We start from the raw sequence: 121,896 nt of genomic DNA on the forward strand, positions 1-121,896 counted from the left end.
TGTGAGCTTCCTGCGTCACTAACGAGGAAAGTTTGGTGGATGAGGTCACAATCAGAGAATCACCACTGACACATCTTTAGAGGTGTAGTTAAAACAGGATTCCCTGCACATCATCCAACATCATGTGACTAAATCAGGTGCTTCTCAGCTCAATGACTTTCTGAGGGAGAAGAAAGAGACTGGAGCGCACTGATCAGTTTACAGCCTTTAACTGTGCATGCAGACTATACTGTGTCTTCATCCAAGTTAAAGAGGGCAAAGACAAACAGGCTCATATATAATCAACCTACACCATGTGAGCAGTTCACATCGGATAATTGATTGGTCAGGATTTCAAATCTATTGGACAATACACAAGTGGGAGTTGCAGTTGTAAATGTCACACCCCATGCACCACAAGCTCCAAAGAATAAAGAGACACAGATATCTCTAAAAGTTACAAAATACACATATAATTAGTACAAAAGGTACAGCTCCAACAATCACCTGTAACAGATCACAGGAAACATGACAAATTCAATTCCTCATTTTAGCCTAAGGGCTCACCTGTGTTCACAGTGTGAAGCCTTTCTGCAGACCAGTGAGTTCACACTCATTACATTTACATGCACAGTTAAGTCGAGCTACGATTATAGCTTGATTAGGCTATTTAATTAAAATACTGTCTTTGTCCCGGTATACAAAGTATGAGGGGTGAATCAGTTTATTGATGGAAGTATGTCTGACTCCGCCAAGGTAGGTGGAGATATATAGATGGAGATATTTGTGTTTTTATTTACGAGTATAAGATACATTTAAGTGAAGAAAATATTCCTGAGAATTTCAAGACTTACTTTAAAAAAAATTCACAGGTTCATTCTTATTACCCAACTCAGTCTTCAAATCTTCATCATCCCAAATGATTTAAATCCAGGGGTCAATTTTCAATAAGATTCAGGGGTGCCAAATTATGGAATGGTGTTTCCTGCCTGGTGAAAAACTGTTCCTTTTTAAAAGGGTATAAAAGATGCTTAAAAGACAATTTAGCTTCTGTCTTTTATCTACTCTTCTCCTAGTATTTCTAATGTTTTCATGTTTATTTGTTTTATCTCTCAGAGACATGTAGCCGAAAACTGCTTTTGTTGAGGTCTGAGTCCATAAAACCAATGTCCTTCTCATAATGTCCTACTTATAATGCCATGCATATGCACATTCATGCACACAGTCACATTTACACACATGCTTACATAGATTTTCTTTTGCACATTACACATTTAAAGTTTCCTACATTTAATCACTTTTTTTACCATTTATTATTGTTGTTGTTATTTTATATATAGGTTATATAAACCATTGTGAAATTTTAACCTTTTTTGGGGTGGGGGCTTCAAAAAAGCCATTTTTGCCACTCTCTGCACTGTATACTGTATACTGTGTTGTTTTTTTTTTTAAATTTTATTTATTTTCTGTATTTTTTAACTGCAAAAAAAAAATTCTAAATCTAAAAATCTTAATGCAGCACAAGAAAAATAATGTCAATCAAGGTGTTAAATTATGCCATTCACAGGAACAGGTGATGTCTTCTCTAATGGTCTCTTTTGCTTCTGTGGCTGTAGGTCATTTAAAGACATCAGTATTAAACTGAGACTGATTCAGAACCATTTAAAACCTCAGGTGCAAATCCTTCCTGCTGTTCCAGCAGTGTTTCTCTGACTATAATCAAACAATGTTCAAACTGAAGCCTGGTTGGTTTTTTATTATAGTGTTTTTAAATTGAACCACTTTTACTATGTGTGTGTGTGTGTGTGTGTGTGTGTGCGCGAGTGTGTAGTGTGGGGGGTGTTATTGCCAGGGGCGGGGCCTGGTGACGTCACGGCGGTTGCAGTGTATCTAATGAGCGTGCAGACGGAGCAGAAGAGGATGGAGCTCAGATCACTCATCTCACATATCATCCTCCTGTACAGATTAATTTAGAGCCAGCCTGCGGATTCTCTCTCTGTCTGTCCTTATTTCATTTCCGTTTTCTGAGATCTTCGGACGTGTCCCTCCTCTTCATCTGTCCGTCACCAGCCGCTTTCCTCTGACTGTCAGCGGGGACAGAGGAGAATAAATCCCGCTGAAAAACACTCATTTTCACCGAGCTTTGATCCGGATAGACAGAAAGACACACCTTCCCTCTGGATCACCCGGTCACTAAAGGTACTGCCGTCAACATGGATGAAGACAATCACGGTAAGACTGATTTTCTCTGTCCTCACACTGGTTTCTGTCTTCAGCCCGTGTGCATAGACGGATGGATGGATGGATGTACGGACGGACGGATGGATGGATAGAAGGATGGATGGATGGATGTGTCTGAGGAGAGGCGGATGTATTTCAGGATGCTGTGGTTTTTATTTTGCAGACCTGCCCACAATAACAACAGTCTGTTGTGATGATTTGTCACTGAGGGATCATTCCTCAGAAACACGCGGTTGATGTCCTGCACAGAAACATGTTAAAACATGGTAATAAAGACATGTTATCCTGCATGTACCTCCTCTCCGTGTGTGATGTGTCGCTGTGAGACTTTGAAGTTGCTTTCGTTATCTGGTTGCACCGTTTGAAGCCTTTGAAGTGCTGGAAACTGATTAGATATCAGACTGTCAGACTTCCATCTGGATCAGAGACCTTTCTGCATCCCTTCAATACATGAATCAAGAATAACAGGTTACTACAGGAGATTGTGCAGAACAAAACAACATTATAGATGAAGAAAAAAAATCACTTTAAATGCACTGATTAGAAATATATACACGAGTGCCTTTAAAGGGACAGTTCACTCCAAAATCAAAGTATGTTTGCGCAGGCCCTGAGGGTCAAAACAATACAACATTTCATTTTTGGTTGAAAATGTTATAGTGTTTTTGGAAATTTAGTTATTTGGAAAATGTTGCAGTGTTCTGGGAAATACTGTTTTGTTTTGGTAAATGTAAAGTGATTTGGGAAATGTAGTGTTTTCAGAAATGTTGAAGTGTTTTGACCCTCAGGGCTACTGTACTGTAGTTCTTTTTGTCAACATAGATACTTTTGGTGTGAGTTGTCAAGTATTTGAGATATCGGCTGTAGACATGTCTACCTTCTCCAAAATAATGGAACTAGATGGCACTCAATAAATAAATAAATAAAACCATTAAAAAAACTGTAACTCAGAAATCATAACCAGGTTACTCAAGATAATCCACACAGCTTGTTGGGAGCAGTTTCATGGAGGAACTATTTTCTTTCTACTGAACTACACCCACCAACTGTGTCACTGTGCAGAAGGAAGCGAGCATCTACTCATAGACGAGAGCCTTGTGACAGTCAGTACATTTAGATGCACAGTTTAGGTACGGTTATAGCTTTATTAGGCCATTTAATTAGACTGCTGTCCTTGTTCCAGTATACAAGCACCGAAGGACAGTGGATTTATTGATGGAAGTGTGTCCGACTCTGCTATGGTAGATGGTGATATATGTTGCCATTAGACCTTCTTCCTGTTGACATCTTACGTCACATACCAAACATGTTAGCAAGCGGCAAACAGGTTGCATGTCAAACGGTGGCAACATGGATAACTTTTTCGCGTTGTACATTTTGCACATACTCTTTGCTTAACTTGGTACATTCATCTTGATTTGTTTTCTCCCCTTTTTATTCTTTGGTTTTTCCTGGCTTTCCTTTATAAATTTATGATGTTCAACTTCGGGCTCAAAGCTCGATACAGGGACTAAGCATGTGCATAGCGCCTAGGCCAGTTCAGGCCCAGTTTGGACGTATATGTGAAAAAAAAGTAAATTGACCCCCAGCCACATTATCGAGGCATGATAGTCCAAATTCGAGAAATTCAACTTAGTACAATTTTCATCAGACTAACATGTCCACATGTATTTAGAAATTCCAGTTTTAGTGAAACATAGAAATGTCTGCCACGCGTCCTCGGCTGAGCTGTAATGTGGTGCTGGGTGAGCGAGCAGTAGATGCACGCTTCCTTCTGCGTGGTGATACAGTCAGCTGCCCTCTTAAGGAAAACAAGGGAATACAATAATTGAGTTGCATAGAAACGCCCACTACTGTAGGTGGAGGTGAATGTATGATAAAATCATACATATATATATAATGTGCATATTTGGAGCCACAGAGCTGAGCGGTGTAGTGATGAAGCTGAATGATGTCTCTGCAGGATTGCTGCTCACATGGCAGCTGCAGCTTGACGTTAGCTGTATGATATGTGCGTGTTCTGACAGAAATGTGCAGGAAGCTTGTGAGCAGATAATCCGAGCGAGGGCAGTTTGGTAAAAACAAACTCTGATAACAGTTTGTCAGTTAAACTGTGAGAGATTAGCATGAGCTGAGAGAGACACCAGCATCTGGACTTCCACTTTTCTTTCTCACGTTATTCTCATATCTGAACAGACTAAATGGACCCAGACCAGGAGGTGGGGGTCACCCTGTTTGACCATTTTCACTGACCTTCAGTTATAATGATGCATACAGGAGCTGTGGTGTATGTGTGTCTATATAATCCTACTTTTCACCTGGGCTGGATATCCTGTTAAGGATTACAATACTTTTAACCTTTTGAAACCTGGAGTGACAACAATTTTCTTGTGCTGCTTTCAGACACCTTTTATTGTTACATAAACCTTTAAACCTTGAGCAAATTGGTGCGATTTCTTGCAAAAACATGGGGAAAGGGGCAATGAAAAACTTGGTAAGAAATGTTTCACTAATTACAATAAATGTGTACTTGGAAAAATGTCTAGGGGAAAAAAAAAAAGTTAGGGAAAAATCATCATAATTACATATTTAAAATCATTGTACAGAATTAATAATATGCTAAGCACTTTTCCAGGCCTTGTTTGCTTTTTTTTTTGGGCTTCTTTGTTGTTTTTCTTTAATGTTTTTTCTTTTTCTTTCTTTATTTTCTTCAACTTATTTTCAGGTAGTGCTTTGCACTAATTTGTTGCAAAGTTTTGGGTCATTTCTTCTTTCTTTACTCATTGCATTTGTCCAATGATTTTGAAAGAAACCAAGCCAATTTGCTTGGTTTCAAAGGATTTAAGGTATGGAATGCTGATACTCTTCATGTCCTTACATTATATTCTCAATATATTTGGGGGATTTTGTGTTCATGCTCCCCAGTGGTCTCAAGAATTTCCACTGCTGCCAACTTTGAGCAGACCCTGTAAAAAATGCATCTCAAAGTCTGATGAAACTATTTCACCCTATATATTTTTGAGACGTTATGAACTTTACTCCATTAAAAGTCCAACATCTCATTCATGTGTCTGCTTCAGGGGAGACATTTCAGTGTGTCACTGTGGTCTGAATGTTGTTTCAGAGGCTTTTTGAAACTAATATTATTCTGAAACCACTCTTTGTTACTTTAACCAGGCTACAGACCATCGTCTGCTGAACACTGAGTCAGTCACATGTTCCAGCAGTCATAGATGAGGTCGATGAGTCATGTGACAGGATGTCAGAGAGCACAGAGGCTCTGTGATATAACTGGAAACATACGACACGAACCAGACCAGAGAGATGATTTAAATAACTTACCTTAAATGTTGAAGTCATTAAGAGCTCTCTTCGCTGCCTCACTTAACATTGTTCACACGCACACCTCAATATGCTGCTGGTGTCGCAGCTCAAACACTCAGTGCTGCTAAATCTGACTCAGAGTTACACCTTCATCACCAGACAGAGAGTTCAAAATAACACTTTGATAAACTGTAATGACAGAAAAGATTCGAATCAGGACCTCCAGTGTTTTGACTGAGAGCTAAATCATGAGACTGTAACCATATGATGTCATTTGTAGTTTTCAGCACGGTGAATACATCTAATGTTCAATTGCTTTATATTGCATGCCAACAAATGTGCACATTACCCTCATGTGTGCATTAGTGTCTACGCCTGCATGTACGGTGTGCGTGCAAATGTCAAACTGCACAACATATGTTCATAGCCGAAGCTTTAATTTGTTCTGAACCAGTGAACAAAACAGATTCCATGATACTCTTAATATATATATATTGTGTGTGTGTCTGTTTGGTCGAAATAAATCCTTGATTCACCAAGTTAGATATAAAAATATATATATAGCTATAAAAATATTGCCATTATTTATAGTCCTGTACATTATCCTTCCATCTCCAGGTGTTACAGTGTCTTTTAGCTCAGCTGCCTGCTCCAGCAGTACAGACCGCAGACTGAGCTCTAGTGGTGCATGCTGTGCACTACATACAATGGTTTTAATAGAGAGAGGAGCACCTGTATTTATAACGGTACTGAAAAACATAGCTTCAGGATTTCTACATTCCCTGGTATACCATGACACTGTGAAACCACCTTAGCCTAGTTGGGACCAACATGCCCACAGGTCCATATTTTATCTCCACACTGAGTGAAACTGAACAGAGCCACCGTGCGTTATTGGCGGGCCTCAGCTGCAGCCCTGGTTTCATTAGTGCATGTTTACTGCGCTCACTAACCAGAGCTGGCGCTTTTCTGCTCCGTTTCTGTACCACAGAGCAGACAGACAGACAGGGCCCAGCCGCCTCAAAACTACGTGTTTTTATTACTCACGCATCTATTTTTATCCTCACGGTATAGCTGGATGGAGAAGTGGAAAGAGCTGGATGGAAGCCATGAATCCTTGTGTTTTCTCCTCTTTATAGCCGCTCTGTGACGCTGCTGCAGTTGGGGGATTAATACGGGCTGCTGAGGAGAGTTCAGGGGATTAAAACAGTGAATAGATCCACCTTTTTAAAGGGTTTCCACCTGAAGAAAAGTATCTGTGACGACTGAAGAAAATGTGTTTGCTAAAGGGGTTTCCTTGACCATATTTCCTCTGTGAGTGTCATGATAAACTCGCTGTGTCCATCAGCACTTCCCTGTCTATCTGACCGTGGGAACAGTAACATGGAAAAAGCCTTTCCTTCAATTCTTCTCTTTAGACTGACTGTGTGAAAGTTCGCTGAAATAACAAATGGTATCTGACTGTCTGCGGGGGCCTGTTTAATGGTGCACACATGGCAGCCGTGCATGATTGGAAATATCTCTGTAAGAGAGAAAAGCACTGCCTTTCTTCTCTGCACTTTTTGTAATCATCTCCTCAAACTTTTGTTTTGATGACTGTCTGCAGTTATTTCATATCACATTCAGCCCAGCAGGCTGGGAGTCAGTGGGATGGAGTTGTGGAAGTGAGGGGGGATTAGCCGGTTAGAAGTTGGTGTGATTAGGGTTTGGTCTTTGTTGTGGCTGCAGGCTGAGTGTGTGGGAGGACATCAGACAGTCAGTCCGGGCAAACTGCTCTCCAGCTAAATTTCGCCCAGAGAGGCGGGCTGGTGTATTGTAAGTGTTTGGTGCAGAACAGAGCTCAGCTGTCTCGCTGGAGATGTGCTGCAGGTGGATAATAGGTAAAATGCATCAGAGCTGAAACGAGTAGTTGATCGACAGAAAATTAATCTGAAATTATTTTGCAAAAAATGATGAGGAGTTAACTTCAGCCTTCAAATGTGAATATTTCTAGGCCCATGCTACACCGCTCCACCAAGTCTCAGGAAAATTGGGCTGGACAAATTGAACCAAAAACAGAACCTGCAGTATATAGCACCAGGGATGCAAAATAATATTGGCACATCATTGTTATCGGCAGATATTGGCTTTAAAATGAAATATCAGAACAAGCCAATATGCTGATTTCTGCCGATATTACAAACCAAATTTTTTTAATGACAAAATGAACATATATGAAATATCAACTCTAAGCTGATTTATTTTCTCATTTTGCACAATGAATGAATACTACATACACAGAAAAGCAATGTTTTTTATGCTGCTAGTGGACCATCACAATAAGAGTATGTATAATAAGATGTTAATTCCACTACAGCAGAGACTTTATGATCACAAAAAAAAAGTTAAAATTATTAAAATGTGGATATATCATTATCAGTATCAGTTATGGACCATATGAGTTATTATATATCAGAATATTGGATATCAACAAAAAAAATCCAGTATTGTGCATCCCTATATAGCAGCAATAGTACACGATCTTTAGCTATAAACCATTTTTAAACCCATCACATGTGTTTTATTCACCTGGCTGCAGAAAGAATTCCCCCTCCGGTCTACAAACACTGAGCTGGATTGAATTTGCCTCTTTAAATTTCCTGCAGCAGCCAAGCGGCCTGAAATGACCGTCTGCATGTTTCACACTAAACGTGTCTCCTCTGTGTGTCGACGCTGTCACCACAGAAATGTGCTAAAACGCTCTCTTTATCTTTACAGCGTCGCTGGTCGACCCGGCGGGCTGCTGTGCTGTTTAGAGGCTTAACGAGAGATTTAGAGAGAACAGAAACTCATTTGACTGCCAAGATTATTATGGTTCTGTGGGGCAACATCAGAGGATTAAACATACAGTGTATTATAGCCCATGCAACAACACAATCACAATAAGACATACACACACACACACACACACACACACATACTGAGCTGCAGCTTTAACAAACTGCACAACTTCAGTGTGGAGAGAAGAAGAAGAATGCATATGGACCTGATTATAAGAGAGAGGCTTCCCCTCATGTTCCCGTCACCATGGCACTGAGTGTGTGTGTGTGTGTGTGTGTGTGTGTGTGTGTGTGTGTGTGTGTGTGTGTGTGTGCGCGCGCGCCTGGAGTTATGGCTCGTAGCTGTGGAGCTCTTTAAGCGTCAGACAGAGAACAGATGGAGACAAAAGCAACGGCAGATTAAATGAGCCAGAGGTACACAGACGGACAGGCAAACCAATGGACATGAAGGACAGCAGAGACGGGCCATAAATGTGTTTGAGTTTTAGTGGACGGAGGGTTCTTCAGAGAACACAAGCCGACCATACAGACAGGATGAGGAGGGGCTGTTCAGAGAGAGAGGATGGAGGACGGTCGTGTGTTTTTTGGCTTCTCGGCTCGTTCTCACCTTCAGAGTGTGTTCTGGCTCTCTCTCATTTCATTTCCTGCTCCGTTTATTTCCACCATCAAGTTTATTTTCTCTTCTCTCCTGTTTCTAATAGACTTGGTGAGGACAGAGATGTCTTTGATCCAGCAGGTAGCCGAGGGACGTGGTGATATTTAACATGATCTGTCTATAAGGAGCCAGTTATTTCAGCTTAGTGGGTGGTTTCTGTTGTTCCCATCAAAGGTTCTTCTGGTGTCACTGTGAGCAGGATCACGGCGCGCCGCCAGAGTCGGTGTTTTTGCAGGCAGGCTCACAAACATCACATGAACATCCTGAAACTCCAACACAGACACAGAGCTCCATGTCCGCCAAAAGGTCTGAAATTAGTATCAATCATCAGGTTTAACACTCTCCCTGCTGCTGTCTGCACATCATCAGCGTCACCGCAGACGTCAACACATATTTACACTATTTACACTTCATTCTTTTGTAAAGAATGAAAAGCACTCGATACAGCTTTTGATATCAGTATCTATCACAGTGATGGTGGTGAGCGTGTTCATATCAGATAAAGCGTTACATTCGTTCTGCTTCCTGTTAGCCACCTTACACTCACAGGAAGTAATAACAGTGTCTGTCAGTATAAAAAATAAATGTCGCCTATGTCACATCCATGTCATCTGTTCCTTGTTTGTTGAGACCAGGATTAAATCAGCTATGACCCTGTGAAGCTTAAATTTTACAATAATCAAAGCAAACTATTGACAAAACAGTCGACAGAAAGGTATGGTACAACAGCTGACATCAGGTATTGACTGAAATAACCCAGGACTGAGTGGTATGGAAACATCGCCAGTCAAATAATAACTGCATTCAAGATAGGGCTGTACCCAATTCACCCAGTCTAATCACATTTGGCTGTTCAATATGTAATAATATCTTTGATGATTTGTTTAGTTTTCCATGAAGTTTGATCGGACTCCGCGGGATGCTCAGTGTGACAGTGACATTCATGTAATATAGTAAATAAGCTAATCACGCTAATGATGGGTCATAAATGTGCAACAACATTTTGTGCTAACACAAGATATCAAACAAAAGCCAGAGACTGTATCGTAACAAGTTGCTGTGAGCAAATTGACCACTTCTAGGCAGAAGGTTTCTCCTTCTTTTCTCTCTCCCCTCTGTGCCACTGCCTGCATGTCCACATCTCCCTGTACCAAAGAGTAGCCTGAAATTCAAGAGCACTCACTCCACAGCAAAATCTACACAGTTAGCCTGTCACTGTGCGTGTGGTCGGACACAGAGCTCACACTCCTGCAGCAGCTACAATCCAAACAGTCAGAGGTGAAGTCGAGCACTGTGAGATGGCCGAGATGCCGCCAAAATGTTTCTTCTGGGTATTCACTGAAGCGCTAATATATAACAGCAATGTTAGTATGAAGCTAATTTTAAGGTACGTTGAAGGGCGTGTTAGCATGATTGCTAATGAACCAGAAACATATAAGGAGATTCTCCAGCAGCGTGAGAGAATATCAGTGAAATATATTAACTTGGACTTTATAGGCTAAACTTTTACAGCTTTCCTCTACAGTTCTAAAACCTGGGGGATCATGTGAGATCTGAGAGTGAGCAGGGAGCCCTCATCCTGCCAAGAGAAACAGCATCCATCTGATTCACTCTGAGGCCGATCAGATCATTAGATTATGGTTACTCTGGCCTTCAGCAGCAGCATATGGTGGATGGATCCCCTCAGATTGAATCAAATATTGACACAGTGCTGCTGATGCTGAGCAGATGTGTGATAGAAGGAGGACGGGGTCTGCGGACCACCTCCAATGCATTAAATGCACTCCCAGCAGGAGGGCTCTCTCCCAAAAAACTGCAGATTAACCAGCGGAGCAATCAGCTCTACAGCCCCCCCCCCCCAACCCCCCACATTCTTCGCCTCCTCACCCCACGTGTAGTTAAAACACATAATAGCTCCCCAAATCTGTCTTCTCACGCAACCAGTAGCACTGATGATACTGATGTTAGTACTGAACAGGCTGCATCACTGTACCAACACTACAACACTAACAGTTGAAGGAAGTCTTCTACCTCATAATGTGCAGGAAAAGTCTCTGATGTTTCACAGTTTTGCTTTATACCGCATTGATTTAACACAATAATGACTCAGCAAACACATTAGCTCCTGTTTTCAGATTTGGTCTGACCCTCTTCTGTCTCTCTGCCCTGTGAAACACTGAAATGACTCGTCAGTTCATCAAATTTTTGATCAACAGAACAAAAATTTATTTTGAGAATCAAATATACATATTTTTTAGTTTTCTGCTGGCCAGCTGTGAGGATTTGCTATGTTTCTGTATAAGACTTGAATGTAATTTTAATATCTTTAGATCACTTTTTTATTCCAGGTCAGAGCAGGGAAACAGCAAAATGAAGAGCTCACAACCAAATTAACTGAACTGAAAACCAGGACTTAAATACAAACCAGACTGATGAGGGGATGAAGTGCAGCTGGAAAAAAAGGGCAGAGAAGCTCAGGTGAGGGGAATAAAGGTGATGAAGAAGAAGAGCAGGCAGGGAGCTGATTGGCTGGAAGAAACTGAAGGACTAATGAGGCTGATGAGGACAGGTGTGTAGCTGGGCAAAACTCAGCAAACTGAAACCAAAAAAACACAATCTTCTTAATAATAAACCAACCAAGTGAAAACGCAGACGGCCTCACTAATACAGGCAGCTCAAATAAGTCTGATACACTCAGTTCAATCTTTCCTAAAGTCTGAAGGCCTCAGGACACAGCAGACTCTGACAACTTTCTGGTATTCTGTGGACCAAACAATAAATAATCTGCAGATGACACAATTCTGAAAATAAAATGCTTTTTCAGCAGCATCAGCAGTTTGAATCAAATTGAAATCACAAAGAGAAACTGAATTATTAGGAGCTGTAGGCATCACGGCTGAAACGCAGAAACTTAAACAGTTTGCATAATAAACAAAACATTCCTCATGATGTACTCCACCAACCGGCTTCTGTATATCAGCGAAATCTCTCACTCAGCTCTTCTTTCAACTGTCTCTCTGAAAAATCAAATTTCCATTTTCCAAGATATAGACCATCTGTCGCAGCACTTGCAAAATCAAAGAGCAATGACCATTAAACAAACTACAGCTCCCATGGGCACTTGCATGTGATCAGCAAGGTTTGGTTTAACACGATGACGGCATTAGTAGGGAGGGTTTATTTGTTAGATATCATACGAACAGTTGTGTGATGGTAAGTTGACATATTCAGTGAGTAACAATAAAACACCGTATGGAAATTACAAACGTGATGGAAAAGTACTGTTTAAGTTTTATCAATAAGTAACAAATGAAAATTTTTAAAATGATGTTTTCAGTGTCACTTCCTGTCCGTTGCTACATGGCAGCATGTGTTTCGCATATTGACTCCTGTGTGCACGCTGACCTTTCACCTTCTGCATCGTGACCTCCTTCGCCTCCTCTCATTGGCCTTTGTGCCAGCGTCCCAGAGTTCCCGCTCTGTGTCTCTGCTGCACAAACTGTCCCATCATGTCACCTCTGAGACAAAGTAGGTTAAAGGCAGCAGCAACATCTGTATGCGTTCATACATCACGCTTCCTGTCTGACACACTATCGGGTTTACAGAGCGCCGTGCGGGATCAGTGCCAGCTGGACTCAGTGTGTGTGTTCTCATGTCTGTGTGTTTGTATGACCCAGGCTTTAATGCAGAGTATGTCTTCGTCTGTCTGTGTGTATGACCCAGAGCATTCCTGTTAGAGGGATTGGGGCTGGTGTGCTTCAGATTAGGGGATGTTTCCCTCGGTGCGTGTGTCCCTGTGTGCTGCAGGGCAGAGCGGGGTAACAGGGTTATCTGTTTTTAAAGCTCATCCACTTTAAGAGACATCACAGCCGCTAAAGTCTCCAGTTTAAACACAAATCCTCTCTCTCTCAAACCACTCTGTGAAAACTGAGACCACAGACAGTGTGTGAAGCAAGCGTGGGTTTTTCACTCAGAGCGAGTCCTTGAATCACTTCTCAAGGCCTCGTTTCTTTGAAACAAACGGCTGTGACATATGAAATAAACCTGGTGAGAGTCGTGAGGGTGGGAGCAGACAGTTGTGGGTCTGTGCATTAGTGTAAATCACAGTTGGTGGTTTCAGAGGGCGGTCAGGGACAGTTGTTAGATTTGGGTGTGAACAGCAGCAGCAGGGGATTAACTCCTCAAAGTAGATTTGGAGAGATTTAGTTTTTAGGGGGGAAATGATGGAGCCTCTTGTTCTGGACTTTAAACCCTTTGGACCCTCTCAACCCATCGCTCTGTACGCTGCATCTCTGAGCTCTCGCCATTTCTTTTTTTTAGAATTCAAATTTTTATTGATTTTTAAATGGGTTGGTACATGACAGGTAAACATGTCAGTTGAGACATCCCAGCTAGCAGGGAACGTTCCCACAACATCGGATAACGTTACCTACAAGTTGCAATAGTGTTTGAAAGAAATATTTTAATCTAATGTTCAAGGAATGTTTTAAGGATGTTTATCATTTCAAATAATGCCCCTACAAGGTTAAATAATGATTAAGAAGTAATGTTATATAACGGCAACATTCTGAGGATGTTTTGGTGAGGTTGAGAGGTGACAGATATAAAATGTTCCCGCAATGCTATATGAGAACAAAGGAAGAACATTTTAAAAGCAACATTCAGAACATGTTGAGGACTGAGACTATTTTTTTCTGAAAATGTAATGTAATGTGATATATTGACAATAGAAATACAAAACATTTTTAACATTTTTTTGATGTTATAACTAAAACTATATAACTAAAAGAAAACTTGCCACTGAAAACGTCACTAAAACGTTGCATTGGTTGCACTGTACCATTCTCAGAATGTTTTTAGAACCAAAAATTGCTAGCTGGGACTCCCTTGGCAACAATAAAGATAAAATGGCTACAGATCGGAGATCTATACAAGAGAGGGCGCAACAGAGTCAAAATCTCCCTGAAAAATAAAGGATTCAAGGATCCGTTATTTTATTCCAGCCATGCAGGACATGAAAAGAATGAAATGAAGTCCTCAGGTCTCTGTCATCATTCACTGAGTGCTGGAGAAGCTGCTGCTCTGCTGCCACTATCTTACAAACAAATCAATAACTTGAGATAAAATTAGGTAAATACAATAGAAATTAAATAATGAATAAACAGAAGAAAGCAGACGGATAGTCATATTTCACGGTTTTCAGACAGCTAACAGAGCACATTTCATTGCTGAAGGTTCATTTTCTCTCAGATAAACTGAACTCAGCGTCTCACCGGTCTGACCCTCCCAGGTCGACTGTTTACTACCAAACAGTGACTCACTCCATCAGCGATTTCAGTGGAGTACCATTGAAGAGTAGCTGTGTTATGTTTGAGTCAATGTTGAGGCAGCGAGCCCCCAACCCCCCCCCCCCGTGTTCGCTGAAGACGCTAAACTCATTTCCTGAATGAGTCACAGAGGGTCACAGGGGAAGAGGGGGGGTGTTAATCATATAATTGGTGGACCACCTCTGCAGAACACTAAACAAGATTATATGCTGGAGCAGAGACCTCAGCCTGGGATTTATGTGACATACATCAAAGCATAGCCTATAATATACATTACATTATGATCTGTAATATATATATTACAGTATATATGTTACAGGCAGAGAGAGCTAGACCGGAGGATGATGGTCGTGCTTTTGTGAGCAGTCTGTTTTTTTCATTAGATTTGTGATGAATCCAGATTGTAATCGTTGTTTCAACCTGCAGACGGTCTCTCCGTGAGCTGATGACCGATTAAGGGCTGAAACTTCTTCCTATTAGCAACATGTTCACAAAGGATCACAATATCAGGGTTCTCCATTTTTGACCCCAAGAAGAAAAGCTGTGCTTCTGGGGATCCTAACAAAAAAGCAAACTCAAGAAAGATCAACTGCCACGAATGAATTTACTGGAATCTTCCTCATGTTTGGGTCCATACAGCAGATGCACAAGGCTGAGCTGCTAACTTCTGTTTTAGCACGCCGCTAACTTAAATGGGGATAAAATGATTTAATCTTGCGGCTCCTCTAGAATTTCCAAAAGTTATCAGATTGAATGCATCAGTCTCTTTCAATGTAAGTCAATTTAAAGAAAAAAGTCTTTTTGAGCTGCAAGGCATCACATGATGGACCAGGAAGTTGTCATTCCACATTTGGCCATAATGTAAAATTGGCTCCAGAGCGCAGCACACTTCCTGAGGGCTGGTTTCTATCGTGTGAACGTCTGCTGTGTTTAAGTTGTTGTGTAGGGAACATGGAATCCTCTAGCAGGAGGATAAAGATTTGTAAAAAAAATAAAATAAATAAAAAAAAAAAAAAACTTTTCAGAGCTCTCAGTTGCAGCTAGAGGTCAACATTTTAATTTCCATCTGCTCATTCATTATGCATGTACATACCCCCCCCAGCTTCACTGAGGAATCCCCTCAGCTGTTTACCTGACCATCATCATCATCATCATCATCACCATCATGCTGCTTCATGATTACATAACTAGGTTGGGAATCACCTTCTGCCTCGGTGTTGAACGCCGTCTGAAACAAAACTCTTTTACAAGCTGTTGAATCAAAGATCTTCCTGTTGAGCCCACTGACCTTGTTTAAGTTTAATTGGTGCAGCTTCCTGTCTGCCAGCAAAATAACAAGCAATGGTTTTTTTTTTATGTTTCTCCTCTGGCAACGTGTCGACACAAAGCTGTGATATGAGATGAGCCATTTTCCAGTTCAGAGATTTGTGTTTTCTGCCTCTGAGCTGGTTTAATGAAGCCACATCGCTGCAGAAAGATGAAGAAATAATACAGTGTGTGTTGGAGAGAGAGGGGGCGGGATAAAAGATAGAAAAATAAGATTGAGAAGAAGTTAAGAGGAGGGGAGAGGAAACACTGAACAGAGAGCGAGTCATCCTCCCCTCTCTCTGCCCGCAGCTCTGAACCCTCACAGCTGCTGCGTTAAATTAGCAGATTCACTCTTAATGACTGAAAACTTAATCTGGAGTGGTTTTATTAATAGAATTTCACCCCGAGGGAGGAGGAGACAGAGGGAGTGGAATAATTAAGAGCCATGGCCTCCTCTCTGTCTCTGGTTAATGAGGACCAGCAGGCAGCTTCTTCTTGATACGTGTAACTGCAGCTGAATCAGCTGTCAGCAGTGAACTCCTGCAGAACTTCTGCTCCTCTCTCTGCTGCACTGAGCTCAGGGGGTAAAGTGATGTGACATTAATGTCTGCTATGTTTTGTCCATCATGTGTTTCAGTTCCTGAGGATCTGTCTCTGGAGGAGAGGGATGAGCTGTCCAACATCCGACGCAGGAAGAGAGAGCTGCTGGACGATATCGAGGTGTGTGTGTGTGTTTGAGCATATGTGCTGCAGATACGACACAAATGTGTGAGCTGCATCTCTGCAGCTGAAGCCTCCGGGCATTGTAACATTTTATGGCTCTGTGTTGGCGATAGCATCGGAGTGGACTCAACAAAGAGCTGTTTAGAATTTGGTGTTTTAAGGTTGATCTCGCTGTGACTTTGCACTCTCAGTTTCATTAAAACAATATCTGATGAAGGCTTTGAGGGAGTTTCCTCTAATTTGGCACAAACGTCCGCTTGACACGTTAACTTGACTTTAGCAAGTGGTTATTATTAGCAAAGTGTGTAATGTCATCAGTTGAAGTAGCATTTCAGAAATTTGTGACAAGCTGATGTACTTTCACATACTTCAGCCTCATTATTCGAAACTAATTTCTGTTTTTCTAAACTCACATTGGTACTTTGATTTGATATCAATATCTGACACTGTTATGTTATATATGACCAAAAAAAAGGTTAACCCTTTGATAGCTGAGAAAATTGGCTTTATCTCTTTCAAAAACATGGGTAAAAGGCAACGTCAAGAAAATGACCCACAAAAAAAATTACTATAATTTTAAATATATAATTATAAATATAGTTTTTTGGTCATTCTTCCCTGTTTTCAAAAGAAATCAAGCCAACCTTCTCAGGGTTTAAAGGGTTAAACAGATCAGGTCCCCTTTAATGTGACACAGGAGTACAGTATGAACACTTGCCAGTTATTTGTGTCTGACCATTTAACTGTTTTTGCCTATCTACCTCATACAGCAGGTATATTTGCATGTTGTCATAATGCAAACAGACCCACGAAGAGAGCAGCATGTTCCTCTGCTGACAGTACGGTTCAGTCGCAGTTCTCTTCATGCCTCAAAGCTTTTCTTTCTAAATACTTCATCCTGTTTCTGTCTCACCGTTTTCCTCCTCAGAGGTTAAAGTTTGAGATCGCAGAGGTGATGACGGAGATCGAGCAGCTGACGTGTGTCGGAGAAAGGTCAGTAACTCAAGTCTAGAAGCTGTGTCGCACTGCAGCGTCATGGTTACATCTCTGATAGACTGATGACATTTATCAGCTATTTTTACATATATCGGCATGTGAAAGGGGAGATCAAATACACATCATAACAGATATTGGAAATATTTGAAAGTATTAATATAAAGTGTAAGTGAGCTGATTAAATTTTGTGTTGCAGTAAAACCTCCCAGAGAAACAAACAGATCGCCATGGGCAGGAAGAAGTTCAACATGGACCCAAAAAAGGTACAAACTGTGTAAACTGAAAACTATCCTGCAGGATGGATCTCATTCACTGTCGCTGGAGCCTTGAAAGGAAGGATTTTTTTCTCTGAGCAAGGTTTTGGAAAAGTCATGGGATTTTGTGGTGCGTAATGAAACTGTTAGAAAAATTTTCCGTGGATAACCGTCCACCAAATTTGAAGTAAAGACAGAGTTGATTTCTGTAGCTAATGACATTACATCGCTCTAATGTGAATTGATTTGTGACGTTTTGTTTAACATCACGCACGTTTCTTCATCTTATCCTCGTGCTCTGCCTCTTCCTTCATGTATGGCAGCTGGCTGACATTATGCTTGAGTAGATATTTATTGTAAGTCCTTGAAAAATTATGGAAAAGTTTTGAAATTTTGAAAATGAGCAGGAACCCTGTGTGAGCCATTAAACCTTGACGTTTTCTCGTACTCCTCTGCAGGGAATCCAGTTCCTGCTGGAGAACGACCTCCTCCAGAACACCCCCGAAGACATCGCCCAGTTCCTCTACAAAGGCGAGGGCCTCAACAAGACCGTCATCGGAGACTACCTGGGCGAGCGGTGAGACAGAGTCCTTTTTACATTTAGAGATTTATGCTCCCACCGGGATTAGAGGGAGAGGTTTATTGATTAATGACGCAGAACATGATGCCCCCTCCCAACGTGAGTCTCTGAGTCAGTGTGTGCGTCGTCTCTGTCCACCCACGCTGACTTATAGCTGGTAATAAAAGACCATCCAGCCCCTCATGTCTGCAGTCAGACTGCTGGATAACGAAGACGAGGGGAAGAGATGGACGGTGTTCTCAAAGGTGACATTAAACTGTTAACCCTTTGAAACCTGGATTGAAATCACTTTTCTTGTGCTGCATTGAGTAACCTTTCGCAAGTACTTAAACTGCTCACTAACACTGAGCACCCTGGCAAGAAATGCCCAGGAATTTGCAAGAAATTTGTAATTTTGGAAATTATTTTTTAAAAACTTAGGGAAACATTTCTTAAACTGAACTGTATTTATAATTGTCATAGTTGTTATATTTGACATTATTTCAGAGAATTATTCCAATTTTTTCACTAGTTTCTTGCTAATGTTGTGGTGATTTCTCCTTAAGTTGCTCATTGCCTTCTTTTCATTATTTATAAAAAATCAAGCCTATTTTCCCAGGTTTCAAAGGGTTAAACATGCGGTATGAAGCATTCAGGGATCAAAACTCGGTAAAGTCATTCTAATCAAATGTGTTTTGTGATTTCTTACATCTGCCCATTTTACTCCCTATCATCCTCAGATGATGAAACACAACAACAGCAACAGTTCAATCCAGAATCAGTTCAAACTGTTATCATTTCTTCTCACTCACTGTTCTCGACACTCACAAGCAAATTTACTAAAAGACTTTGCAACACAAATAAGACAAAAAAAACACCCCCAGAGACCGAAATGCACCCTGAAATGTGCTGCCAAGCAAACACCATCACAGTGCTCCCATGCATGCACCTAAATGAGGTAATATATTCACATATTTGCAGCAAAATTGTCCCATTTCTCTGCAAACAAGTCTCACTGCCAAAAAGGCCCAGTTCACAAAGATCACTTATTACCCTCTGTTTCCACATAAGCAGCGCTAAAACATTGATCCAAATTAATCTGCTCTGAGTTTGAAAGACAGACTGAATAAGGAGGAGATATATATAGAGAAGTAAACACTGTAAAGTTTTCAAAGACTTCTGTCCCTGCTGCTGTCTATGGTTTACCTGTTCTCCGGTCGAATGGCTACACCAAAACAACCCACAGACACACCAGTCTGCTGGAGAGCCGTGTACACAGCTGTGGTCTACTGGCAATGAGAAAGCTGCCTATTTTTAGTGCTTTGGCGGAATTTGAAAGACTCAATTTTGGTGGGAAAGCAGTAATAGATGGTTGAAGATGGAGGAGATGACTCTTGAACCAGACCTTTTTCATTGTTCAGTTCTGTTTGTCATCTCGAACGCACTCACTGTTATCACTCTGAGACACATAGATGCAATTTCATTTTTTAGTTTCTCTGTAATAAATGTACCTATAGCAGTAAACTCGTATATAAAACCCCCACAGGACAGGATTCATTTGATGTGGCAGCAGATGCCTGCGCAGAGTACCTTATAGTCATCGCCCACATAATCCAGCACTGTTTTGAGTTTCCTGCGAGCAGACAGACTCTGTCGCCTCAACATTTCCACTAAGTCTGTCCACAAAACATTCCCAGCTTCATTTGAACAATACACAACACAGGATCTTTCCAGGATCAGGATCAACAAACCTGATCATAGCAGCTGTTGACTTTTCCTCTGATTGGTCAAACAAGTCTCTGTCAAAAAGCAGTCTGTGTAGGTTTGGTTTCTGCAGCATGTCCCCCCTCAGGGTGCAGAAACTCTCAGCATCAGCCAGCTGTTTAAATTGCTTCCAGACTTCACGCTCAGCACTCTCCATGAATAACAGCACAAATATGACAGGAATGCTAAGAAACACGAGTTCAGGTGAAGGAAGATAGTCTGCAAACTGTCTTCCCTTAGTTTTCTTATTATTATCTTCCTCTACTTTGGATTAACCCTTTGAAACCTGGGCATTGTGCAACTTCACAAGACATGGCCCAAAAATTAACAAGAAATTAGTAAAAGTAAAAAAGAAAGAAAATGACCTGAAATAAGCAAAAAAGAAAAGCAAAAAATAAAAACAACTTACAAAAAGGACCCAAAAAAAGTGCAGAAGATTATTCTTTTTTTTTGTTGTTTTTTTATTGTACACATTTTTCTGTGACATCATTTTAAATATAAAAATATGGTAATTATAATAAAACCAGTTTGGTCATTTTCTTGTCACATTTTACCATGTATTTTTCAAAGAAATCAAACCAATTTCAGAGGGTTAAATAGCTTGTGAAAGGCATCTTAACAGCACAAGAAAACTGATGTCGATTTAGGTTTCAAAGGGTTTAAGATATTAAACATCTGTATTTTTTTTTCTACCACCAGGGACGACTTCAACATCAGGGTGCTGCAGGCATTTGTGGAGCTTCACGAGTTTGCAGACCTGAATCTGGTTCAGGCGTTACGGTCAGAAGAGTCATTAACACAAAAATATATCAGCGATGTCACATGGCCCCTGACTGTGACATCACAGATTTAACCCCCTCTTCTCCTCTCTGCTTTAGGCAGTTTCTGTGGAGTTTCCGTCTGCCAGGTGAAGCTCAGAAAATCGACCGTATGATGGAGGCGTTTGCGTCGCGGTACTGCCAGTGTAACCCCGGAGTCTTCCAGTCCACAGGTCAGATACACAGCAGCGTATTGTTAACCAGGTGTCCCAAAAATCCCCCCACAGGCTGGTCTAATGATTTCATCCACATGCTGCGCTCACAGTGTCCATTAAACTGCAGTACTTTTTGCATGCAATTGAACATTTTATGTTTTAGTCAGTTCGGTCAAGTTAGCGTTTGTACTCCAACTGCTTTACTTTTATTATCTGTAACTTAGATACTGTATCCATAGATTATACACTATTTTAGTTATTACAACCTTTACCAAACTATTTTAGGGCTGCAACTAATGATTTTCTCGATTAATCAATTAAATGTTTTTGTCAATAAAGTGTTATGAGACTGATATTTATCGAAGAAAAGGAAGATATCTGTCGTCTGTGATTCCCCATTACATGACATGCAGACATGTGGAATTTGTTTATCTCAGAGCGCAGCCACTTGGGCACTTGGGAACAGTTGCGTGCTACCACAGAATGGCTCTCGCTTTTGGGCACTATTTCCACACAGCTTTATTAACATTAATGGATTTGAGGTGCAGAAAACATGGCATGTGTCCTTATCCAACCAATAGTCCAAACATCCAGAGCTGTTCACTTTTATGACAAATAAAACTTTTAAGGAGCATGAAACCAGCAAACATTTAGCTGTTTTACTTTTGAAAAATACTATAATGATATGGAAAATACTTGTCAATCAATATTCTGCCAATAGACTAATCCATTAATGGGCTTGTCCTTGAAGCTCTGAAGAGTTAAGACTACTACCTCGTTTTTATTTAGTCTGAGTTGCCACGTGTCAATGTCACAACTGACTCAATGCAAATAAGAGCTTCAGTTTAAAAAAAAAAATTGAAAAATTATGAGTTAAGTTAATCTTTCCACGTATCTCTTGGAAACTGCATACGAACCCGGAGGGAGGGACATGAGAGCAGAGTGTGAAATCCAAAGTCAATGCACTGATGCAGTGATTGTCAGTGGAGCCTGATGTGCCAACAGAAGTGCTGCCCCGAGGGTCCACAGTGCATTTAGCAGTGGCCCGTTTTCATTAATGCATTCCAGTCATTAAGCCATCAGAGTTACTGTAAGTAAAGCTCAGAGAGGATTAACTACACATCACCAGGTCACAGGAAACAAGCAGCATCAAACAGGAGACATCCATAATTCACAAAGAGTCAACCTGAGTGATACAGGCTCTACATGGTGATAAACAGAGCTACAACACTTACTTAATAATTCAAGACCAGCTGTTTTAGACTGTAAGGAGGGAATACTCTGAGTTTTACGTGTTGGTGGCAGCAGAACAGCAGCTTCGCTCCAAGTGAACTGAACCGAGCCCATAAACATGTGAAATGATGGAAGATCTTTAATCTCCATCTTTCTCTGAGCTTCATCCAGCTCATTTTTCTTTTGATTTCACCGACATTCATCTCTCAGTTAGCACCTCCTCCTGCCCCACATTACACGCTGTACTGAGAGAGTGTTAGTGAGCAGACAAAAGGCAGCGCAGGAGCAAAGTGTGTCAGTGAATGAGGCTGACAGACAGATAGACAGACGAGAATGAATGATTCATTTACAGGCAGCCAGTGGCCCGTGTCTGTCTGAACATTCACTCACAGTAGAGTTTTTCACTTATACCTCACACACACACACACTCACACACACTCACACACATTTTTCAAATGCAGCACAAATTATAAAATAAAAAATGGCTCAGCTCCATCCCCTTTGCTCTCTATAATAATAATATAAAAAGCTGCTATATATGGAAGAAGAAACAGAAACACAAAATATCACTATATGCTGATGACATCCTATTGTATGTAATGAAACCTGAAAATGTTATACCATGCATAGGCCCTTAAAACACATCACCTTATTTCAGCATATACTAAATGATTTAATAAAAAACTAAAGAATACTTCATTATTAATTTCAAGAGCATAACATTGCAGCAATCTAAGTAAATCATTTAAAATGTTTTACATTGACTTCTCTTTTGGAAAAAGGGAAGAGATACCTGTTCCGGCAGGATCCTGCACAAGTTAAGCCCTGGTTATGTGCTAACCCGCGTGATTGCCTTCGTGTCTCTCTCAGATACGTGCTACGTGCTGTCCTTCGCCATCATCATGCTGAACACCAGCCTCCATAACCCTAACGTCAGAGACAAGCCTCCCGTGGAGCGCTTTATCTCCATGAACAGAGGCATCAACGAGGGAGGAGATCTGCCCGAAGAGCTACTCAGGGTGAGGACTCGTCTCTAAGAAGTTTGACTGTTCTCTTCTCCATACCACTGTTCCTCTCTCTGATGAACAATTTTCCTCTCCTGACTGCAGAACCTCTACGAAAGCATCAAAAACGAGCCCTTTAAGATCCCAGAGGATGATGGGAACGACCTGACGCACACGTTCTTCAACCCCGACAGAGAAGGCTGGCTCCTAAAGCTCGGTAAGTAACCTTTATTATGTTGATTCATCATTTTCATTTTATGTCCCTGCAGATGAGTGTTGTGTTGTTGCACTTCGCTTGTTTATGATGTAGGAGGCTGGCGGCTGACGGGAAACGAAACAGCTGATTGTGTCTTTGTTTGTCCGAGTATGCTACACTTTTACTAACAGGAAATATGCTAACACCAATTTCACCTGTAAATACTTAGCATGTAGCTTTTAAACCTATTGATCATCCCAGTTACTCCAGCATTTATAATAGTGTTCAAATATATGAAATATACAGACTTAATGTTAGGGGAACTGCAAAGGGTTCAGTGCAGGTTAACTTTGAATCATAGGTTGTAATAATGATGGACGACATGACAGCTATAATGTGAAGCCAAAACATCTGGATCGCCCCCTGGTGGCTGGCCGCAGTGCCGGTCATAAGCCCCACCCCCTCCATGTTAGTGGATGGGCCAAACTAAAAAACTCATTTGTCATTTTGGGTTGTTCTTATCACCCTGATTTTAGTTCAAACGCTTGTTTTTCTAATAAGTTTGGTTTTATTTCGTTATTTGATGCTATAAAAATGGGAGTTGACATCATGACTGACAGCTGTGTGAGCCAATCTGTGTGCTCAAACTCAATAGCGTTGCTAACGATTAGTACGACTGATTTATGTGTGGGAACTTGATATTAAAGGGATCGCTCAGCCCGTTTTCATTCGGAACTTGTCAATAGCTCCGCTCTGTCAGTGCTTATGCTGTAAGTACGCCACGCCAAAAGGCACTTTTCGTGTGAGCATGGGACACCTTCGGAGGGCATGAGGTAAGAACAGTGGGCGGAGTTATTATACACCAACGGATGGCTGGGCGGCAAAATCCATGCACCTGTCGCACCTCTCACATGCACCTGAAACACATCAGGACGAGCTGGTAACGACGAAATATAAGGAGCATACGGGCGTATATAGGGTGAGAGGGAGGGGAAGTGGATTGGTCCCACAAACCTGGACTTTAATGTGGTAGTCCAGTGTTTGCTTGCTGTCTGAATGTGATGTTTTTTTCTACACCTAACCATGTGCCTCCTTTCCCTGATCCTAACCATCTGTGACTTTGTCGCCTGAGCCTAACCATCCGTTCTGTTGTTGCATGTGTTGTTGTTGCTTAAACACAAACACATGCCACGTCATCCCACCATGAGTATTTGTTGACATCATGGTAGCTGCATCCTGGAACGTAACAACCAACGCGGAGGGAAGCCTAACTCGAAATATGTAGACACAGAAGCCCACTGACAGAGCTGCAACATGTCACGAGTTTGGACGATGTTGAATCGCTACTGCGCAGACTCTGGCTCCAAATGATGTCACCAGAGCAAAATGGCAGTGCCGTATCCAATATTTTAGCTTCACTCTTTTTCAGCCGGAGGAAGGGGAGACGCATTGTTCATTGAACCAACTGCATGCTGTTGTGATAGCGCTGACTTTTGAGGAGATGGACAAAATTTCAGGGTCTAAGATGGAGATATCTATCCGTTAGTGGCATTGCACCACTAAATTTGACTTTAACTCAGGCCTCCTGCTGGCTCATTTTTGCTCGGACCCTGTCCCTCTTCATGATGGATGAGGTTACTGCAAAGGGTTTTTTCTGTCCTCATCATTCATCTGGTGTCCTCTCCTCTTGGTTTATTCTCTCCTGTCCTTTAAAGCATGCTCCTTTTAATGATTTCTGTCCTCATCATTCATCTGCTGTCCTCTCCTCTTGGTTGTGTCTCATATTCAGAGCATGCTCTCTTCTGTGATTTTCTGTGCTGGTTCTGTGTGTTTTCTGTCCCTCAGTCGGTCTCTCTAACCCTCCAGCCTCTCGTTGTGCTCTCTCATTCTGTTCTGTGATCTCTGTGTCAGGAGGTAGGTAACGCTGCTTCCTCCTCTTCATCACACATTATGGGCCGCTCAACATGCTTATTGGCTGATTGTATCGGAGTTGTTATTGGGCGCATAAGAAAAGCATGGTGAGGTGATAATGGGTGATTTCAGCGAGCTATCATTCTGCATGGGGATTGGCTGAATTCCTCTGTGGAGGAGGCTGGATGATGCACAGGGCTCATCTCATGATGGTGCACACACAAAGCACAAACCTTTAATTCAAGTAGCCTTCGCATAAACCTCATTAAAACACAGTCATGCTTGTACTTTTTGTCTTCAAAGCTGCATTCACAACATTTTTATGAGTACCCCTAAAAAAAATCAGCGAGAATCCAAAATAAACCGCTGCATGCTCTGGAATCTAAGGTGCATTGCTCTGATGTGAATGGCGGGTCAGCTGATCAAGTCACCTGATGCTCTTCACCCATCAGAGACGGCCCTGTGCGTCGCACAGCTCCTGCAACACACACTCATCTCCAGCTTCAGTGATCGAGCTGTTTCAGTCTGCTCTTTGAAGGAATTTGAAGCTGCCGCTGTGTGGCTGCTCGTGCCATGAGGAGACCCCTTTGTTCCTCGGAACCCCTCCCAAACACTTCCTGTACAGACCCCCCCCCCCCCAACCAGCTGCACCCTTCACTTCATTTAAGGTCCAGTTTCTCCCCATTAGTGAATTCCGGACTAATTTTAGCTCCATCCGAGGAGTCGCTGCTTAATGAGAGAAGTTTGAATGAAGCTCTCTGGCTGTCGCGTTGATCAGTAAGACAACTTAAAGCTGCTGCTGCTGCAAAATGACACACTGCTGCTCTGAGGCTCCATAAGCACTCATTATTAACCAGGACTGAGCTGCTGCTGCTGCGCCTGAATCCATCATCATCCAGAGTCAACAGCATGTCTGAAAAAATACACTCATTTAGACTGATTTATTTCAGAAGAAAGGTCACTGAACAGCTCCTCTGTTGGTCAGCTCAGCTGGTATGGAAGCTCTGAGAGGCAAAAGAGGAAAAAAAACATTCAGGAGGTCTATTTTTCTAAATCGGATCTAAACTGTTAACTGCTAACAACAGGTGAGAAAAAAAAAATCATTTTCTAAGCGTGGTCAGCATGTAAATTCACAAACACACCATCAGATCAATTCTGCACTCGACCAACAAATATGCCTTGGACTAAATGACACTCCTGGAAAGTACTTTTTATCCTGTTCATGTAAATCTTTAACCTCTGTGACACTGTATTTTATTTAGTGTCCAAAACAAACGGCTGATAAATCTGCATCACCAAATCGGCATCAGAGTAAAGGTCAGGTTCTGAAATTTAACATGTGTCAGTAATAATCTGCTCTCTACACTATTTACACTATATTTTAAATCCTCATTCCATCTAAATGATGCATCTGAAGTAAACATTTCTCATAAAAAATAGATGTTGACTGTACATGGCAATAAGGAGTGAAAATGTGGGTCAAGTGAACATTACATATTGAGAACATCAGTAACGGCTGCTTCATTCTGTACAGTCAGCAGACATGGTATTACTATGGTGCACACATGTTGCAGACTGACATGATGTTTTTGGGATTATATTTGGAGGCAAACTGCATCACTGATGGTGTAATGAACAGAGAATCCAATAATCCCAATAATCTACTCTGATCTGAGGACGCAGACAGATGGACACATTGTGTGTTTTATTATTATAAGGAGATATTGTCATACACCTACATTCATATATTGAACTCTTTAATAAAACAGTTTAACTTGTTGTAAATCTGCAACAGTCATCACATTCTCGACATAACAAATAATAATAATAATAATAATCACATGTTGGAGGTGCTGGAGGTCAGCCTCTGCATGCACGCTGTCAGCTGTTCAGTGTGAACTGTAATGTTTGTGGTGTTTGTGTCCGCAGGCGGCCGAGTGAAGACGTGGAAGAGACGCTGGTTCATCCTGACCGACAACTGCCTCTACTATTTTGAATACACCACGGTAAGTAGACAGACCTGTGGTTTCTTCTGCTGGACAGACTAATATTCATCTCTCTGCACATTATTAATAGAAAAGTGGTTCTTGAAGGTTCTGTGTGTGCGGTTAAGACCATTAATACAGCAGCCAAACACTGTTGTCTCTGTAAATGTAACAGTGGAGTAATGAATGAAGTATAAGATGTAGTCTGAGCTTCTCTGTGGTTTGTTGTGGTAGACGGTCTGGTGAGCTAAGTGTGAAACTGCTAACGGCTCTATAAATACTGTAGAATATAAAGAGTGGCAGGGTTATAAGAACTGTGGAAACAAAAAAATAAAGGACACACTTGTAATCACACACACACACACACACACACACACATTCACACACACAGACTCAGGGTTAAAGACAGAGGTCTTTGCTCTCTAACAGCTGCAGCCCTTTGACCTAAATGAACCTCATTCCAGCAATTAACATGTGGCATCATGGGAAACACATCTGGCCCTGCTAAGCTACAGCCCTCACGCCTGTCACCCCAACATCCTCCCCAAACACACACAAGCATAAGTACGCTGCAGCCGGGGTACACACACACACACACACACACACACACACACACACACACACACACACACAGATACACATCCAGCTGTCCTGGGGCGCCCCCCCCCCGCTGTGCTCCCTCATTAGGAGGAAGATGACAGGCAGGACCCCAGGCTGTTCCTCAAGCCCCCCCCCCCTCACATCTGGCCCCGCAGACACAAAGGACGGGGGAAGGAGGGGTTGTCTCTCTCCGGTCTTCTGTCCCTTACGTGACCACGATGAAAACTTACACATGTCCTTTTATCACCTCCTTCATCTGTACTGTGACACTGTCAGACTCTGTAACATAGAGAAAGTCAATCACTGAGCTCTGCTGTGCTGCAGATTAACCCTTTAAAACCTGCAGTTACATCACTTCACTGAGCAAATTGGTGTGATTTCTTTCAGAAACATGGGACAAAAAGGCAATGAGCAACTTGGTAAGAAATGCTACACAAATTGTAAGAAATTAGTAGATTAGGAAAATTATTTTCAAAAAGATAGGGAAAATGTGTAGGGGAAAAAATGAAAGAAGAATAAAAACAATATTTATAATTATCATAATTACATATTTAAATTTCATTACATAATTATTATATTTCTAAACATATTTTCTGGGGGGTTGCTTTCTTTTACTTGTTTGTTTTTTTAAAACTAATTTTCAGGTATTTTATCTATACTTTTTAATACTTTATTGCACATTTTGGGGTCATTTCTTCTTTAATTGCTCATATTTTTGAAAGAAATCACACCACTTTGCCCAGGCTTCAAAGGGTCAAAGCTGCTGCATTATTTAACTGTCCACACATCCTGATCTCATCAAGACCGCCACATGGTTGCTCCTCTTGAACACGGCAGCTCTGCAGCCACCGCTGAACAGTGTGAGGCAGCGGCTGCTGCCGGCTGCAGCCTCGTTGCCCTACACCAGACCAGTTTCACAAACTGTTGTTCCTGTCAGTCACTGAGACACAGAAACGTGAAAAACAGGGTCCAGGTTGAAAAACACTGAAGTTCAGAGCCATGCAGACACTGAGTGAGTGAGTGACGCGTTGATGACGAGTGTGTCTCCGTGTTTCAGGACAAAGAGCCTCGTGGGATCATTCCTCTGGAGAACCTCAGTATCAGAGAGGTGGACGAACCCAGGAAGCCTGTAAGACAGATAACGTCTCCGTCTCTTTGACCGTGCCCTCGTTTCTTTACATTCATGCACAGACACAAAAAAACAACTCTGTTCCTCACTAGAACTGCTTCGAGCTGTACAACCCCAACCACAAAGGTCAGGTGATCAAGGCCTGCAAGACGGAGGCAGACGGCCGCGTCGTCGAGGGCAACCACGTGGTTTACAGGATATCAGCGCCGACGCCGGAGGAGAAGGAGGAGTGGATCAAATCCATCAAGTAAGAGACGCCGAGTGTTAGTGAGGATCCATTTACACCGAGAGGGCACTCAGATAAAAGAGGGCTGCTGCTAACCCCTGCGGGACGAAATCATGTCTGACCTTCACACACACACACACACACACACACACACACACACACACACACACACCACACACACACACACACACACACACACACATCACTGCACCCTAAGACAGGGATACTTGCTTTGTTTGCCAGGAGCCAGTCACAGAAGCCCTATGCATATTTTTGAGATTTCTCAGACATTTCTCAGATTTTTGGACATTTTTTAGGATTTTTAAGACATTTCAAGAATTTTAAAACGTTTTCAGGGTTTTAGGACATTTTTTTTATGGATTTGGGGGGAGTTTGTAACATTTTAGGTCCTTTCTAGCATTTCAGTATGTCTCTAGATTTTCAGGACACTTCTAGATTTGATGCACATCTCAAGGAATTTAGGACATTAGGGGCTTAGCTAGGACTTTTATCAGGGGCTGAGGGGGATCGTCCACATCCTCCACAGGTACTTTTTTTTTTTTTTTTAATAAACAAGCACAATTTTGATGCTGTTTTATGCACTCTGACACATTATGTATACTAAAAGTACAAAACAAACCTCTGTGTGAATTACTTTTTTTATTATGAATTAGAAAATGATTAGAGGGCCACCCAGCACCCTATCAGGATCCACATTTGGCCTGCAGTCCATAAGCATAGAGTGTCGCCGCCCTAAGATGTGTCTATGCAGCTCTTCTACCAGATTGGTCGACATGCTGCCGTGTTAAGCAGGAAGCAGAGATAGAGGAGCTGCAGAAGGTCATTGATCAGCCGGTTAATATCCACTCAGCTGCAGCTTCACCCACAAATCTGATCAATATCAGCACCAATCACGTTACACAGAGATTCTATACGCTTATGAGATTAAAAAACACTCAGCATCGACATGTCTGTGTTTGTTCATTAAATCACAGAGAGGGCTCTTTTACTCAGGGCTCAGTTACTGAAAATTGCACGTCTAGTTAGACGTCTCACACTCCTGCAGCAGACCTCACTCAGAGCTTTTAGCGTGAACCGGGCGTGTTTTAGTTCAGTTTCACATCATTAAGTCTCTTCCACTCACTGCTGGAATACGAAGATCACACATTGGACTCTGCAGGACGGAGCCGCCTCAAACACTGTGACCTGACTCAGCTGCTGAGGAGGCAGGCTGTCCCGAGGTCAGCAGTGAGTCCGTGCTGTGTCCACACTGTCCCACCTGACTCATCTGTTCTACACACACACACACACACACACACACGTATATGTGTAAATCTCAGCATGTTGTGCTGCTGGGAAGGCAGCAGGTTACTCAGTGTTATTCATGATTGCAGTTAGGCCACACTTTGAGGCTTTGATTCTCCTACAGGAAGTATGGAGCCACTTTAAAGGGTCAGTTCACCCCAAATTAAAACAGATGTCTGTCTTCTTTCTAATATCAAAATCATGACCCGGTTACTCAAGATAAATCACACAATCATGGAGGAACTAGTTTCTTTCTACCAAACCGCAACTGCCAATCATATGACTGCACAGAGGGAAGTGTGCACCAATTCCTGGATGAGAGATGGCAACAGTAATATTCTAACAGTGGGATACTGCTCGCTCACATGAGCTAGCTAACATTACAGCTCAGCTGGGGACGACGCCATTAATGTTTACATCTCTCGCTTTAACGAGCCTCTCGTTCCTTCATGAGCGTAAAAGGATGCAGCAATGCATTGCAAAAACAACGGAAAATTCAAACTCACCAGGGGTTGAATCAAGAACAGAAATTATCTGGCCTCAGCGTAATGCTGGCTCAGTCCTTCTGGTCCTTCACCCACACTGGTCTCATTGGTTTCACTGGTTTCACTCGTGCCTTCAGTCGGTCGAGGTATCACCATAAAAAAACAGTCACGTGTAGTTTTTCTTCTGCGGCAGGCTGCCCAGCTCCAAACTCTCTCCTCTAAACCTCCAAACCAAACAAAATCAAAACCTTCCTCAAACAATTCCCTCCTCCTTCGAGGCCACGCCCCCTTCACCTGTGTGGAACCACACACCTGGGGTATGTTGAAGTTGAGTATCCCTGCCCTAGAAGATTTATCTGACTATGAAACTCTCTTACAATAACACACAGGATGACACTAGTTGACATATTTTATTTTTTCATCACTTGGTGCATTTTGTTGTTAAGGCGGTCTGTCAGTTCACTGAGAAATAATCAGTGACTGTGTTTTTCTTCTTTCTCTAGTAACAGATCTGACTGGTAATAAAAGAAAACAAATCAGTCCTGTATGTGGGACTGAAATATTTGATTGTTGGTTCTTCATGTGGTCTCTCCGCAGAGCGAGCATCAGCAGGGATCCTTTCTACGACATGCTGGCCACCAGAAAGCGGAGGATAGCCAATAAGAAATGATGACTGTCCACCTTCAACCACACACCTGCAGCACCACCACAACCGTGACCAGCAGAGTCCTCCTGTGTGTTTTTGTGTGTGTGTGTGTGTGTGTGTGAGTTTCATGAGATGGGGTTCCCGTTGGTTTGAGGAGCAGCAGACAGCCAGCTGGGAGTTTATCAGACCTGAAGATGGTCTGCACCTCAGAATCAGCTCTGGAGGCTGAAGGTCTCAGACTCAGAACAGTGATGAAGACAGACAGATGGAGGACTGCAGCCATGAGGAGGATCAGAGGAAGTGAGGACATCGTCCTCTGCTGGACGCACGAGGAATTACATCCAAGGAGGGAAACTTGTCTTTGTTTGACGAGGACCGACTCACCCGCTGTCTGCCAATAAACTCCCAGGAAACATCTGATGATCTTCACCTTGCATGTCCTTCGAACACTGCCAACACAATGTTTTTTATCCTCCTGAGATGACAGGAAGCCTCAAACTAAAGAATCAGCTGGTCTGATTGTTTCTGACTGTTTTCTGTTTATGCAAACACAACAATTTATTCCACAAACTCATTGACTTCATCCACAGCCCCTTATTTCCTCTCTGAGAAAATCAGAGCAGGTTGAGAAATAAATAGACATATATCAAGTTTTAAAAAGCTACAAATATCCCATATTAATTGTCATTTTGTATTGAAGATCAGCTGTGATCCTGTTTGTTTCTGTTGTATTTATTTTCTGAATTTGTTAAACAAAAGAGGCAGCCCCCCAGTTTTACATGATGCATGTATAGGATATGTTGTACATAATGTTTTTTTCTTCTTTGTTGTGTTTCTGTAAATCCTGATCACCTTTCAGTTCAACGGCTGACAGTTTACAGCAGAGGAGGAGGGCGTTTGTGCAGTGAAACCTCCTCACACTGTTATTATTACTGAGGATACATTATGATATTTGGGAGACATGAGTATAGGAAATCAGCGGGTTAAAAACACCAATGAAAAATAAGGTGAAACTAAAGAGAAACTGGAATTTTCACAAGTCCAGTCATGTGAATCTGAGGAAGGATTTTCCAAACTGAAATCGAGACCACATGCAGCCTCATCTGTTGTTAGTAGATGTTAGGATTTTTTAAAATATGGCTCCATCTCAGTTTGGGAAAACTGCTCCTGAACACTTTGACAAAGACTTTTGAATAAAATGGCGTGCTAATCAGAGAACAGTTTGTGTTTGTGTGCATAGGAATTCAGTGAAAACGTACCAGCTCTTTGGTTATTTCAGACACTGAATCAATCATCAGCTGAGAATTGTGTGTGTGTATTTAACTTAAGTTGAATATACATCATTAATGTAACTGGAGAAGAAAGTTTGGATACAATCAGTCTCTTCCTGCTTTATGATACAGAGACAGACGGAGCTTTTCATTCACTTCACTGCAGCTTGTTAACAAAGAGCAAGAACAGATTACGATTTGTGACATGAACGAATGTATTTTAAGGCGTTTACCTTTTACAATGTAGAAATTCTGACATGCTAAACTAAAAACGGTAAAACAGCAGTTTCTCAACTTCTGTCTAAAAATCAAACAAAAACCATACTCCTCGTTCCCACCGTGTGTCCGGAGAATATGGTTAAATTAACATGAAATCTTTTTCTAAAAACCAAACACCTATTGTAACCCTGATACAGGATCTTTACGTATAAAAGTAACTGATAGTACAGTTCAACTTAAATTCACAGTATTTTTATGACGCTAGAAGACACAAACTGTATTTTCATTAAAAAGCAAACACAAATGGTCCACAGCCGTGATGACAGAGTCTCAGTTTTTTAAAAAGAAACAGAATATGAGAGAGATAGAGAGAGAGAGAAAGAGAGAGATAGAGAGAGTGAGGCATGATGGATCCGTGAAAAAGTTTAAAAACGACAGAGTGAATCTTCGGCTTCAGAGCAAAAACATGGAAACTAAGAAAGAAAAGAAAGAAGCTGGGAAATGTCCTCAAGTCTGTCCAGGGTTCATGTGGAGGTATCAGTCAAGTGTTTGTCCCAGTGCTCCCAGTGGGACCACAGAAGAAGAAACTCACTGTAATGACATCTTATTAAACGACGTGATGATGCCGCCTCACTCTTCTTCTTTCCCTTTAGGTTCATTATTTGAAGCAGGTTTCAGGTCCTGAGTTCCACTGAGCAGCAGCTGAGATGTTTAAGCTCCAGGCTTTGTTTGTTTGTTTGTGTTCATACAAGTATATATATTAAGATTTTTCATCATAAACAGGAGACAGTTTGTTTATTTTTTTTTAACCATAATTAGGAGAATTAGGGCAAATAAAAAAGGTTTCGGAACATTTAAAACACTTTAGTTGTGGTAAAAATACGCTAATATATTCCCGAGGAAGAAGCACCACATCAGAAATGTCATTCCTCTGCTGTTGTTGAGTCGTGTGTAAATGTGTCTGTGGAGAAGAATTCCTCCGTGCGCTCATCTGTCCGCAGAGCCGAGAGTTCCTCCTGTGATCATCATCACTCTCAGTCAGTGTTAGAAGCCGCTGTACGCTGTTGTTGGTTTGGCTGTAACCGTTTCCTGTAAAACAGGATCCGCTCCGCAGCAGCGTCTGTTTTTAATGTGAGGAACCCGTCATACCTATGTGTCCGTTCAGATGGCGGTGAGCTGAACCGTTAGTGGCTAATGTGTGGTTGGAGGAAAGTTGATGGTAACTGCTGCCGTCAGTGTAGTCTGTGCGCCGCCGTTTCTCTGGTGAATAACCGTCGTCCTTGGTGTCGTAGTAACGGCGCTTGCGGCTCTCCCTCTCCTCGCTGCTCCTGTTCTTGTGGCTCCGTGTGGCTCCGGGGCTGTGCTGCTCCACCTCGCTGTCCCGCTGCCTCCTCTTCTTCTTCTTCTTCTTTTTTGTTTCAGCGGCTCTGTCTGAATCCATTTCAGAGCTGCAGAGGGAAAAAGACAAACTGTTATTTTTCTCAATCCATGACTTGACACAAACTGACTGAGGAGTCAGCCCTCGCTATCAGCCAAAGACAAATCATGCAGAGCTACAGCTCATCATCATTTAAGTATAGAGAATATTTTTAAAAGTCACAGCTTCACAGGGCACCAAGATGTCTTCATTTCTCTGCGAAAACCCAAAAATCAGCCCCTCCAGGACACTGCTATGAAATCAGAAATTTCAGGCCACAACAATCCCAAAAACAGCCCACAAAATCCTGAAGGGACTGAATATACTGACTTCACTGCAAAATGAAAAAGATCCTAACATTTTAGGGGCTTAAAAAAATAATATAACTAACATTAATGATCAAAATAGTTGAGTAGTTGAGTAGTAGTTGAGTTGAGTAGATATTGTTTCTGTGGCTTGAACAATTGATTCATTGACTTATTGCTCCAGCTCTAAAATAATAAAAACAGCAGACAGTGCAATTGATGTTGATATTACACTTGCTGGCAAAGATTAATATCCAAAACAATATTTACACATTTTAAGAAAAGTCAAAGATAGCGTGACTCACCCACTATCGCGGTGTCTGTCTTTATCCTTTGACTTTTTCTTTTTTTTGCTCTTCTTGTGTTTTTTGAAGCGGCGGGCCTCGGAGCTGTCCTCCCTCTCCTCGTTCCTCCTGTGGTTCTGGTCCTCTCTGTTAGGAGCTGATTCAGACGTGGAGAGACGAGGCCGAGGGGACGAGTCCTTTGACTTTAAGGAGATCTCTGTCTCTGCAGCAGGTGAGGACAGGTGATAGTCCCTGTCCTTGTTCCTCTTGTGGTTCTGATCTGATTCCGACGTAGAGAGACTAGGCCGAGGGGAAGAACCCTTGGACTTTGAGAAGGTCTCTATCTCAGCAGCAGGTGAGGACAGGTGATAGTCCCTGTCCTTGTTCTTCTTGTGGTTCTGATCCTCCCTGTTTGGAGCTGATTCAGATGTGGAAAGACGAGGCCGAGGGGACGAGCCCTTTGATTTTGAGGAGGTCTCTGTGGCAGGTGAGGATGTATTATAGTCCCTGCCGCTGCTCCTGTCCATCACCCGGGAGTCTCTGCTGTCTTGCTGCCACCTCCCCCGACTCTGAGGCTCTGTGCAGTACGTATATCCGTATCCCCTCCGCTCGCGGCCCGAGTCCTCCCTGGACCGGTGGCGGTGGTGAAAGTGGTTGGAGCACCTGTCCCGGTCCCTCTCCCTGGGGTGTGGGGGGACCCGGTCCCAGCGCCGCTCGGAGTCCCAGTCTCTGTAGGAGCGGTCTCGAGGAGGCAGACGATCCCTGTAGGAGCGGTGGTAGTAATCTCTGTAGTCCCGTGTGTAGCGATAACGATCTCCATCACTGTCTCTCTCCCGACTCCTGTCCCTGTAGTGTCTGTCCCTGTCTCTGCTCCAGTCAGAGTACTGTCTGTCTCTGTCCCTATTCCGGGACGTTTGTCCTTCAGTGCCTCTGGAGCTGGGCTTGAACTGGTGCTTCTCCTTAGCCTCTGAGCGTCCTTCAGTCCCAGCTGACGGATCAGCGGTCAGTGGAGGATCCTTAGCTTCACCTCTGCTGACCCTGTGAGGAGCTGCCGAGGCCTCGGTGGTGCTTTGGGAGCCGTCTGATGGAGTGGATAAGGCCGCATGGCTGCCATGCTGGGCAGAGGAGGAAGCAGATTCTCTGGATGAGACAGAATGGTTGGTGTTTGTAGCAGCAGCTGGAGGTGGAGAGCTCAGAGCAGAGGATGCTGGCTGCAGAGGTTCACACACAGTTTTAGCCCTTGTGTCAGGAGTGGAGAGGATCTGGCTCTCATTGGCTGCAGGTTGGACGCTCTGAGAACAACTGGCCTGCGACGAGGACGAACCATGAGCCTCTCTGCTGGAAAAACAGAATATACAAACACATAAATATTAACTCTGTGTCACACCTCAGGGATGCAATGACAAAATGTAAGAAAACTTATGAGAATGCCGATTTTGTGCTTATCTCACCTCGTGTTACTGTGGTCAGCGTCAAGCCCGTTAGCATTAGCAGCAGCGGCCGCAGAGGATATAGCGCTGTGGTTACTGTCGGAAATCTGTGGAGCAGAGACAAGACATAATGATGAAGTTATCAATATATCATAATTAACTGATAAATGCTTACTTTTCTACATTTAAATATGCTGTGGCACTATGAATAGTATTGTATCATGCCAATAAAGCCATATCAATTGAAAAAAATTAATTATGAAGAGATAGCAAAAACACAAAGTACATGATCTACTTTATCGAGGGTGCTGTGTCCGTTCACTCTGTGGTGTCCATAGTGGTGCCCGTTCTGACTGGCTTTAGAGACGCCGTTGGTCGGTCCATTTAGTCCGTTCCCGTTGTGATGAGGCCCCGACTCTCCATTGGTGGTTTTCGTCTGAGAATTATCAAAGACGTCTCCCGTTTTGTTGTTTCCATTCAGATGAGATTTAGTTAAGCAACCATTATCCAGAGTTCCACAGTTCTCCTGATCCGACTCCTCTGAGGACTCCTGGCCGTACGGCACCAAGAATGACGCTCCATTTCCTCCTGTGTGGTGAGCCCCGTTACCGCAGGATGTGCCGTTAACGTGGTTCAGCTGACGCGGAACAAAGCGAACGTCTGAGGTAGACTGAGAGGAGGACAGTGAGCTAGAGGAGGAGCTGGCAGAGGACGGCTGGCTGTAAGAGGACGAGGAGGAGGACGAGGGGCGGCTCTGTTTGCCCTGTCCGATGAAGAATGAAAGTTTCTGGCGCTTGTCGTGGTCTGGGATCATGGTGGGGCGGCTGATGGAGTGGGAGATGGAGGATGATGAGGAGCCCAGGCCGTGGCTCGGTTTTCCCCCAACACTGCTGCTGGTGCTGGGCTTGGAGTTACTGGGATAGTCCCTCAGAGATCCATTCCCATTAACATGGAGAGAGCTCTGAGAAAGACACAAACAGGACACAAAGAGGACATGTGTTAAATGCGGCTGTGATCAGTGTTTAGATATTGTTGATGATGCTGTTAAGATGTTAGTGTGCAGTACCTTGGTCATGTGTGGAGGCAGCTGGGGGCCAATGAAACCAATGTTGTTGTGGTGGATGGTGGTGTTGATGCGTGGAATCACCAACGGCCGTGGAGACGACTGACCGGGGACGCCCGGATTATTATGGCTCAAGTGGCTGTAGTCCCCGGCTTTCTTCATGTCACTGGACCTGGTGACACAAACCAAATGGATGTTAGCAAAAGAAGACATTTAACATGACCAGTGTTTGTATAAAAGACTTTACTCACTTGATGTAGAAGAGGACGTAGGCCTGCTGGTTGAGGACAGACCTGATGTCACTGAGAGACACAGAGGAATCGTTCATCTGATACCACTGACCATTGCTCGCCTGTCAAACACAACAGAACAGTTTTTATAAAAGCTGTCAGCATTAGCATTAAGCATGATGAGATTACGCTTCATACATATTTGGTTTCATTTGTACTAGACAAAGCTTTTTTTCTATTTAAGAGTTTAGGTTGTTGTACAAACTCTGTATGAAGCTGTTTAAGTAAGAAACATATGTCCACATGCACATGGCCAAAGCAGCACCCTGACAGATCAGAGCTATGGTCCAAAGCAGAGCCAGTACCTTAATATAGCAGAAGTAGTGTCCAGCATGGCAGCTGAATCCAGAGTGGACCAGCACAGCGTAGAGCCCATAGACCTGAGGCTCCCCCTGGGACTGAGACATAAAGGGCCGCAGATCCAGGTACTCTGGATATTTCACATCCTGAGGACCAGAACAGCAGCTGATTAATATCAACACACATGACATTTTAGGTGCTGTTCTGTAGCTATAGTTCTGTCCACACATATGATGGTACCTTTGTGATTTTGCCTCCACTGAAGTTTGCAAAGCGTTTGAGAGAGAGGGTGAGCACGTTGGCGCTGCGATGAATGGTGAACCTCTTTGAGGCTGTCACCATTTTTTTGCACCTGAGAAAAATAAATGTAGTGTTTGTAAGCTGGCAAACACAGATCAATAAACTAACAACGATAAGACATTTTATCTCCCAAAACAAACTGACTTGGTGCATTTGTAGGCGTTTTCTCCATCCAGCTGCTCTGGCTTGACAAACTGCTCAAGAGCCTTGGAGACACTGGGAGCCGTCTACATGGACAGAAACATGTTCTTATTTAGATCTGTGCAAAGATCTAACTTTATACATCCAGACCTAAAAGTGACAGAAGTTTTTCTGATTACCTTGATTTCCAGAGTGATATCCAGAAAAGGGTCAAATGTGTCAGAAACTGCTTTGCAGTTTAAACATTTCACTAAAAAGGAAAAATCAGCGTTTACTTATGCATCTGGTAGAAATGTAAAACAACAACAACATGACCTCATGTAGACGAAAGACAGTCAACAGTTGTAACATACCTCTGGATCTCAGGTACCCGCCAAACACTTGATGGATAAAAGTTGTTGCCTGCGTTTGCCTGTCCAATCTGTCACAGTGAGGAAACAACCAATTAAAGCAATGACATCATTGACTGATTGCCTCATTAATCCAACATGCAAATAAATATTTTTTGGCTGCGCTGAGACAGAGATAAAAAGTCTCTTTACAGTATTTTACAGGATCGAGTCACAACATATTGCAGCTGAGAGAGCAGGAGTGAGAGAGGGAGGAATTAGAGCACAAGGAATTAGTTGAGAGGCCACCTGTTGCTACAAAACAAGAATGGACTCTGGATATCTTAAAATCACTTTTCAAGAGTTCCCTGAAAACCACAGGATATCTATAAAACATGCATGTTGGCTGTGCCGGTGTACAGAACCTACTCAGCTCTGCACTGATTTCATATATTTCAGCAGAAAGACTGATACTTCAACAGCTTTTATGCAAGATTTTGACTGGAAGTCCTCTTCAGAATGCCCAACGAAAGAGCACAAAACAGAACCCATAGAATACAGTGATACCTTTGATACTATATGGTAAGTCTGCATGATTATGGCCAAAATCATAAATTGTTTTAAACAAAACTGAGATCATGATTTTTTCTCACATTATTTATTGTTTTTAAGGACAAAATATTTTTTATTATACTTTCAAATTTAAATGAGCAGAGCACTGCTTTCAGTTCATGTGCTACATTCCAACAACCATGTTCATTTACTTGTGGGAAGCCAGAATCATGATGGTGATTAAAATCTGATTATTGTGCAGGGCTAAACTGATATTGAATAACTGATAATCCTATGCTGTGTGAAACATACTTGGTTCCAGGTAAGCAGGACTTTTGCATAGCATCCACTGTGTACCGCAGGAACTCGTGGGCATCCTCTTGGCTTCCATAGCGGAAGTGCTTTGCAATCCCTGTGATGGGAAAAATTAAACAAGAAACAGTTAAATACATAAGAACATAATAAGTGATATCACATTTACACAGAGATATAAAGTTAAAACAATTACAAACTCCCATCACTAGATTTCCCTCCAAAAGTACAAAGGTAAACAGTCACACAGCGCCTCCTGTCGTTCATTGCAGCCAAACAGTTTGTCACCACAACTACTTACTTTTGAGCTCGTTGAGCACACCGATGGGCTTAATGACATTCCCAGAGTTTGCAAAAACCTGAATGATGTGGTTTTGCATGGTGCACATCATACAGAAGCCTGGCTCGTGACCTGATCCAGGGATAGATGATAACAAAACACTGATGAGTAAGACATGAATCAGATGTGATGACTGAACAATTATACAAGAACCACCATGATACACTGACGTACATGTTTTGGAGTGCTCCCGTGTCAGCATGTAGTTGGTGAATGGAGGGGTGTAGGTGAGACACTGCAGGGCTGAGTTGAGAAAGCAGGTGTTCCCCATGTTCTGCAGACCTGCACCAATGCGGTGGACCTGGGTCCACTTCAGGTTGAGCCGTTCCGGAGGGAAAAGGACTTTCTGCGGCGAGTCAATGCCATCACCACTGCTTATCACTGTTCACACACAGATCAGATTCATTTAAATTAACCAGGGGTCTGTGTATGTGCTTACACTGCCTCTGTAAGTACATAATGGCACAGTTATAGTTATCAGCGTAAAGACTCATGTGATCCAGATTGGTAAACAAGCTGTAGGAGAAAGATAAGACAGAGTTTCACTTTTGTTTCCGCTGCTCTTTCTATCTAAACACTGATGGCATCACAGACTTGAGGGATTGATCATGCTATCTCTTCAGAATGGGCTCTGTTATATAACTGGATGAATTAAAGGAGTGGAAGCAGCAACACAACACCCACAGAACCAGTTGTGTCACACTCTCATACACTAACAGGAGCATTAAATGTGCTGCTTGACAACACAGGTCAAGCAACTCTTCAACATGTCTACAGTGTTTAAGGCTCTAGTTCCTTCCCTGCACACAGCTGATCACTCCTACCTTGCTCCTTGGGCCGGTCCACGGAGGAGGGCGTGCTGTTGTAGACCGCCGCTCCAGGCGTCGGGCCCAGGCAACCTCCTGCAGCCTTCAGTCTGGGAGAGTCACTGGGCATACTGGGACCCATGGTCCAGCTGCTGGAACAGCTGCCGTCCATCCCCACGTCTCCGCTGGTGAAGGGAGATCGCTTACACCCGACTGACTCGTGGTCAGACTTCTCTGAAGATCTGTCAACTATGGTCATTGTTCATTGCTGTGTGACAGAAACACAGAGCAACATAACTTTATATGAGCTGCTGAAAATACAGATTGATGTTTGTGTTTTTGTATTTTTTCATATGTATAGATAAATGTGTGTCTTGCATGTCATTACAGTGACAGTACTCAAATACAACATTTCCAACACTTCTTTGAGTGTTCCAAGTTAGTAACATGCTTGTAAATTATACAAGTCTTTCTGTTCTCACAGATTATATCAGCCGCAACTAATTACAGATAACATCACAGGGCAGTATTTCATATTTATATTTATCCTTGTATATCTGCATGCTTTGTATCTACACACCTCTAACTTTGTACTGCAACTAGTGCACAGCAGTTTCCCTAAGTATAAATAGATAAAAGTTAGGGGTTGTTCAGTTACTTATTTCATTTTGATTATAAGCACTAAATGCCAGATTATCTCTATTCATTGCAAACAATCACTCTGCAGTCAGATACATTGTAATAATAAGCCAATTTCTAATGCAGAACTATCACACTCATTCAGGCAAAAATGTAACAGTAGATTGATGACTTGTTGTAGTAACTTTAACCTGTAATTGAAAAATCCAAAAAACAAGAAAGATTTATGGCTGTTCACTCTAAACAGATTATGTGACAAAGAAACCAAACTCAGTGGCAGCAGTATGAAAAAGCTATGAAATCTCTGGTTGTATTTTATTTTTTCACAGCACTGAATATATGACAAGTACACAAAAGTTCACAACAGCTGGATGTTGAAGAAAAGTTTCTAATCAACTAATCAATTAACAAAATAACAGCCAGAACTGTACATGGACACGCTGTTTCCCTAAAAAGCAAAAAATTACTGGCAGGACATTAAGTATAAAATGCTGACATGGTGACACATAAGTGACACATTACTCTACATACTGTGTTCCTATAGCTTCATGCATGACATACTGTGTTGAGGTTTGGGGGAAAAACATAACGTACACCAATTTTTATGCAACATAAGAGAGTTATAAGAATAGTCAGTCGATCAAACTATTATGATAACAGGTGAAGTAGTTGACTTTAAAACTACAAATATAATTTACAAAGCCAAAATAAATTTGCTTCTGAACTGCAGAGGCTGTTTGAAATCGGAGACTGTGAATTTTGGGGAATAAATTAGGGGCAAGGACAACATTCACATTAAATGTGTATCTGTCAGAGAGGTAAACATGACATAAAACCCTAAACTGTGTAGTAAAAAAATGTTTTTTAATAAATTTTATTTTTTTAAAAATAAAATTTGTATACAATATGGTGGTAGACTAATATAAATCTGGGGTATGCGTTTTAATTTGTAAGACGTTTTTTTGAATTTTATTTTTGTTTCTTGTTTCTTTCTTTCACTTTCACTTTGTAATAAATTAGTTACTTTTGTAATAAATGAATTACTCACGAGAATATGTTCTGTAAAAAGGCTTCAGCCTGAAACCATTTTGGCCTACATTGTTTAGTTCTTCCTTTTGATCACTTCTGTTATCTATTGTTTATTATGTGCATTCTTCTTGAAAATTTGTTAAAATGAACCGAAAAAAAATAGCACAAACATACAAACAAACAAACGTGTGTCTCCGTATTAAAGTCACTTATTGACCGTTATTGGTTGGAGTAAATGTCCCAGTTGTCAGAAGCACGTTAGACCGGCGGCTGTTCCCTCCCACCTGCCCCAGCAGACAGTGGGGCTCCTGACGGGCTGCTGTCGGGCTCAAGTCGGCTAACAAGCGGTTGTTAGGCCTCTAACACGCAGCGTCGGTAAACCTCTCTAAAACACCGATTAAAGCGGCATTTACTGACTCCGGGTGAAATCAGACCCGGTTAAAAGCTCACCTCTCAAGCCGGAGTCTGGAACAAACTGTCCAGAGAAAACCTACCGACACACGGACAAACGGACTCCATGGAAACAGAGAACCGAACACAGCTAGCTACCGACGGAGCTAATCTGGCTAACTTGGCTAACAGCGCGTGCGGCTGTGCTCGTGCGGCAGTGTTGATGCTAGCGCTGCTAGCTACCGTTAGCTCTGCTCGGTGGCGGCTGGCTGACATAGCGGAGAGAACCGTTTACTTTATATTATAACCGTCACTGGGCAGCTTACTGTCTCCTCTTCGATATTAATGTGTTTAACGGTTAACGGGGGGTCTGTTAGCGGAGAAAGGAGGGGCTGGACACCGGCGACAGTGTGCTCACTGGCGCTGCTCCCTCCGACATGACACCGGACCGGTGAACGGCTCCTACACAGACCCTCCGCGGCTCAGCTCCACTGGAATACCACAGCTGCCCCGTTAAAGACCCATTGGACCGTAAAAGCACCGACACACTCACCTGGAACCCGTTATGAAACCGTAAACAGCGGTTGTAAATCCATCCCGTATTTCCAGCGGGTGTCCGGCGGTGAACAATGACGTAGCTAATTGCCCCACGGGTACATCCGGGTACCTGCGATGAAACGAAGGCTCTGATTGGTTGGTCCGACCGTTTCTCTGAGAGAAACGTGTGTCGGGAAGATCCGTCGCATGGACGCTCCTCTGACCTCTGTGTACACAATGTACCGTCAACAAACAGAATTGTTATAATAAATCTGTCATTATTATAAATCTATAATGTTATTATACATAAATAGAATAAGTTATTACACTGTGATCACACAAAGTGTTGTGTCTCTCCCGATATGAGCTGTTACAGACTTCCTACTGTATCTACTATAAAAGTTCTATAAATAAAACAGAGTGCATCCCCTCTGACCACTGACTCAGCCTTCAAACCACATGTACTACAGGCTACCTGTCTGAACATCCATACACGGAAATAAATGTGCCGATGTCCCCGTAAAATCAGAATTAGGAGGCTGATTGTGTCCACAGTTGTTTTTCAGTTTGCTGACAATGTGCAGCTTCTTCTTCAGGTGCACAAAATCATAAAACACACTGGCAACTCTGTTTCTAGGTCACATTTTCAATTTGTTGTCAGTGTGCTTCTTTCAAATGAAAAGTAATCACATATTGCCTCTCAGAAATCCTGCAGGATGTAGCAGGTACAGGTTTTATTGAACAGCTTAATAAGATAAATAATTGCACTCTTACATCCAGGTATATATACACACATGCACGCACGCACGCACACGCACGCACACACACACACACGCTCTATCACATGTACCACCGTACATCAATGGTAAAATAAATCAAGTTTTGTCAGTCTGTAGAGGGTATTTAAGGCTCAGCTGATGTCCGACTCAGAGAAATGAGCCTCTGCACTCCGAAGCCGACTGATCTGTCTCCTCAACTGCAGGATCTCCTCTTCTTGCTCCTCAACTCTTTTCTGCAAACCATGGATCACCTGAGGAGGAAATACAAAAATATCAAATTCAGTTGGTAATTACTATTATTATCAGGAACTGTTCTGCAGATGCACGTGTTGTTCAGTCTTAACCTTTTGGTCACACATTCAGCAGATATACACTCAAAAAAAAAAAGCTGCACATTACAAGTAATCCCAAATGTATTTACATTTGTTTCCAGATACTTCGTAGATGAGTATTTTTTTTTCATAGCACAAAAAGTCTTTGAAGATAAAAAACTATCCATTTTTATCTAAACATACAATGTCTTCACTGCAGAAGAGTTCGCTCTGTAGGAGCTGGCTGGCTGTGGGCCGCGCAGCAGGCTCTTTACTCATCAGCTTCATGATGTACTTGGTCAGGACAGGCCATTTTTGGCAGAACAAGTCAGGGATCTTCCCCTCTCTCAGGTCCCCAAGGGTCCGGACCCGCTCCATCTCAGTCCCAAAGGGCTGGAAGAGCTCCAGAGCCAGCACTCCCACACTGTACATGTCTGACTGGGAGAGGAACAACATAACAAATATGGTTTGATCAAAAAAAGGTTATAAGAGATGACGATAATAAAGATTGATGACAAAACAGGTATAGCTCTGTTGCAAAAAATCCCAAGTTACCTCTGCTCTGGTTGCATTCAAACACAGTAATTACAGTGTCAGGTCTCAGGACATCTTAACATGAGCTGTACCTCTTGTTCACACTGAACTTTAAAAACATGGCTTTAAATACTATGCAGTGTAGATATGGAATAAACTATGAAATTTACACTCTTGTATTCCATGTGAACATTTTAAAAGGTTGTACTTGAGTATCTGTCTATGTTTGAACTGTAGATGTTATTTTGTAACCAGCTCTCTTTTGAGGAAGAGATACTAATCTCAACAAGACTTCCCATTTAAATAAAGGATTAAGTAAATAACTAAATAAAATGACCAAGTTGCTAAGTTATAAAAAAACAGCAACTCCATTTAATTATATGTGGATACGTCATCATTGAGGGAGTGTGACTGTATTTACCTTTGAGTCATACTGGGAGCCTTTTAGCTGTTCTGGTGCAGCATACACAAAGGTGCCGACTCCTGTCGTGTGTGAGCAATCTGCAAAACACAACAGAGATGTGACTTTAAATCTAACAGCGCCATCAAGTGGTGATTCTGTGAGGTATGAGCAGAGCGGGAAAGTCTTACCAGAGCTGGAGGAGTTGCTGCTTTTATGGTCGTCCATTATCAGATCCCTGCAGGCCAAACCAAAGTCCCCGATCCGAACATGGCAGTCGTGACCGTGCAGGAAAATGTTCCTCGGCTGTGTGGAAAAAAAACAAAAAATCAGTTCCATATGTCAGATGGTGTAAAGATGCAAAAGTTTAGGGTTTTTGCATGTGAGAGGAGAGCAGCTATCTTCTCATCACATAAAGTTCAAAATTGGAAAAACTGAACTTTATTTGTTGAGTTTTTTTTTAAAGATGGATTGGTGAAGATCTTTATCGATCTGTAAGTTTCTCAGCAGCAGGGTGACACCATGCAGTCCCCATAAAAGGCCCCGCACCAGCAACAAGTTATCAGCAGGGACAGGAAGGCCTCACATCAAACTCAAACTCATAACTGTCAAACCACTATGATGAAATCAGGCTGAGAGAAAACACAGAAAACGGATGTAACATTTAAATGTTTCCCTCTGTGTGATGAGAGAAGTACGGCTGCGCAAACAAACCAGAAGAACCAGCTTTGAAGCAGTATCACACCTCCTGACAGACTGAACACACACAAACACACACACACACACAGCAGGGAGGCTGCGATGCTTGGCCATGTCAGAGGAGAGCGGGGAACATGAGGAAAAGAGTACTAACACCGTCAACTTTCACAACTATGAATTCTATACTGCAATCATGGACCAAGACGTGGCACGGATACAAGACATGTCCAAAAAGTATGGGAGCAACTTCCTCTTTGAGATACAAGGCGGTGCACCGCGAGAAGTCTTCTGGAAGGTAAATACAACAAAACAACTTTTCAAATGACTAGTGAGAACTGAAACTTGTCAAAAATGTAAGTTTTAAGCTATCACATGACGCAAACATGTCACATCTTTTATATTGTAATTTCACCAAACCATATAGACAGTGACAACTACAAGAAGCTAATGGTTACTTACAGTAGTCTCATTCTATAATGCTCCGATCATTTGATTCGGGAAAATAAAAGTGTAAAAAAAAAAGGTATTCCTGCAGTGTTTGAAGGCTGCAACGTATTTGTGTTATGCAGTTTTCCAGTTTGTCCTGTCTGGTCTTGTCTTGCCTCAGGGGCACCCTAGCCGTCCCCTTCATCTGGCTGCCTCTTACAGGAGACTGAGGAGCATGCAAATCCTGCTGTCTGCAGGGGCAGACCCTGAGCTGAGGTATGCACAAACACACACCCGGACACACACATCAACACCAAACAACACGCCCATCTACACCACAGAGAGGCGGTGCTTCTATCAGAAGATCAAACATAAAAACTCAGTCTAGTGTATTTCCTCAAACAAGGAAGACCACATGCATAGTCAGAGTCGACTTCCTGTTTCAGCTGCTGTCAACTCATGCAAAGTGGCTCCCAGTTAAGTAACTCGCCTGTCACTACGTCCTCATATCTCTAATTATCTGCAGAACTGTCTCTGCCTCTGCCTGTGTCTCAGGGACCAGCTCGGACAAACTGCTCTGCACCTGGTGATCGCTGGATGGCCAAGCATCCTGGCCGCCGAGCAAAATCCACCTTCAAAGTTCCAAACAGCTGTGATGGGCATGCGTCAGCAGGCAGAGGCATGTCTACAGCTCCTCTGTGAGCGTGGCGTCAATATCAATGCAGAGGTCAAAACTTTATTACACAGAAAATCTGAGTACAGACCTTTTAATTTAAGCTCCTCTCTGTGAAACTCAACAGGGATGAGTCATCAGTGATGTCTGTAAAATATCTCTTTACCAGTCCTTGTGAAATGCTTACTGTGCAGGTGGAGGGGAGTCGGCAGACAGCTCTCCACCTGTCAATACGCCACATGGCTCCTTCTGCTGTCCAAATCCTGTCTAGTTATGGCGCTGATGTTAATGCTGTGGACAGCAGTGGGATGACACCACTGCACATGGCTGCTGGGATCCTCCATAAGGACGTGATGACCAGTCTGATCCAGGAGGGAGCAGATATCAACATGGTTTGTATTGTTTTCCACCTGCGCTTTTACTGTGTCTTCAGAGCATGTTGAAATATGAGCACTAAACTGAGGCTGATCTTGACTGATTTTCAGAGAGTGAGGCACTCTGGAAACACTCCTCTGCACCTGGCTGCCATGGCGATGGCGATGAAGACCTCTAAAACCTTGGAGAACGACATCAGCTGCATCTCTGAGCTGCTGGGGCGCGGTGCTGAGGTCGACGCAATGAACGAAGCCGGACTGACGCCTCTACAGGAGGCGTGCAGCGTTGGTAACGAGAAGCCGGTAGAGCTGTTGCTCAGGTACGGTGCCGACATCAACAAGCTGAGCGGAGCGGGGGAGAACTGTCTGTTCCTGTTCCTGAACCACAAGCCCAATGTCAAGAACAGCTCTTTGCTGCTCAAACTGCTCAGCCTCACCTCCCCGCTCACCGTCTACAACCAACAGGGCCTCCTGCCCTCCACTCTATCGCTGCCTTGTTTCTACCAACAGAGAGAGCAGCTGCTGACACTAACTCAGCAGCCGAGGAGGCTGCAGGATCTCTGCAAGAGACACATTTATCTAAAACACGTCGGAGGAAACGGAGAGGAGCTAAGAAAAGTCCTTCCTGAGAAGCTCTATGACTTTGTGTTCAACCACTGGGAGGATTTACACATTCCCTTTGTGACCGATTCTGAACAGGACTCTTTTCATGATTCAATAGATATGACTCCCATATGACACCTGTGTGACAGTACAGACTGAGCAGGACTGTTTGCTGCAGAGATAACCAAATAAAATCATCAAATAAAAGCACCTCACCTTCAGGTCTCTGTGCATGACTCCTCTGGAGTGAATGTACTCTACTCCTTCAAGGATCTTCCTCAGCAGGCTGCGTGTGTGTTCAACATCAACACATCCATAAGGACCTGAAAACAAAAAGGTACAATGTATTGATTTTATATAACTGTTTATAATCTGTGATGGAAAAACACCATATTGTAAACTAGCACATGTTTTAAAGAGTTACCTGTTGAGGTGTGTTTGGGTGTGGCGTTCCTCTCAGAGATCCAGTCCTTCAGGGAGCGCTCACACAGCTGCATCTGGATGTAGAGCATGAGGTGGAACTGCACCTGGTGAAAATTTTACACTGTTTTTTTACAAATGTACATTTAAAAAGAATTAGCAACATTTTTGCTTTTAGTAAGCTGTAAAACATCTCAATCTTTATCTGTAATCATTTGTCACATGGAAACAATACATGGTACGATTCCACGTTGAGCACTGAAGGCTTCTTTAAAGGGACAGTTCATCCCAAAATCATGTCTCCTCTTCTGTGTCGGTCTGTTTATAAAAGTAGATAGTTTTAGTGTGAGCTGTTAGGTGTTAGGCCGTAGAGATGTCTGCCTTCTCTCCAATATAATGGAACTAGAGCCAAATAAAATCAATTTGAAAAACTCAGCAGGAGAAATCATGACCCGGTTACTAAAGATAACTCACATAACATGTTGGGAGCAGTTTCATGGAGGACTTTTTTTTTCTAATCAAATTACACCCGTCAAATATATCACTGCGCAGAAGGAAGTCAACGGGTTGTGCTCATGACAGCGAGCACAAACATTATCTGTAATGTAATGTTAACTAGCTCAGTGGTGCTAGGTGAGCTAGCGGTAAATGCACGTTTTCTTTTTGCGCAGCGTTAGTTTTGGTGGAAAAGAAAACAGTTCTTACATGAAACAAGGTGTGACAATTATCTTGAGTAACCTGCTCAGGATTTCTGCTTATAAGTTGTTTTTTTTTTTTAATCAAGTTCTATTATATTGGAGAGAAGGCAGACATCTTTACAGCCGATTTCTCCAAAAACTCACATCAAAACTGTAAACGCTGATAAACAGCTCTACGGCAAAGAGTGAAAATATGTAGTTGAAGATTTTGGAGTGAACTGTCCCTTTGAGAACATACCTCTTTATTAATCTTTGTTGTGCGTTTGTCAGCCAACTGCTGGAAGTCCTTGTCAATGCAGGAGTTGTTGTTGAGTTCAATGCTGCTCCTGCCGGACTCGTCCTCCAGCAGCACGGAACTGTCCCACCCCATGGCGGGACATTTGGTGGTCGTCGAGGGACCTCCCTTTCCCAGGAACACGCAGGGGACGTAGTTTTTGGGAATACGACGCATGGTTTTGGGACACACCACCTGTCCCGTCTCTTGGGTTGGGACTATAGATTTGACGGGCTCGGTCTCTCTGGAGGTAGAGTCTGTCCTCTGACTGAGGCTCTCAAACACGATGGACGAGCTGCTGCTGTTGCTGTCAGGACTCTCATCACTACTGACAACAACAAAAAAAACATATTTCATTTATTTGTTAGGGACAAAGCGTGGAGACAGATTTAGTGTTGTCGGACAAAATATTATCATTTTATTTGGTGGGACGCAGTGAGGTAACAGCTGTCTATGAATACTTGCACAATTAATGTACAATTAATTCCATAATAAATAAATATGCTGATTATTTCCTTTAAACACATGATGTGGTTTATACAATGACAGGCAATGGTGTTGATTTCAGATGAGCTGGACACACGTCCTACCTGTCCTGTTGTCCAGGTGACTCCAGAGCAGGCAGGAGAGGCTCTGTATCTACAAGAGAGACATGTCTCTCACATTAATCTTCTCTTGTGATAAAAGAAAGTTGCTGTTATTGAAAAACGACAAATCCAACAGTTAGATACTGACGTGGTGCTGCAGGCTGAACATGTTCCATCCAGGCTGTGTGGTAACCCACAACGTTTACATGCAACAGGCTGGACAACATTTTGACTTCTCTCAAGACCTGCACACAAACACATATTATTATTATTAATATTATTATTTCTCTATTATATCTTTGCATATGATTGATAAAACAATAATCATTGGTCTGTTATTTCTGGATGTCAAGAGGCTCTAACTCTGATCATGGCTCACCTTCATGCAGTCATCTGTTGAAACTTTTTTGATAAGAATTTTCTTCACAGCATAAAATTGTGAGTCCAGTTTGTTCCTGACCTACGAGAAGATGCCACAGAGAGCATGACGGTGATGATCAACGTCACTTTTTCTTTAGAGGAGGAGCACAGGACAGGAAAAAACAAAATACCTTAAAAACATTTCCATATGATCCTTTTCCCAGTCTGCACACTTCTTCAAATTCACTGAGATACCGAGATGTCTGCGCCTGAAACAGTCCCTCCTTCAATCTGAGGGAGAGCAAAAAAAAATGATGTCTTTCATTTAAAGGGACTGTTGAAATCTTTTTAATAGTTTCATAAGACATACATATCCACAGTCAGTGTATTACCTGTAATAGATGACATTTGGCACACCCCAAGTTTGGAGAAGCAGACAGAAGTAATGACACAGAAGCTAAAGAGTGTACTGCTGAGTATGTGGGCAGCGATACCATATTTAGAAACCTAAAAAAATAATGTCAAGGGAGCTTCTTAAGTCCTGAAGGTGATACTAATTTATCTTGTGTGCACAATATAATAACTTGTACCCACATATACAATAAACTATCATGTTTTGGGACTTTAGGGACTGAATAAATATTACTTTAAGTGTACACTATGTTAAGAATATTTTCAGCACTTTGCCTTGTAGTCAAAAAGCCCCTTAATAATGGCAAACTGAAGCGCCACTATATCTGTCTACGCTCTCCTAAAAGCCACCAGACTCCATTGAAGAAAAAAATCTATACGTATTTGTAGCTAACTTAAGACAGGAGCTGCTTTTCTAACATTGCCTCCATCAGTTTCCCCATTGCTGCATGTCTTCCCCTCTCTCTCCCCCCTTTCACTCTAAAGTCTGTCCTGTCCAATAAAGCTGAAAAACCCCCAAAACTGTTCAGAGTTGAGCGTACCTGTGAGCAGCACTGTGTGCGTTTGAGCCCAGACCTGGTTGACCCTGCAGAGAAACACAGAAACCCAACTGTGACCATGGTGACAATTAACACTACATTTTACCATGTTTTGATCAATACTCTTATTGACAAGTCTTTTTTATAGTCCCAAACTGAAAACGCAGTGGTGTTTAGTGCACTTACCTGTGGGTACAGTGAGGAGCTGGCAGCGTGCAGCAGCTCGGTGAAGGCTCGGTTGTGCTGCAGTCTGACGGTGCTGAACTCATCACTGACGGCCAGAGGAGAGAGGAGGTTCATGGCTGCCAGACGTTGACCGATGACTGGAAGAGGAACATCAAATCAACAATAATCTCCAGATGCGGTGAAGACTATTTAGAAATATGGATTAGGTTTTTATGTTTTTTTTTAATTTTATTTTTTCGTTTTGTTTGTGTTTTTTGCTTGGAATTACTTAAATAAATTACTTATATTAAATTTTTTAATAATAATTATTATTATTTTATTTGGTGATTTATTATTGTTTATATACATGTATAGGAGTTATTTGATTTAAGGACATAGGTGACATTTTTTGATTGCAAAAAGGTTCAATAAAATATTAATGAAAAAAAAACACAAACAATGCCTGCAGGTGGGACTGTGTACCATCACCACACTCAGTCTGTACCTTTAAAGAGCATCCGTGAGCGAGCTGGGTTGCTCTCGTAGACGAAGCAGAGGTGCTCCAACAGGGAGCCCAGCAGGAGGTGGTTGGGGATCGCAGAGGCAAACTCTTGAATGGATGGATAATGTTTACCAGCCATCAGCACCTCACGGTTATTATCTGTGTCTGAAGCTGAGCAAAAAACATAAACACAGAAACAATGAGAGAGAGGAAGCAGGGGTTCAGTTTTGTTCTAGTGGCACAACACACGTTTAGCTTCTATTAAACTTATACATCATAACAAACTCCCACTAAAATCAAATATCGCATAACCACAGTATTTCCTCTCTGCAGTCTTACCTTCTTCGATAACCTTAGCTATCATCGCAGCTATGTTTTTGTCTCCAAGGTCCATTTTGTTCTGTATATGAAAAATTGTTTTGGTCCAATATGAAGCACTCAGAGCTGATCTGATGATCAGCTCACCTCAAAATGCGCTCATCTTGTCTGTACTTGAGGGGGCGTGTATAGCAGTAATGCTTATCAGGCTGGTGCAGCAGACGGCAGCCCCCTCCGCCTACTGTGCCCACACACTGACTGTAAACACATGACCAGGCTGAAACATCTATATTTTCACACATTGACACACTCAGTATATCACACATACTTTATTTTTAAAAGGTTTAAATGTTTGCATACTAGTGCTAATTGTTTACTATTACTGTATTTCTTATTACTGTATCTCTTAATTCTCCATGTTGTAATAAAACACAGTTTACCCCGGGGAATCAATAAAGTATTTCTGATTCTTAAAGGAGCTGCCTCTTATTTCATGATACTACAGCATGTGTGGAGGAGCAGGTCTGGCCTTGTTCTGAGGCTGAACTCAAATGTGACATGATCTTGCATCATGATGACCCATGCAAACTGATTCGACAGCTGCAACTGCCAGAAAAGGTCCCTGATGATGTCATCGGGGTGATCCAGAGTTTGACTCCAGATCAACTTCACAAACTGCGAGCATGCAGTCTGAAAGACATTTAACAGACACGGTGGGGGGGTCCAATGAAAGATGCTGTCAAACAGCATCATGGGACATGAAGTATTAAGACTCATACTGGAAGGAAACAACCTGGATATCCCAACATGCATTGCTTTGAGTTATATTTTTAGTCTGCATACTCTGCTCCTCCTTCTTTATAAATGCCCTGTACTGTATATCAGGTGACTGCACAGCCTCTTTAAGCCTGTTGATCAGGGCTGGTCTGTACAGAAAGACCTCCCTCTAATATTCATATACTCTGGTATATTTTTTGGTTTTGACCTCATTGTTGTTCCAACATTAAAATGCAATAGTCCTCTTGGGAGAAATCTACTTTATTTGCATTATCAGACAACTTCAGAGGCCTTACACAGGTTTTTCATGATTTCTCTTTATACAGCAGAGACAGGACTGTACTGTGTCTATTAAATATGGAGGAAAATCTTTGATCAGGCGGTTATTATGTCTATAATTGAAGAAGAGTTTACACAGAGTTTAAAGTCTGCACACTTGTAACAGTCTGTGCAACACAAGGACGTTATTGTGGCCTTAATAGGAGGACATACTGTCCAAAGTTAAGGAAAAGACTGGACACCTGAACAGAAAGTGCTGTTATTAAATGCTGGTATTAAAACTCTGAAGTCTCCAGGTGCAGATATATTTCCTGAACTGGGTGAATTATGCTTTTCTGCTGCAAGGGCTGATAGAGGATGTCTTTTTCTGTACAACTTCCTCTTTTTGGTTAACAGAGGACTGTCAGAGTTAAGAGTTTCTGTCTGAACAAAACTACAATATGTGTTGTTCTAAATTAAATAACTCTGTATGTTTCATTCTCCCACTCTACCCCACTGCAATCTGAAAAGTACAACAAGCTTTCGCATTTGTTTTATGTCTACACTGAGGACGAAACATAAAAACAGAAACAATGAGAGAGAGGAAGCAGGGGTTCAGTTTTCTTCTTGTGGCACAAAACACACATTTAGTTTCTTTTTCACCTTATATATCATATAACAAACTCCTACTAAAATCAAACATCATATAATCAGTGTTTCCTCTCTGCAGTCTTACCTTCTTAGATAACTTTGACTATCACCGCAACTATGTTTTTGTCTCTGAGGTCTATTTTGTTCTGTATATGAAAAAAATGGGTCCAACATAAAGCACTCAGAGCTGAACTGATGATGATCCTGTTCACCTCCAAAATTAGGTGTTATCCCATGGAGGGGGCTGAGAGATACTGGGGTCACTGGCCCCCTAACTTCATCTACGCCCCTGTCTGATCGTATAAATAGATTATAACTCCTTTATTCTGGTGTCATAGTGTCAGACGATGTAGATAACCAACAGTAAACATTATAATGACCCAGAAGAAGAATAAAATAATCTTACTGTCAAACTGTACTTCTTCCTCCTCCTCTTCCTCTCCGGCCACAGACAGCAGGCTCTGACTCTGGTGTAGCAGACTGAAGTTACTAACAATATCACTCTGTCCCTGTCCCTGATGTGTCCTACTGACGGGTTTAATGTCTCTGAGGACCAACAGGTTCTTGCTGCCGCTTCCAGAGCTTTCCTCCATGTTCAGTCCGCTGCTCTTACACGCTGAATTTAACATTATTACACCTATTTATGAAAACTAATGACTCGACAAAACAAAGATCAAATTTTAAGACGCTAACAGTCGGCTCATGTCTGCAGGAAGCTCCGTCACGATTAATCTCTCCTTCCCGAAGTGTTTACATCGTGTGAATCTGTCAGAGATTTGTAATAACAGCACCAGTAGCGGACATTTGTTTCCATACGGAGTCAGAAGCGGCGGCCATGATGAACAGACCTGCACAGGGACCGTCTGACAATGGAGCTGCTTCAGTTACAACAATAATAAATGATGAAAATGTACCTCAAACTCACAGACTAGCACCAACACCGGTGTTGTTTTGTATTATAATGTTAGTAGCACAGATTCAAACCATTAACCCTGAAATAAAAAGCCATTTATTCGTTTGTTACTATATGAAGTAAATGCAGACGGTGCCTGGGTCCAAAGTTACGCCACAGCTTCCAGTTTGGTGATGAAATACTACGAAGTTTTTCATAAAACAAAATTTTCACACATGGATATGATTTCTGACGCTGGTATCAACACTCTGTGTGTTTTCCGGTTGTCTGTTTTACAAATTCGATGTTATTTATTATAATAATGAATCTGCGCAGTGTGGCGCGTGGCTGAAGCTCGCGAACACTCTGCGCAGTGCGCGCTACAACTTCAATGTAGTGTGTTTACAAAATGATGCTGTGAAGCGTTTTATCCCGAAAACAAACTGGCTCCATTTGTGTGAACGGTGACCTGTTAGATGTTTTTTGTTTTTACATTCAGTCACATTTTAACTTTTGGATTAATTCCTCCAGTTAAGGATGTCTGAGGCTTGGTAAGTTAACTGTTAGCCAACAGAGTAACGTTATTTGTCCACTTTCACTTGGCTGCAACGAATTTACACCATGTTATTCTCACCTTAAGACACTCATTACATATTTGGCCAAGTCCCCTCTGTTGTCATAAAGGTTTATTTAAACCCGTGCCACGCTTTACTGAAAAATCTGTACCAGTGTCTGTACTTATTATGTACACGTATTAACGTAATTCCGTGACGTCAGGCTATCAGCTCATATTCAGAGAATAAACCTGCTGACATGAATAATATGGATCCGCTCTACAGTTCGGCATCACAATCAACTCTATAACTTCAGTACAGCTTAACTTTTTAAAGGTCACCTGCTAACATTCCTACAAATCCTAATGGATTCAGTGGACTTAAAACATCTCACTTCTGTTTTCTTTTTGTCGGCTGTGCATGTATAAATCTACTGCTGCAATCAGCAGATGCCTGCGTGGAATGTCGTAAGTTCAGATTTTATTAATATAAGGCCTTCAAAGTCATAACATAGTCTACACTTCTGATGTAACACATCTATAAACCTGACACTGAACTTAAATCTGTCTTTTCACTTTATATTTGCGCAAAATGTAGTTGAACCTAACTCATAGGAATAACTATATTCCTACATAAAACCTCTATCTGCACACAACCATATATACTGACCTTTATACTGACCTACAATGCTTGAAACAGAAAAAAATGGGCTTAAATTTGGTTTAAAATAATCTTTAAAAAGTACTTTAAAGCATTTAAAAAGTTTCTGATAACCCAAGACACCCTGGCTCCAATATAAATGTAGCAGACGTTAAAGTCAAACATTATGTTTTCCTCTGAGCAGCAGTGAACCTGCAGGAGCCATCCGAGCCATAGACAGGCACTCGGTCCATCAGATCTGCTCCGGTCAGGTGGTGCTGACTCTGGCTACTGCTGTCAAAGAGCTGGTGGAGAACAGCATCGACGCAGGAGCCACAAACGTCGGTGAGGAGCAATGCACGTTCTTTTGTCTGTCTTTTTGAAGAACTGAAACATGAGACTGGAGAGTGTTAGATAATAATCCATCTGTTACTCATGACAGCTACAAAATAATCATTTTGTCAACCTGACAAGGTGTCCATGTTTTATAGTCCAATGCAACAGGAGACTGATTTTGCAGAAATTTCAACGCGATGTTTCTGTTGCAGATGTGAGGCTGAAGGAGTGTGGAGCTGAACTGGTGGAAGTGTCAGACAACGGCAGAGGAGTTGAAGAGGCCAACTTTGAGGGACTGAGTAAGTGTCAGCTCTATAGAGTTGGCCTGATCTTTAAGTCTGTTGCTAATGTTTATATTTAATTAAAGTCTGCCTGATCTTTGAGTAAAACCTAGTCTGTGTGTGTGTGTCTGATCCGCAGCATTGAAGCATCACACGTCGAAGCTGAGGGATTTCTCCGATCTCATCCACGTGGAAACATTTGGCTTCAGAGGTGAAGCCCTCAGCTCTCTGTGTGCTCTCAGGTAAAACACTTCAACAGCCACGTTCAGTCGGCACATAAACAGTTTTTACCTGTCACCTGATGTTCCTGCTCTGCTGCAGTGACCTGAGTGTGGTGACGTGCCATGAGTCCAGCCAGGTGGGCACCAAGCTGGTGTTTGACCAAAGAGGTCACCTGGTGCAGCGGTCGGCCCATCCCCGTCAGCAGGGCACCACGGTCAGCCTGCAGCAGCTCTTCTACACTCTGCCTGTCCGACACAAAGAGTTCCAGCGCAACATCAAGAAGGTCAGACTCTCTCTCAGGTTTCTGCATGCTTTATTCTGCTGCGGTGTCACTACAAATATCATACATTTAATGATAAATTTCCTGAGCATCAAAGTTCTTTGGTTCAACATTTTTTCCTACATTTGAAGCAGCCGTTTGCGTCCATTTGAGGACTTTAAAACTGTCTTGCAATGGCTTTACTCTCTGTTAGGATTCAGTATCAAGACCCGGATGTCTGAGTTTATCAAAAGCACATCAGCACACCACCTGCAAAACTTTTAAAATGTTTTATAACAATATAAATGTTCAATGTGATGAATCATCAACACAAAGGTCCAGTCTGTAGGATTTAGTGACTTCTAAAACCTCTCCTGTGTGTCAGGATGTAGGAGAACTATATGAATGTCCCTATGTAGAGCCAGGGTTTGGTTTGTCTGTTCTGGGCTCCTGTAGAAACATGGCGGTGCAACATGGCTATCTCTGTAGACAAGGACCCGCTCCCTATGTAGATATAAACAGCTTATTCCCAGATAACGAAAAAACATCGATTCTTATTTTCAGCTTATTATACACTAAGAAAACAAAAGAACACACACACTGATTATATTATATTCAATTTCTGGAATCCTACACACTGGAGCTTTAAGTGTGAAACCCAGTAAACCCAGTAAATGTGAGTGCTTATCCAGGATTTGAAACAGTGAGAGAACACCATATAACCTAACTTTTCAGAATCAGAAAAGGATTTATTGCTAAGCTGGTTTCAGCTTACAAGGAATTTTTCTTTGTTTTTTGGTGCACAGATTAAACATGCAATAAACATTTATAAGAGGAATTTTAACAGGAAATATGCAAACACTGAGAAACTGAAATATGTAATTGAAAAGTTAAAATAATTCTCAAAAAAAAAGTACTATAACAAAACGCATGTTCAATGCAGCTGTTTCAGAACAAACTACAGTTTCATTTCATACTTTTGAATATTTTAGTTTAGAGCCAGTTAGTGGCTGACTTAATAAATCCCAGACGTATCCTTGTTTTTTATGTTTTTCAGGAGTACGGCAGGATGCTCCACGTGCTTCAGGCGTACTGTATCATCTCCACAGGAGTGAGAATCACCTGCTCCAATCAGAACGGGCAGGGCAAACGCAGCACGGTGCTCAGCACCAGCGGCAGCCACGGCATGAGAGACAACATTGGGGCCATATTCGGACCAAAACAGGTCCCAACATTCACTACATAGATTATTTACAATCTGACTGAATGAATCTGATGGCATTTAAGTCACAATGGAAGAGTTGAAGGAGAAACCGTGTCAGTCACATCTTGAAGTAAAACTGACTTCTTGTGTTTGTTAAACATTCACATTGTCTCCTCTGTGTGTTGTGCAGCTGCAGAGTCTGCTGCCGTTCCAACAGGTGTCTCCTTCAGAGAACGTTCTAGAAGAATATGGACTCAAAGATGCAGATCTGCCCAAACAGCTCTTCGCGTGAGTGTCTCTGTAGTTTGGCAGTTGCGTGTTTGTCCTTTTCTTCTTTGTTTTGAGTGAAAACTGTTTTCTGCAGCATGTCAGGGTTCGTGTCCCGAGGAGACCACGGAGTTGGGAGGAGCACCACAGACAGACAGTTCTTCTTCATCAACAACCGACCCTGTGATCCACTCAAGGTCACTTAAGCATTTAGAAGCAGTCTACAAATGTTTAAAAGTGCTTTTTGACACACATTAATATGGTTTTTAGCAGATGTATTTCAAGTTTTTAACAACTTCTATTATGAAGGCATAGTCTTGATTATTACTGAAGTGGTCTTAGTCTTTTTAATCCCTTTTTGGTTTTTTTTGCAGGTGACCAAAATTGTGAATGAAGTGTATCACATGTACAACAGACACCAGTATCCATTTGTGGCCCTGAACATCGCTGTGGCCTCTGGTAAGAAAAAAAAAAACTGCTGAATAGCTGTTTGTGAATCACACTTCCTGTTCTACATGAGCATTTCTGTTCTTATTCCAGAGTGTGTGGATGTGAACGTGACTCCGGACAAACGTCAGATTTTCCTTCAGGAGGAGAAACTCCTGTTGGCGATTCTAAAGACGTCTCTCATCAACATGTACGAGGCCGGAGTCAATAAGATCAGCTTAAACGTCACACCCATCCCCAGCAAACACACGCCCAGCGCCAGCCTCAGCACCAGTAAGATCCGAACAGACCGGTTATTTATCAGTGAGAGATTTTCCAGTGTTTTTATTCTGACTGCCGCCTGTCTGTCTGCAGAAACATCGTCAGAGTCTGAAGTCTGTCGGGTTGTCCCCTCTGCTGAGAACGTGTCAGAACCTGGAGAGGACGTGGAAGCAGTGACTCAGAGTCCAAAGTCATCTCTCAATCTAGCCGGCCTCAAAGCTGCCTTTTCAAGTCACCACAGCTCCAGTTCAGGGAACAAGTCAAGCACGGTGAAATCTGCCAGCAGCGGCCCGACTCAGAAAACACTGCAGAGTTTCTTTAAGGGAAAACCGAGTGTCACATCTCCTGTGAAACACAGCAGAGATCCAGCTAAAGGCTCCTCGGTGGGAAAGTCTGTGCTCGATGGGTTCAGGTATGGGAGGATGTCAAACAGTGATGCAGACAATGGTGCAGGCAATGATGCAGGCAATGATGCAGGCAATGATGCAGACGGTGATGCAGACGGCTGCGATGTCATTACGACATCAGCAGATGTTCAGAGTTTTGACCCAGAGTTCAGCTCTCCTGATGGTGTGGAAAATGAAACATCAGAGAACAGTGACAGTGTTTCTGTGGACCCAGAGTCAAAGACTGAGCCATGCACGTCCACTGAGGACTGTCCTAAGAGTCCTGAAGCCAAAAGGGCCCGGACAGAGACGCCACCGACAGAACACATGTCCTCCTCCAAGGTGGACGCTCCGGTGTGTGAACAGCAGAGGACGGTGGACGCTCCAGTCTGCATACAGAAGAGGACGGTGCCTCTGCAGTTCTCTTTAGGAGAGCTGGCTGTGAAGGTAAGGAGGTTAGAGGAGCTGCAGAGACAGAGAGCTGGTGACCAGCTGTGCTACCGACGCTTCAGAGCCAAGATCAGCCCCGGAGAGAACCAGAGCGCAGAGGAGGAGCTCAGGAAGGAGATCAGGTGGGAGTTTACTCCTCTAACTCCTGCTGGACTTCCCAACCTCAAAGTGTTAATATATTCTTCTTTCTTCCCCACAGCAAAGACATGTTCAAAGAGATGGAGGTCATCGGACAGTTTAACCTCGGCTTCATCATCGCCAAACTCAACCAGGACATCTTCATGATCGACCAGCACGCCACAGATGAGAAATACAACTTTGAGATGCTGCAGCAGCACACCGTGCTCCAGGGACAGAAACTCATCGTGTAAGAGCCTGAGTCAGCCCGTGAATTTGGACTTGTGCTGATTGGAGCTATTTTGTTGCTGACATGTTTTTGTGTTTCTTTTCTGTGTATGCAGTCCTCAGAAGCTGCAGCTGACCGCCGTCAGCGAAAACGTGTTGATAGAGAATATCGAGATCTTCAGAAAAAACGGCTTTGAGTTCGTCATTGATGAGGACGGTAGGAACATTTCGTTATGAAACAGTAAATATGAGTTAGAAGTACTACAAACACTAAACCTGCTTTGTTTCCTGTGCCTTCAGCGGAGGTGATGGAGAGGGTTAAACTGGTTTCGCTGCCCACCAGTAAGAACTGGACGTTTGGTCCTGCAGACATCGAGGAGCTGATCTTCATGCTGAGCGACAGCCCGGGGGTCATGTGTCGACCGTCGCGAGTCCGGCAGATGTTTGCCTCCAGAGCCTGTCGCAAATCTGTGAGTTCACTCTGATAATAAACAGGGATGCACGATAATATTGGCACACCAACGGTATCAGCAGATATTGTGTTCAAAATGAAATAAATGTCTCTTAAATGTACTTATTAAATATCTACAATCAGGCCACATTGTTACAAACTAAAATAATACTTTCCTGACACATGATGTTATGTTTTTCCTGTGTCCATTTGTTTAGATGATTTAATGTTTTGTCTCCGTTCAGGTGATGATTGGTACTGCTCTGAGTGTCAGTGAGATGAAGAAGCTCCTGGTTCACATGGGACAGATCGAACATCCGTGGAACTGTCCTCATGGCCGTCCCACCATGAGACACCTCGCCAACCTGGACATCCTCTCACAGGACTGAATCTGACTCAACACTATGCTTTTGTTCCACTTTATTTCTATTAAACATCTCATACGTAAAAGACTGAGAAAGACTGAAAATATAAGCTAAATTTAATAGTATAAAAGTATAATAACTGTATGAAGATGTATGGTTTTTGTCTACATACAGACTGTGAAGGACTTTATGGTCTTCAGACATATCTAAACCACCATCATGCAGTTATTATTCATCATTCACATAACTTTCATAATCATTTCCTGTGACATGAACATATGTAAGGTATGTTTGTCTGGTTCAGATCCTTGTCAGTGACTGCTGTGTTTTTCTTAATATCTCTTTTATTTGTATTTTGTATCAGAAGGTAATATTTTTTATATGTATGTTTATATGTAATACCCAATAAAGAAATGAGAGAAGTCATTTCTGTTATGTGTTTGTTAAATCACCGTTTCTACCAAATCAGTGATAGTTTGGGGCTAGATTGGTCCACCACCCTCCCCTAAATATTTTCGAATTCAGAATGAAAATAGATTCACACTGGAATTCTTTATTCAAAAATATTAATCTAAAATTAACATTTTCCCTTTGAATTATTTTTAAGTATCAAAAAGAGCCTTTTTTAAGGTGTGTGGGGACCCACCCCCACCCCGCAGAAGTCGAGTCTGTGTGTCTCAGTTATTATAATGAATATAGCCTACCTCATATTTCAGTCCTTCTGTCAGTGTGAGGACACCATGTTCGTCCATCAGTCCTCCTGAAAACAAAAAAAAAGACTTTATCAAATAGTTCGATTCGTATAGATATGAGAGCATAACATTTTCAGAACCTAAGTGTAAGTAAATGCTGTTAGTAAAAAAAAACAATCGGTTTATTTCTTCGTAACACAACTTACTAAAAATGTACTCATGTGCTTGTTATGATTGTATCGCCTTTTTGACTGCTGACGGCTGCCGTAATTGTGAGCATCGTTTACCGTTACCATGGAGACGGTTTTATCTGACATCGTTAAACGGAGTAAAATGGCTCCGGGGACAGAGAAGAAGAAAACTAAGATAAAAACCGATAAACATGTCAAATCGGAGCAGCGTGAGACAGCGGAGGAGAGACAGTCAGCTGACCTTCATCCTGTCAGTGATGAAGAGGGGCAGACGGACATTTATCAACTCCCATCACTCACCTGCTTCATCATACAGAGGTCAGTCAGTGTTTAGAGCTGATCAGGAGCTCACAGGATGCTGCTGTGATCTGAAGTGTAACACGTGTGTGTCTTATGTCCAGGTATGAGGGAGACACCTGTGAGGGGGGGCAGCCTCACGGACAGGGGGTCGCTTATTTTAAAGGTGGACACATGTACAAGGTACTGTTCACTGCACTGTTACATATACAACACCTGTCTGAAACCACGTGTTATTTTACTGTAAAATGTTGTAGAACATTTAATAGTTGTCCATTGACTGAAATTTTAAAATGATTTGGTTTTGGGGCTTTAAAAGTTTTAAAAGTATATCTGAAATATTTCAAACCACTGCAGATACATTTCAGCGGGCAATAATATTCATCTAAAATTATTAACTATTCAAATATGCGTTTAGCATTGATGATGATGTGCAAACCAACATACAGTAACAGGGAGAAATAAATACATTTAACTCCATCATCTCAGCCAAACAAGACTGAAGAGATGACCACTATTGGGCATGTGCAGTTTTCATATTCACTTTATAGAAATCATACCTGCCCACTGCACCCTTTCCTCTCTGCTGCAAATGTTTGCACAACCATGGCACTTTTGTATATATTCTTTATTCTTAGCGCTGTAAATATTTTGTATAATATTGCTTTTATTTTGTACAAAGGATTTTACATCTTTATGTTCATTATTTATCATCACTTACATATGTGTCCTTATTCAAATAACTTCTTTTAACTAGTATACACCACCGAGAATTAATCATTTGCAATTTCATTATGCTTGCATAATGACAATAAAGTTCTTGATTGAGAGCACAAAAATGAAAAATCCTGTAAAGGGAGCCTCTTCCCCCATCTGATTTCTTTAAATTCAGTCAGTTTTGATGCTCTCTTGTGTGATGCAATGACATAAATGCAGTTTATTTAAAATGCACTCTCAGACCGATTCTGAAAATGTTCTACGCTCTAATATTGACACAGATCAATCAAACTATTTTATAAAGTCTTTCTTTTTGTTAAGGGGACATTTTCCAGAGGACTGATGGATGGACATGGTGTCCTCACACTGACAGGAGGACTGAAATATGAGGTAGGCTGCATTCATTATAATACATGAAACAAACTTGTTGTGGCTTCTAAATAATGAGTTGTTAACAGCTGCCCAGAGACAGCATAATAGCATTAGACAGCATTAACTAGTTGTCTTTGGTTTGTTATTCACTGTGTGATGATCCAGGAGGGTTCAGCTGTTTCAGGAGTTACTTGATCTGCAGGATGTGTGGAGAGTTGTTGCTGGATCTCACTGCCACATCAAAAACCCCAAATAAACAGGCCTTTATGCAAAAAGTATACTTATTTTCAATTTAAGTATATGTTTTATCAGGACATGTAGGGAAGTCAAATTAAATGTTGACAGAAACCTAAAAACTCAAGTAAAGTACAAATACTCTCAAAAAAATACTTGAGTACAGCAACAAAGTATTATTTGTTTGTTGTAAGTACTGTAATAAATAGTATCACTTTACACATTCCACCACTGATAATAAATGCTTTGATAAAGTAATAAGTGAGTTTTTCTGATGATTCAGGGAGATTTTGTGAGCAATGTGCCGATGGGTCGGGGCTCCTACAGCTGGCCGGACGGCAGCTCTTATCAGGGGGACGTGTATTATGGGATACGGCATGGGACAGGAACCTACACCTGTGGACAGACCGGAGTGTCCTACACAGGACAATGGCATCAGGGACAGAGACATGGAAAGGTATACGATCCACTAGCTCTTAATCATTAATAACAATAACAATATATTATTTTGTGTGTAATGAGTTGTGTGTGTGTGTATGTATGCACGCGTGCGTGTACATGTGTGTGTTAGGGAACAGTGTTTTATAACCAGGAGAAGACATCCTGGTATGAAGGAGACTGGCTGAAAAACAGCAGAGAGGGATGGGGAGTCAGACGGTGGGTACATCATGAGTTAACACCTGAACTGTCAGCAGGTGATGATGTGTTTTTCTAACAGCTGCCTCTCAGGTAACATGTTTATTCCTAACAGCTACCTGTCAGGTAACATTTACTCTGGTGAATGGAAGAACAACCAGAGACATGGAGAGGGGACCATGAGCTGGATCACCCTGTCTCAACAGTTTGTGGGGACCTGGCACAACGGAGTCCAGGTACAGACAGCACAACACTGACAACAACAACATGGGTCCATGTATCACTCTGATTCCAGGACAATAGATTTTTGTCCTCCTTTAAAAGGACAGTTCAGCACAAATCAAATGCTGCACTGATAAATGGATCTAAAGGGGAGAGGAAACACATGTGTTTATGATTTTTTGGGGTTAAACCTGTTTCTGTTCTGTGTCAGCATGGCAGAGGTACTCACAGCTGGATCCTGAGGCGAGTAGATGGATCCCAGTACTTCCGGACTAACCAGTACACAGGGGACTTTGTTGAGGGTAAGAGACACGGACTGGGAACCTTCTACTACGCTGGAGGAGCCAAATATGAACAGGAGTGGAGGAACGATAAAAAATATGGCAAGGTTAGTCACAGAATCACAGTAAATACACACATGTCCCCAGAGTCAGAAACAAATATTAAAGGTGGTAAATATTTGTTATGAAGGTGCAGAGGATGATGCTCACCTGTGATTCACATGAATGTAAATGTTCCTTTTCTGTGTGGTTCACAGGGAAGATTCACGTCTGAGGACGGGCGTGTTTTAGTAGGAGAGTGTTTGGACGATCAGATGTTGAGTGGATTTAAAGCTCCTCCTCCGTCTGGTAAAACACCTGCAGAACATCAGCTCCTCTTGGAGGAATGACATTCACAGAGTTACATTATTGTGTCTCATCGCAGGTTCGCCTGTCTTAGGACCAGACATGTCTCTGAACATCGACTGTCTTCTGGAGAAATTCCCTGAGAGGAAACGCTGCACTGAGCGCCAGCAGGTCAGGGCTCACTGTCAATATGTGATCTCTTACAGCAGGGATACCCAACTAGCTTTGTCTAAGGGCCACTTTTGCAAAATGTCAGGAGGCCAGGGGCCACTTGCATTATATTCACATGGGTCAGGTGAATACAGGTGCATTTCTAGGATTTGAGGACTTTCGGGGCTTTGCCTCCCTGGGACCTCCCCTCCTCCATTGGTAGTTTTTTGATAAGTAAGCTCTATTTTAATGATTTTTAATGAAATTTTGTGCGGTGTGTGGTAGGTGAGTTTGTGTTTTGTGTGTATCAGGTGGAGTTTGTGGTGCTGAGGCAAAACAGCGAGCTGAGGTCCATCTACAGTTTTTACAGCAGACTTGGCCACACCTCCTCCCCAGATAACACCTTCCTGCTGTCCCGCCTGCAGCTGTGGCGTCTCCTCAAAGACTGTCACGTCCACCATCACGGCGTCACACTGGCACAGATAGACCATCTGATCACAGGTACACACTGGATCCACCTCTCACACATACAGTATATGTGTGTGAGGACAGGACATTTATGTTTATCCTGTGTGTGTCTCAGAGGACGCCTCAGCAGCAGAGGTCCACTCTCCTTTCACCCCCATCCTCCTGAACAGACTCCTCAGCTGTCTCGTGGTCGTTGCCTTTCACATCTACCATCAGGACCTGCAGTAAGGAATCACATGATTATTACCTTTAAAGTGTCCAAGAAACGCTGTCTGTTAGCCATGGTGAAATCAGTCGGTCTGTTGGTTCACATCTTTGGTTCAGACCAAAATATCTCAACAACTATCAGATGGGCTAACAAGGTTTATAGAGACCTTTATGGTTCCCAGACGACGAATCCCACTGACTTTTTCCATAAGATTATTTGTGGTTTTGAATTAAATGATACCACTATTAAAACTTTCACATTAACTATAAATGTGGTTCATACACATTCTCACTTTACATCAGCTCCATTATCAGATCAACAGCTTATTTGTCCCAGACGTTGGTTCTTTGGTTCACTCTTTTACCTGCAGGTCTCAGAAAAACCTCCTGGCAGCCTGCCTCTCCAAACTGATGACTGACAACATCCTGCCTCACGCTAAGAATGTAAAAGGTGCTAAGAACATCGCTCTCTCTCACACACACACACACACACACACACACACACACACTATATGACAGACAGAGGAACCTGCAGACTGATTAATTAGAGTGGAGGAAGAGTGACGTTTTTTTGTCTGCTTGCAGGTTCTTTCTATATTCGGTGTTTCTGTGTGTTTAGTGTGAAATAACGCGTACAGAAACCCTTGCTGAGCTTCATATGATTCACACATTCACTGTAGCTCTCTATGATGCCGTTCTAGCTGTTCACATATTAACTCTGTGTGTGTGTGTGTGTGTGTGTGTGCCCAGGCTTGGTGTTCAGGAGGCCTGACTGTGCAGCTGTGTCTGTGAGCTACTTACAGACGAGCTGGGAGGTCTTTGAGTCTCTCTGCAGAGAGGAACGGACCATGAGCTGCAGACAGCTGCTGTGGATGTTCAAGGTGACACACTGCAACACAGACACCACCTGCATTAAAAACTGCGTCTGATTCAGTATTCACACTGAACAGACGACATGAATGCTTGTTGGTGCTGCTCAACTTAATGAGTGACTTGATGAAAAAGTGAAATCTAGATGACGCTGTTACTGTTACACTGTACTTGCCAGGATCTCCACCTGCTGGACGATCAGCTGACCACAGGCAGACTGCTGCAGATCATGGCTGCAGAGAGCCCAGAGCCCACCAACCTGTCCTCCTGTCTGGACCTGCAGGTCTGCCCCTTGTCTTTACAGCAATCATTAGTTCTCAGCTTTCATTCATTTACTCACCGTTTTCTGTGTATTTCTCTCCTCCCGCCTCCATCTCTGCTTTAGATGACCTTCCTGGAGTTTTTTGAGGTCCTCCTGGGCTCTGCTGAGGTCAAGTGTCGGCAGGTCGTGTCTGAAGGCGATGAGAAGTCCAGCCGTGACAGTGAGGCCAGGAGGGATCTACATGAGGTCGAGGCCACAGAGAACACCCTGCAGAAGACAAAGCGCTTATCTCAGTCGGTCAGATCCTTTCTCCAGTTCATCATGACGTCTGGACTGGAGTTGTTCCAGCCTGCTGTCAAACTATAAAGTCCAGTTGCACAAGAAAACAAACTAAAGAAGGATGTTTAACTGTTTATTTCTGTCCAGGTGGCTACAATGAATGGCATCTCCAACCCTGAGTCAGCAGAGGTTCGTCCAGCACTGAGCTCAGTATTTTTGCAGCTTCTTCAACATGTCCTGCTTTTGACAGCTTGTATTCATAGACATTTCCAGCACATCATCTTTCAGATTATTCAGCAGCTTTACTCACAGTTGTGATGGCATGGTTTGTGTTTTCCGGCTGGCTTCAGGTCCAGAGGCTCGTGTGGTAATTCAAATAAATCAAGTGGTGTTCAAACGCATCCAACGAAAGAAAAATAGGCCTTTACAATCCCAAAACCCTGCACACCTGTTAACTGGCTGGAGCATGGTGGGAACTGTAGTCAAATGTTATATGGTTTACAAAGGACACCACCAGGGGGCAATATTCCTTACTATTGTTTCACCACTGCTGTTGATGTCTTTGAAAACTCCTTTGAGCTTCAAATATACTGAGTATTAAAAGTCAAAGTACCCAATACAGAAAAATCTTAAAAACAAACAAATCACACCACAGCCTTAACATTCTTAGAAAAAAAGAATAAAAAACCTAATTTATTTATTTATTGGACAAGTTTAATAACATATAAATCTTCTCGCAGACAAGTGAGCCGGCAGGATTATCCGCTGAGGGTCAACAAGATGTCCAGACGACCGTCAGAGAGAAACCTCAGTCTGCAGGTGTGTTTTTTTTTGATTATATTTTTACAAAACATCGTTAGGTCAGATATGTTTTGTATAATGTGTCATATTTCCTGCAGAGAGCAGAGGTGAAGGAGCAGGCGAACAGACCAGACAGCTCGAGGTGGAGCTGTGGAGACAGACCGTCCATCAGTTCTTAGACTTCTGCTTCTTCCCCGCTGTGGAACATCACCAGTTAGTGTCCAGAAACATGACAGAGGAGAAGCTCAGGCAGGACGCTCAGAGACGCATCGCCCTGTCCAAAGCCCAACACAGGCACAGGTAGGACAGGGTCATGCACCTTAATGTCTTAGTGTATATGATATTTAACAAGTTGTTTAGTTCCAACCAGACAATCTAAGAGATTTTTTTTCTGTTTGCATTGTGTGTCTCTTGTGTGTAGAAACAGTTTAAGTGTTTGTTATCAAGGCTGAACAGGAGTTTGACACTTGGATGTTTTTTTTCTGATCGCAATAACATCAGCTAAGACTAAATGAACTTAAGTCTAAATAACATCACTGGCTGCATATTTCTATTTATGTTATAATAAAAACATGTTGAGAAATTAAATAAAAACATGTTGAGAAATTAAAGCCACGTTTCCCACGCAGCCACCAGATGGGGTCCTGTCACTTAGCATCTAATGTACGCTGGACTGTATTTTTGTGTTTCAGGCAGAGGGGACATACGGAGGGCAGCCACACTGTCCACAAACAAACTACATGTGTAATAGAGCCTTTTAATAAAACAGAGTGAAGTGCTGATTTGTGTTGGGTATAAATGAAGAGTCCTGAGTGTTTCCTTGTTGTAAGTAGGACTTTAATTATAAAGACAAAACTATTTTCCAGTAACCAAAAAAATAAAACTCAGAATCACTCAGATCATTTTTTTTCTTTTCAAAGACAGTAACTGAAGAAGCTTATATATGTTTTAAAAGAAAAAGACTGAACAGAATAGAACTTTTTGCTACACATCAGAGGGGAGGGGTGAAGACCATCAGGTCACTTGGACAGACAGACGCGCGTATCCGGTCCTTCAGCTCCGGGGTGAACAGGAGCATGGCAGACTCAGCCGTCTGGACCTGGAACATACAGTAAAGTACATTAATTGATGAAAACAGTGCGATAGTTAATCAGTTAGTGTGGATTAAAACATCAATATTTAGAGGAAAGAAAAAGAAGGAACTTTGACCTGTGGTGAGTCAAGAGTGAACCCTGAGGACACCGCTGGATGAGCTGTGGTGACAGTGACAAGTAACAACAGTGAGTGAGAGCAGTGACATGACAACAGCCAAAAATAAACCCATCAGTGTGTTTAATCTATTATCATTTAGGACATGGTCTTTAAATGTTGCAGCATGCAGCTCTGATATTTACAGGGCACCCACACATTGTCATAGACAAAAATTTCAAATTTGAAAACTCTTCCATGACTTCTCAGGGACCCCTTTTTTTCTTCCCACTTGCCCAACATTTTTTAAACATGTAAGATTTCAGCATCCCACATGATGTGTTCAAGGACAGTTTCTTCTTTCTTGTTAATCATAAATGGTGTCATTTCTGCAATTAAAAAAAGAAGAAAATATGCCTTTCAAATCCATTTTCTTATTTTTGTAAAAGGTTTAAAAAGTTTTCTTTAAAAATTACCAAAATGTAAAACAAACCCACATTTAAAAAAAAACAAACAAAACATGCCTTTTCAAGGCATGTAAAGAAAAAACAAAATAGTCATTTCAAGTTGTATGCCTCTTCCCTACAGCCAGGTGCTTTGTAAATTATTTGACATGCCTAGTGGGCACAAAAGAAGGGAGAGACGGAACATGGGAGAAAACGAAGAAACAAAACTATAACCAAAATGTTGTCACACGTCCACACATAATCGAATTACATACGTTACATCGTGAGCTACAGAGAATGAATTCAGCACTTTGAGAACACTAGACTCATGTAACTGTAGAGATGGTGCCTGCTGCAGCTTTAGTATCGGTTAGTGTTATTCAGGTATAAAGCCCATGTGCACACAGTGCATGTGCGAGAGCATGTGCGTGTGCATGCACGCTCTCTGACAATCAATTAATCAATTCTACCTGGTTGTTGCTGAGTAAGCAGGTCCTCTGATTGACTTCTGGGACTCTCCATCTCCACATCCACCGCCATCGGGGACAACTCCACGGCAACCGTGTCCCGCGGTGACAGACTGCATCTCTGTGATGGCTGCAGGTAACGCTCAAAGTCCAACCCAGGAAGTTCCTGAAATTATTGGCATCAAGCGTCAGAAAAATGATTTTAATGATCGACATCCTGTAACTAGGATTCCTACAGCTTACAGCAAGTGGAATTTAAGACTTTTTCAGTGCCATTCAAAATGAAATTTAAGACTGACTTTACTATAAATATAAAATAATAAGAAGACCTGACACCAATAACTTAAGTTAATAATTTAAAATTCACTTTAATGTAAAATATGACTTTTGGGTGACAGCAATGCAAGTGGTATTCTGTGATTTTTTTCTTTTTTTTCAAGTTACCTATTATTTCAAGATTTAACAATGCAATCTCAGAAAAAAAGATTCAAAAAATAAAATCGTACCTTTTATGTTTTGACACTGAAAAATTACTTTAGGATATTTTAAAACTAATTAAGGCTTTATTTTTAGATTGATTAATTCAATGCCTTTTAAGACTTTTTAAGAAAGTTGGACCCTGCTTGCAATGCTCAAAGTCCAACCCAGGAGGCTCCTGAAATGATTAATGTAAAGCATCAGAAAACAGATCTTAATTAATAAGCTGTGAGAATGAGAATGTGTTTACCTCCACCGCTGAGCTGTCTGGGGTGTCACACACAGCAGCAGCAGGCTGACTGGGTGTCACACAGGGGGACAACAGGAAACTCAGGGAGGACGAGGGCTCAGGGGCCGCGGGGACAGCTGCAGGTGACCTGCAAGAAGAGAGGGAAAGTCTTGGAGAGAGAGGGAGGTCAGCTGGTTCGTCTTTCTCCTGGACCACAGAGATGGATGGAGGTAAATGTTGGAGCGCAGGAACAGAAGCAGAGATGGTTTCTGACAGCTGTCCCTCAGGCTGGCTGTCCTCTGGCTGCACGTCGTTGACAGGTGAGAAACAGAGGGAGCCGTTCACAGCGTCTTTCCTCTTGTGGCATGTTTGAGGAGTGCCCCGCTGAGACCTTGGTGCTGGTGTTTGGCTGAGGGTGAGACGGAGGTGAGCGGGAGAGGCAGCGGGCTCGACCGGGGTCTGAGCCAGAGCCAGGGATCGCCGGGTGACTCTTCTGGGTGAGAGGTAGTTGGAGCAGGGAGAGGCCTGAGGAAGCACCGCTGCACTCAGACGGCTCGATCTTCTCAGTGAACCTGCAGACACACGCATCGATATTGACAACGGTCATTGATCGTTAGGAATATTGCACAAACACTGACAGCACATGAAAAGCAAGTTGTTATTTTCCTCTCACCTGGTGGTTTGGCGGGACTCTCCACCTGGAAGAAGCCTCCGTCGAACACCACCGGGGCTGCTGCCGCCACTGCTGCTGCTGCTGCTGCCTGGGGCTCTGCCTGGGGCTGTGGTTCCTGAGAGTTCAGGCTGGGGTTGTCCTCATCATTCCCAGCATCCTTTGCTGCCTTCTCCTCCAGCTGTCGGGCTTTCATGGCTGCTTTCACAGCAGCCAGGCGAGACTTGGCTGCTGCTTTGGTTCCTGTTGGCTTCGCAGTTGCAGCTGGTTTCTGTCAAAAGCACAAAAACGGGCACAATGTCTTTACTGGGGCTCCAGCTAACCTGTACTTGTGTTGTCAGTTATTTTCTCCATTAATCAATCAGTTGTTTGGTCTCTTAAATATCAGAAAACGGTGATAAAATGTCCATCTGTGTTTCCCAAAGCCCAAGATGACACCCTCTACAAAAATATTTAGTTTATTGTCACAGATGACGAAAGACACCAGGAAATATTCACAGTATTCTGACAGACTCTCTGAAAAAATTATACAAACCGTTGAATCGATTGTCAGATCACTGGGTAATTAATTCCATAATTCAATCAATGAATGGATTAAAGGCTGCAGCTCTAATCTCAGGGTTTCTTCATCTTAGGGCAAATAGGATTTAAGCATTTTAGACTTTTTAAAGCCAACTGGAAAGAAATTTAAGACTAATTTTAGAGTGGCCAATATTGAATGAAAAAAACTGTGCTAACATTTATTACTTAAGCTTCGGGGGAATTTTATTTTATTTTTCAAATATTTATTGTAACATAAAACATGAGCTTTTGGTGATGCAAAAGGCATTCTGTATATTATTATTATTTTATTTTATTTTTCAAATATTTATTGTAACATAAAACATGAGCTTTTGGTGATGCAAAAGGCATTCTGTATATTATTATTATTTTCATGCTTTTTTAATGAGATGTCATAAAAAAGATCCAGTGTCTAAGCATTTTTAAAACTTTTGGAAAATGGATTCAAGACATTTTAATGCCAATAAAGGCCTCATTTTTAAATGAATTAATCAAAATGCCTTTTTATGGATCCGTCAGATCTCTGAATCTAGTCTTTACATCCACATCCTCCTGAAACTTTCTGCCTGTCAAAACAACAAACAAATCCATTTTAAAATGTCTCCATTATTATTATTGTGAAATACCACGAACATATACCTTGACTACTTTCCTCTGCCGTGGTGGCGGTTTGTGCTCTTCCTCCCAGCCTCGGCTCTCTGCTTCTTTCAGAGCATCAAACTTCCTGTTGACGTCCTCGACCTGAAAGATGGAACAAATATAATCATCCTGCTCTTTATAGAGTCTGAAACAACATGTTGCTCCTCCTCTCCTGTGAGGCGCTCACCTGGTAATACACCATGTCCCAGAACCCCTGCAGGTCGGTGCAGGTGGTGATCTTCTCCCCTCGGCCCAGCTCGCAGTCGTCCACCAGACCGCCGAACTGTCTGAAGCGCTCCTTCATCAAAAGCCTCGCCTGGCCTACCGCCGTGCGCATACGGTCTCTCACTGAGAAGACGAGAATTAAAGCTGGTCAGTCAAAGAATAACGACATCTTTAAATGACAGCCCCATACTGAACAGCAGGACACACTCACTGTCCTCTGGAATGGACTCGTCCTCCACTTTAGACTCCCAGTGGAAACACAGAGACGTCAGTCTGTCCGTCTCAGTGGAAATTTCTGATCTGAATCATAAAACAAAAAGAAAAAATGTAAAAACTCTGGAAAATCTGAACAACACATGACTACAGAGAAAAAGAAGGTAAAGCCACCTGAAGTACGGTACGTCATGTTTTGACTCAAGGGGGCTGCCTGGAGTGGCAGGGCCCGCTGTGGGGAGTGTAGGAGCAGGAGAGTGACAGCGAGGGGATTTACGGGGAGAGGGTTTGCTCGTTTCGGCCTGAGGCTCAATGCTGAAGGAGGGGACCTCTGGGAGAGTGAAGCTGGAGCTACACAGGAAAAGAGAAGAATCAGACTTTTTCTACTACATTAACATTTACCATCATAGTTGGGCTTCACATGCAACAATATAAACATATTAAAGTTCCGATAAACAAAAAGACAGACCTGGGTGTGAGGAAGGCGTCTGCTGAGCGAGGAGTGAGAGGCTCAAACTTGAAGGAGGACAGACCGGTGGGAGCCTGGAACACGAAACCATCCGGAGCAAAAGAGGAGAAAGAGGATGGAGCTTCAGCAGGACCCACAGCAGGAGCTTGGTCCACCACCATGTCCTCCTCTGCTGGACGTGGCGTGGGGCCAGAGGGACGAGGATTGTCCTCTGGTTGCTACATCAGACAGAAACAGCAAACTCATTAAATTGACAAGTTACCAAAAAAAAAAAAAAACCCCACTTGTGTGTAAAGCTGACAGAGATGCTCACCTCGGGCGCAGACGGCTCCACAGTGCTGGTGACAGCTGCTGCATATTAAAAAAGAGACACAAAAAAACTTTATGTAGGAAAAGTCAGAACTGGTCAACAGTCTCTAAATTTGTCAGCTCTATATACAGTTGGAACGAACAAATCATCTTATTTTTATTATCCATTTATCAGTCTATTATTTTCTCCGTTAAACAATTTGCAGTTTGGTCTGTTAAATATCAGATTTTTTTCACAGAGGAGGACAGAAACCTGAAAATATTCATGTTTAAGAAGCTGGAGGCAGATTTCTTATTCCTTTAAAAAACATGAATCAAAGGAATCAATTAATTATCAGATTTGTAGTTGATTAACAGGTGAAAACAAATTAATTGTTGAAGTGCCACTCTTTATCCAGGATGTTTAAAGATATCAGACACTAAAACTTAATGCTATTTAATAATGGTTCATCTACATTTAACCAACAGGTAAAAAATCAAGAAAAAGGAAACTATTAGTTTCAGTGGTAGGTTTTCAGATCTATAACATCATAACAGATGAGGTTGACTTATTTTGACAAAAACACATTAAAAGATGAATTAATGTCATTAAATAAAATGTTTGTGCCAATCAATATAGCAAAAGGCCTAATGTCAGAGGTCCTACAGCTCAGAACAATTTTGCCCAGATGTTTATTGTAACATAAAACATAACATTTTTGATTCAGTGAAAAATCTGGGAAATACTAAGCTTTCAATAGTGATTTTGAATATGAATTCTCATCATGTAATGATACCTTTGCAGCTTGTTTCTTTGTCAGAGGAGGGGGCCACAAATGCTCTGCTCCTGGTTGCTCTGACATCTGAGGGCGAGGAGAGAGCGCGTTTATTGAACATCATTGAGTCATCTGTCTACTTCAGTCACATCATTTTAAGCTCTTCTCCTGTTTTGAAGAGCGTAAATGGTGGTGGCGTTGGCTCGCTGTGTACCTGCAGACTTGCCCTTGGGTTTGTCTTTCACCAGAGGAGCTGCTGTAACAGGAGGCCTGTTGGCTGATCGGCTCGGCGGCGCTCGTGCGACAGGCTCCACTACGGCAGGATGACACAGGGACACAGATTGACATGCAAATGTGGAAACACAAGAGGCCGAAACCAACACGATAGCCTGTCTCAAGGTCCAGCTTTGTGTCAGGATTTTTCTTCTTATTACTCACCCACACAAACTTTGGTCCTGGACGCGGCTGGTGCAGGTTTGGCCGGAGCGGCTCGGCTCCTGGTTGATCTCTCCACAGCAGGTTGAGCTACAGGAGGGAGAGGGCAGATTAAAAATGTGCCAGGGTATCTGTCAGTATTTAAAATAAAAAGGGACATATGATGATTTTACCTTTCTTTGCTGCAGTATTTGGATCCTGCATCTTCAGAGGCTGTAGATATTTTGGCAAAAGGTGCATATTAGCTTTAGTAAACATATAAGATGAGCTATCTTGTGACATATGGGAGAGATATGTTTGAGAGTCATACCCTCTGAACTTGCTGCGGCTGCTGTTTCATTGAACGGGTGACTCTGATGCTCTGGGATGGAGCTGAGTTCACTTTTGTCTGAAAGACAAGCAGAGATGACATGTTGATCAAAGCGCTTTCCTTCTGTCATCATGTCCAACAGGAACAGATGAAAACACAGTGTCACAGTAAACAGTGAAAAGTGGTGTACTGAGGAGTCTCCCCTCACCTCCTTGGCTTTGGAGGAGGCAGCAGGGACGGGGGGCAGAGAGGAAATAATCAGAGTGTCCTTGGGATGATACATGCCGGTTTTAAACACCCCTTTGCGCTCCCTCTCTCTCTTCTCCTTCTCTTTCTCCAGAGTCTTGCGCTCTTTCCAGCGCTCCAGCTGTTTAAGCCGCTCCTCTCCGGCTGCATCTGTGGAGAAAACAGAGGGTTTTTACTGTGAACACATTGTTAGGTTTGAGTTGGATCGACAACTGGAAATATGTCCAACATACTTTTAGCAGATTTCGTCTGGTTCAGAGTCTTCTCCTGAATGATGGACATGTTGGTCACAGCCATTGAGGCGTCCAGGGAAGACATCTCCAGCTCAGGTAGTTTGTCCAGCTGCCTGCGTGTGTTCACAGCGCGTTCACGGTTCTCCTTCTGGGACTGAGATCTCCTGCGGGACATTTTGACCCTCAGCATGGACACACTGGTGTCCCGCTGACGCAGGTGAGCGAATCGAGAATCCATCTTCAGGTTTCTGGATTAATCAGGAAGAAAAACAGAGTATAATGTGTCGCTAAAGGCACTGAGGTTCATCACACTGGATGTGCTACTAGTAATGATAAAGTACAGCTTTATTATTATCATGAGTTGCAGGCATCAGATTCAGCACAAGTGCATATTTTCAGAAAACAAAGTTTATCAGTTTTAACATTAAATATCTCATCTCTCCACCGTGTCCACCTGTATAGTCAATCACTGCATTCAATTTTTATTTATATTTTACACCAACACCCACAGCTCTCAACTAACTCAACTAGCATCTGGTGAGAAAAACAAAAACAAACAAAAAAAATATTTATATTTAATTTACAAAATCATATTACTGACATTATGATTTAAGTTAGGTTTAATTAACACACTTCATGACATTGATGGTGTTGAAACTCGGGTTGCAAATTGTGATCACTTTTCTGAATCGATCATAGTTAAAATTAACAATTAATAAACCAATCGTTTATATGGCCATCTACGCTGTATCAACCAAACCTTGACGTTAGTATGAGGAAGAACATGAATGGTCGAAAATAGCTAAGGATGCTTGTTTCCACACGTTTTAATCTTTAGTGCCGTTACGTATGAAGAAACACCGGATAATGTCCACAGTAACGTTACCGTGCTTTAAACGGTGGTTGTGCTAACTTTTGTTTACAAAAGCTTCGAACACGGACCGGCCCTAAGCCAACGTTAACCTCCGGAGCTAGCTGTCGTCAACAGTTACATTCGTGGAAATAAGTTTAGCGCTAAATGTAACATTAACACGCAAGACACCAAAATGAGCCCAAATGTTTCCGCTAACGTTAAAGCTAACGTTGATCTCAGCATCACAGGCGGAAGCTTTAAAAAATGAAGCTAACTGTTGTTAGCGACCACAAAGCTAAACAAGCTCCCAAGATGATATTTGATAATTCAACATCAGTCTTACCTTTCTTTAAAAAAATTAAAAATAGTTATAAAAGTTATTTAAAAACTTCCTTTTGTGACCGTCCAGTAATAAACGGACGGACTCAGACTGAGCTCAGTCTAAACAGCACAACAATCATGGCGCGTGACTTTTTGAAATTCACGCAACGTGACGCTAATTGGCTGAAAATCAGACTGACGGTGAGCACTGATTGGCTCTTTTTTCTTCTTCTTCAGATTGATTTCTTGTGGGAACAACTGTGAAGTGTGCTGCCACCCAGCGGTCGGGGAGGTGAGAAGGGCAATTACAACTTATTTATTTGCTTAGTTTAGGATAAAAGGAGGGCATAGATGCTATTTCTTTACAGTTTATATATATAACTATTACATAAAGTCTTTGGCCTGTGGTTGAAGGTTTTATTTTGCTTTGGTATGTTATAGAACTGATTGAAGATCAGTTTGAAAACATCAGAATATTAGACTGATGCTGTTATTTGAATTCTGGGCTCCCACTAAATTATTCAATCAAATATTTCTGATCCATACCTGTTATATTTTAGGTTAACCCTTAAATGAGATATTTTGTCTGTTTGACTATTTTAGATACAGAAATTATTGCAATAAATCACAAAAAAGCACATTTCAATTAAAAAGAACCTCACATCCGTAAATAAGTAAATAGATGCTGTCCTTTTGTTTGATAAAAAGTAGCCCAGAGGTAAATGTTCAACTTTATTCTTGTGATCTGAAAATGTATCCCACAGATACACTTCAAGTCTTTTTCGCAGATAGCTTCAGCTCAATGTGCATCCAAAACTAAAAACAAAAAAGACACAGAATAAAATGACTTGTTAATTTATTTAAAGTTAACGCAGCTGTTTACAAACCACATGATGACATCATCTTCTTTTAAAAGGAACCTGGGTCAAACGTCAGTGTTTTCCATATCAATCCGAGACATTTTTGTCATGATGTGTTCATTAAAAACAAACGGTTTTGAAAGAATTCCAAAAGAAGAGTTAACAAAAAGTATGTACAAAGAAACTGACAGAAAATAAGGAACATGTACAGTAAAAATCTGGATTTACATTTAATTACATATTTTGATTAAATTAAAAAAAACAGGTGAGAAAGCTTTTTTATTTTTTTTATTTTACAATGCAATTATTGCATTACACTGCTGCTGTCATGATGCTGCAGCTCTGACAGTTTTTACTGACAGTTCTTAGTGAGGTGGGACAGTCTCTGTGCGCCTGTCTGCTCCGTCAGTCCAAGAAGAAGATATTATTGAACTGAGTCGCACAGAGTCTCTTCACCTCCTCTGGAGAGCCAAGAAAAACAAAAACATGACATTAAAGGTCAAGAAAGCAGAGATCAATGCAGAACAAAGACACCGATATACACTCAGACTTACCGTTGACTTCGATCAGGTTAGCGTTCTTCTGATTTAAGATCACATACAGCTCTCTCTGATCTGACTTCTTCCCGACGACCCAGTAGTCTGTCATCGCCTTCACAATGATTTCTTCATCCTCATCAACCCTGAGAGGCAGACACACAAAGAGTTTCATCAAAACAAGGACAATGGTCACATTAACAGGAAGCTGTTCTTCTTAGATTACAAAAAAGTCATTAAAAAGTCATATTATTTAATATATCTGATAGTTTGTGTAAAAATACAACACACAGGTTACTGAAATCTCGAATTTCACGTTAAAAATGTCAATATTTAATGACACAAATAGGACATCTACACATCATGTGCACCACAAGAGGAGCTGATAATGATGACTGCTGTGAATGTTGATGCCACCGTGTATCCCACAGACTGACTTTCACATGACCACAGTCTCATGACTACAGCTCAAAGTGAGCAGCAGCATCATGTTTCTGTATGAAGATGATATCCAGAGGAAAAGATTTAAGAGATGTCACCGAGTTGATCTGTGCTCAGTCTAAAAAACTCTGAAGGATCACAGAGAAATATAAATTAGGGCTGAATTGTTTTGCATTAATAACAGATCTCCTCCCTTCTTGCTGTTTGGATTGGATTGTTTGGATTGTAGGAAACTCGTCACGTTGATGCATCGAAGCAGTAAGCAGTTAGAATTACGACAAAGAGGTCATGGTTAGGGCTAGCACTAGATAATGTGGGATATTCCCTGAGTGTAAGTGGTAAATGTAATGGCAGAAAGTCAGGTGACGTCATAGAAAGAGCGACAGTCCACGGAGTGAGGAAAACCTGGCAGATGAACAAGTTGAACCCCAGTAAACCAGAGTTTGACTCAATGTTGGCTTCTTTTTTTAGACTAAGCTGACTCATGATTTTCAGTGGTTAGGATGTATAAAGCTGCTGGATGCACACTGTGGACATAAATATAAAACAATTATTGTGTCAAATTCCATTTAACAATGATGCTCGTTTTTTTGTCTTCTTTATTTTTCTTGAACACTCTGAAAACCTGAGCAAATCAATTTGAACTTGCAACTTGGCACGGAATGCCCCAGAAATTAATAAGAAATTTGTAAAATCTTACAAGAAGTTACTTGAAAATTAGCTACAAAAAAAAAAAAGACTTCAAGAAAGTGCAAAAAATATTTGATTTTTTTAAAAATTATGTAACAAAATTTAAAATAATTTAGAGAATTAGAAATATAGTTTTCTGGACATTTTTCCCTTGTTTTTGATCATATGTAATATTAATTTAAGTTCAAGACATCGTTTTTAAGGAGTCCAATAAATGCAATTTCCCAACAGGTAATTATGTTCAATATTTGTGATGTCAGTATTGACCAAAATAATGGTGATTATATATCTAAAAAATGCCAGTGTTGTGTGTTGTACCTGGCAAAGTCACAGTTGATGTCGCCGAGGATCTTCATGAGGTCGGGGTGGACGGAGGTGAGGCAGACGCTGGCTGTCTTCCTCATGTGGATGGTGCTCTTCTCCGCCAGGTTCATGTGATTAAAGTAGATGAACTTGAACTGGGGCTCCTTCTCCGGCCTGAACGAAGGACGATTAAAAAAAAAACAAAAAACACCTTCGGTCACATTTGGGTCTTTAAAGCGATTTTAATCGCTGGAACAAACCATTCTGTAAACATCCATTATTAATAAGTGATACAGTGAGCCAAATCACTCAGATTATAACATCAAAACAAAGGCAGGTGGTGTGTGTCTCCACTGTCCGCCTGTGTGAAGGTGAGCTCAGGGTACAGCTATTACTCTGTGGTACAGTGTGTGTTTGGATACAAACAGGCCTGTAATTATTTACAGTTGCACAAGGGTCAAATCAGGACACGGAGCCGAGTGCCAGTGGAGGAATTTGGGACGGCATCATTAATTTAGAGGATTCTTTATGAGGGTGATTAAAAGAGAAGCCGGGGGGGCCGGGGAGTCTGGTGTCTGATTGCAGGCGAGGACGAATCTGCAGCTAACTGCGGGGGTTAAAGGATGCCACTCTGTAAAGCTTCAGTTACTCCTGAGTCACTCCCACTGACAATATATATCCTGAGGTATCTGTCTCCTCTGTATCACTGCCAGCGGTACAGTTCATATATAAAGAGTTAATACTACTAATAGTTAATACTATTTCACATTTTCATCTGATAGGATCACCCCTCTCCAACCTGAACAACACTCAAAAACCTAAAAATATCCACTTTACCATAAAACAAGAAAAAACAGGAGAAGTGCGACTGTAACTGCAGCTGTTATGGCTGACAAGGTGCAACGAGTGAAGGTTTCACATTTTAATGGAAAAATCGAACGATTAACCCGTTAAAAAAAAACATGATGATTATTTTTAGTTTTTTTCTGGTGATGAAATATTCAATTGAATTCTGAACTATGGAAGCCCACAGAGAACTTTATGAAAATGACGATGTAAAGCTGAATTTCCACAGTAGCATTATAATTTTCCAAATATGTAAGTTTTCTTATTTGAGTAAAAATTTTGGTGAAAATGCAATAATTACTTTTTACATAATCATATGTGTGTATTATTAAAATGAAAAATGAAAAAGCTGTTTGACATTCAAAGACTCAACCTGCTGTGCAACAAGCATTAATGTGGAGAAGTACGACACATATGTAGAATAACATTTGTATTTTAATTAAGTCCTCTATGGCAGTGATGGGTTATGGTCATAGAGCAGGTCATGGATCCATTCTGAAAGGACCGCAAGTGACTTGTGAACAAAAACAAAAAGCACGTTATTTTGTAGTTCAGAGAAAATTCAGCAGTGAGCTTTTATTTTGAAGTGCTTTTTCTGTTTATTCTTGCAAAAATACTTCATTTCTTTGTGTTCTAAGCTGATGTGTGAAATAAATTTAAATATGTAGTCATTTATAATGTGCGGACCTTGAATTAATAACTAAGGAAAACTCTGGACCCCCGTGGCTGGACCAGTTGGGAACCACAGCTCTACAGGCTTCCATACAAACCAATATACCTGTTACAATATTTAAAAATGAAACATTGCTAATGTGTGAACATTTGATTGCCAATTTTCACATAATTGACACTTTCTAAAACTGGGGGAAAAGAACTGCTAATGCCATTTATAATTAGCTGCAGCCATAATTAGACAGTCAGCTGACACATGAGGGATGTGGGGAAAAAGACTGGAAACACACTATTCATTACACTGCAAAATAATCAGAATACTCATTTAATTTGTAGCATTCTGTTTTGTATTATCAATAAACCCATGACTGAAACTGACAGTATCTGCAGGATGTAATATTGGGTAGAATCTGACCGGTTAGAGACAGTCATGTTCAGCGTGTGGAGAGTTGCTGATTATGTGAACTGACCCTGATATCCTGCGGTTAACGGTGAACTGTTCACAGATGTCAGACGCCAGCAGAGTGAGCTGAGGACCCACCAGGCTGTCCAGCTGCTCACAGAAGTCCCTCGTCAGCTCTGCAGAGGCTGCAGACAGAGAGACCAGAGGAGACAGTCGGGCGTCATGGGACATGATGAAAAAAATCATATTTGAGCTTTAAACGAGCCACCAGAAAAAATAACAGAACTTTAACTGGTGAAAAGGGAAGTGAAGGTGTGCGATGGTGCAGACTCACCACTGATCATAAAACAGGCTGCAGCACTCATCGCCTGCAACAACACATCAGATAAAAGCAGAGTGAAGGTCACACAGGTCAGAAAAGACATAAATGTATTTCATTATTTTAAAACTGTCTAATCCCAGAGGTGCATATCTATTGATAGAGCAGTGGAATATAAACAGATTATGAAAATCATTCTACAAAATGAACAACAACTTTTAATCCATTAAAAAAAAACATCTGAATGATTAAACCTGCAAACCGTCATGAAATGACACATTACCTTATAAACAATGAGATGCAGCTCCTCGTGGCCGTCCTCTGCGCTAACAAAGATTTTAGGGAATCTGAATTTGGCCTCTGGATCTTTGAGGTTGGTCGGTCCTGTCAGAAACCTGCAGAGGACAGAGGAGAGTCACTGTAGGGTTAGTTCTCCAGAGTCAGAGAGTTAATCATCCTGAGAACACTGATGCATTCTGCAGCATATTTAATGTGAATCTGATGTTTTATTAGACGTCCTGTGTGGGACGTTAACATTAGGGACTGATGGGGGACACTAGACAAGGTTCCCAAACATATTTATGGACAAAATTTCAAAACTTTTCCTTGACTTTTCAAGAACCCATCATTATTTTTTTTCTTGCCCTTCTTGCCCAGTGTTTTTCAAACATAATTTCAGCTAGCTAGTACATGACAGGAAACAAAACTTTACGCATCTACGCACATTAGTGCAACGTTACATCAACAGCTTCATGAAATACATTTTCGCTCATGACAAGAACAATAATCAACGGAAGATTACTTTAACAACTGCATTGCACAAAACAAAATCCCATGACTTTTCCAGAACTTTTAATGATTTTTAATCTTTTGAAACCCGGATGGACAATTTTCTTGTGCTGTGCAGAGACACCTTTTACAGGTGATTTGAGCGCTGCGCGAAATGGTTTGATTTCTTTCGAAAACATGGGAAAAGGCAATGAGCAACTTGACAAGAAATGTCCTGCAAACTGCAAGAACTTTGCAGTTTTAGAAGATTATAATAAAAAAATGTGGGAAAATGTTGAGAAAAATATATTCATAGTTGTCATAATTACATATTCAAAATAATGTTACAGAATTATTACTTTTAAAGCACTTTTTCAGGACATTCCCTTTTTTATAATTGTTTTTTAAAAATTTTTCCTACTTTTCTTGCTTTTGTTCAGGTAATTTTATTGTACTTTTTAAACTAATTTGTTGCAAATTTTTGTGTAATTTCCTTATATGTTGCTCGTTGCCTTCTTCCCATTTTTTTGAAAGAAATCAATCCAGTTTAGTCACGTTTCAATGGGTTAAAAATTCAATAACTTTTCCGAAACTTTCAATTATTTTTACTTAGTCCATGACTTTTTTCAGGCCTGGAAAACAAGACAAGTGAAATTCCATGACTTTTTTATTTTTATGTTTTGACCGTGGGAAGCCTTGACTAGAGGAAAAAGTCAGGGGGTCGCCAAAATGTGCATGAACTGTCATCTGGGTACCATGAATATTCATACCAAATTTCCCAGCAACACATCCGGTCGCTGTCTAAATATGCTGGATCAGAGTGCAGAGTGAACTGAACCTTATGGAGTTGGTAACATACGATACATACAATAATTAAAAGAGATTAATTTTATGTGAGCCCTGATGTCTGCTATGACAGATACAAAAGATTACAGAGCACAAACTCAACAATGAGTTCATTTGAAGTCTGCTGCTGTTGACACGCTGGTTTCCACAGGCGCCACTTGATATGAAGTGGAACAGTTTGCATTGGAAGGCATGTCTGTGTGTTTAACGTGTCTCTGGCTGCTTGGATCTTTAGTTGTAACTATTTCTCTGACCTTCATCAGATATTGTTTATATTCAGGAGCGTTAAGAGCTCTGCAGCTTTGTTTCCTGTCTTGTGTCACCAAGAGTCAGAACTGGATTACTGCGGCAGCGTAATGTCATTATACAGACACATGTTGTCAGATAACAAATAGCTGAGCAAACTGTCTCTAATTACATATGTACACTGAAACTGAACAGAAACTGGATTTTAACCCTCTGTCCCCTGCATGCTCTATGTGTGAGTCGAGGAAGTCAGCTCCATGAATCACCTGGCTGACGGCGAGTAAAGCTAATTGCAGTCATGCATGCATATGTAAACACATCCAGAGTCTGTCTGTTGACATGTGAATTAATGAACATTATTCTACTGACCACATTAACAGACATGTAAACTAAACACAACTGCTGTTTTTCTGCAGAGTTAGTGGGTTCATGGATTCAGATACTTTACCTCCCATAGTGCAACAGGTTCCCTGCAACCTCCGGCCTCAATGGAGAGTCTCTACCAGCCAACTGCAAGGAGACAAAAGAAGGATTAGAGGGAAAATGAGTGATAAAGTCACAGTTCACATTCAGATCATTACACCCTGTCTGCATCATTAATATTAATATTTAAAAAACGATCGTATTCCTGCATCAAAGAGGAGAACACAAAGTTCCTACAGCTTCAGGCAGGTTAGATTTAAGACTTTTTTTAATGCCACTCAGAAAGAAATTTAAGACCAATTTTACAATTAACAAAATTGAAGAAATCTAGAATTATCAGATGCCTCCCCACAAACCAATCAAGATGCACTTACAGTTTACATCCATGTGTGTGAAACATCTATACAATCACAATTTCAAGGTGGGCACCCGAGGTTCTTAAGTTACATTCTAATCAGTTCATTTTCGAGTTCAAGTGAACATCTGAGCCAAAATCGGGGAAAATTAAAAAAAAAAAAAAAAAAGATGTAATTAAATATTTTGAGATTTTACAATGCATCAGCAGAAAAGGAAAGATTAATAAAATCCTTCTTCCCATGTCTGAGCATTTCAGGACTTTTCAAGGAACAATTTAACACATTTAAATACCAATTAAGGCCTTTTTTAGAATAACGAATTCACTGTCTTTTAAGACTTTTTACAGGAGCTCTGAGTACCGGAGTGGGAGCACACAATCTCAGTGCTCAGATGGTGATGTCATCACAAATCTGTTGTGCAGTGGGTTTTTTTCTAGAAGCAGGTAGAGATCAGTGAGTGTCATCCCCTGCATGCTTTGTTTCTTTTATTACGTCCTCAGTTTTTTTGCCTGCTGTACAGTCCCTTAGCCCCCCACCCGTCCCTTATCCTCACCTCTGGTTCAGAGTGTCTGGGGAACAGCGAGGTGGTCAGGTACTTGTACAGAATCCTCATGTCGTCTTGTTCCAGTCCGCTCCTGCAGAACAAATCACAAACAGAATCATACCTCATGACCTTCACAACAAACACACCCTGCAAACACATGTGGTTGTGCACAGTATGATCCACTGTGTCCGGTGTCAAAACAAAAGCCACAGAGATGGCGCTATAGGGCCGTTACAAAGTCCCTTCTTTATGCCTCCGTTACAATTCTTTTTTAAAGAAAACATTTTTGAGGGGGTGGGGATTCTGTAAAAGTTTTTAGTGTTTTTTTCCTTTTCTCTGATTTTGTTTTTCAGGTTTTTTTCTTTAATATTTTCAGGCAGGTTTTTAAAGAAGACATGCCTTCCTTCAGTAAAATTGATTTGTATTTCCTTTTTTTCTTTAAAATTTTTTTGCAGATGTTTGAAGAAAACATGTGTCATGTTTCCTTAAAAAACTGTCAAAATGACATCATTCATCATAGCCAGAAACTTTCGAAATTTTAGTTGGATTTTCAGTCTACAATTCGTGAACATTTGCGCCTGCTGTTCATCCTCTTTGATTTGGCTGCTAATTGCTGCTAGTTGCTTTTTAAATAACCTGCGGTGGGTCACACACATAACATGTCCTCAAAATGTCACACTTGTCCCTTCAGCTGTCGTGTTTATACATGCATCGATTTGTTGCTGTTACCTCCTCCGCTGTCGGCTTAAACTGTCTCCCCATTCCACAATTGTAATTATTATTTAATGAGGTGGCATAACGGCTTGATATTGTAAAAGGTAATTATGTTTAATGAAAACTCTAGAGCGGATAATTAAACAGCTCTTTTCTGTTTTTTTGATGAGAGATCATGCAGCTCTCGAGTCATTTCATTAGGAAATCATGTAATCCCCCCTCCCAAACCTTAAACACACTGAGCCAGGTGGCTGTCAGTGCGATTAAAGTGACCTATCAGGGAGCACGTTAAAGAGGATTACAGCGAGCCATGATGTGTTTCATGTTGAGATTTTAATATGTTGGGTTGTATCAGATCGTGGCTAAGGGACGAAGAGTTAAAACACAGTGTTAAAGGTGTGTACCAGACAAGCTGGTCACTGTACAGGAAGGATGTGTGTATGTGTGATTTACAGCACGGGGTTAAAGGTGTGTACCAGATGAGCTGGTCGTTGTACAGGAAGGCTGTGTATTTGATGAGACTCAGGCTCTCCTCCACTCGGTTGACGAAGGACTGGATCTTCAGGTAGGTCATCTTGTCCAGGGGGAAGAAGCTGATGCCTCCGAATACGTCCAGCAGGTCGCAGGACTGCAAGTGGAGAGTCTGCAGATACTGACGCACAAACGTGCCCAAAATAAGAGGAGACGGCCCAGAGACACAGGAGAAGGACAGGAGAAAGGGATTAGTTTACCTGCCTATAAAGAGGAATAAAGTCTCTGAGTGACGCTGTGCAGAGACGCTTACATCATCCTGACCTTCATCCTCTGATACCTCAGCCTGTCTTTGGGTTACATGCTGCAGAGGGAAGCCTGGGTTAACCTAAGAAGGGTGTTCCCTAATTACAAATTAATTTTTTATACTTTTACATAAGAGTTGATGCTCAGCGCTGCATCGCTGCAGCGTGGTGACTGCAGCATCGGGCCAGGGCAAATAATGGAGTCAGATCATAATCAAGAAATGAGGCATGACTGAAAACTATCCGGCTGCTGTGAGTCCAGATCTAATCAGAGCAGATACACCGTTCTGAAAAAAAAATGATTTTTTTATAGATGAATGCATAAAATGAGTAATGCTGGAAAAGCACAAACAACAAAGGATAGACATCTAAAGAAAGATAAATTATATAATACAGATAAGGAGACCTTTTTACCCTGTAGAAGAACTTTTCCAGCTTCTGAATGAGCAGCTCCACTCCACCGGCTTCCATCGCTCGGCCAAACGTACCATTGAAGAGCTGAACCACACACACACAAAAATTATTACTAATACAAAATAAGTCTGTTTGCATTGTAAGGGCCTTAAAAGGAAAATGTCCAATGTAGTCAACTGAAGCAATCAGAGTCAATTTTTTTTTAAATACATGCAGTAGTTTCAGTTTCAAACAGATGCACCACCACTTCCTGATGATTGTTGTGGTCAGACTTAAACTTCAGACATTTCCTATTTATTTTTATTTCAGATCATTTTGTAAGAACACAATTGTTTCAGTCTAGTTTTTAATTGTATTTCAATGAATTTAGTTTTGTATTAATTAATTATAATAACCTTGTAATAAATTCCTCAGCGCTTGCTGTAAATAAAGTTCTGCTGCTCACTGAGCCATGCCTGCACTGCCTACATGTCCCAGGATGCATTGCACAAAAGCTTCTGATGCCTAGAATTATTACATTGTTGGCCAAAACATGGCAATGGATAGGTTACAAAAATCTTGACTCAGTGATTATCTCCCCTCTTGGTTCTCCTGTTGTCTTTAAGCATCTTTTTCTGGTTTATTGTTGGGATCCTGTAGAAGGTCTCCAGTTTTCCTCTGTCCAAGACGAAAACTTTCAGGGAAAGTAACGTACACATGGGCCCCTGTGCTGCTGCCATTTAAAAAAAAACAAAACAAAAAAAAACCTCCCACGCTTAAATTACTGCAGCATAATGATGAGGTTTTTGTTAAGAGCAAAGGCAGCACCAGTGGGTGTAAGCAGCTCTGGTTCTGGAGGCTCCATGCTGGCCATGTCCTCTTCCATGGCTCGATGGCTCTGATACAGGAGAATTTGCCATCCAGCAACCCTCATCCATAACACCCTCTGCGCCCAGATTTTGGGATGCCATTTTGGCTTTTGGAAATATAGCCTGATAGATAGATAAATGTTCTTGAACCAAGGAAGTTGTGTTTTTGAGTGAAGTTTAGAGCCCACGCCCTAAGGGCCAACATCCACCTGAATGCCAAATCCAACCTGCATTTTTTACTGCCTCCAGGTAATGATGCAACAAAAGATTTCAGCTTCCTCTGTCCATACAGCATGCATGAAGGAATTTATTGTTTCAATCGACTACATGTGACACAATCATTGACTAGACATGAGCATAAAAGTTGGTGAATTATCCCTTTACTTTGGCCGTTTGAGTTTCTGTAGGAGTTTGTGTGCATGACTTGTAGAAGACGAACTTCTATTTCAGATGTCTGCCAGAACCAGACCGGACCCAGTCCACACCTTGAATTCGGAGTGCAATAACACAACGTAGGAGTGAATGTTTCCTACTTTGAAAAAAAAGTTTTATACGTATCAATAAATTGTTAGTTTTATAGAAAAAACTCTATTTGGATATTGTAACAGCAATCATGGCCAAAGATTAAGCCTTAAACACAATCCCTTCTTTGTCTGACATTGTTGTCATGGCAACGTTGACAGCCGGTAAACATGTGACATTTAAGTCATCATGTGTCAGAGTTCAAGGGTTTGCTAACAGTCTGCAGGCATGAGAAAGCGAGACTTTGCCGTCCTCTGATGGTGCGCATTATGTCGCCAATGCGGTGAGGATGTCAGTATCCAAATATGCAAAGAAAAGAAAAGTTGACCAAGAAAACCGAGTTTTCAAAGATGGGTAAACAGTGCTTTCGTTTAAGTAACTCACTGCAGTCATAGAGTGGCATTTTTTCCCCTTTGCTTGAATGTTTTTTGTCTCAAACGGCCTCAAACTTAAATGTATGTTGCTTTTAAGTGGCCTTGAACGGAAATCAGATTCGGACTTTTGAATATTAAGTTTGAGAATTCTTGTTCTATGCAGTGGTGCTCACCTTATACATACTGTAGCATTCCCTCACCACAGCACCATAAACAGTGTCCTGCAGAGAAGATGCAGTAATTTAAACAATATACTGACAATACTCAGTAAAAAAAAACACAGAAGATGACGACATGCATCTTTCTTTACTCACAAGTATTTCCTCTTCCTGATACTCCACTGTAGGTGGTTTGCCATCTTTGTTCGGTTTCTCGATCATTGGGTTTCGAACTACCTGAGGAGGTAAATATAAAGATCAACAGAGAGAGGCAAAACAAACAAGTAACAAAGTTTGGACTCACAGAGCAAATATTGAACCAAGGATGAACATGTTAAAATACCATGACGATCCAGAAATTGTCCTCGGGCTCAAAGAAAAACTGTCTGTTCTTCTGTGTGTGCAGGGATTTAGCTGGTTTTGTTGGACAGAACGTCCTGGAAAACAAAAGACGTGACCGTGAGAAGACGGAAGACACATCCAGACAGGACTATCAAACCCTGATTCTGTCTTTTCACAGACATTAAATATCTGGCATGATTTCCCTGTTCTGTTATACTTCAGCTTTAAAGAAATTGCTCTTTCCTTTAACACAGTGAGTCAAACTGAACTATGGTCATTTTTTAAATCCATTCTAATTGTGAGATGCCAAAAGACACCTTAGGGTTAATTAAACAGTAAAATGTTGGATGTTGTTATAGCTGCAGTACAGTACTGGTGTCTTTACCTGGTGAATTGCACGATGGCCTCACAAAGGCCCACATTTCGGATCTTCTCGTTCTTTTCCACATCACTCGGGTGGTAAAACAAGATCTTCTTCTCCTCCTGAAATAAATATAAACCTTAAATTAGCACTTTTACAGGATCAACATGTTTCCTCATCACCAGAGTAAACTGACTCAGCTGCAAAATATGTGCTGAGCATTTCTCACCTCTCCTTCCCGTGGACCGAATGTCGGGTTGTAGATGAAGAAACTGAGCAGAGATGGTGTGAACTGTTTCTCTTGCATTCCCGAGGCCATCCTGGGACTGAAGACAGAGACAGAATTAAGCTGAGAGGCCTCCAGATATCAGCGTCTGTGCATCATCATCACGATCAGGAGTAAGATTTACCTAATCATCAACATCAGTGTGTCTGGATCTCCTTTGCTCCAAAGACTGTGTGGTTAGCAGCATGCCGTGAACCTGCAGGACAAGCACAGATACATGATCACACACACCAAATCTACAGATAACAATCTCTCTCTCTCTCACACACACACACACACACACTAAGTACAGCTGATGACATTTATACTGGAAAAAAGAGGAAAAACACGAGAAACAGAATCGTTATCAGTGAGCATGCTTCTGTATTACTTTGTATCACACTGAAACCGAATTTCGTGGTATCGCCCACCTGTAATGAGCAGATACACTTACTACACTACATTTGAGGCGCTGATAGCGGTGTTTCAGATCAGTGCAGCCTTTTTTCATACAGTGGTGGTAGAATAAATATTTGCTTTTAATGGAGTGTTAAAGCAAACAAGTTTTTAATTAGCAATATCAATTTAGAAGTAAAACTAAAATACACACATATTTAAGAGAAAACTAGTGACTTTTGGTAATAATAAGGTAGTCTAAGACACTGAGAAGTGCTTTTAATACAGTTTATACTCATCAGGTTATTTATTCTACTCCTTTTTTATTTTGTCATTTTATTGTTTTTATTTGTACTTACTTTTATTTATGTTTTACATCTTGCATTTTGCATTGCATGTTTTGGTAGGAGTGTTAAGCTTTTATCGCCTTCTGAGCATCCTTTTTCTGGTTTTGCTTTGTTTGTCGAAGCACTTCGTAAAAACTGTTTTCAAAGGTACTACAGAAATGAAGTTATTATTATTGTTATTATACTCAAATATAAAAGCAGTATAAGTAAAAAGTATAAAGCAAAACATTTTATCTGCATCACATATTGTGTTCTCAAAAGGGGCAACAAAAACTGACCCTAACCCCCTGAAGGCAGTTGTTGTGTCACATTACATTAGTTCTAGCTGTTAGGTGTACCCAATAAACTGGAAACTTAATAGAAATCTTCAAGGGTAGCAACACACACCTAAGTACTCATTCTGGATTCATGAAAGCACTGATTTATGCATAACATTTTACATCTTTGCTGATCAAACAGCTGTCAGATAATTAGGCTAAATCACAACAATCAAGTTTTAAGGGCTTATCAGGAGGTTTAATGTAGCGATACAGAGAACTAACAGTCGTTAGGTTGTCTTCATTCAGTGGAGGAAGAAGTTTAACTGTTGTGCATTTTGTCACTGTGTCCTCATATTTTACTGTACATTTCGCACCGTTAGCTGCTGTCGTTGAGCCGTTGAATTCTCCGAGAGCTGAGCTAATGTTTTTACACACTCGCTGTTATTGTAAATTATGACTTCAAGAATGAATCTCTGTAAGTGAACCACTTCAACCACTTGACCTGAGCAGTTATCAGAGAGCAGCCCGTGTTGTTTCAGTCTGAGCAGCTAATGTTAGCTGGTTAGCTCTGTGTGCTAAGATTAGCAGCTGAGGAGGAGAACCGGGTGAACGGTGCCGGTAACGGAGAAACACGATAGTAACACTCACCTTACAGACAGCATGAAGCCAACAGGTTCACGTGTTTGTACTCACAGAATGAGTAAATAAAAATAAAAAGAGGAAATGAGAGCAATGAGAGGAAAAGCCGCATTACATTTTACATACTTCCTGCTTCTGACAGCGCGGTGTCACCAGCTCAACTGCCCGGGTAAAAATCCACTTCAAGACAAATAAGGGTTCCGAGGTCACACAGAGAGCACGAGGCTCCTGTTGTTAACTTTAGAGAAAACCCTCTAAACGTACATTTTAATGTGCAATTATTCAGCAATAATATCTGGTTTGAAATGTTCTCACATTTTTAAGACGCACCTGTTTGTAAATAGGTTAAAGTCCTTATCTGACATAATGGAAATTATATAATGACAATATTTGATAAAGATTTCACAAACACGTCATCTGAGTACAGTGATTTAAAACATCTGTTTGGTCTCATAACACTTTGGCTTTTGTCTGTGTATGTGTTACGACACCCTCCTGCAAGTTTTCCCTCCAAATATTTATTTTCACATCAGTCCACTTTATATTTATATATTTTCTTCATAGAAAAAAACTTTAAAAACGCTGCCTTCACTGACACTACATTCAAACTGCGGAATTGTAAATATTTGATTAAATGATCCACGAATAATACACCACATATGATACAGACAGTACAGTAGTCTCTCCACCTGTGTTTGTCTTTAGATATTTTCTCTCATCCATGTTCAGTGAAGCGAAGAGCTTGTGTTTGTATCTGTAGAAAGTCATAATAAAGTGCAATATACTGAGTACTGTATGATGAATTCTGAATGGGGATAAAATCCAAAATTAATCTATATAGCAATGAGATTTTTCCGTATGGCACATTCAGATATTCAGTCGTTATTAATAATCCCATGTTGGTTTTATTTCCCATTCAGATACCTTTATTATTATTATTATTATTATTATTATTATTATTATTGCACATATAAATGTAATATAATTTGAGGAACAGCTTGATAAAAAAAAAAAAAAAAAAAAAAAAAAAAAAAAAAAAAAAATTCCATCTGTGTTTCCACGGCTTTATTCATCTCATTCACTGTCAGAAGTCGTGGGGGGGGGGGCGCACATAGCAGGAAAAAAAAGTGGACACATTAACAGTCTGCTTAGTCTTTAAATGGACAAAATGTCATTCAAACACAATCAGCACACACAGAAGTCAATAGAAAACATCGGGAATCACAGGGAGAAGGAGGCTGAAGACATGAGGACCTGAAGACTCAGGACAGGACCATGGTCTGGAACTCTACAGACAGAAAAGCAGAAACAATCACTTCATGTGATGGCCAACATTTTTTTCATCTCTGATCCTGTTATGTAAGACAGCTGAGCTCAGATGTTGCCACTGGTCATGACCTCTGGTGTCAGTGCAGACGGTTTCCACGGTGATAAACCTGACTACACAGATCCTCAATTTGTCGATGTCATTTCAAGGCCTACTTCTCTGCAACAAATAGACATTTTCTGATTTGGACTTTGGACATGTTATTTTTTCTGTCAGCTGTGTTGTTTGTCTGATGCATTTCTCAGACATTATAGACAAACATGACCTGACCTCAGGGAAGCACACAAACTGTTACTCTTACAGTCTCTCCTCTGTTTACTGTAGCCTGAGTAAAGATGCCCGAGGCAGAGCGCTGCACAGGTGGGACCAAGTCACAGACAAGTCTCAGGTCTTTGCATCCAAATCCAAAGTCCTAAACTTTGAGTTTTTAATTCTGAACTAATCATAATGTAATGACCTTTAAACACCAGATGAATGATAAATCAAAATTACACTAATCATGAATGATTTAGAACATTTGTATTTATTTGTTAAGGTTGGAGATTGTTGTGTCTCCATCTGTAATTTTTAACCCACATGTTTTACATATTGTCATTCTGTTTGTTGACCACTACATTGTTTTTATGACTTGAACTTGATTATCTTTGGTATCCTTTTTTCCATCTGTTGCTCAGTAACAGAAGGTTAGTTCTTCATGGTTCTTTCCTGCAACCTGATAGGCTGCTGTCAGATTGAGTAAAACAAAGTGGATCATCTGGAGAATGAAATGTTGATGTTGGTTGATTGAAGTGAAATATTTTTTTTTTTTGTGTCACATTTTTAAAATAACACATATGTGAATCGTTGGGCTTGAAGGTATCAGGTATTTTTTTTAAGTCAAAAGGCTAAAGTCCAAGTAAAGTCATGAGTCATTGGTGCTAAAGTCCAAGTCAAGTCCACAGTTTTTTGTCGAGTCTAAAGTCATCACATTTGTGAGTCGAACCCACACCTCCAGTGCACCGTGATGACATTATATACAGTATGTGTGTGTGTCCGTGTGTGTGTGTGTGTGTGTGTGTGTGTGTAAGCCTAAAATGTTATCTGAATAATTCAAGATACTCTGTATATTTTACTTACCAAAACACTGACAATGAAAAAGAATGACTCCAGGCAATGAAATCAGTTGTGATGACTTCATGAGTTTCTAGAAAGAATCTGAAGAATCAGAGAAATGAGATACTGACCCTCCACTCCAATTTTGCCGTCACTGTCATCATCAGCTGCTGAGATGAGGCTCTTGGTTTCTTTATCAGTCAGTATCCTTGCCCCGGGGACAAACCGCTGCAGGAAGTACCTGCACACACACACACACACACACACACACACACACACACACACACAGGGTGTTAAATGATTGGAGCTGACTGTTTAAGCTGACCAATTTCTAGATTGAACATGAATGATATTACACAAATACAGCAATGGCACTTTGTCCACAGCGGATTATTGGGAGAAGGCTAAATAAAACCACTGTGTGATTTATTTGCTAAATCTCTCTCTGTCAGACACGCACAGAGCTCTGTGACTGCAAATCATTTGATCTGAAAATATGTCATCTGAAGTAGCTCTATTTTGTAGGAAGGGAGATACTTGATTGTTTTACTTATTACTGTTTTATTACAGTGAGTCAAGCTATTGGAATGAATAAGAATTACAGCATCAGTCCGGATCAAGGTGAATACGCAGCAAAAACAAATAAATAAATAAATATATGTGTGTGTGTGTGTGTGTGTGTGTGTGTGTGTGTGTTTGTTTATTGTATTTATTACTAACAGAAACAAGAACTAATGAGAAATCAATACCAATAAACAATTTAACTGACAAACAATTCTAATAACAAACTACCAGAGAATACCATTTGTGAAAATTTGCAAATTTTCGAATATAATGTCAGTAATGCCTAGATTGAGTCATAGATATGTGATATAATATATAATAATCTATCCAAAGTGAAAGTGTTTGCCCCACTTGAGCTCGGACTCCTCGATGAAGCCACTGTTGTCCTCATCGAGGATCTGAAAGACATCTTTGACTTCCTGCGGTGTCTTTGAGGACAGACCACACAGCTGGAAGAACTTCTTATAGCTGAACGTGTCTGGAGCTGCAGAGCACAGAATGAACACAGATATGTCATAATTTTATATAAATAAGTGAGGATGAAACCAGGTTAGAGCTGCTGAGCCACGGGGTTCAGCAGGTTGGTGTGGAGATTAGAGCTGCAGCATGCGGCTGCTGTCCTGTTTTTATCTTTTAAATCCTGTCCAAACATCCTCCTCCGCTAAACACACAACATGATTGAAAACCTTTTTTAAATTCAGTTAAAATATGACTTCAGTGAAGAGGATACTGTAGTCCTAGAGGAGATTATGTTGTGTGAAGAGCGACTGAATAAAACACAGATTATAAACAGGTCGGTTTATCACCCCTGGAATGTTGTCAGATTATTTCATCATAATTAGTAGTTATAATTTAAAAAATGGATTCTGTGAAAGTATTATCATAAAGTCATGGACAGATGAATCTTGTGTAAGTATGTCTGTGTGTGTGTGTGTGTGTGTGTGTGTGTGTGTGTGTGTGTACAGATGTTACCTTGACAGTCCTTGATGGCCTTGTCAATGTCGTCAGCTGACAGGATGGAGGTGAGCGACATGTTGGTCCTGAAGGGTCAAACACACACAGACACACACACACACGCACGCACGCACACACACACACACACACACACACACACACACACACACACACACACACACACACACACACACCACCACCACAGGACAGTTGTGTATCAGCAGATGTATCTGGATTAATATTGTCATCCAATCAAAACTCCTGTCAAAACTATCTGATTAATATTGTGCTGAGAATCAGTGAAACCACAAACCAACATTTATTTAGCAAATTCAAAAAGCTAAACTGCTTTTGTGTTTTCATATATTTCATTTTATTACATATATAATCATTATGATGTATGTGTGTTTCACCTTTGGATAGCAGCCTCTTAATTAAAGAGGCTATTTGCTGCCCTTAAGCTGCTTAATTGGACTGACTGCCAGATATCTGGCACTTAGGGACTGTACACAAGTTATCGGTGTGGAAAGGGGGTGTGAGGCTTATATCATTTAATGAAAAAAATGCAAAAGCCTCTTAAGTGTTATTAGTATTTGGTCCCTTATTTTAAAAATAAATGAAAGAATTATGAATCTATCATCAAAAAACATTGGAGCCTACTCTCCAAACAAATAAAGGCCCCAAATAAACCCCAAATATTTCTGATCCCCTGCCAATGCTCTTAGTGATCTAGTACATTCCCTTTACGATTTAACCCTTTAAAACCTGAGAAAACTGGCTTGATTTCTACAAATTCACAATAAATTACCCACACTGCGACTTAACAAGAAATTACCCCAAATTAGCAGGAAATTGATAAAAGGTTAAAATAAAATAGCCTGAAATCTGGAGGAAAAGACAAACATAAAAAACAAGGAAATGACTTGGGGGGAAAAAGAAAAACAATAATGATAAATATGTAATTCTACGAATTAGATGATAAAAAATTATAGTAGTTCTTTGGCATATTTTGTGGACATTTCCCCCCAAAAAACTTTCTTATAATTTCCCTCTCCTTAAAAAAAAAAAAAAAAAGAAGAAGAAATTTACTTACATAATTTTATTAATTTTCAGGTCATTTTCTTGTCACCTTTTTCTCTTGCTAAGTTGTTATTTGCCTGTTTCCCAAGTATTTGAAAGAAATCAGACCAATTGATCAGGTTTCAAAGGTTCAAATACTTGTGAAAGGTGCCTGAATGCTGCATGAAAACGGATCTCAATCCAGGTTTCAACAGGATAAGACTTGAGGAGTTCTTGTGTGTGTGTGTGTTTGTTTGTTTGTTTTGTTATGTGTCTAATCTTATAAATATATTTAAAGAAAGATATGTTAAATGAGCTGACTGCCCTTACTTGAGCAAAAAAAAATAAAATACACGACTTTTCTGACCCCCTGCCAACACTGCAATAATTTTCATACAGTCCCTTAAAGTTTTTTTTTTCTTTGTTTTTTATGTTTTATGTTATGTTGATCATTTTATAAGAATATTTTTAAAGGAATAAATGTTTAGAAAAATGAAAACAATCTGACAGCTTAAGAAAATCTTTTATGAAATGATTAACTTTCAACTTTCAGTCGATTGTCTGGCAAAATATTCCTGTTAGTCAGCTAAGGAAGCGTTTGAGACTATGCTTGAGCCCATAAACCGCTGCAGAAAATGAAAAATCAAACATAATCTCTTCCATGTTTCAACTGCTCGCTCCACTTCCAGGCAGGTATTTCCCACCTGTGCGACCCCTGTGTGCAGGTGTTGTAAGACTCACCGCTGTTGTCTGTCTGTCCTCTCCGAGTAGCTCCACAGCAGCAGCAGATAGATGAATCAGGATGAGGCTTTGCAGCTGCCTCAGTCCTCTTATATACTCCTGTGTGGACGCACCAGAGGATGCTTGAGTTTCCAACCTGTCTGAGGATCAGGTTTTCCCGCAGCAGCAGCCTCCTTCTCGGGTTCCTCACCTGCACAATTAACCTTCACTCCCTATATCAGACTGCTCTCTCGTCCCCTCTATAAAACTGAGAATTTGGTCCAATCATTCTTTTCATTTCTCTCCCTCCCCCCTCCCTCCTAATCTCTCCCCCTCCCTCCCTCTCTGCAGGTGCATGCCTCACATTTAATCAGATCTCTTTTAGTGGATAATCTCCTAAATTCAGCACGTCAAACATCATGTCAGCAGGCAGGAGGATTGGTATCCTCATGCATCGCATTGATATAACAGTTTAGGACTCCAGACCTCACTGTCTGGCTGTCAAACTGTAGTTTATTTAGCTTAACTGAGAGTCTGCTGAACAGGTTGTGAGAGAAATGTGGTTTAACTTTGACTTGAGCTGAAGTGAGACACCTGGTATCCTGTTATTCTAACAGACTGTTATCAGAGACATAAGACACGAGACACTTTATTTGTCATTACAGATTATCACAGATCATTACAAATTATGTTTGGTTACTATCAGGTTGAGAGCTGTACACAAATGAAATAAAACATAACTGCAATCCTCTGTGCAATTATTCAAATGTGCAATATTATTTTAATTCTTGAATGTGGGTTATATTTAACATGTTACACATATCGTATATATTCCATTTATAACTTTACATACTAATTTTATACATTGTATTGTAGCATAAAGCACATAGTTTCATATGTTTACACACTTTTAAATATTCACACACACCAGTGCTGATAGTTTTTATTATTACTGCATTTGTATTTTATATTTTCACATTCCTTGTGCTTGTACTTTTTTCTACATTCTACAAATCTTTACACAGAGTGGCAGTAATGAACCACAATTTCCCCTCAGGGATCAATAAAGCATTTCTGATTATGATTAAAAGAAAGTTAAATTTAAAACATTGAGACAAGATTTAAAAAAAAAAAGAAGGTAAAACACACACACACACACACACACACACACACACACACACACACACACACACACACACACACACACAGAGCTGACCTGCTGTAAGGTGAGCGTTTATTAAGGTTTGCACCTGGTCACCATGAAGTGATGAGTTTGTCTGCACACAGCAGCATCTCCTGTGAATCCAGTCAGCACTAATGGCATTATAACACAGAGAGGGGTGCTTTCTGTAACGAGAACCGAGGGAATAAATCTCATTATTCTCCTTCAAACTATCACTCTGAAGCTCTGACTGAACACTCAGCATTTTCCCTTTTTTAGACTGCTAAAAAACAAAAGACTATTGAACCCATGGAGCTCCAGAAACTAATTCACTGTGTTAACAAACCTCCATATCATAAAACCGTGATGCATGTTACTGACAGATGAAAGTCGCCACCCTGTGGCTGCTGTCCATCACTGCACAGCCATCCTTACTGAGGACTGGACATGTGTGTGCATCTGTATGAGAGGAGAGCTGGACTCATGTGAGTGTGTTCCCATCTAACAATTTTTGGTTCTAAAAAGGTTCCGAGAACTGTACAAAGCGATCAATGCAATGTTTTACTCAAGTTTTCAGCTTGATCCTTTAGTTCCCAGAATGGTCTTCTGGTAACATTCACTGCTATCCTTAAAAAAATGTTTGAAAATTGTTTTTTTTTTTTTAAATCATCATTTACATATCACATTACCTTACATTGTCATTTAAAAAAATGCTGTAATCTCAAGTCCTCAACATGCTCTGAATGTTGCTTTTGAAATGTTCTTCCTTTGTTCTCATGTGGCATTGTGGCAAGGTTTTATAAAAAGAACATTATGATCTGTCACCTCTCAACATCACCAAAACATCCTCAGAGTGTTGCAGTTATAACGTTAATCAGCATTTGACCTTAAAAGGAACATTATTTTAAAATTCTAAACATCCTTAAAATGTTCTTTGAACATTTGATTCAAATATTTTCTTTAAAACATTATTGCAACTTGTAGGTTATGTTAGCCAATGTTGTGGGAACGTTCCTTGTTAGCTGCGTTTTTGTCTATTGTAAGAGATTTAAGTTCCTTAGTTAATGACATCACTACATCTGGATGAGACTTCCACCAAAGGTCCTGTTTACAGTGTGAAAGGCAACATTTTGAGTATTAAAAAGATTATTTTTAGGGCTTTTTCAATTATAATTAATTAATTATTTGCTTACTATTTACTCTGTAATTGTTTATTTGTTTGACTAATTTTCAGGAAATCTTGCGGAAATCTTGTTAATTTGGGGGTTATTTCTTCTTTAATTGCACATTGCCTTTCTCCCATGTTTTTTATGTGTATAGAAGACGAGGGTCAGGTGTTATTGAAAAAGAACCTTTATTTTCTGCTCATCGTCTGTCCGTTTCCCATAAAAGTGCATCATCACTGATCTGACAGTAACACAGTAACTCACATAGTAAAACTGGGACAGAAGTGAGTGAGAGAGAGAAAGACACAAGTCAACCACGCGACACACTAAGTCAGGTACATTCATCGTGGACAACAAAGGGGTCAGAGGGGGGTCAGAGTTAGTTTAAACAGTCAGGAGGTGAAAGGTCAAGTGTATAAAAGCGTTGGAGAGAGAGAGAGTGAGTGGGAAGAGGAGAGAAAGAAGAGAGGAGGCGTATGTCATGGCTCAAGTTGTTCCTTTAGAGTAGTGAAGTAAGATGTTGGTCAGTTTCTTCATTTAACTCTTGACCAGGGTGGCGAACTCTGCAGAGAAACAGAGAACAGTGTGATTATTTCAAGATCTCTGGAGAAGATACAGAAACTCGACTAAAGCTCCTCTGGTTTTCTCACCTTCGCATCCGATCATGCCATCGCCATCAGTGTCACCAGCCTTCAGGAAAGTCTTGGTCTCAGCGTCGGTCAGAGCTCTGGCAGAGGAAGAGAAGTTCTGCAGGAACAGCCTGGACAAGACGAGCACAGAGAGACATACTGTCAGTGTTACAGGAAATATAGGCCATAAATATAGATATATATATATATATACATATATATGAATATAGATGATGAATGAAATGATGTAACAGAGGTCATATTTCAGAAAATCTCCAAGGCCAAATCACCAGTGGTGAAGAACATTTACTCAAATACTGTACTTAAGTATAAATTTGAAATACTTGTACTTAATGTGAGTATTTTCTTATCATGCTACTTTATTCTTCCTCTCCACTACATTTTAGAGATAAATATTTTACTTTTTTATTTCACTACATTTGTCTGACAGGTTTAGTTACTTTACAAATTTAGGTTTTTGCGTAAAAATCAGAAGAGAGAAAAAGAGTTGAGAAAATATGGTGTTTTGTTTATAATTAAATTACCAAACAGTATATAGAACTACAGCCGCAATAATTAGTTGATTAATCAACCCATGGATTTACAGCTAATTGATTTCCAAGTATCTTAATAGAAATTGAAGTCTGGTTTTAAAACATATTTTTGAGGAGTTTTTTTTTTTGCTTCTTCCTTTTTTAAGGATTTTAAGTTTTTTGGGGTGCCTTTTTAACAAAAAATGTCACCCAATGTTTTTTAACATTGGGTACTGTTACTCATAATACTTAAGTGTGTTTTTCTCATTATGCTTGCTTACTTATAATTAAGTACCATTTTCAAAGCAGGACTTTTATTTTTAAAAGAGTATTTTCACAGGGTGGTATTAGTACTTTTACTTAAGTAAAGGATCTAAAATAAATACCTCTTCAACCACTGCAAATCACTGTGTTCTTGTTGTTGAAAGTTTAAGATTTCTCAATAAAATGCTGCTCTGTTATCTCCTCTGCTATAATGTGAGACACCGGAGGAAAAGTTTACTTCTCCTCTGTGTCTCATCGTTCCATGTTTACTGTATTAATCCCTGCACTACAAGAGCTCAGAAATCTTAAGAAGAGATGGTGCCTACTTCAGCTCCTCCTCCTCAATGAAGCCACTCTTGTCCTGGTCAATGACGGCGAAGGCCTTCTTGATGTCATCGGCGCTCTTGCTGGACAGGCCGACCTTGGCAAAGAAGTCCTTGTGCTTGAAAGAGTCGGCAGCTGTGAGGAGACAGATTAGGGATTGGATCAGATGTTGTACATGTACTACACACAGAAACTGTAGTGTGTTTTGCGGCTGCAGAACCAGGTAGTTGGTTGTTACTCTGACTGTCAGTCAGCATTTTAGCTATGTTTGCAGAATTTTTTTTCTTACAGTAGCTAAACTGTTACAAATGAACTACTGATACAAATAAGAATATGACATATAGAAATGGCATGTTCTGCATGCTTACTGCTAGGAAGTAATCTGATATGTTTAACCCTTTGAAACCTGGATCACCATCAGTTTTCTTGTGCTATCTCCTTTCACAAGCACTTAAATCTTTGAAACTTTAGCAAATTGGTTTGATTTCTTTTGAAAACATGGGAAAATGGCATCAGCAATTAAAAAAAAATAGTAAAAAGTGAATTAAAAATTAGCTTAAAAAAGAGGGAAAGATATACAGTTGTAAAATTGTCAGATAACTAGGGAGAAAGATCAATAAAACTACATTTATAATTATATTAGTACAAGTGGGTTACAGAAATATGTATTATTATTTATATTGATTATTATTTATTTTATTTTAGCACGTTTATCATTTTATTTATGGTTTTTGATCTTTTACTTTTCTTTTTTTTCTTATTTTTGCAAATTTCTGGTAATTTTCCTCTCTTTTTTATGACTAATTTCTTACTAATTTTGGGGTATTTTCTTGCCAAGTTGCTCATTGCCTTCTATCCATGTTTTTGAAAGAAATCACGGCAATTTGCTTAGGTTTCAAAGGGTAAAAAGACTCTCCTGTAGTTTCAAATGCAGCAAAGATGCAGGACTAGCTGTGATTCTGTTTTAGCAGCTGAACTCTGCAGCTACCAATCAGTAGAGAAATAATTCTTGCGTCACAGCTGTGATAAAGTGCAGGATGTGTAGCTACCATTCGAGGCTCTGCTAAACTCTAACACTGTGTCATTGTGATGGTGGGGTTTACCTTGGCAAGCAGCGAGGGCTGCAGTGATGTCAGCGTCATTCAGAATTCCTGCGAATGCCATTTTTGACTAAAGGGAGGAGAGCAGAGGACAAGAGAGTCATCAGATCAGCTGCAGCACATCACACAGCACTTAATATTTACAGTTTCACTCTGAATTATCTAAGCATGGTAATATTTTACAACACACAGTTATTAAAGAGCTACATGTAATCTAGATCATGTTCCTCTCTGGGAGTATATTCCTCTCTGGCAGATCAAAACAGGTAGTCCAATTTCCCCAAAACCTCCAGTAAGGCAAAAGATCAAGTATCCTTTGCAGCTGTGGTGGGTTGGCAAACAGATTTTTTTTCCCATTTGGTTCCTCAGTTAGTCCAAACTCTGACCCTTGGTTTATATCCCAATGCATGAAGCTGAAGCCCTGAAAACACTCAGTCAGGCAGCAGAGGCCTGCAGCTCCTCAGTGAAACTCACTTTGGGGTTGTCTCTAAGATGAGAGTGGATTCGCTCAGATGAATCTGCTCAGTCACTGCAGTGAAGCTCCTCAGCTGCTGCTGCCAGCTTATATACCTTCACTGGGCCGAAATCTGATGCATATGCCGTGTAACAGACACGGCGTGCAGAGTACTCAAAATGTGTCCAGTAGACAGAGCTGTTCTATTTATATACACATAAATGAAGATGCTTAAATGGTAGGCTAAGTAGAGGCCTATGCAAAAGTGCTTGATATTGCATATGGCTAATAATATACGCTGCTGATTTGGGTGAAATGTACTCCATGTAGAGGCCATGATGGAGAACTGTGCACAGCTCAACATCCACCACACTGAAGAGTCAGGTAAACTTTGATATTACAAACTATCAGATGGATCAAGTGGGATCAACAGCTTCTTATTCTAAGACTGGGTCATAACAGTAGTATTTTCTCATGAGTAATGTCAAGGTTTTTTTATTAAACTTTCCAATGTGACTAAAAAAACAATGTTAATCATTGTGTTTATGAAACTATATTTTATTTTTGCCCCTTTATAATGTGCCATATTTACCAAACAAACCTTCTGTGGTCTATTACTTCCTTAATCCTTTGAAACCTGGACTGACATCAGTTTTCTTATGCTGCAGACAACTTTAACAAGTATTTAAACCTTTGAACCCTGAGCCAATTGGTTTGATTTCTTTCAAAAACATGAAAAGGCAAGGAGCAAAATCACCTTTCCAAAATCATCTTTAAAAAAGCTATGTGAACATGTTTTAGTTTTCAAAAAAATGTTTTTTAAAAAAGTAGTTTTTTTCTCCAGGCAATTTTTCTTCTTTTTTTTTTTTCTTTTTGTTACACAACTTGTTTTTTTGTTTGTTTTTGGGCCAATTTTCAGCTAATTGTCTTCTTCTTTGTCGTCTTTTTCTTTTCTAATTTCTTTCTAATGTCTTGGTCATTTCTTCTGAAGTTGCTCATTGCCTTCCAAAAATCAAGTCAATTGAGTCCAGGTTTCAAAAGGGTAAGTAAAGACATTAGTTTTGTGATTGTGTCTGATTATGTAGTTTACAGCAGCACACCGGTCAACCTGTATTTTGACACCATAATCACCTATGATGATTAGTGACCCCGATGTGCTTCTGAACTGCACAGTTTTGGTGAGTGTGTGCATAATTAGCAAGCCTAAAATGTCTGCAATGACTCTGGTTCATTCCAGTGTCAGAAAGGCTGGTTGTAGTGACTAATTATGGCACACATTAGTCATTGCCTTTATGTGTTTTTATTCAGAAAATAAAATGAATTTATCCAACAAGTAATATTTATTACTGATATGCTGAAGGCTCTGGACATCGTTAGCCTGTCTTGGCTGATATTCCTTTTCTGTGTCGAGTGGAGGTCGGGTATGATGCCTGTGGAGTGGTAGACTGGGGTGGTGGTTCCTATTCTCCACTTATCAGGGTATCATACTGCTCACCCTGCCTGAGAAAGTTTATTCCAGGGTGCTGGAAAGGAGGTTTTGACCAACAGTCAAACCTCCGATTCAGGAGGAACAATGCTGGTTCTGTCCTGGTCGTGAAACGTTGGACCAACTCTTCACCCTTGCGAGGCTGCTGGAGGGGTTGTGAGAGTTTGCTCATCCAGTCAACATGTGTTTTGTGGACTTGGAAAAGGCTTATGACTGTGTCCCTCAGGGAGTCCTGTCGGGGTACTGTCAGAATACAGGTATCAGGGTTGCTGCTATAGCCATCTGGTTCTCGTATGACCAAAGTGAAAGCTGTGTCTTGACATGATCTCAAGGCACAGCCAGTAGGAGGAAGGGGTCCGGTTTGGGTACCTCAGAATTACATCTTTGCTTTTTAAAGATGATGTGGTTCTTTTGGCGTCTTCACACCGTGACCTCCACCATGCAATGGGGTGGTTTGCAGCCCAGTATAAATCGGTCAGCACCTTCAAGTCTGAGGCCATGGTTCTCTACTGGAAAACAGTGGATTGCTCCCTCTGGGTTGGGGGGGGGGTTACTGCCCCAAGCAGAGGAGTTCAGACATCTCGGGGTCTTGTTCACAAGTGAGGAGAGAATGGAGTGTGAGATGGACAGGTGATTTGGTGCTGCATCAGCTGTGATGCAGGAACTGTGCCAGACCTTTGTGATGAAGAAGGAGCTGAGCCACAAGGCAAAGCAATCGACTTACCAGTCCATCTATGTCCCAACCCTTGCCTATGGTCATGAGCTTTGGGTAATGACAGATTGAATTAGATCACAGACACAAGCGCCCCAAAAGCCTTAGAGAAGAGGATAAACAGATCAGAAATCTGGAGGAAGCTCGGAGCCGCTGCTCCTTTGCATCAAAACAGGCCAGTTCAGGTGTTAGGGCATCTGATTATGACTTTTTTCCTGGACTCCTCCTGCATGTCCATCTGGTAGGAGGCCCTGGGGTAGACCCAGATAACGCTGGAGGGATTACATATCTCTTCTGGCCTGGGAACGCCTTGGGGTCCCCCAGGAGGAGCTGGAAAGTGCTGTTGGGGAGAGGGATGTCTGGAATACTCAGCTCAGTCTGTTGCCCCTGCAACCGAGCCTGAATAAGAAAAAAATGGATGGATGGATGGCCTATTTGTTGTAGCCGTGCTTGTTTGAACTGTTTGGTAATTTAATTTAAAAAAAACAAAACCCCAACATATTCTATAAACCCTTTTTGTATTTTTTTTTAAATTGTAAAGTAACTAAAGCTGTCAGATAAATATAGTGAAGTAAAAAGTACAATATTTCCACTCTGAAGTGGTGTGGAGTTAAAGTATAAAGTTGCATGAATAGAAATTACTTTAGTAAAGTACCTGAAATTCATACTTAAGCATAGTACTTGCATAAATGTCCATAGTTACGTTTCACCACTGGCTATTTAATCATAATAGCATCACTTTCTGACTGTTAACATAGGGTCAGAGACGGGAGGAGGAATTTGACTTGAATACTTTAACTGAGCATCACATATGATGATAATCTCCAGACATGCAGTAGAGCAGCGTGTTGCCGCCAGGTTTTATTTTTGGAGCTCATTCAGACCATTCCTCCTTATGGCAATGCAACTATTCATGGTGCTATTTTAGGAAACACCTAAATCTGATCTCATCGCCAATATGCTCATAATCATAATTCTCCTGGGACTTGGGTGTGTTGTTGCATCACGAGTTCTCATGCTGCACCAGACAATGACAGTGAATGAGGAACATGTCCAGGGGTATTTCCATGCCAAAATCTGCTCTCACTTTTGATGAGCCTGCTAGACCTCAGGGGGCAGTGTTGATATAATCCCGATAGGATGGAGAGCTCATACTGAAATATACTGTCATACTACATAAATTCTCACTTTAACCCCTTGAAACCCTACAAAATTTGCTTGAATTCTCTCAAAAACACAGGAAGAAGGCAATTAGCGACGGGAGAAAAAATGACCTCCAAATTTGCAAGAAAAAAACAAACAAACAAGAAATGACCTGACAGTTAGTAAATGAATGAATAAATAAATAAATACAAAGGGAAAAAAGAGAAAAAATCCCATGTTCCCGAAAGACATCGTACCATCTTGCTCAGGTTTCAAAGGTTTTAATAAATTATTTGTGAATGGCATCTGAATGCAGCTAAAGTAAAGTTATGTCGCTCAACATTTTAAAGGGTTAACTGCAGCTCCCTAATGAACTCTGTTTGACTCGTGTGACTTCCTTCCCTTCAGTGGCTTCAGGTGATGCCTACATACATTGAGAGTATATGAAATATTTTTAACAAAATACAAAACTTGTATGTGGCCTTTAACATTTGCTGCGGTCAAGTGAGCTCTCTCACCTCAGACGACTTGGCCATAGATACTGCAACTATTCTTGCCCTTCTTCTACATCAGGGTTCAGTTACAGAGATCTCACAGCGGGGATGAACGAATGCAACTCGAGACAGCTGAGGATGACCCACACCCCCCATCATGTTCTCAGCTTTAGATCTGAAATGTAACATTTGACAGTTAAAAGTTAATCTCTCATACTTTAACATGTGATGACTTTCATGTAGAAAATAACACCATCAGAATTTCATATCTAGTCATTCATGATTTCATCAGTGATGCTGAGAGATCAGGGGGTTTTTGACCTCAGATTGCAGCAGAAATAGCAGTGACCTGCCATCTGAGGGAAAGATGCACATAAATGTGCCTCATTGACAGAAGCCCAGCAATGAAACTCTATCTTCTCCCAAAACTGTTCCAGCAGCATTCCTCCCATCACGGAGCTCTGTATGATCCAGCTGTGCCCCCTCCCTCCCCAGCTGCAGTTTACACTGATAAACATTTGGTGAGCTGCAGTGGTTCAGCCCACCAGTGACTGCTACTGATTAGTAGATTTAGAAAAATATTTTAAAAAGCTTGGGAAAATGTCTGGCATAAAAAAGAAAAAAAGCTAGTGAAAAAACTATATTCACGATCATCAAAATAACATTTAAAAATTATGTCACACAATCATAATTTTTTAAGCATGTCTCTTATGGCATTTCCTTCTGTTTTTTAGATTTCTGTTTTTTATTTTGTAAATAAATTTCTGTTTTTAATTTTCTTTTACTTTTTAGTAATGTCAATTGCCTTCCTCTTGTGTTTTTAAAACTGATATGAATTTTTTTAGGGGTCTAAAATACATTTTCCCTCCATTCAAAGCAGTACAGTAGTGAGCTTCTGTGTCAGTACTCCTGTCTGTTTCTCTAAACTGACATCTACTGTAGGTAACACACTGACTGTGGATAAATACCTCATACAACCCCACCTCAAAAGATCCAAACTAGATAATCAAGGTAAGCAAACAGGTCCGGTACATAACAGATCGGTCAATGAAGCAAAAAAATCCAAAAAGGGCTCAGCTAAGGCAGGGTCAAAAAACAGTCCAATACAAACAGACATGCGGACGCATACTAGGAACTACAGCTGGAACACTTCCAGACAAAGAAAAACTGGCACAGAGGGAGGGGAACACACAGCGTATATACACAAGGGGTGGGGAGGATAACAAGACACAGGTGTGTCAAGTAGACACAGGTGAGACACATTAGAGGCAGGGCAGGTAATCACACAGGACGAAAATCGATATAAAGAAATAAACAAAAACCTGACAGTAGCATGACACAAACAAGTGAACAATTCTGTAACATAATTTGAAATGTGTAATTAAGATAATTAAAAAATGTAGTTTTACCCTCTTTTTAAAAAATAAATTTCTAAATCTACTTATTTCTTGCAATTTATGGAACATTAGTTATCAAGTCGGTCCTTGCCTTTTCCATGTTTTTTGAAAGAAATGACAATTTCTTAAATTGCTTAAAGTTCAAAGGTTGGCATCTGAAAGGAAAAGTGACGATGATTCAGGTTCCAAAGGTATCCAAATGATATGAGTACTTCTTAGCTATGATGCATTACAGATTAATCCTTTAGTCTGACATTTACACATAAAAGCGATGTAAACAACAAAAAGATGATTTTCAGATGTTAAAGTATATCAGAGATTGTTTTATAGCCACAAAGAGATTAAATCAGCATGAGAGTTGTGTGAATTTTTCTTGTTTTTATAGTGATGGATATTAAAATAATCTTTCAAATTACAGTTTATCTACAAGAGCTATTTTAAAAATAATAACAATAATAAAAAATAGGTTAGATCCTTTAAGTGTAAGCATTCAGTCCATCACACAAAATCTGTCTGTCTCAGGTGTCATATTGAGGTTACCAGAATGGGATTTGATTTGCTTGTGCTGTTAATTAGAGAAACTGAAGCCTCCTGACCATCTGGACAGGCTGGACCTCTCCCAGTTTTTCCAGTATAACATCATGGAACTCATTTCTACAAGAATTTTACAAGCAGAATCAGACAGGATATCTGCACACTGTATTAAAAACTCCCAGTAATATTTAATTTTGCAGTGTTTCGATCTAACAGAGAGCATTTTGAAATCTTACAAGATTTTAATGAGCAGGAAAAAAGACACTTTAACATTTGTTGGTATATTTATTTGTGCACTTTTCTGGCAGGGAAAGACACATAGTTTATTTACCTTACATTTAATTATTATGACATGTCTTTCTGTTAAAATGTGTGACTTTTAACACACAAGATCCCTGAATGAGTCCACATCATTTGCTGTCCACCCTGAGATTATCGCCATCACATTAGGCTTCATGACGACTTAACCAGCGCAGAAAATTCTGAAAAATAAAAACACAGAATTTAAGACATTTTTCTTTTCTTTTTTTTTTTTTAATTGCAACAGCCCTAAGTATGAGCTGACAGAGCTGCAACAAAATAAAAAACAGCACAAAGATAAATAAGAGTGCTGACTGCTACTTTCTGTCTATCAACAGAGAGGACTCCACACCCTCTGAAACATGTTTTGGAGAGACTGTACAAATGATAACTTGTCATGAGGAAACACTACCACAAGTGAGGAAATACCAGTGGCAGGATAAAACCTATACACAGAAAGATATAAATAAATAAATAAGTTAACTACTTAACTACTCTAAACAGTGGATAAGAGGTAAATGAAAGGATAACAGCACAAAAAAGAATATAAATATGTTAAAAGTAATACAATGATATACCAACTAGAAAATAGTAAAACAGGCTGAAATGTAAAGATAAATAGTCAATATATAGGTAAAGTTAAATTAAAAGCAAGACTAAAAAGGTAGGTCCTATAATGCTTTATGTAATATCAACCCCCTTTGCTGCCCTCAGATTAGCCTATCTATATCTACCTATGAGCCTTTCTGTTTTCTCTTTGTTTCTATTTCAGGCAATTTATTATCATTTCTATTAAAATTGCATTTTTATCTGTTAAAAATATAATTGAATATTTGAACTGCTGCTAGCTCTACATGTTTTTGCTGAATAAATTATCACACAGTAAAATGGATTAAAAAGAGCAATATGTTGTGTAAATCCTTACATCTGTTTGCTTATTTCTGCTTTCTGTATAAATATGAAGACTTAACTGTAGGGAACAGTAGCTTTGTATTTTTTACACAATGTGATTTATAGAAGTTTTTTCTCAACCACATCTCAAGAAATATGATAAACCAGTAACAGGGACACCTCTCTCTCCTGTGAGGTGCCCCTCAGACCTGCTCACCTTCCCAGCCGATCTTCCCATCTCCGTCCGAGTCTCCCTCGAGCAGGAAGCCCCTGGTCTCTGCTGCAGTCAGAGGCCGCGCTCCTTTAGAGAAGTTCTGCAGGAACAATCTGATGAAGAAAGAAAACATCAAACGACGTACAGAATGCATTTAAAAACACTAACATGTCGCAACAAACCAAAGTGACACATAAATAATAGAACATGCTCCATGCATAAACACTCAGCTGTAACTCGTCCTGTTCTATGAAGCCGCTCTTGTCCTGGTCCAGAATCTTAAAGACCCTCTCGATCTCTGCTGGAGTTTTCTTGGATAAACCCACAGTTTTGAAAAACATCTTGGGGTTAAAGGAATCCTTCGCTGGAAGTCAAATCACACACGGATTAGAGAGCATGAGAATGATGATGCCGTACACTCTGAGGTTTCATACAGAAACAAAGGCTCTCAACACATTTTCACTGCCTGCGCACTCATTTTACTCATCTGCTCACCTTTACAAGCATTGATAGCTGAAGTGATGTCCGAGGTGGCGAGGAAGTCAGTGATGGCCATGATGGTAACGCTGATGGAGACTGCTGTGGAGGATGTCTCAGGTGGCAGAGACTAGTGTAGTGTTGGAAGTTGCAGCGTCAGTGACCACTGACAGCGACAGTGAACCGACTTCACTCCCGCCTGGTGTCACAAACCACCAGTGTCCTTCTGTCCGCTGTCACCTGCAGCTGTCACCTCTTCAAAATCAATGTGTGTGTATGTGTGCGGTCTTGTCATTGCACTGTGTTTTCTAGAATGATTTTTCCAGGGGGTCAAAGGTCATAGTGGATTCAAACAAACCCCAGAAAGTCAGGTAGCTCACAGCCAACAAGGTTATATTTGAGGTCACGTTTGGTGCATGTGGAGTGAACCCTGCTGGCCTGTATTTCCTCTGCTTGTCTCTGCTTTCCAGCCACAGTCAGTCGCCGCAGTGCCCAGCTCAGGGTTGTTGTCCCCGGCAACGTCTCCTCAGGCCTAAACATCCTGTTATTATAGCCTCTGTCACTTTCAGGCTGCGCTCCATGGAACTGTCTCCGCTCACACTCATCTTTTTCTAGGATTTTAGGACATTTCTACGGTTTTAAGACATTAGGGGCTTCGCTAAGACCTCTGTCAGGGGTGCGGGGTATCCTCTATTGGCAGTTTTTTGACAAACTCTATTTTGATGCTGTTTATGTACTCTGGCACCTTATGTGTAATATGAAGGACAAAAAAATAATTCCCTGTGCAAATCACTTATTTTTATAGTGAATTAGAAAATGGTCACCCGGCACCCCATCAGGGGCCAGATTTGGCCCGCAGGCTGTAAGAATGAGTGTAATAAGTATCACTGATATACTTGGTGGCCATGTTAACATGTAGCTGAGTCACACAAGAATCAGATTATGGAGTCTCTGCTGAGGAGTTCCCACTGCTGCAGGCGGACTGGCAGTTTGCAGCACTCATATGTAGGAAGTGGAGCGTGGTCGGCTGCTGGCAGAGTTACAGAATGTATTTCCTCATTTGTGTAACTGAGATAAACTAAGCATGACTTTGTTTAGACTGTTCCTTCCATAGTTTGAACACACATGTGTTTACAGCTCCCGTGTGAGGAGGGTCTGCTGCAGTGACTGCGCCACAACATCTGTAACGGACAGCACGTGTGGGCCCAAGACCTGGCAGTGGTGACGTGAGCCTAGTTTCCTCAGGATGGACTCAGTGAGGCCTGCAGCAGCCAGAGGACCAGAGGAATGACAAAAACATCCTCTGTCACCCTTCACATATACCTGCCCCCCTCAGCTTTGTCCTTTTCCACGCTCCCATGCTTGTTTTCAGGAAGAGCAGGCTTCCTGCACGATGGAGTGCTGGATGAGAGGAGGAAGAGGAGGAAGAGGGGGATGGGACAGAAACACAGAGAGACAGATAGGTCAGGGTGATGTTCCAGTGATTGGAGAGGAATGAAATCTGTGTTAGTTTTCTGTGAGGAGTCTGTCATGAGGGACGTTTAAAGCTGGTAGAAACTTGAACTTTTTTGTGTTACAAAGGTTAGCAGAGCAGACAGGGAACCTCCTGATGTGCTGTTGGGCTTCATTTTAGGACGACAAATACATTTTCTTATGTATAGACATCATGCGGACATGTCCTGTTCATCCATCTGTGGGTTGAGGAATACGGAGCAGTGGGACAAACAGCACAGGTAAGAGTTACAGCAGGGGTCTAAGCCTAAACTTTTTTGAATGGGGGCGGGGGATTAGATAATGTGAAAATACCTGGGGCGAGATGCTTCTTTTATCATGTGGGTTATTTCAAAAAAAGGCTTGAATTCAATATTCTCAACTAAAAAAGGCCTTAAAAAGTATTAAATTTGTAAACAAAGTCTTGAATTTTGTTACAAAAGTATTAATTTTTTACTTTCTCAGTGATGTTTATTGGAGTTTGTTACCAAAAGGCCATTGAAAAGGGTTATTACAGTATACAGACACTCGCCTCACAAAGGTATATAAATCATGTATAAATGAGAATATTGATAAAAACATTTTACTGAATTCAAGTATTCAAAATAATTATTTCCAGGGCTTTTGTCAGTATGGCCTTGAAGTTGGCATTAAATTTTATTCTATGTGGTAAAGAAAGGTCTTAAAAGTCGTACTGTGAGAACCCTGGGGAACAAGTATTACAAATGAAAGCACTCAATGCAATAAAACAAGACAATTCAAAGGAAAAACAGAGAGTAGTCATACTTGTGATGATGGAACCATGAAATATTTTTGCATGGAAAATGACTTAAACATTATCAAAGTAGTTGCAAATTAATTTCCCAAACAATAGACTGATTGTTTCACGTTTTCAAAGAGCTGTGGCGTTACGAGTACAATATTTCTCTCTGAAGTGTAGTAGAAGCAGAAGGTGACATTGTTTGAAATATGTAAGTAAAGTAAAAGTACCCTAAATGTAGTACAGTAATTGAGCAAATGTACTTAATTACATTCCACCATTGCAACATTATTCATAAGTCATCGCTACATTGACTATGTACTTGTAATGGGACACATTGTGAAACAGATTGTCCATCTCAGGTTCAAAAGTGCCATTTAATTGTACTTGCACATTGGTTTGGTCCCAATGTTGCTCCAGATAATGTCTGAGTTCATTTTTTGTTAACCAGGAAACATCTGTAGTTTGGCCTCTGTGGCCGAGGATTTCCACCCCCAAAGAAACATGATATATGACATGACATATCATGATCAAATGATGATCAAATCAATAAATCAATATGTTCACAGTTTTCTGTGAAGACATGAGAAAAAAAACACCTTTTTCATCTTCCTCATGAATTCTAGGAAGCATGACTGACTGATTAACAAAGATTTCGAGGATGAAGTAATCTTAAGCTTTGATTTTGTTTTTTAGTTAATCTACGTGACTAGTCTGGTCCGTCTATCAACATTTATGCCACTAGAACTATTGTTTGCAAAATCCAAGCAAATTTAAATCATCAGCTGTCAAATGTATTTTTGCATATATTGTTAATAATTTGGTTACAAGAGAAATGTGAGGATGGGATCTGCTGCAGAAATATTTACAATGAACAAAACATGTAAACACAGCCTTGTTTCAGCTCCTGTTTTCCCACAGGTTTTTTCGATGATGCTGTTTAATCAGACACACCTGGCAAGTGGATGGACTATCTTGGAAAAGGAGATGTGCTCATTAACAAATATAATATTGAGTGCAGGAGACCTTTAACTTTTTTGATTCAACCTGTGAAATAAACAGAGAGAAAGAGAGAGAGAGAGAGGTCTTCAGTAGAGGCTGTTTGAATTTAGATAGATGAAAGTGTTTTCAGGTTAGAGCTCAATTCCCTCTACAGTCGGACAGATGGACAGAGCTGTTCATCCAAGAGGAAGAGGAAGATGGTCACTCCTCCTTCCTCCTGGTCTCAGTTACTGTCTCTTCTATTTTGATCTGACCAGCTGTGGTGGGGGCATGCCTCTGACGCTCTCCAATTCAGACAAGACAACCCCCACCAACACACACTTTAAGCTCCACCCCCAGTTTCATCTCACTCCTCCAGTGTGTGTGGTCGTCTCAGTATGTCTCTGTCTCCTCTACGCTGTCTGTGTGAGAGTCTGTGTCTGTACATGCTGTACTGTATGCAGCTTGGATCTGTAGCTCCATAGACTGTATACATTTGCAAGAAAATTACCTGAAAATAAGCACACAAAAAAGAAAAGAAAAGAGAAAACAAACAAGAAAATGACTGGAAAAAGTGCAGATTTTTTTTCTTTCTAACATCATTTTAAATATATAATTATTATGATTATGAATATGTTTTCCTGGATTTTTTACTATAGTTTGTGATGATTTTCTCATATTTCGTTCCAATAATCCCCCTATAATAACTAGTTTTTAAGGTCACTTTCTTGGTCACCTTTTACCAATGTCATGCAATTTGCGAGATATTTCATGCCAAGTTGGTTATTGCATTTTTCTGCACCATGTTTTTGAGAGAAGAAGAGTAAAATAGCTTGTGACAGTCATCTGACTGCAGCACGAGAAAACCAGGTCAAACCAGGTTTTGAAGGGTTAATTACTTTTTCGCAAAATAAAACTGCTGGAATAGGTGTGAATCCAAAGTGTATTTACCTCCCTGGAGATCTATTCATAATAACATAAGCATGGTTATCTATTACACTAAACCACAGGTGGAAGTAAAGGAGCAGCTTTTTGAGGACTCATTTGATTGACAGTTACAAGTGGTCACCATGAAAAAAGGGCTAATGAGAACATGACATCCACGTAAAACCAACCAGTTCTTCAATTTAAATATGACCTGAATCTTCCCCTGTCTGAATTATAGAGTGTTTTTACAGTCTATACACATAAGCCTACAGTCTGTGGTCTGAAGAGCCTCCTGATTGGGCAAAAACAGCACAAACGTTTTTTCAACCATAAAAGTATCTAAGAACTAACTTATTTAAAAATAGGCAAATGCACTTTTTCTTTTCTACATCAGCTGAGTTCAGGATGAGATGATTCAATCCACTTTCATTGTTGTTTGCTCGCTAAATATAAACTTAGCTTAGCACAAAGACTGCTAACACAGGGAAACTGCTATCTCGCTTAGTTTAATACATTAAAAAAAACAAAGTGTAAAAACAAAATTTTTATGCGGGGTCGTGTTCCAGGACCAGTAACCCCCTGGTTGTCTGCCAACTGGATGCGGGCCTACAAATAGTTTGGTACAGCTAGTAGCTTCATATTTAGCATACAGAGATGAGAGTGGTACGATGATACGGTGGTTAAACATCTTTGAAAGTAGGGACCAGCTGCTTGTATGTTGCATCAGTGATCTGATGTCGTCCTGGTTCATCGCAGGCTGCTACATTCACTGCCTGTCAAATGTTCTCTCCTGTGTCCTGTTTTTACTCTCTCCCATGTTCTGTCTGCTGTGTTTCTTGTGTGGTTTTGAAACCTCAGCATATTGACTTGATTACTTTCAAAAACATGGACAGAAGGCAATGATCTACCCAACAAGAGAAAGTTAAAAAAGCTAAAATAAAATAAAAATAATAATTATAAGAAATAACATTTATATTTTCTGTAAACTAATTTCATATATATATGTGTGTGTGTGCATGTATTTTGTGTGTGTGTGTGTGTGTGTGTGTGTGTGTGTGTATGTGTGTATGTGTGTGTGCGCTAAGTTTTAGGACATTTTCTTGCAGGACTTTCTTACCAAGTTGCTGATTGCCTTTTTTTTTTAGGAAAAGAAAAAATCCCAATGTTTACTTACAAAACGTGTCTGAACATCGCACAAGAAAATTGATGTAACTGATGACAAATAACATATATATTTTTCTGTAAACTAATCCTAAATTTATAATTTTAAATATATAAAAGGCATCTGAACATTGTACAAGAAAACTTGTTCATCCAGGTTTTAAAGGGTTAAATGTGGTTGCTGCACTGATCTGGTGTTGTCCTGCTTCAGCACAGGCTCAGCAGCCTGATGGATTCACTGCAGAGATGTGGTGCCTGTTATTTTTATGTCTTTTGAGTGGTATCTGTTCTGTTTGTCTCTCCTGTGTGGCGTCCGCTGTGTTTCTCACGTGTTTGAGTGGTAACTAAGGGCCGATCCTGACTCGCTGCATTTTTGATTTAAATGTGGTTGCTGCTGTGCAATTGGATCGGGGCCGGATGAATACCAGCCAGCTCAGGAGGCAACTGATAGGATCTGTGCTGCTGGGGTGAAGGGAGTGATGGGTGTGGGAGGGGGCAATCAGAGGAAAGTCAGAGGGGAGTCAGGGGGGACTTAGGGACTCCCTCGGGCTTCTTTGAGGACAGGAGGGTGGGGTGTGGGGGCTGCAGCAGAGATAGTGGTGTCAGGGAGAGAGGCTTGGTTTGGATTCATAGGCATCTCGGACAGATGGATACACAGGACACAGAATGTTAGACGCTCAAGCTTTATTACTTCCAAACAGTCTGCTATTCACACACCAGCTCAACATGTCAGGAATGTATCTGTGCTCTCAGGGTCCTGTGTTCTCCAGGTCACATTATCAGTATCTTTTCATGGAGACATGTTCTGTCCCCCATGTGGGACTGTCAGAGAGCGCTAGTCAGCTCTTCTTCTCTGACTGTTTCAAGCTGAAAGTGGATTGAGCAGAACAAAACCACCTGAGAGAAGAATGTGTCTGCTTTGTGATGATGATGCCTGACGAGTTTTTCTGTTAGATCAAAACACTGCATAAAAATTACTAGAAGTTTTTAATACCGTGTGTGGATCTTTTGTCTGATTCTAACGTCAAGATGACCCCAGCAAACTCCTTATAAGAGTAAGAGTTCACCCATGGATGTATAATTAGACCTGGATACTGCACTGAAAGAAGGGCCTCATTAATTCCTATAGAAGTTGCTTAGTGGTGCATGAAGCCAAATAACCCCCAAAAATCTCTATTTCCATTGTATGAAAATTAACCAGATCTTCTGCAATGTGGGTCCCATAGAGCAGGCGCACTGGAGACCTACGGTGGCTGAGTGCAGCTAAATGCGACTCATGCTAACTTGAATGGGAGTAAAATGATTAAATCTTGCGGCTCTTCTAGACTTTCTAAATGTTATTGAAACTCATCTTAACAGTGAAACTAGTCATTTCTCAGGGGTTGATTTACAAACATCTCTTTCACAATATTTGTCGATGGGAAAAAGGCCTTTTGGCCCCATGGCATCACGTGACAGACCTGAACAGTGTGATTCTACGTCTGACCACTGTGTAAAACTGTCTCCAGAGCTCGGCACTGCTCCTGAGAGCCTGGTTTCGACATGAAAGGGTCGTGTCGTGTTTCCTGTCCCTATAGTGTGAGACAGTGTGATATACCCTCTGGCAGCACCTGATTCCCAAATAAAGATATTTCTGTGTATTCCACCGGCCTCTGTAAACTCATCACATTTAAGATTAGCTGCTGAAATAGATCTGCTCTTATCTGATCAGGGCTGAGTGTGTGTGTAAATGAGATCTCTGTCATCGAGCGCTCACACACAGCTCCTCCGTAAACACTCTGAACCCGCTGAGGAGTCCCACAGCTGTCTCCGCCTGTAAACAGCTGTCTCTGCGTATGAGTGTGCTCCAGCAGGTCAGCTGTGTCAGGTCAGAGGTCAGGGCCCAGCTTCTCAACACCTTAACCTCCGTCTTTTTTACCCATGCTGAAATTTCCAGTCAGTTCCTCCTATCTGTGTCTGTGTGTGTGTGTGTGTGTGTGTGTGTGTGAACGGGCTGAGGTCAGTGTTTACCGTCAGTGCAGAGGCAGATATGGACACACATGAAGTGACAGACAGCCACAGGCCTTTAATATCAAGCTCAGACAACAATGCTTCAGCGTTAGAAGCTTGTTGACCCTCTGCAGGTGTCAGGTGGAGAATTGCACATGTAAAGGAAAAAACTGCAAAAGAAAAGGAAATAAATGGTCATATTTATATTTTATTTTTTCCTGAAAGAGTTCAGTGTGTGTTAGTGTGTTGCTAAGGCTCTAACTGCTGCACTCTGCTGCTGTCCAGTGGTCAAACACTGCAACAACATGTGCTGTCAACAAAGGTCTGAACGCACTGCACTTCATGTGTGATAATCTGTGCATGCAAACACAGCAGAAATGAACACATTTATTTCAGTGTTTTAGTATGTCCAGTGTGTCAGATTTAGGGGGGATTTAGTGGTTTCAGATGTCAGTCAGCTGAAGTTTTTCCTGGTTAGAATTCCTCCGGTACTCATTGTTCAGTCGATTTTAACCAGCAGACTATTTATCCACAGAGGTCTCTTCCTCGCGAAAACAAATGAACCAGGTGATTAAACAGCTAAAACCACTAATAAATAAATAATTAAGACATTTTATGTTGAAAAAATAATCTGTGTTTCTCCAATGCCACTTGTTGCAAGGGGTGGCTGCTAATTACAGAGACTGAGGAAAAAACCCAGAATGTCCCTATGTAGAGCCAATGTTTGGTTTGTCAGTTCTGGGCTACTGTAGAAACATGGCAGTCCAACATGGTGATCTCTGTAGACAAGGACCTGCTCCCTATGTAGATATGAACGGCTCATTTTAAAGTAACAAAAACACAACCGTTCTTATTTTGAGGTGATCATAAACTAAAGAAAACACACTGATATTGTCTTTAAATCCTGAACACTAGAGCTTTAATTTTGTGTTTCTCTGCCAAGTCAGAATCACTTTGTGTGAGCAAGATGTTTATTTTCCCCTCTCCCATGAAATGATGGAGGAATCAGTGGCTCTCCTGCTCTAATAGTAACAGGAAGTTACCCCTCCTCACACAGCTCCCTCCCCTCCGATCTCCTTACACACTGACACTTGTCCCAGTATGGCGTTGGCTTTGGCAGCGCTGGTGCCGGTGGAGGCGGGCAACTTTCCAAGGGCTGGAGCGAGGAATAGCAGGTGTACTGCTGTCAACAGAGGCTCATAAATACTGCAGCCGCTGATCTGAGATGGATTACACGTTTATGTCATCATATTAAAGACTCTCTGTCAGCAAACACTTTAAAGAGCCCCTAATCTGCCGCCTCTCAATAAAGTCTTTTCTCCTACAGAGAATGACAACTCACCGCTGTGATGAGCTGCAACAAGTTAGCATTCAGATCTCTGCCTTCTGTCATGTTTCAAACTGACTGCAGAGAGTTTAATGACTGTTACCGCACCATGAACTAACATGTACCCATCAGTGACACGTTTACCACCCTGTGTGTGTTGTTATTTCAGTGTCGTGTTTCTCTCCATCTCCTCTGCAGCCGTGAGACCCCGCTGTGTCCAAATAAAGGCAGCCTTCTCACTGGATGTTTCACTCTCCCAGATTACCCACAGTGCTTTGCCATCCATTGGACAGAGATTTCAGCTCCATGTGTATCTGGCAAGCTCAGAATAAGCCCAATGATCTCCAATTACCCTCCTCTCACGGATTGTTTGGTGTCACTGGCCGTCTGCTGGTGATTCTGCGGCTGCAGTGAAAAAGGACACTTCCACAGTTCTGTTGGTGTGCGCTGTGCTTATTAAGACATTACAGCAGGACGGAGACAGTTCATTAAAGATTTGAGCTGCAGTGTGTCCTTGGTGCTCGGGCTTGTTCTCACCCTCTTTAGCACAGCAGACACATTCTTTACTCTTATTCACCTGCTGATGCCGCCAGCTCATATTTCCCTCTGTGCAGTAGGGAATTGTGGGATTGAGACATTTCTATGTTGGCAGAGTTGGCAGAGCACAGAAGTGGAGATATGATGCTTAAATTAACTCCATCAGTTAATATCATATGACTGTATGGTTTCCTCTGCAGCTTCTGTCAGAGGGCCTAAGAGGCACCGGTCAAATTAAGTTATGGCGATGCTTTGTACTGATGTCTTCTGAAGATTATTTTATTCTCTGTCTCTTCAGACACTGTGAAAAGTACAGCAAAAGATTAAATATATAAAAGTTTCAAAACATACATTTTCCATGCACTCTTAAAGTCTTGCAGGCTAGTGTCCATTGATAACACAACAGAAATGTGCTGAAATAAAAAATAAATTAACTTAAACTGAACCACTAATGTTCATGTAAGCAGCAGTAAAATGTATGAGTACATTTACTCAAGTATTTTGCTTGAGTACATATTCATGGAACTTTACTTAAGTATTTTCTTGTCATGTCACTGTATACTTTTGTTCCACTATTGTACTTTTTACATCACCACGTTTATCTGACAGCTTTAGTTACTCTACTGATTAAGATTTGTGTAGAAAAACATAACCAGATTTTAATAAATGTGATGTTTTATTATGACTTAATTACCAAACAGTTTACAAGTACAGCTGAAACAATTAGATGATTAATCACTTTGCCAACTGACATAAAATGAATTGCCTACATCAAACATTTAAGTCTTTTTCTCTTTCTCTTTTTAAACAAAACTAATTCATTTTGGGTCTGTTTTTCTTTTATATATATTTTATATATATTTTAATGATTTTAATCTTGGGTGTGGGTGTGTTTTTTTCTACTTTTTTAAAAAATAATTTTGAATTTTAAGGCTTTCCCCATGTTTTTAATCATTTAAAGTTTTGGGTGTTTTTTTTTAATTAGAATTTTGAGTTTTGTTTTTTTTTCCCTATTTTTTAAAAAATAACTGAGTGTCGAATTACTTTTTAAAGACATTATGAACTTAAATGATTAGAAATTTATAACTGAAACATACACAACAAACACGTCAATTAAAACATTGTGGAGGTTTCAGATTGTGAGATGCTGCACATCAGTCATTATGGCAATGTGAAAATAGACTGTGTCAGAGCAAGTAAAGCTCCCGTTCTGCAGCATTAAGACTTTCAGCTCCACACTTCTATCACAGCCTCACATATAGCTGTAACTGCTG

The 121,896-nt window shown here is 41.0% G+C and overlaps 11 protein-coding genes and 1 long non-coding RNA gene across 20 annotated transcripts; 5 read left to right on the forward strand and 7 right to left on the reverse strand.

The window, feature by feature from the left end:
• The first annotated feature begins 1,899 nt into the window (after window positions 1-1,899).
• cyth3a (cytohesin 3a) lies at window positions 1,900-33,750 on the forward strand. The gene is made up of 13 exons (XM_042508262.1): window positions 1,900-2,211; window positions 16,291-16,373; window positions 17,305-17,369; window positions 17,569-17,635; window positions 18,085-18,203; window positions 20,649-20,729; window positions 20,828-20,940; window positions 23,026-23,174; window positions 23,265-23,376; window positions 27,196-27,272; window positions 28,909-28,980; window positions 29,073-29,227; window positions 31,594-33,750. Exons 1-13 carry the CDS (start codon window positions 2,193-2,195, stop codon window positions 31,664-31,666), a joined length of 1,185 nt encoding a protein of 394 aa, XP_042364196.1. The 5' UTR covers window positions 1,900-2,192; the 3' UTR covers window positions 31,667-33,750.
• Window positions 33,751-33,936: 186 nt separating this feature from the next.
• On the reverse strand, window positions 33,937-43,703 carry usp42 (ubiquitin specific peptidase 42). Of its 3 annotated transcripts, none has more exons than XM_042508260.1 (16): window positions 43,613-43,703; window positions 41,020-41,269; window positions 40,370-40,576; window positions 40,157-40,267; window positions 39,856-39,955; window positions 39,016-39,083; window positions 38,842-38,912; window positions 38,666-38,748; window positions 38,462-38,573; window positions 38,227-38,367; window positions 37,883-37,983; window positions 37,635-37,803; window positions 36,855-37,529; window positions 36,590-36,675; window positions 35,160-36,473; window positions 33,937-34,580 (listed from the first exon to the last, which is right to left on the reverse strand). In XM_042508260.1, the coding sequence occupies exons 2-16, from the start codon at window positions 41,258-41,260 to the stop codon at window positions 34,259-34,261; spliced, it is 3,801 nt and encodes a 1,266-aa protein (XP_042364194.1). In that variant the 5' UTR covers window positions 41,261-41,269; window positions 43,613-43,703; the 3' UTR covers window positions 33,937-34,258. The 3 variants fall into 3 exon arrangements, with proteins under 3 accessions (XP_042364194.1, XP_042364195.1, XP_042364193.1); XM_042508261.1 differs by having other exon boundaries at window positions 35,160-36,476; window positions 36,864-37,529; window positions 43,613-43,702; XM_042508259.1 differs by having other exon boundaries at window positions 35,160-36,476; window positions 43,613-43,702.
• A 507-nt stretch (window positions 43,704-44,210) lies between these two features.
• eif2ak1 (eukaryotic translation initiation factor 2-alpha kinase 1) lies at window positions 44,211-55,197 on the reverse strand. Of its 5 annotated transcripts, none has more exons than XM_042508066.1 (15): window positions 52,691-52,842; window positions 52,355-52,522; window positions 51,871-52,007; window positions 51,688-51,731; window positions 50,926-51,025; window positions 50,754-50,834; window positions 50,523-50,619; window positions 50,378-50,426; window positions 49,752-50,115; window positions 48,820-48,922; window positions 48,612-48,718; window positions 45,812-45,926; window positions 45,642-45,721; window positions 44,891-45,124; window positions 44,211-44,626 (listed from the first exon to the last, which is right to left on the reverse strand). In XM_042508066.1, the coding sequence occupies exons 1-15, from the start codon at window positions 52,743-52,745 to the stop codon at window positions 44,507-44,509; spliced, it is 1,854 nt and encodes a 617-aa protein (XP_042364000.1). In that variant the 5' UTR covers window positions 52,746-52,842; the 3' UTR covers window positions 44,211-44,506. The 5 variants fall into 5 exon arrangements, with proteins under 5 accessions (XP_042364000.1, XP_042363999.1, XP_042363998.1 ...); XM_042508065.1 differs by lacking the exon at window positions 52,691-52,842 and adding an exon at window positions 54,762-55,197 and having other exon boundaries at window positions 44,271-44,626; window positions 49,752-50,112; window positions 50,378-50,420; XM_042508064.1 differs by lacking the exon at window positions 52,691-52,842 and adding an exon at window positions 54,762-55,197 and having other exon boundaries at window positions 44,271-44,626; window positions 50,378-50,420.
• Window positions 45,933-48,606, forward strand: LOC121958897 (ankyrin repeat domain-containing protein 61-like). Its single transcript, XM_042508067.1, has 5 exons — window positions 45,933-46,614; window positions 46,927-47,021; window positions 47,301-47,472; window positions 47,613-47,810; window positions 47,904-48,606. The coding sequence occupies exons 1-5, from the start codon at window positions 46,432-46,434 to the stop codon at window positions 48,528-48,530; spliced, it is 1,275 nt and encodes a 424-aa protein (XP_042364001.1). The 5' UTR covers window positions 45,933-46,431; the 3' UTR covers window positions 48,531-48,606.
• A 442-nt stretch (window positions 55,198-55,639) lies between the features above and the next one.
• pms2 (PMS1 homolog 2, mismatch repair system component) lies at window positions 55,640-62,101 on the forward strand. Its single transcript, XM_042507920.1, has 15 exons — window positions 55,640-55,798; window positions 56,646-56,785; window positions 56,989-57,075; window positions 57,197-57,299; window positions 57,379-57,562; window positions 58,596-58,763; window positions 58,933-59,030; window positions 59,107-59,206; window positions 59,384-59,468; window positions 59,550-59,729; window positions 59,811-60,675; window positions 60,753-60,920; window positions 61,015-61,115; window positions 61,199-61,368; window positions 61,595-62,101. The coding sequence occupies exons 1-15, from the start codon at window positions 55,785-55,787 to the stop codon at window positions 61,736-61,738; spliced, it is 2,607 nt and encodes an 868-aa protein (XP_042363854.1). The 5' UTR covers window positions 55,640-55,784; the 3' UTR covers window positions 61,739-62,101.
• A 599-nt stretch (window positions 62,102-62,700) lies between these two features.
• On the forward strand, window positions 62,701-69,539 carry rsph10b (radial spoke head 10 homolog B). Its single transcript, XM_042508270.1, has 19 exons — window positions 62,701-62,915; window positions 62,999-63,077; window positions 63,933-64,001; window positions 64,501-64,674; window positions 64,789-64,874; window positions 64,969-65,089; window positions 65,287-65,463; window positions 65,614-65,704; window positions 65,781-65,872; window positions 66,163-66,352; window positions 66,435-66,543; window positions 66,898-66,977; window positions 67,277-67,407; window positions 67,575-67,679; window positions 67,782-67,955; window positions 68,085-68,126; window positions 68,678-68,756; window positions 68,837-69,038; window positions 69,431-69,539. Exons 1-19 carry the CDS (start codon window positions 62,701-62,703, stop codon window positions 69,510-69,512), a joined length of 2,298 nt encoding a protein of 765 aa, XP_042364204.1. The 3' UTR covers window positions 69,513-69,539.
• A 90-nt stretch (window positions 69,540-69,629) lies between these two features.
• dlgap5 (discs, large (Drosophila) homolog-associated protein 5) lies at window positions 69,630-77,909 on the reverse strand. Of its 2 annotated transcripts, XM_042507793.1 has the most exons (19): window positions 77,807-77,909; window positions 76,611-76,858; window positions 76,340-76,527; window positions 76,132-76,209; window positions 75,995-76,034; window positions 75,825-75,911; window positions 75,601-75,699; window positions 75,408-75,473; window positions 74,636-74,673; window positions 74,323-74,540; window positions 74,028-74,204; window positions 73,852-73,940; window positions 73,603-73,763; window positions 73,416-73,517; window positions 72,219-72,486; window positions 71,567-72,117; window positions 70,843-71,005; window positions 69,948-69,991; window positions 69,630-69,837 (listed from the first exon to the last, which is right to left on the reverse strand). In XM_042507793.1, the coding sequence occupies exons 2-19, from the start codon at window positions 76,846-76,848 to the stop codon at window positions 69,730-69,732; spliced, it is 2,715 nt and encodes a 904-aa protein (XP_042363727.1). In that variant the 5' UTR covers window positions 76,849-76,858; window positions 77,807-77,909; the 3' UTR covers window positions 69,630-69,729. The 2 variants fall into 2 exon arrangements, with proteins under 2 accessions (XP_042363727.1, XP_042363726.1); XM_042507792.1 differs by lacking the exon at window positions 69,948-69,991 and having other exon boundaries at window positions 69,739-69,837.
• A 714-nt stretch (window positions 77,910-78,623) lies between these two features.
• ccz1 (CCZ1 homolog, vacuolar protein trafficking and biogenesis associated) lies at window positions 78,624-92,602 on the reverse strand. 2 transcript variants are annotated; one of them, XM_042507923.1, is made up of 18 exons: window positions 92,463-92,602; window positions 90,957-91,028; window positions 90,776-90,872; window positions 90,571-90,668; window positions 90,187-90,280; window positions 90,000-90,080; window positions 89,859-89,906; window positions 87,942-88,025; window positions 87,536-87,610; window positions 87,228-87,403; window positions 86,047-86,128; window positions 85,163-85,224; window positions 83,138-83,249; window positions 82,870-82,903; window positions 82,603-82,720; window positions 80,630-80,788; window positions 79,199-79,326; window positions 78,624-79,105 (listed from the first exon to the last, which is right to left on the reverse strand). In XM_042507923.1, the coding sequence occupies exons 2-18, from the start codon at window positions 90,968-90,970 to the stop codon at window positions 79,050-79,052; spliced, it is 1,518 nt and encodes a 505-aa protein (XP_042363857.1). In that variant the 5' UTR covers window positions 90,971-91,028; window positions 92,463-92,602; the 3' UTR covers window positions 78,624-79,049. The 2 variants fall into 2 exon arrangements, with proteins under 2 accessions (XP_042363857.1, XP_042363858.1); XM_042507924.1 differs by lacking the exon at window positions 87,536-87,610.
• A 950-nt stretch (window positions 92,603-93,552) lies between these two features.
• On the reverse strand, window positions 93,553-98,372 carry pvalb9 (parvalbumin 9). The gene is made up of 5 exons (XM_042507925.1): window positions 98,191-98,372; window positions 96,409-96,476; window positions 95,788-95,920; window positions 95,004-95,113; window positions 93,553-93,741 (listed from the first exon to the last, which is right to left on the reverse strand). The coding sequence occupies exons 2-5, from the start codon at window positions 96,467-96,469 to the stop codon at window positions 93,716-93,718; spliced, it is 330 nt and encodes a 109-aa protein (XP_042363859.1). The 5' UTR covers window positions 96,470-96,476; window positions 98,191-98,372; the 3' UTR covers window positions 93,553-93,715.
• A 2,296-nt stretch (window positions 98,373-100,668) lies between these two features.
• LOC121958638 (parvalbumin beta-like) lies at window positions 100,669-103,914 on the reverse strand. The gene is made up of 5 exons (XM_042507704.1): window positions 103,822-103,914; window positions 103,351-103,417; window positions 102,250-102,382; window positions 101,148-101,257; window positions 100,669-101,060 (listed from the first exon to the last, which is right to left on the reverse strand). The coding sequence occupies exons 2-5, from the start codon at window positions 103,409-103,411 to the stop codon at window positions 101,035-101,037; spliced, it is 330 nt and encodes a 109-aa protein (XP_042363638.1). The 5' UTR covers window positions 103,412-103,417; window positions 103,822-103,914; the 3' UTR covers window positions 100,669-101,034.
• Window positions 103,915-109,856: 5,942 nt separating this feature from the next.
• LOC121958679 (parvalbumin, thymic-like) lies at window positions 109,857-111,608 on the reverse strand. The gene is made up of 4 exons (XM_042507766.1): window positions 111,468-111,608; window positions 111,204-111,336; window positions 110,976-111,085; window positions 109,857-110,049 (listed from the first exon to the last, which is right to left on the reverse strand). The coding sequence occupies exons 1-4, from the start codon at window positions 111,526-111,528 to the stop codon at window positions 110,021-110,023; spliced, it is 333 nt and encodes a 110-aa protein (XP_042363700.1). The 5' UTR covers window positions 111,529-111,608; the 3' UTR covers window positions 109,857-110,020.
• Window positions 111,609-112,908: 1,300 nt separating this feature from the next.
• Window positions 112,909-121,400, forward strand: LOC121958954. The gene is made up of 2 exons (XR_006106874.1): window positions 112,909-113,182; window positions 120,284-121,400. It is a non-coding gene; the product is annotated as an uncharacterized LOC121958954 (long non-coding RNA).
• The last annotated feature ends 496 nt before the right edge of the window (window positions 121,401-121,896 follow it).

The sequence above is a fragment of the Plectropomus leopardus genome, chromosome 19 (assembly GCF_008729295.1).
Source record: "Plectropomus leopardus isolate mb chromosome 19, YSFRI_Pleo_2.0, whole genome shotgun sequence".
Classification (NCBI taxonomy): domain Eukaryota; kingdom Metazoa; phylum Chordata; class Actinopteri; order Perciformes; family Serranidae; genus Plectropomus; species Plectropomus leopardus.

Coding starts and splice junctions, on each gene's coding strand:
- LOC121958679 (XM_042507766.1), bottom strand. CDS start 111,528: ATGGCCATCACTGACTTCCTCGCCACCTCGGACATCACTTCAGCTATC. Junction 111,086..111,203: donor ATAGAACAGGACGAGTTACA/GCTGAGTGTTTA, acceptor TTTCTTCATCAG/ATTGTTCCTGCAGAACTTCT. Junction 110,050..110,975: donor TGGGAAGATCGGCTGGGAAG/GTGAGCAGGTCT, acceptor TTTATTTTTCAG/AATTTTCTGCGCTGGTTAAG.
- eif2ak1 (XM_042508062.1), bottom strand. CDS start 54,984: ATGTTAAATTCAGCGTGTAAGAGCAGCGGACTGAACATGGAGGAAAGC. Junction 51,026..51,687: donor GCACACAGTGCTGCTCACAG/GTACGCTCAACT, acceptor GCTCTCCCTCAG/ATTGAAGGAGGGACTGTTTC. Junction 48,719..48,819: donor ACCCAAACACACCTCAACAG/GTAACTCTTTAA, acceptor TTTTGTTTTCAG/GTCCTTATGGATGTGTTGAT.
- pvalb9 (XM_042507925.1), bottom strand. CDS start 96,469: ATGTCGCTCACCTCCATCCTGTCAGCTGACGACATTGACAAGGCCATC. Junction 95,921..96,408: donor GGCCATCAAGGACTGTCAAG/GTAACATCTGTA, acceptor TGTGCTCTGCAG/CTCCAGACACGTTCAGCTAT. Junction 93,742..95,003: donor CGGCAAAATTGGAGTGGAGG/GTCAGTATCTCA, acceptor TTCTGTCTGTAG/AGTTCCAGACCATGGTCCTG.
- rsph10b (XM_042508270.1), top strand. CDS start 62,701: ATGGAGACGGTTTTATCTGACATCGTTAAACGGAGTAAAATGGCTCCG. Junction 64,675..64,788: donor AGGGACAGAGACATGGAAAG/GTATACGATCCA, acceptor TGTGTGTGTTAG/GGAACAGTGTTTTATAACCA. Junction 69,039..69,430: donor AAAGCCCAACACAGGCACAG/GTAGGACAGGGT, acceptor TTTGTGTTTCAG/GCAGAGGGGACATACGGAGG.
- cyth3a (XM_042508262.1), top strand. Junction 20,941..23,025: donor CGGAGTCTTCCAGTCCACAG/GTCAGATACACA, acceptor TGTCTCTCTCAG/ATACGTGCTACGTGCTGTCC. Junction 27,273..28,908: donor ACTATTTTGAATACACCACG/GTAAGTAGACAG, acceptor TCCGTGTTTCAG/GACAAAGAGCCTCGTGGGAT.
- ccz1 (XM_042507923.1), bottom strand. Junction 86,129..87,227: donor TACAACGACCAGCTCATCTG/GTACACACCTTT, acceptor TTTGTTCTGCAG/GAGCGGACTGGAACAAGACG. Junction 79,327..80,629: donor ATCAACTGTGACTTTGCCAG/GTACAACACACA, acceptor TCTGCCTCTCAG/GGTTGATGAGGATGAAGAAA.
- dlgap5 (XM_042507793.1), bottom strand. CDS start 76,848: ATGGATTCTCGATTCGCTCACCTGCGTCAGCGGGACACCAGTGTGTCC. Junction 75,474..75,600: donor ACCCAAGGGCAAGTCTGCAG/GTACACAGCGAG, acceptor CCTCGCCCTCAG/ATGTCAGAGCAACCAGGAGC. Junction 71,006..71,566: donor CAGACAGCTCAGCGGTGGAG/GTAAACACATTC, acceptor CAATAATTTCAG/GAACTTCCTGGGTTGGACTT.
- LOC121958638 (XM_042507704.1), bottom strand. CDS start 103,411: ATGGCATTCGCAGGAATTCTGAATGACGCTGACATCACTGCAGCCCTC. Junction 102,383..103,350: donor AGCCCTCGCTGCTTGCCAAG/GTAAACCCCACC, acceptor GTCTCCTCACAG/CTGCCGACTCTTTCAAGCAC. Junction 101,061..101,147: donor TGGCATGATCGGATGCGAAG/GTGAGAAAACCA, acceptor GTTTCTCTGCAG/AGTTCGCCACCCTGGTCAAG.
- pms2 (XM_042507920.1), top strand. Junction 59,730..59,810: donor CAGCGCCAGCCTCAGCACCA/GTAAGATCCGAA, acceptor GTCTGTCTGCAG/AAACATCGTCAGAGTCTGAA. Junction 61,369..61,594: donor CCAGAGCCTGTCGCAAATCT/GTGAGTTCACTC, acceptor GTCTCCGTTCAG/GTGATGATTGGTACTGCTCT.
- LOC121958897 (XM_042508067.1), top strand. CDS start 46,432: ATGTCAGAGGAGAGCGGGGAACATGAGGAAAAGAGTACTAACACCGTC. Junction 46,615..46,926: donor CGCGAGAAGTCTTCTGGAAG/GTAAATACAACA, acceptor GTCTTGCCTCAG/GGGCACCCTAGCCGTCCCCT. Junction 47,811..47,903: donor AGGGAGCAGATATCAACATG/GTTTGTATTGTT, acceptor ACTGATTTTCAG/AGAGTGAGGCACTCTGGAAA.
- usp42 (XM_042508259.1), bottom strand. CDS start 41,260: ATGACCATAGTTGACAGATCTTCAGAGAAGTCTGACCACGAGTCAGTC. Junction 39,084..39,855: donor TCCTGCTTACCTGGAACCAA/GTATGTTTCACA, acceptor TCACTGTGACAG/ATTGGACAGGCAAACGCAGG. Junction 38,574..38,665: donor AACGCCTACAAATGCACCAA/GTCAGTTTGTTT, acceptor TATTTTTCTCAG/GTGCAAAAAAATGGTGACAG.